The sequence below is a fragment of the Ochotona princeps genome, chromosome 22 (assembly GCF_030435755.1).
Source record: "Ochotona princeps isolate mOchPri1 chromosome 22, mOchPri1.hap1, whole genome shotgun sequence".
In the NCBI taxonomy this organism is placed as follows: domain Eukaryota; kingdom Metazoa; phylum Chordata; class Mammalia; order Lagomorpha; family Ochotonidae; genus Ochotona; species Ochotona princeps.
Window position 1 is genome coordinate 7,508,228 of NC_080853.1, and position 140,349 is coordinate 7,648,576.

At 55.2% G+C, this 140,349-nt stretch overlaps 3 protein-coding genes across 5 annotated transcripts; 2 read left to right on the forward strand and 1 right to left on the reverse strand.

Annotated features, from left to right (window-relative positions):
- Positions 1-22,747: 22,747 nt before the first annotated feature.
- CEBPB (CCAAT enhancer binding protein beta) lies at positions 22,748-24,557 on the reverse strand. The gene has a single exon (XM_004585898.4). It carries the CDS (start codon positions 24,320-24,322, stop codon positions 23,273-23,275), a length of 1,050 nt encoding a protein of 349 aa, XP_004585955.2. The 5' UTR covers positions 24,323-24,557; the 3' UTR covers positions 22,748-23,272.
- A 15,985-nt stretch (positions 24,558-40,542) lies between these two features.
- PEDS1 (plasmanylethanolamine desaturase 1) lies at positions 40,543-59,589 on the forward strand. Its single transcript, XM_012927165.2, has 6 exons — positions 40,543-41,131; positions 48,006-48,125; positions 56,548-56,639; positions 57,110-57,254; positions 58,201-58,413; positions 59,289-59,589. Exons 1-6 carry the CDS (start codon positions 41,008-41,010, stop codon positions 59,408-59,410), a joined length of 816 nt encoding a protein of 271 aa, XP_012782619.2. The 5' UTR covers positions 40,543-41,007; the 3' UTR covers positions 59,411-59,589.
- Positions 59,590-70,218: 10,629 nt separating this feature from the next.
- Positions 70,219-97,279, forward strand: UBE2V1 (ubiquitin conjugating enzyme E2 V1). Of its 3 annotated transcripts, none has more exons than XM_004585897.3 (4): positions 70,219-70,326; positions 83,576-83,724; positions 95,522-95,647; positions 96,952-97,279. In XM_004585897.3, exons 1-4 carry the CDS (start codon positions 70,305-70,307, stop codon positions 97,096-97,098), a joined length of 444 nt encoding a protein of 147 aa, XP_004585954.1. In that variant the 5' UTR covers positions 70,219-70,304; the 3' UTR covers positions 97,099-97,279. The 3 variants fall into 3 exon arrangements, with proteins under 3 accessions (XP_004585954.1, XP_058535291.1, XP_058535290.1); XM_058679308.1 differs by lacking the exon at positions 70,219-70,326 and adding an exon at positions 70,589-70,703; XM_058679307.1 differs by lacking the exons at positions 70,219-70,326; positions 83,576-83,724 and adding an exon at positions 83,791-83,916.
- The last annotated feature ends 43,070 nt before the right edge of the window (positions 97,280-140,349 follow it).

Consider the following 140,349-nt stretch of genomic DNA (forward strand, 5'->3'; position numbering starts at 1 on the left):
GCTGTAGTTTCTCCTCCACACCAGGGGTGGCACTGTGGAGTGGGAAGGTCGAAAGAGCCACCTGACAGCAGAACTCAGGCTGGCCTGGGTCTGGCATCCTCATTTCCTGTCTTGGAGAAAATTAATAAATTTGTCTTTATCCACTCAGGCTAGGAAAGGCCTTGTGCCCTGTCCGGCCAATGTTCCCCAGCCCTCTCCACTTACCAGTGACCCCTGCACCCTTCCTGCAAGCCCAGAACAGGCCTTAGGGGCACCCGTGTCGGTGGATACACCTGCTGCAGGCTCCCCTCCAAGATGGCTGCTTTCTGCCTGCTCGGGTCTTTTGAATGCCACTGCCTGACCTGAATAGGGGGCCCAGCAGCTGAGGGGTGTGCTTCCAAGGGATACAGAAGTCCACGACACACAAGCACAGGTGCCCAGCGGTAAGGGAGATGACACAGGGAGGGCAGGAGAGACCAAACCCTAGAGGGCATTGACTGTGTCTGCCCTGACTCGCTTGCATACAGTGGGTGCTGCACAAAGGCTTGTGGAAGGTTTGTGCCCTGAGTTCCAGGCTCACTGTGCACCTTCAGAAAAGCCCTTTGGTTTTGTCTGAGCCCCAGTGTCGCATTTCACAAACGGGCTGCTGATCTCTCAGCCCTGGAGCTGAGATGGGGCCAATTCCACAACCAACAGACACCCAGCAGGAACAGCCAAGAGAAAGGGCATAGCAGGCCAAGCCACTGCCTGCTACCCTGGCCTTCCCTGTGGGTGTTGGTTCAAATCTCTGTGCTCCACTTCTGATCCAACTGCATGCTAATGTACCTGGGAGAACAGCAAAGGATGGGCCAAGTGTTTGGGCACCTGCTCCCACGCAAGAGATAAAAAGAAGTTTCTGGCTCCTGGCTCAGGTTTGGCCCAGCCTCGACTAACTATTATGGTCATCTGGAAAATGAACCAGCAGATGGACGATATCTCTGTCTCTCACTCTCCCTTCCTCTTCTACCCTGTAAATGCATTCCAAATAAATAAAATAAATCTTAAAAAAAGAAAAAACCCCAGGTTGTACAATGTATCAACTTCAAAAGGAAAGAAAGCAGCAGGAGGCAACAATGGTCACTACATCCTACATTATGGGACCAGCAGCATTCAGCTCTAACAGCCAGATGAGACGCCCAGGGCTCCTGCATGCCCTGCTTTCCAAGGACAGGCCAGAAGTCGAAGTACCCATGTCCAACCCCCCACCCCCCGCCGTTTGTTCAGTGTTGGCTACTGAGTTTCGCTTAGGCCATGGCACAGTTCGGGGCCTCACCAGCCTGTCTCGGGGCAAGCACGACCCATGGCCTCCCTCCGCGGAGGCATTTGTGACTCGCAGGGTCTGGGAGCCAGCCTGATCTGTCCAAGCCTGGGCCAGGGCTTGGATGCAAAAGGCGCTGAGGCCTCGCCCCGCGTGGGAGTAGCTATTTAGCTCGGCTTATGGGAGGGCCAGGCCCAGGCTCCTGCGTTCTGAGGCTTGGGCCTGGCCCGCAGAGCTTGGCGCACTTAATTAAGGAAGCTGATAGTCATCTAGGTGGAGTGTGGAGACAGCCGAGAACGAGTGAGCACACTGCAGCCGGCACGGCCTACTATTGTAAAAAGTCAGATCTAATATCCGATTAGGAGGCTCCATGTGCCCATGGCAACACCGTGTCATTATGGGACGTGCGATAATTAGGGCCCCCCCTGCTCACCCTGGCTGTGCAGCTCAAGGCATGACAACTCCTCTTAGCTCCCTCCTGCCAGGATGGGGTGTGCACCTGCATGGGGCACCAGGGCAAACCTCGATGGGGCTGCTTGGAACTCATCCCACAGGAGGCAAGTCCCCAGGGGACAGAGCTGGGCATGGAGGGAGCTCACAACCCAGAGGGAGGAGGAGCAGATGCTAAAAGCTTTTTATTTGCAGAGCAAAGCTCTTGGCCAAGTCATCCCTGCCGCCTACCCTGGCACAGATGCTCCAGATCTCGGTAGCTGGCCTCTGTGCTGAGCGTCCAGGGACCCCAAGGGGACACAGATACAAGTAAGGTGGCAAACGCAGCTGCATGAAAGAGACATGTGAGGGCCCGGTGCAGTAGCCCAGTGGCTAAAGTCCTTGCCTTGTACGCACTGAGATTCCATATGGGCGCCTGTTCTAATCCCAGCGGCCCCACTTTCCTATCCAGCTTCCTGCTTGTGGCCTGGGAAAGCAGTCAAGGACAGCCTAAAGCCTTGGGACCCTGCGCCCACATGGGAGACCTGGAAGAGGCTCCTGACTCCTGACTCCTGGCTTTGGATCAGTACAGCTCCGGCCGTTGTGGCTGTTTGGGGAGTGAATACAGACAATAGATCTTTCTCTTTGTATCTCCTCCTCTCTGTATGTCTGACTTTCCAATAAAAATAAAATAAATCTTTTTTAAAAAGAGAGAGAGTTGGGAGGATACTCAGAGCAGCAGAGACAGTATGGGCAAAGGTCCTGGGGCTCAAGACACCCTGGGTGTTGAAGGGACAGGCAAGAACCCCATATGACTGAAACAGTGGGAGAAGGAGTGAATACAGTGGATCAGGGTGGACAGACAGGGCCCTGGGGCATTAGGGGAAGGCTCCGGGTTTCCCTTTGAGAGGGGAGCCATGGAAGGGTAGCAAGGGTAGCAAGGGACAAACTCTCGCTTGGGTTCTAAGGGGGATTCTACCAGCTGCAAGTGGAAGGTGAGGTGCCAAGGTGGGTGTGGGGATGGCCACGAGGAGGCCACTGTGACTGTTCAGGCAGGAGAGAGAGGCAGCTAGAGGTACAGCGGCAACAGCGGGCCCTGCACGTGGTGTCACTGGCCCTTTCCAAACCAACCACTAAATACAGGGCAAGGCGTGAACCAAGGGCAGCCCAAAGCTCAGGCCTGGCCCCTGGCAGGCTGGACCTGCTGTTTCCCAGGAGTGGAGGCCTACGGAGGTACCTGGCTCTGGGCTTGCCCCATGCCCACCCCCCAAAAGCCCTCTGTTCCCCGTCACCCCGGCCTATGCCAGGCCAGAGCCACAGAGAGAGAGAGTGAGGTGCTAACCCCACTCAGGCCTACAGCAAGAAAGGGGCACCCAGAGCCTGGCCGCAGGATGACACAATACTTCATCATGTCTCTCTGTGGAGTTTTGCAACAGGTACCCTTTATCGAAGGGCGAGGGCAAAGGGGTTTTGCAACTGTGCCAGCGGGAGATTGTGGCTCTTGCCAGGTCAGAGAGCTGGCAGGCTAGGCCCCGGGCAGCTTCTTCGAGTCCCACACAGGCCATCCAGGGCTAAGCCACCATGGGTGGCATAGAAGGCCAGCACTTGGCCATTGACCTTAGGGTGGTGTAGGAGTTGGGGTCACTTCCCCTCTCTAGACCCTAACAATTTCCTTGAAAGACAAAAAGGAGAACAATTAAATGAATCACTCAAGGCTAGCACTAACACTTCTTGTGAACATTTGTTGAGCGCATGGTGTATATCCGGTATATACCCCCTCTCTTCCATGCCAGCTATAGAATGACATGTCCCTATTTGATAGATGGGAGAGCTGAGGCTCAGACAGAAAGTGACTTCCCGGATCACCCAGGGACACAGACCCAGGCCATCAGGCCCCAAACCCCTACACCCCACCCCCACAGCCAGATGCTTCCCCCTCTGCCTGCAGTGGCCCTGGGCATGCATGTCCCCATCCCTGGTTCCCACCTCGGGATGGCCCCACGGAAGTGAGTTATGAACCCACACTTGACAAAGAGGGAGAAGCAAGGCCAGGCCGGGAGAATGGCCCACCTAGGACACTTGGGCCATCAATGAGAGGAGGGGGCTACAACTCCCTCCTGAGCCCTGCCCCCCCAAGACAGGTCATGGCCGTAGTGGGTTTTGCCCCAGATTCCTCCTCGGAACATGGAGCACAAACGCTGATTGGCTCAGGTCAAACGTGGCTACCTTCTTCCCCTTGGATGATTGGCTGAGTCTGGTGGTGGACTGCATCTGTAGCCAATGCGATGGAGAAGCCTACGGACACGCTTCTGGGAGTGATGTCTCAGGCCAGAGAGGACCATGCCCTGCCTTTGTGGAGTGAGGGTGAGATGGCCGGTGCTTTGGCAGCCCTCACGGAGCTATGGAGGTCTGAGACGGTAGAACCACAAGATGGGAAGACCCTGAAATCTTAATGCTTGGGCTTTGCGCCACCACTCCCCACTGACCTGCCACTACTCATTCAGTCACTCAGCAAGGCCCCATTGAGCACTTACTGTATGCCAAGTTCTGTAACGGATACTAGGACCCTCCCTGCTGCCAAATGATCGCCTGCACGAATGAAAATGTGGCCACGGGGAGGGCTGCCCAGGGAGGCACAGGAAGTTGAGGCCAGAGCATGGGGTGGGGGCCTGGGACAGCTCCCTGGGAAGCGTCTGAGGTCGGCCTGCCCAGAGCTCCAAGCCAAACTGGGCTGGAATGTGCATGATTCATGGAGGACATGCTTTGGGCAAAGGGGGAGAAGGGGAGGAAGGGCAGGGTGGGGGAGGCGCTGCGCTGGGCCATGGGCCCAGCTGGAGGCCAGCTTTAGCCTGCAGTCACCCCACCTGAAAGGGAGAGCTAAGCCCGTGTGCGTGTGCCTCTAATCTCCCCAATCATCGGCTGGCTCCCCTCAGATGTGGTGGGGGGAGGGGGCATGGGAGGGCTTCCCAGCTTGTGGCGAAGAGCCCAGAGTGACCCATGGTGGGCCAGAGGGAAGACAGGACAGTCACCAGAGTACCCACTGCGGGAAGATCCTCTTATCTGGGATCTGGACATGAAGTAGGTGAAGAGGAGGAGAGAGCATTACAGTGAAGGGCACAGCCCATGCAAAGGGCCTGAGGCAGGTAGGGGCAGGTGGACCAGGAACAAACCCAGCAGAGCCCTGACAGAGCAGGTGAGAGGTGATGAGAGATGAAGGGTGAGGGGCCAGGCACCGAGCAGCAGCACCTGTGGGTCATGGGAAAGGCAGCCTATGCTGGGCAGGTGGAAAGCCCAGGAGGCTGAGACAGGGTGAGGGGGTTGCCTGACAGCACGTGAAGAAGAGGCGGAAACTGGGGTGCCCATCTAGATGAGCCCACACGGCAGAAGGAAGGAGGCAGAGAACAGTGGAGCCAGGCAGAGGTGACACCCCGGCGGGGCAGTCTGCAGGTTCGTACTATTTGGGCACAGCCCTGTGACACAGAAGCCCTTCCCGTTTCTGCTCCCCATGGAGAAACTGAGGCACAGCAGAATGGGTGCCAGTGGCACAGCTCCAGCCCTCCCTGGCCAGCCAGCACTTCCTGTAGGAATGTTTCCACCCCCACCCCGGGACCCCAGCCGGGTCACCCTGCTCTGGACCCTCTCCTGCCACCACCCTGCCCTTCCACCAGAAGTTGCTGGGGAGCCCGTGTTTCTCCGGGTGTTCACTCTCTCCCACCGGTGGGACGCTACGCTGCATCACTAGGAAACCCAGAAACAGGGCCTCGCCTGGGGCCACCTAGTGTCCCGGGCAACAGGTGCCTGCTGCTATAGCCAGGCCGCGCAGACAGGTCTCTGTGGCCAGAAGCAAGAGGCCTGGTCGGACACCTGAAACCCCTGATAGGAGGTTCTGTGGTCCCAGATCCTGCAAGGACAGATGGGCCCTGTCCAGCTGCCAGATAATCACCACCGGACTCTGGCCAGTGATTCGTTACAACATCACCGCCAGGGCCACTGTGGAGTGTGAAGTCAGAGGCAGGATGTTGTGGGGCTGGGGGAGGGTCTAGGAAGGGCAGACCCAAGGGATGGCAAATCCCTTCCTCAGAGGACTCAGACTGTGGCAACATCCAGGCCCCTTGCCTGAGGAGGGAATTTTAGCCAAGGTCTGGGAGGGTCAAGGGGAGAGCACTGAGTGGACAGGTAGGGGACAGCACACGTGCAAAGGTCCTGAAGTGGGCAAGTAGAAAGATGAGAGGGTGCGCCAGAGAGGGGAGGCAGGTGCAAGAGCAGGAGCTGAGCTGTGAAGCTCAGAGTGCGGTTCAAGGGCCACACTCAGAGTGTGGTTCAAGGGAGCCCTAGAAGGCCACGGGCAAGAGGCTCAAGTGGGTATGGCCACAACAGAGTCGGGCGATTCACTGTAGCTGCTACGGGAGGGGCCTGAGCAAGTCCAGGCTCCTGGACCTAACGGCCCAGGCCTCCTTGGTCCCCCCAGCTCTCACCTTCTGGGTGAACTGTGGCCCTGTGGCTGCCTACCCCCACCTGGATCTCCTAGAGAACATTCCAGACTGTGGTTATCTCACTTCTGAGCACTAATTAGCTCGGTTTCACTTCGGGCCTTCCCATCTCTGCCCCGAGAGGGCCCCCTAGGAGGCCACAACCAGGGCCACATCCCTTGGGAGACCTGAAGGGACTGGAAGTGAGGGGCTCATGCTGGCTCTAGGGCTCCTCCGACTTGACCTGCCTTTGAGACCAGAGTGGAAGCCATCCTGCAGAGGGGCAGAGCAGAGGCTCCCATCTTTGATCCTGTTCCCAGGCGGGGGGCGTGTGGACACCCACATCCACCTTCCTCTGCACTCCTGCCTCACTTGGCCTGCTCAGCCCGGGCACCTGGCCAGAGGCAGCCCTGCCTCCACTTCCCAGCATCTCCTCCACCCCCAGCCTGTCTCCCTTTGCCTGACTTTCAGGTTATTTTTCCTCCCTGCGTCTCTCTGTATCTCTGCTTCTCTCTTTCTCTCTCTCTCTCTCCTTTCCTCCCATCCCATTTTTCTATCTCTTTGCCTCTTATCTGAGTTCAGGGCCCCCTTGCTCTCTCATCTCCCTTTTCCAACCTGCAACTGGGTCTGGGGGGTGCTCTTCAGGGCCCCTGCATCTCTGGGGCATGGGCTTGGGGAGCATGGCCCCAGCCGCCTCCAGGCAGAGGAGAGGGGATGCGGGCTACGCAGATTGCTCCAAACCTGCCGGTTTTTCCAGCTTTGCACCACCCTGAACTGTGCCGCCCCCTCCCCGAGGGCCACCTGCTCTGAGCCCAACAGGGTTCTAGAAGGTAAGGCCAGGCGGGAGCCAGGGGCCTGGCTCCTCTGCACTGGCCCGACCCTAAGCTGAGAATGCAAAGACCCTGTTTATGCCTGGGCAAGCTACATGGTGAGAATCTACAGCCAGGGCTCAAACAGGGACTTGGGCCTACGCTGGAGTGCTGTGTGGTCAGCCTCCTCCTCAGAGAGCACCCTGATTTCAGCTTCCAGAAGTGTCTACACACACCCACAGTTCTGTATGCAGCATGTGTGTACAGGTGCACATGTACATGTGTGCGTGGAACACAAGTGGGGTCACAATGGCCCTTTCACCCAGCCCTGCCTGGAGAGCTTGTCTTATCAGAAGCTTCTTCCTTATTTAGACCGCCCTCTGGCTCCCCTGGGGCATACACAGGCCTTTGGGTGCTTAACCAGCTCCATCCCAGAGTGCCCAGGTAGTTCCCAGTCCTTCCTTACACAGCCCCACACCACGCACACACTAACTGTGGGATCGAGGACAGAGGGGTGCTGGATCTTGCCCAAGAGAGAGCTGAGACTCGTGGGGCCCATGGCAAGCAGCAGGTTAAGCCACCACCTGTGAAGTCCGTGTCCAGTTTGAGCCGTGGTTGCTTCCACTGCTCATCTGGCTCCTAGCTGATGTGCATCCTGCAAGGCAGGAGGTGATGGCTCCAGTGCTTGGGTCCTTGCCACTCACGTAAGAGACCCAGACAGAGCTCCTGGCTCCTGGCTTTAGCCTGGGCCAACCCTAGCACTTGTGGAGAATGAAACAGCAGATGGAACCTCTCTCTCTTGCTGTCTTTCTGCCACATAGATGATAGAGTCAGATAGCTAAGAGTCTTCAAAAAAAAGAGAGAAAGCTGCATACTTCTGATCTGGCTTCAAGCCACATGAAGCAGCAACTTGGCTGCAGGAACCCTGGAATCTGCATTCTGGCAAACACCAACAGGAGAGGGGGTAGACCCAAAGCAGGTTTCAGGCTGCGCTTCTAGCTTCCATGTCCCCAGTTCCCAGCCCGCTCCACAGCCCCTGACTCTGTGTACATGGGGTCTCCAGAGAAATTCACAGGGAACCAAAAATAGGAAAAAAAGAAAACCAATCTCACCAATAGAACAAAGCAGTGACAACACCAAAAAGTCTATCGAAGGGGGAGTGGGGCTGAGAAGCAGCAGGACCAGGGCTCAGCATAGAGACACGGCAGGGACACTCACCCACTCAGTCCATGTGTCTGCCTGCCCTCAGCCACCTCTCACCCCCAGGCCTCAACCACTCGTCCACCTGCCTGGCAATCCAGCCCATGGGGCACAACCACACCCCTCCATGCTCCTTGCAATGTTCACAGGGTACCTGCTACATTCCAGGAGCCATGCCAAGCATGGACACAGCACACATACATGGACTGCTACCCCGACGGCTCAGCCTCAGACCCCATTGAAGCTGAGTAGCCCGTGGTACCCAGAGCCTACCAAGCACCTAGCAGTGGCCCGAACACTCTCCATCCGTGTCCGTGATTTGCTCTCTTCCCCACCCGACCATCCTCTGCCACCCCAATGCTGAGAGGAAGAAGTCAGATCACACCCCTGGCCAGCCAGAGGAGGACCCCTCCTCCTGTCACCCCCACCAGCTGCGACAGCGCCCCATCCCCTCCTCCTGCTGTTCCTTGGACAGAGAGCGTGGGAGCCACCCCAGGGCCCTTGCATGGGCTCTTTTCTCTTTCCTTGCAGCTCCGCCCTCTCCCCCTGTAATGTCACTTTCCCTCAGGAGGCTCCCCCTGCCCTGTCCCTGTGCCTGCAGTGAGGCGCTTGCACGCCCCCCATAATGTCACTTTCATACACTCACTCCCACACCCCTCGGTGCTCCTCCTCTCCCCCTCCCTTCTTTATTTCCCTCCATGTCATCACCCATCAACCATACCCTCCACCCCCTGCCACCACAAGATAACAGACACTCCATGAAGACATGTACCGGGCTTGGCATGATGCCTGCCACAGGAGGAGTGCCCAGGTCTGAGGCTCTGCTGAGTGCAAGATTCTCATTTGCAGAGGACACAATGATGCCGTGGCGACAAGTAGTCTCAAGCAGCTCAGGCCTAGGACTTCATTCATCCCCTCTCTGCGTGTGGTACCCCAGGAAAACCCCAGCGGCCAGTCCCAGACCATCCCACCGGCTCCTGCCCAAGCCTGTGGCGGCTATGGTCCCTGCTTATGCAAGTTTCACCAGAAAACTCCAAATTCCTGAAGCTCACGTCAGGGAACTGATCGGTTAACCAGAACTGGGAGGTGGGGCAGGGGTTCTTCTCTTTGGCTTCATTTTCCACCGCTTATCTGCTGGACCCCGGATGGGTGAAGCCCATGGAGGCACCACTGGCAGGAGGGACGGGTACACAAGGGTCAGGGAGCCAGAAATGCAAATATGAGCAGTGCCCACATTGCTCAACTTGGGGAATGGGCAGCATCCCACATTGCCATGGGGGTGCCCAGCACCAACTCCCCTGAAGATAAACCCAGGAGAACTGAAAGGTGGGGTGAGGGCGTGTCTTTGGCAACTCAGTCCCAATGGCTGAGCACCACAGGGACCAAAATGTTCGCTCATGCAGGGGTGTCCAGCATGGTGCTGAACCAGAAGCTAAAGAGAGACTGGGGGCTGTCATGTGCCAGGCTGAACAGGAATGAGGCGAGTGTCTGCCGGGAGGGCCGTGGAAAGGCATCTCAACTTCTAGAAAAGCTGAGGCCCATCGTGTGTTTGTGTTCATGTCACTTTATTTACGTTTTTAATTTTTTGTTTCATTTTTTAAAAAAATAAAATGTGAGCTGGCACCATGGCATAGCTAGCTAAACCTCAGCCTGCAGTGTTGAGATCCCAAATATGTGTCAGTTAGAATCCAGAATGCTCCACTTCCCATCCAGCTCCTGCTAATGCACCTGGGAAAGCAGTGGAGGATGGCCCAAGGTCTCGGGCTTCTGCTCCCAGCTCCAGAACAACCCAGCTCTGATTGTTGTGGCCATTTTGGGAGTGAACCAGCAAATGAAAAATTTCTCTCTCACTCTCTCTTTCTGTAATTCTGACTTTCAAATAAAATTAAGTAAAATTAATATTTTTAAAAGAAAGAAAGGCAGAGAGAGAGAGCTTCCATCTGCTGGTTCCCTCTCTAAATGGTCACAACAGCCAGGGCTGGGCCAGACCAGAGCCAAGAGCCCCATCTGAGTCTACTACCTGGCAGGTAGCAACCCCAGCAATGGAGCCATCGCTGCTGCCTCCCAGAGTGCGTGTTAGCAGGAAACTGGACCCAGAACCCAGCGACTCTAATCCTGGCTGCAGGTGTCCCAAGCAGTGACTCAAACAAGTGTCCCCCAGACTGTCCCTTAATGTCACAGGGACACTGTCCTGCCCAGGGCCCCACGTTCTAGAGCCATGAAGACTTGCGAGACACCCTGGCAACTGCAGGTTGTGTACCCCCAGAAGCCTACACAGACCTGTAAGGCAAAGCTGGGTTGGGAGTGAGGGCTTGCAGATGACCCCAGCAGTCACAAAATGGCTCCCTCCACAATGTCCCCTGCCCTACCCGTGAGGGCCTCAGGCTGGCAGGGGGAATGCCATTGAGTGCCACCAGTGAACACAGCAGGTGCACACAGAGCAGGTGGATTTTGCCCCCTTGGGTTCCAGACTCTGCTGACCAGATCTATCGGTAGCAGCTCTCATGGGCAGGCTCTGGAAGTGGAGACTGAGGCACCAAGTGAGTGGCCGGGCCCAGCTGGCACAGGCAAAGGGAGAAGCTGAACTGCAGTTTGCACCGGAGCCAGCGAGTGGCGCTCCAGAACCCATACGCTGGCCCGGGAAGGAAGGCAAAGGCCAGGCGGGAGGCGGGTGGGGGGTGGTGGGAGGCTCTGCGCCCGCAGCTGCCCTCTGCTCCACTGCCTCCCTCCGCACTTGGAGCTGTCAACTCTGAGCTGCAACATCTCTGCCAAACCGTGGTTTCGCCACCATCGCCAGGTCCCAGAGAGCCTCCATGGGCACAACAAGGCTGTACCCCTGGATGAGTCCGGGCCAGAGCACTGGGTGAGGAGCACGTTCCTAGGTTCCCACAAGCCAGATTCAAATCCTGCCTCTGCCGCCCACCTGCTGTGTGACCCCAGGCAAGGTCCACCTCCTCTCTGAGCACCCAATTTTCTTTCTTTTTTCTTTTCATGATCATGGTATCTCTCCTGCCAGGTAAGTATTTTCTTTTCTTTTCTTTTTCTTTCTTTCTCTCTCTCTTTTTTTTTTTGCCTAAACCACAGGGGTGGCATCACCTGACTCCGCAGTCACAGGTTCCCAGGACCACCCACTCCAGCTCCTCTCCCACTCCCCTTACCCACTCCTTTCTCTTGTATTCAGCAAGGGCCTTCAGTAGCTCTCTGCCTTCACTTGGCCCCTGTGACTTAGCCAACACAGCGCAGTACACAGGAGAGCTGAGCAGAGACTTCTGCCACCTGCGTTTCCACATGAACACATCTGGGTTCACGAGCCCAGCACCTGGGCACGATGTGGAGGATTCACAGCAAGGAGACCTGGTGCTGTGGAAGAGTAGGATACAGCTGCTTCTGCAGCACCAGCATCCATATGGGTGCCTGCTCATGTTCTGCTTGCTCCACATCCAATCCAGCTCCCTGCTAAGGCACCTGGGAAAGCAGAGGCAGAGGATGGCTCAAGTATCTGGGTCCCTGCCATTCATGTGGGAGACCTGGAAAAAGCTCCTAGCTCATAGTTTCAGCCTGGCCCAGTCCTGGCTGTTGTTGCCATTTGAGGAATGAATTAGCAAACAGAAGTTCACTTTCTCTATCTCTCTGTTTCTCTCTCTGTCTGCCTTTCAAGTAAATAAATACATATTTCTTTTTTTATAAGATTTATTTTATTTTTAATGTGAAGTCAGATACACAGACAGGAGGAAAGACAGAGAGGAAGATCCTCCGTCTGATGATTCACTCTCCAAGTGACTGCAACGGCCGGAGCTGAGCCAATCTGAAGCCAGAGCCTGGAGCCAAGAGCTTCTTCCAGGTCTCCCACCGAGCGCAGGAACCGAAGGCCTTGGGCCGTCCTCAACTGCATTCCCAGGCCGCAAGCAGGGAACTGGATCAGATATGGAGCAGCCAGGACACAAACCGGCACCCATATGGGATGCTGGTGTTTACAGGCTGAGGATTAGCCAATTGAACCATCGCACCAGCCCCAATAAATACATCTTTTAAAAAGAAGCCCTACAGCAGGCCCTTGGCCAGGCAGTGAGCCCCGCCCCACAAAAGGAGCCATGATCACAACCTTGACATTCACCCTACCTGTTTTGACTATTGCATCCGGAAACCGCACAGAAAGCTGTCTTCTGTACCTAGCTTCTTTGGTCAGCATAATACCTTTACAAGCCATCACTAGGTACTGTGGCACAGTGGGGTGCTCTTGGGATGCCTGCATCCTATACCCAGAGTGCCTAGGTTCAAGTCCCACCTCCACTGCTCATTCAACTTCCTGTCAACATGCACGCTGGGAGGCAACAAGCAATGGTCCAAGTTCTTGCAGCCTTGTCACCAGATGGGAGTTCCGGAAGCAGCTCCAGGCTCCTTTCCTCCAGCTATGGTGAGCCTGTGAAGAGTGAACTAGCCAGTGGAAGAGTTCCCCTCCATCTCTCCCTGTCTCTGTCACTCTTTCAAATGCATAAAAATAGGTACACAAACATTTTTGCTAGAAAGAAGGAGAAAGAGCAACCTGTGGCATGCACACATCCGAGGCTGACTGGCACCTGCTTCTGGCTGGCAGCATCGCTTGTCCCTCCCTCACTTTGCTGGGTGTGCAGCTCAGGGAGGCCATAAATCAAGCCTCTACAGGCATGTGCACAGGCCTTCCCACAAGACACGCATTTTCTTTCTTTAAAAAAAAATTTACTTTTGGGATCGGCAGCGTGGCCTAGTGGCTAAGGTCCTTGCCTTGATCCCATATGGCCGCTGGTTCTAATCCCGGCAGCTCCACTTCCTCTCTATCTCTCCTCCTCTCAGTATATCTGACTTTGTAATGAAAATAAAATAAATCTTAAAAAAAAAATTTTACTTTTATTGGAAATTCAGATATACAGAAAGAAGGAGAGACAGAGAGGAAGATCTTCCATCCATTGATTCACTCCCCAAGTGGCCACAATGACCAGAGCTACACCAATCCAAAGCCAGGAGCCTCTTCCAGCTCTCCCACATGGGTGCAGGGACCCAAGGTTTTGGGCCGTCCTCAACTGCTTCCCAGGCCACAGGCAGGGGGCTGGAAGAGAAGTGGAGCAGCCAGGATTAGAACTGGTGCCCGTATGGGATCTCAGTGCTTGCAAGGTGAGGACTTTAACCACTAGACTACCATGCTGGGCCCAAGATGTGCGTTTCCATTTCTCTTGAACAACCTGGAAGCTGAGCCTTAATATGGACAGTGTTACAAACAGAAAAACTTCAAGAAATCCCAGACTGCACTCTCTTGCTTTACTGTCTCCTTCTGCCGAGCTGTCCACCTTTGGCCCGAGGCACTTGAGTCACTTTTATCTCTAGCCCCCCTGCTGGCCCCGTGTGCACCTCCCAACCCTGCAAGAAACACACACGCACACACACACCACTGAAACCCCACGGGACTGAGTGTGGAGCGTGCAGCCGCAGTCGGCGTCCCTGATGGCATCGCTAGGACCTTTGCGATTGTGTTCTGCCCTGGGACCGAACAGTCGGTTTCCTTCCATTGCACATGGACGCTTTCGGCCTGGTGTTCCTGGACTTTCAGCACCTTGAACCCCGGGGGGGTGGTTGGCAGGTGTCATTGCCAACTGTTTTGCAACAAGCCCCTTGCTTGGGTCTGTCTGATTATTTTGAGATGAGATTCAGGTGGTGCAGCTTTTTGAGAACACAGGAGAAGGGGCAGTGTGTCCGTCGTCCATTATGTCCCAGCCAGTGGCACATGCCTGGGATTTGCCTCCATGCAGAAAAATGAAAGTCATGGAAGATCTCACCTGGTCAAGTGACTTGCTTCTGTCGCCTTCAGGGAGACCTGTACAAACACACGGCTGCAGCCACCAGCCAGCACTGTCCACTGCCCAGTCCTTGGCTTGAGTCCTAGAGCTTTCGCCCAAGAAGTGAAGAGAGTCAGGGATCCATGGAGACCTGACTGGCAGCGAGCTTGTGGTCGCAGGCAGCAGGGCTGACCCAGGCGCCTTCTGCTGCCTGCTCTCTGCTGGGGTCTGACTGGCAGCTTCAGACCCTGCACCAGCATCTCAGACGCAAGAAGGGGCATCCACAGTGCACAGGGTGGTGTGTCTCTGTGTCGCACTCACGTGGGCCCTGCGGGCAAGGGTCTTGAGGATGTCATAGCCTCAGGGGAGAGGGGCAGACACATGGGGCCCCACATGGGTGTCAGAACTTTAGCCTCGATGTGTAGGGAGCCAGGACCTTGACCCATCCTAAAGAGGCCAACTGTGGGTTCTGCTGTTTTGTCTCGGCTCAGAGACCACACCCTGTGGTGCATGGCACAGTCCCAGAGATGACTCGGATCACAGCTGAGTTGAAACAATGATTGCTGTTTAGTGAGCACCTATGCCACGCCAGGCACTGCCCTGAACCCTCTGCCTGCATCACTTCCTGGATTCCCAGCACGTCCTGTGAGACAGGGACTGTCACCCCCACCTCAATGAGGCTGAAGAGGAAGCTGAGGTGTGAGGACGTGAAGCCACTCACCCCAAGTGACCATCGGCAGAGAGGAGCAGGAAGGGGAAGCTGGCCAGGTCAGCTTTTCTCCCTCCATCGTCCCCCAAAGTTGGGCCCAGCTGCTTTTAGGAGGCATTCCTTCCCACCAGGCAAAACCTCAGCTCCCTGTCCACCCCCCATGGTGCCCAAGGCAAGACCATGTGCCATGAAGGCCCAGGGACCCTCACGGGATGGAGATCCTTTGTTTTACCAAAAGTTTACTTCCCACCACACTCCACACTGCACGGCAGTCAAGGATGTGTGAAGACCCATTGTGCAGATGAGCAAACTAAAGTCCTAAAAGGCTCCAGTGACAGAATTGGGGTGAGACCCCCCCCAATCATCCTAGAGGAAGGGGGTCCTAGAGGAAGAGGGTGAGGAGCAGTGGGCCATGCAGAGGAACCATGGGGAGGAGGCAGGGGACCTTGGGGAGTCCGACTCAGTGCCCTCCTCAACTCAATCCCCACCTCAGAGGGAGTAAAACTCGAAATGAAGTCACTAATGATACCTATGTCCCCACAAGGTGCTTGGGCTTGCATCCTGCCTCTGCTTCCCATCCAGCTTCCTGCACGCTGGTCAGCAGTGGGGATAGTCCAGGTAGCTGGGTCCCCGACATCCCTCCAGAAAGCGGACAGAGCTCAGGGCTTCGGGCTGTGGTCTGGCTTTGTCCAGGCAGTTGCAGGCATTTGGGGAGTAAACCAGTAGATGGAAGATTATAACCGTTCCACCTCTCCCCACCACCCGTTACCCATAAGCTGTTGTTGTTTGTCTGCTTGTTTGTTTGTTTTACTTTTCAGTGCATATCCCTGATCTCAGTAGTGACTGAGGGCAGTGACTTACGTTACCCACAACATTAAGACCCTGCCATGCTGTTTCTGGATACACACCCAGAAACCCAAGAGGCCCCTTGGAAGCCAAGAAGCACAAAGAAGTGCCCTCTGATCTCTCTCTACAGATGAGGGAGCTGTTAACGGCCGCAGCCAGAACTGCCTGCGCTCTCTGAGGCTGCTGCTTCCGGAGGGGACCCTTGGCTGCCGGGATGGAACTAGGGTGATGGGCACAAGCTGGCAGTTTGCTAGCTAGACGACACACAGAGATGACAGAGCTAGAAAGTGGAGATGTGAGTTTGTTTGTACATCCGGGCAGGAGGGGAAGGTGCGTGAGAAATGCATATTGTGAAAAAACCACACATGGAGTTAAATGCTTTTAACATCGTGATGAAACTCGGTTTCCCACACACACTCCTGAGTTGTGCACACAGAGAAGGCCCAGGAGCAGGGGCAGCCCGTTTTGGCCTGAGACCTTGGCTGCCAAAACCCACCCTCTCCTCAGTGGAGAACACTGAGGGAGCCCGGAGTGCCTCACCATGCCCGAACACTTCCGGCTCTGACTTGAGCCTGGGCCATTGCTGGCCTTTGCAGGCATTGCAAGAGTGGAAGATAGATGGAAAACCTCCCTCTCTTCCTGCCTACTTCCTGCCTGTATGTGCATCCTTCTATCTTATATCCATCAATCAATCCATCGCCTCTGCCTCTGATGTGTGCCACCAGCAGCAGGACCAGAACACAGTACTCCTCCTGTGGTTTTCCTCCTCGAGATGCCAACTTGAACTTCAGGCAAGAAAACAGCAGATGAACTCCCAGCTGCTTCAGAGCAGCTGGCCTGTGTCCTCCAACAGACTGAGGGCATGAAAACCAAGAAGAGATGGGGTGGTGGTGAATGCCGAGCTTGAAGGAGACCAGGAAGAGTTGGTGACCAAATACCACCTGTCGTTGCAAACTGGCCCTTGCCTGGATGTTGTCAGGCATCTGGTCAACCTGGCCAGTCTCAGTAGACACTGGCCATGAACCCTGCTCATGTCCCGACTTTGATGGCTACGTTGGAAACCTGGGGAAAGGATTCCTGTGTATAGGAACCAGATATCAAAGTACTAGATATGTGCTTTGTGGTAGTATGTACAATGTGGTAGGAGGCAACAGATTAACAATTGATTCTCAAAGCCAATGTCGCTGTTAGCCACCAGAGTCATGGTCACCTCTGAGCTGGCAGGGGTTTGGAGTGGGGAGGTGGGGATTGGTTAGTCGGGGCTCCTGGCCTGATCCCGTTCTCTGGCTGGACATGGGTAGGTCCCAGCCAGAGGAATTCAGGCAGCTGCACGCATGCCATGTCTGGCACACTTTCTGGTACGCATGTGTCTGTTTCGCTGTAATGAATCCAGGCACAAAATAACACAGCACATCCATGAGGACAGAAATCAGCTCACTGGGCAGTGGGAGACACAGGGTAGGAGTGGGGACAAGGTGGGGAAAATAAACCCAAGGACAAAGTGGACCTTGGGAGAACTGACAACAACCACATGCTGAGAACCTGGACAGACGCACAGTCAGCTTGGCACCCAGTCCTAGGTAAAGGCAGGAGCGTGCTGCTACTGCCTGTGTACTCACTGCCACCCCCCCAAGGGTCAGTGTGGCAAAACTGCCTGATTGGCTCCCTGGAACAGAAGAGGACAAAGGCCTGGCTCAAAGGTGGCAGGCCAGGCTGCAGTGGCTCCCACCCCAGGTGGCCCTTACTGCAGCCTGCTGACCCCTGCCCACCAGGGCCTCCACGAGGCTTCTTCCTCTTGGGCCACCTCTGTCCCTGCCAGAGCTCCTGGGCTGGGACAGGGATCTGATGACAGTTATAAAAATACAAGCTCACCCGGCCTGGTTCCCAGCCTCTGGACTCACCTCGCAAAGAGTTCCACTGGATTGGCAAAAGGCAGCCTGGCAAAAGATGCCCCCATGCTCTGGCTGGCCAAAGCCCTGGTGCAGCAGGTGGCAGTGGTGACAGCATAGGGCAGAAGGGTCATTTGGGGTGGCACGGGGCTCAGCCCAGCTGCCTGCTGACACACACTGAGCTGCAGCAGGGCCTGCCCCTTTCTGTATACAAACCCAGGACCCTGGGTAGATGCTAGATGAGGGAGGTGCCAGGGGAGGGCAGGATCCCAACTTGGGTCAGCTAATCATTCCAAGGACCTGGATCCAGCCAGACCTGAAGCACATGAAGGTTAGGGAAGGCACGGGAGGACTGGCAGGGGCCATCATGCCCGCCTTCTGGAGGAAAGAGGAATCAAAGAAACCCTTCCACACCTGTAAGCAGACAGGCTGTCTCCTAAGCTGAGTGCTTTCCTGCTCACGTGTGGCCAGGTCAGAGGCACACACTCAGACCAGGAGGGATTAGGGCAGCAAGGAATGGAGGTCAGCAGGCAGCCCGCACGAGGGGACACTGTGTTAGCAGATGCCTCAGTTAGAAACAGGCACGGTTGCCAGCAACAAGGAAACTGAAATGACGAGACCTAGTGAGCAGAGTTCTTCTTTTCTGTAAACAAGCATGGACTGATGTGGCCATGGCACTGTCATCAAGAGCCTTTCGTCTTTTGTTTTTGCCTCCTGTAGTGTGCAACAAACTCACCTCATCAGCCTTTGCCTCACGCTGCAAGATTGTCTCTAAAGCTCCAGCCATTGCCTCTGAGTTCCAGGCAGGAAGTAAGAAGCAGCAGCTGATGGGGGTGATGGAGAAGGAAGGCGAAGAAGGAATGTGCCTTGGTGCTGAGTCAGTCCTCTCCACAGAGTTTTCCGGAAGCCCCACCTACCACTGCCCTGTCCACCTCCTGGGTGGTATTTAGCTGCAAGAGATCCTGGGAGAGATGGATCCCTCAGTTAAAAGCAGCCACATTTGCTTTGATACAGGTGAGATGGGGAGTGAAGAAAGAAGGAAAATTCTGGAAGGGACTTAGCAACCATTGGCCCTGAAGTTGCAGTTGAGCCAGCTCATGTTGACACACCACGGTTGGGTCTCTTCCAACTATCCCGCCATGGCCCAGAGGCTGCCTGCGCTGGCCCCAAACCATATAGCAGCGGGGAACACTGGGCTTGGAGTCAGGGAGCCAGCATCTGGGCTCCCCAAATGGGAGCAGTGACACAAACAGTGCCATGTGCGGGTACCGCTCTAGCAGCAAGTTTGTGAGGCAGGTGTTCTCATTGCCCCATTCCACAGACAAACAATCAGAGGCAGAGAGAGGGAAGTCAGTTGGCCACAACTGCACAGCAGGGTTGATGCTTTCTAGCACCTTCCCTGATGGACACTCCAACCCTCCCAGCACCTAGAAAAAACACACACCCTCTGGGGGTCCAGTCCCCTGCACCCACCCCCAGGCCCCAGGCCCCAGGCGCCCACCGGCTCTGCTCCAGAGGCCACAGGGAAGCTGGCACACGGGGCGCCCTCTCCCCTGTACTGACAGCTTCCGGAGAACTCTCCCTCCCTTGGCTTTCCGCCTTAACTCTCCCTGTTCCCTGCCAGCCCTTCCCCTCCATCTTGCCCATGGCTCCAGGCCCTGGGTCAGAGGCTCCGCATCCACGCGGTCCCCCTGGGCCCAGCGGGCAAACTTCCTGAACCCTTCACCCACTGCACTGGGCCTTCTGCTTCATTCCATCAACAGACTCGTTCAAGGACTTGCTGGGTGCCAGGCCCTGGCAAAGACACTCACTCACTCATCCTCAAAACCTCTTCCACCCCCGCCCCATTCGCCAAACCCTGCATGAAGCACCCCCCCCACACACACCTCTGTCTTCCTCCCCCAAGATCAGGGCTCCAGCCACAGTGCCTCCCAACCCCCTCCTCTCGTGCCAAGCCTGGTCCTGTCCCAGGGCCTTTGCAATGGCTGCTTCTCCCCTTTCACACCCCCACCCCCCGTGGTCTTCAGGGTCTTTATCAGATGCCAAACTGTACCTGCCCATTGGTTAGCTGTAGCTCATTGTTTCCCTATAAGGATGTCAGCTCCGAGGGGCAGACGGACCCTCTTGGGCCTGCAGTGGATGCTTGCCTGGTCCTGGATGAATGCACACTTTGTCCAAGCACCTTGTCTGAGGTCTCCCAGCAAGCAAGAGGCAAAGCTCGGAGCTTGTTGTGGCCCCAAAGTCCCAGCCCTCAAAGGCCTGGGGTTGGGAACTTGACGTCTGCTTGCCCCATAGCATGGGCAGGCAAGCAGGATCACAGCTGAGCCAGGCACACAGAAAGTTCTTGATTCAAACCCCAGCCTAGCTGCCCTGCAAGCACAAGTGGCCCCTCTGAGGGCCTCAAGGGCCCCCTCCATCAAATGGGACTCCTATCTTCTGGGCTCAGAGGACAACAGGAGGAGATCAAACGCTGTTAGCCGAGGGCCCTGGAAAGCCCCTGGCTTCCCCAGGCTGCTCCAGCTGGGTTTAGCCAGTCCCAGCCTCCGTCACGGCCCTGCACGTGGCCATGGCCACGGGGTGAGGGGGCTCTGCGGCTGATGGCAGTTGCTGCTGTGGGGCCACTGTTGCGAGTCATCCAGGTTGTGGGGAGGAAACAGCCACTGGCCACTCACCAGTCCTCTGGCAGCAGCTGTGCCTCTCTGCCTCAGTTTCCACATGGGGGTATGGACAGTGGGAAATTGCACTCACGTTGCTGGGCTTTTGAGCAGGTTAAGGACACACAGAGCATACAGGACAGTGACAGGGCACAGGGAGTGACCCAAGGCCACACTGGTCCCTTCAGGCGCCACCTCCCATCCACTTTCCTCCCTCCCTCCAGAACCCTCGTCATCTCCAAATATTGTCTTGTCTGTCCATGCACCGTGGTCCCCAGCACCCAGAGCACACAGCAGGTGCTCACGAAAGTTTTATCAAATGAAAACCCAGGCAAAGCACTGTTTCAGAGACAGGAACAAGACAGGGTGAGGCAGGCCTGGACAGGAACCCAGGGATAGCAGGACCCATTAAAGCCACAAGGAGAGCCACAGCCCAGGGCCCAGCCCCTCCATTTCCGCTCCCAATCCCCCTGCTGTTGGGCGGAAAATCTCCAGGCTGTGGAACTGCAGCTGGAGATGCTGAGGCGTGAACCTGCTGTGTCCGGGGCTGGCCTCGGGGCCACAACCACTGAAGGGTCTGCAGCTTCTGCAACAAGGCTTGCCAGGGACACAGAACCAGACGGTGCCAACGGCTTGGCTTGTTGCTGGGCATCCAGGAAACACCTTCTTGTGCCCATGGCCTCCTGGGCACCCTCCTGTTCTCGCCCCAGCCCATTCGCTGCTTCCAGAGGTGTGAACAGTCCGCTTTCTTCCCTACAAGCCCGTGGCCCTTAGGGGCCAGTGAGCCTTGGGCTGGGTGTCCCACAGGGAGGCCACAGAGACCACGGTCAAGGTCCTCAGCTGGGGAGGGATGCTTGCCAGCCCCCCGTTGGCAATCACAAGGGTTGGGCCTGAGCCCCCTTTCTGGTGCTCCCTAACTGTGACATTGTGCCTGTGTGCGTGTGACCAGGCCAGGCACCCCACGGGAAGGGCGAGGTAAGGAGGTTGAACAGCTGTCCAGTCCAACTCTGTCCCAGCTCCACCAGCTGCACCCCAGCATGCATCTCTGTCTTCTTGAGAAATGTACACTCGGCAGTAAGACATAAACACGCGGAGAGCAGGGGTACCGGGGTCCCCACTGGCCAGCCGTGCCCTTCTCCTTTGTATCCCCCATAATCAGGGGAGCAACAGCCCTCAGCCACCCTGTCTGTGGCAAAGGGAAGGTGGCACGGATGGAATCCACTTGGTGACATCACACCTGGAAAGATGGGGTCACCTGCTGGTCCAGGCCAGGCCCCCAGGCTGGGTCAGGAGACCTGATTGGGACTTCCTGCAGGCCCAGGCCAACAATGATGAGAGGTTATCTGCAGCCAGTCATGTGTCAGCCTCTCGCTGCCACCCCCAGGAGACACCTCAGCTGTATGGTGGGGTGTCCAGGGTCCCCACCAACTCCATCCTGCATATATCCAGCGCTCCCAATGGGAAAGCACACACAGGTTCCCAGAGCATTCCCCATCTCCAAGCACACCACCAGCAGCAGCAGCAAACCCACCTCCAGGACTAGCTACCCTTCAGTCCCTCGCGGAAGCATGACCCCAAATCAGTTTCCAGAACCCATGGGAATCTGAGGGCCAGAAGCTGCCCCATGGAGCTAAAACAGGCACCATCCTAGTCCCTGGGCTCCCAAAGATGTGTGTGAGGCCTACACCCAATGGGGCAGGGCCAGGAATTACCAGATACTGGCCCCTGGCAAGCGCCTGCCACACTTGCACTGCACCAAAGTCGGGGGCGCCCAATGCCAGGAGCCTCCTGGCAGAAAAAAAAGCACAGGAGCCATGCTTATATAACCCCTGGAGTGTGCCAGGCACCGAGCGACACCACTTGCGTGGATCCACCAGGCCCTGTATCTGCAGCCTCAACTCTCAGGAATGTTGTTAAGATTCGGAGTTGGTAGGGGGTGTGGGGAAAGCCGTGGGGTGGGGCAGGAGGGTGCAGAAGGGCCACGGAGCACGCAAGAGAAGCCCCAGGTTCAAGTCCAGGCTCAGCCACCTAGAACAAGCAGGTGAATGTCAAGTGTCTCAGGCACAGCCAGCAGAGGAAAAGTGGGGGCACCCTTCTCCCCAGTCCAACCCATTTTCCCTCCTCCCACCAGCCCAAGGCTGGCCTGCCTGTCAGGTCCCCCAGACAAAGGGCAAGGGGGCCACAGGCCTGCCAAACCCTTGCCTGACCCTGCAGTTCTGTCCCCAAGCAGAGTTCCCAGCTGCAGCCAGACACAGGGAAGGGGGGCACCGCGTCACCACTCAAAGCTCCAGCCAGTACCCTTCGCCCCAGGGAAGGCACCCCATCTCCAGACAGGGAGTAGCAAAGCAGGCAAAAATCCAGCTACGACACCCCCAGCCACCACCAAAAGCTCCAAAAATAATCACGCTTCCCCCACACACACAACACACAACCCCTACACACCAGAAAAGCCAAGCCAAAACCCTGTAACTCCACTAGAAAAGGAAAAACAAAAACCAAAAGCCAACTACTGCCCCCAAAAGGCTAAGTAACCATTCTCAAAAAAAAAAAAAAGTTTATTAAAAGTATTCTTACTTAATGCTCGAAACGGAAAAGATTCCCAAAATATACAGACGCCTCTTTTCTCATAGAAATAGATTATTTGTTTTTATAATACAAAAAAAAAAAAAAAAAGACCAAAAAAAAAAAAACACAACAGCAACAGCAACAGCCGCGTAGGAACATCTCTGGGTGATTACTCAGGGCCCGGCTGACAGTTACACGTGGGTTGCGTCAGTCCCGTGTACACACGCCTTCAGCCATGTTTAACCCGATTGCATCAACTTCGAAACCGGCCCGCCCGCCGGCGCCCGGGAGAGGGGGGCAGAGGCAAGAGTTTATCATTCATCTGTACACACGGACGCGTCTTCTTCAAACACCACCACGGGCGGCCTGCCCCGCTCCGCCTGTGTGCTTGGGGTGGGCGAAAACAGAGCTAGATCGATCAGAAAATAGCAAAGTGACCGAGGGCTCCCCGTGCTGCCAAGCGCCCTTGTGCCAAAGTCTGGCCGGCGCCATGAGGACCGGGGCGGCGGGGTTCTCGGGCTCCCAGGGTCCCGAGCGAGGGTGCTCCCCGGAGTCTCGGCGCGCCCGGCAGCGCGGAGCCCCCGGCCGGCAGGGGGGCCGCGCCCACGGGCCGGCCGTGCTAGCAGTGGCCGGAGGAAGCGAGCAGGGGCTCGGGCAGCTGCTTGAACAAGTTCCGCAGGGTGCTGAGCTCGCGCGACAGCTGTTCCACCTTCTTCTGGAGCCGCTCGTTCTCGGCCGTGAGCTCCAGGACCTTGTGCTGCGTCTCCAGGTTGCGCATCTTGGCCTTGTCGCGGCTCTTGCGCACGGCGATGTTATTGCGCTCGCGCCGGATCTTGTACTCGTCGCTGTGCTTGTCCACCGCCTTCTTGGCCTTGCTCTTGACCTGCGAGGGCGCCGGCGCGGCCCCCGGGTAGCAGGCAGTCGGGGGCGCCTTGGCGTCGGCGGGGCTCGGCGTGCCGGGCGGGCTGGACGAGGAGGACGTGGAGAGGCTCCCGCTGCTGCCGCTCGGCACCGCCTGGTAGCCGAGGTAGGCGCGCAGCGCGTACGGGAAGCCAGCCGCCATGCCTGCGGCGCCGCCGCCCGGCGCTCCGGCCTCCTCCTTCCGCTTGCAGTCCGCGGGCTCGAAGCCCGGCTCCGCCTTGAGCTCGGCGGGAGGCGGCGGCGGCGGCGGCGGAGGCGGCGGGTGCAGGGGCGCGAAGCAACCGGGGTGCAGCGCGCCCTTGGCGGCTCCCAGGCGCCCAAGGCTCACGTAGCCGTACTCGGCCGCCTTCTTGCAGTTCTTGCCCCCGTAGTCGTCGGAGAAGAGGTCGGAGAGGAAGTCGTGGTGCTGCCCGGAGGAGGCGGGCGCGGGCGCGGGGGCGGGCGCGGGCGGAGCCGCCTCGAAGGTGTCCGTGGCCGTGGCCGGCGCTGGGGCCTGCGGCGCGCCCAGCGGCTCCAGGTAGGGGCTGAAGTCGATGGCACGCTCGTGGTCGCCGATGCTACCCAGCTCGCCGGCGGGGGGGCGCGGCCCGGCTCTGGCCGCGGGGGGCGCCGCGGGGGCCGCCTTGCCGCCGTACGCAGCAGCCAAGCAGTCCGCCTCGTAGTAGAAGTTGGCCACTTCCATGGATTTAAAGGCAGGCGGCGGCGGCAGCGGGAGACATGCTGGGTCCCAGGCCACCAGGCGTTGCATGAACGCGGGTGCCCGGGGAGGGGGCCTGGGGCTGCCCGCTGCGGCCGGCCCGCAGGTGGCGCGGCCTCCCGGCTCCGAGCTGTCGCCGCCGGGTCCCCGCCGCTGCTGGTGCCGCTGCCTCTGCCGCTGGTGCTGGTGCGACCGCTGCCGGCGTGGCCGCTGGAAGTGCGGGGGCTGGCGACTGGACCCTCCGATGGCTCCCCTTCCCGGTCCCGTGCGCGGCTCTGACTCGCTAAAGTTTCTCCCGAGCCCGGTTATTTATAAGGCGACCCATGGCAACGGCTGCGTCACGCTGGGGGCCGCCCCGGCCCCTCCCGCCGCCGCCGGAACGCGACGGCCACGGCCGCCCGGGACCCCTAGGAAGGCGGCTGCGGGGTGCAGAGTGCCGGGCCCCGGGCCAACTGACCGCGCCCTGGGCTGGGGTCCCCGGACCGAGGGAGGGTGGTCGAGGGGTAGGTGCTGCTCTCACACTCCCCTCCCCATGCCCACCCCCACTCAGCGGCCCCGGGATTGGGAGCGAGAGGGGGAGGTACGACCCCGCCCCCGGACCGCCCCCTCTGGGCTGGAGGCTGCCCGGGAAGGGGAGGGAAACCGGGGAGGGGGCGACTCGATTGCCTTTCCCCCACCACCACCACCCCAAACGCGGCCGCGGCCCGCCCCCTGCTGGAGGAGGCGGCCGACTCGGGAGGGCCCAGCCTGGACGCCTGGCCGAGGACCGACCCTGGCCTCCCCGGCCCCTCCTCGGCCGCGGCCCCGCCCCAAGCTCCACGCGCTGCGCCCCTCCACCAGGTCCCCATCCTTCGAAAGGCGCGGATTCCACGCCCGTGGAGACACCTCACTTCAAGCCACCGTGGACTTGGAGAGTCGGGGGGGGGGTTGCCCTCAGAGGGAGCCCTACCCGGGCCTGTGGCGCCCCGCCCCTGGCACCTGCCCGCCTACTTAGACCACACCTGGGGCTTCTGCCCTACCCCACCCGAGCGGGGCCCCTGGGACGGGCAGTAGCCGCCCAGCTCCTGCCACGCTGACCTTGGGAGCACCACCCGTCTCAGGCTGTCGGGATCGCCGGTGGGGACCTCGGCCTCTGCACAGATCTCCAAACAGAAGGCTCTGCACTCCCTGTCGGACAGCAAGGGACCCTCACAGGGGGCACAAGTGGAGGGCCCATGGGTTCCCGGTCGCGTGTCTCCCCCTCCCTCATTTGCAGGGAATGAACCTTGTCCCTAACCCCCAGGACCCATCTGCCAACCCCAAGGCCAGAAAGCCTTCTGCTTTTGAGACTGCCCACGGAGGGCATCAAGCAGGACCCCACTTTTTCCAGGTCCCTGCTGTGGCTGCAGGTGGGCCCTGGCTTGGCTATCCCCTATGCCCGAAAATGCTGTGACTGCCCCTCTTGTGGCCAGGAAAACCAGCACTGCCCATCTGGGGCTAGGATACAGGCCTGCCGCCCTGGGGACCTTGTCCCCTGCTGAGGAGACTCACCAGTGGCCCCTGGCTTCATTCCACCTCCCCCCAAAGGGAAAGCGCCCTGGAGCCCGCTACCCACCCAGACAGCCCTGGTGGCAGCCAAGCTCGTGCCTGCCTGAGGCTCACCCCCGGCCCACTAACCCTGGCCCTGGCCCCCGCCGGCTGGCAGCCGTTGCTCAACCTCGGTGTTATCTGCTGAGCTGGGGTGACCTCCGCCCCCAAGAGCTGGAGAGATGACAGTCCCCTGCGCCCTTGGGGGAAGGGGGCAGGGCTGGCTGGGATCGGCTACTGGCCTTCCCTGCAGTTTGTGGGGGGGGGGTGCCCAGACGGGTGTGGCCACGTCCCCTGGGCTTCCCAGTCAGGCCTGCCAAGCTGCACAGTGGGGTGCACCAGGCCTGGCAAGCCACCACCTCCCAGTCTCACCAGCTAGGGAACTTCCAGCCCAGCCAGGTCTCTAAGCCTCCACAGCCCTCACGGCCCTGTGTGCTTCATATCCCCAGTCCCAGCTAGCCTGGGCCCAACTGCCCCTGAGCACTGCCCCACCCTCCCACCACCCCCACCTCTGTCCACAGCAACCCAGCGGTCACCTCCTCTGAGAAGCCCTCCTGACTTACCCTTGAGGGAGGCCCAAGGCCCTCAGTTACTCCTTTCACACACACACCCAGTTCCATTTCCTCCCCGTTCTCTTCCATCTGTCAGTCCTCATTGCCCCGCCTGTGTCACCCACCCACCCCTGGATCAGGGATTTCACTGTTGTCATCCAGTGCCTATAGCCAGGTGCTCAGTGAATGGTGAAGGAAGAGGGGGAGTTCAGAAGATAAGGCCACAGTTGCTGGGCTGTGTAACATCAGACAGAGTAACTCCCCCTTGCTGGGCCTCAGCCCCCCACACACCCACCCCATCTTGCAGCAAGACCTGGGGGTCCTGCCTAGGACTTCTGTTTGCTCAGGGCAGCTTGTTACCTTCTCTGGACACCCTGTATCCTAGAAACTCATTTGTTTCTGCTGAAAACCTGAAGGGGCCAGTCCTGGTGGGGTCCCCACTTTACAGATAAGAAGACTGAGGCTCAGCCAGGAAATGGTCAGGTGGAGCTGACTTTTAATAAACTGTCGGTTCTGGCCACAGGAACCCCAGTCTCTGGGTGGAAAAGCCAAGACCCTAAGCAAGTCAGGGAGTGGTCTGGACCCCAGCAGGAGCCAGCTCAGGGACCTCGGGCCCTGCCCCCTCTGACACGGGCCAGCCCAGTCTTCCTGGTTCCTATGCGCCCAACTGCTGCTTGCTCAACAGGCCCTGCCACCATCCCACGGGAGTCCTCGGCCCTTCCCCAGGAGGAAGGGGGTGGCTGGCTGAGCCACAGCAATCCGAAGGCCGGAGGGCACCTGAGCCCTGCAGGTGGTGGGTGAGGCTCCACTGGGTCACCCTTCCCAGGCAGCATCAGGGGCTGGGGGGGGGGCTCACCCCAGCAGTCACAGCCAGCTCTAGCATTCGCCTCAACCCACAGGGACGTGCCCGGTCCAGGGAGGTTTGTAACTTAAGTGGCTCATTTGTCAGCATTTAAAATTCAGGTGTTTCCACATCAGAACTCAAGCTTCCAGATCCTCTCGTGACCCGCCGAAGCCGTGGCCTGGGTCCACACGGCTATGCTGGGGTGGTCAGAGTCAGGTGGCGGCTGTGAGGAGCAGGTGTCCTCTGCCTGTGGCCTGGCTTCCTGTGCCCCCCAGGTGCTATCGGCATTCCTCCTCCTCCTCTGCCTGCTGTCTGCAGCTCGAGCTCAGGAGAAAAATATGAGGTGGGGAGGGAACCATCACGCCTCCCTTGGTAGCATGGAGTCAGCCAGTGGGTAGGGCTGACGGACAAGGCATCCGATGGTTGATGGGCACTGTTCCTGCTGTGCTCTGTCTCCCCAACCGGTGCAGATCCCAGGGCTCAGTTACTGACCTGTAAAGTGGGGGTGACTGTCTCAGGATCCCCCAAGGCTGCAGTTCCCCTCATTGCTGCCTCTCCCGGTGCCTGGAGGCACCTTTTAGCCCCAAAGAATGCAGGCCCAGAGAAAGTGAGGACTGGAAAAGGAGCCAGACTTAGTTTAGATTCTCTGCATCCAGGGTTTTCCCCGCCACACTTCCTCTCTGATGTGCCAGTTTGCCCACCTGGCAAAGGGGCCAGTGGAGGTCAGATTTGCCAGCCCTACCAATCCACCCAGCCAGGACTGTTGCACCAGAGTGTGGCTAGTAAAGCTTATCTGGGTGGATGTTGCCCCCATGTGGTGAGCCCTGGGACTGCAGGAGAGCCACCTTGTGCTGGGGCAGGACTAGCAGTGGCCCAGAGTATGACCCGCTTACAGCGCATGGGCAGGCCACTGCACAGAGCAAGCATGACCACCAAAGTGCTCAAGGACAGATGTTTACCAGCATCTGTTGTGGCTCAGGCCCTAGAGAGACACTGACAAACAAGACAGGAGTGATACCTGTTCTCAGACTGGCAACTCTCCCGAGGAAGAATTAAGAGGAGTGTGGTGTGTGCTGTGCAGAGCAGGGGAGAGGCCAGGGGCCTGGGCTGTGCAGACACTGAGGGAGGAGGGCTCCAGCGAGTGGGCTACAGCCGACTTGAGACCCCAGGGAAGCCTGGCTGTGAGCCTCGGGGCCGAGCCACGGAGGGGTCGGCTTTGATGGCCACCCCGGACTCTGGCAGCCCCTGGGGCTGGGCTGTGGAGGTGCAGGCAGAGGGAGGGAGGCAGGGAGGAGGAAATGAGTGGGATGGGCTATGGCTGAGAGTGGACTTGCCCAGAGGGTGGCTGTGTACTGTGTGGCCAGATACTGAGTCTCTCAGGGTGCAGCAAACAGGATTTGGCCTTGAGTCTGAGTGTAGAGCAGCCACTCGATGTGGCACTTGCAAAAAGCAAACTCGAGGTCACAGGGCTAGAAGGCGGACCTGCGGGGTAGTGAGTATGAAGCTTCAGCTTGGAAAGCAGCAGCCACGGACAGTGGCAGATGTCCCCAACAGCCCCTGAACAGTACTGGTACACTATTGATTTGAAAGGCAGAATTACAAAAAGAGAGAAGGAGCTCTTCCATCTACTAATTCACTCCCCAAAGGACCACAACAGCCAGGGCCAGACCAGACTGAAGTCAGGGGACCTGGAGCTTTCTCTGGGTCTCCCACAGGGGTGCAGGGTTCCAAGCACTTGGAGCATCTTCCACTGCTTTCCCAGGCTCATCAGCAAGGAGCTGGATTGGAAGTGGAGCAGTGGGGACTCAAACTGGCGCTCGTATGGGATGCCGGCTCTGCGGAGGCAGCAACTTCACCCCCTACACCACAGTCCCTTTCCCCTGAACTTAGAGTGGCTGACCCCAGGGTAGGGGCTTGAGCAAGGGACTCAGTTATCTGTGTCCCACGACACATGGCCAAGCTTCCAGGTCTGGCTCTGACAACCAACTCCATCCTCCTGCTGGTGCAGATACGCAAGGGCAGACGTGACGGCTCGAGTGACTGGTTTCCTGCAACCCACATAGGAGAGCTGGGCTGAGTTCACCATTCCTGTCCCCTCCCACCACATGGCTGTAGGCATCTGGTGAGCGATCCAGTAAAAAAGAGTTCTCTCTCTTCCTCTCAAATAAATAACTTTAAATGGCTAATATGGCAAATCTGATGTTCTTTTTGCCACAACTGTTTTACAGGGTGGATGTTGGGCTCATGGTTTCTGTTTAGATTCCCCTATCCCATATCAAGAGTCAAGGTTCAGCTTCCTGCTTTGCTCCCAATCCAGTTTCCTGCCAGTGTATACCCTGGGAGGTAGCAATGGGGTGCCGGCCACCCACATGGGAGATGCCGGTGGAAGTTCTGGCTTTGGCCTGCTCCAGCCCTGACTGTTGCAGACAACTGGGGAGTGAATCAGTGGATGAAATCAAAGGATGATTCACTCCCCAAGTGAGCACAACGGCTGGTGCTGTGCCAATCCGAAGCCAGGAGCCAGGAACTTCCTCCAGGTCTCCCACATGGGTGCAGGGTCCCAAAGCATTGGGCCGTCCTCAACTGCTTTCCCAGGCCACAAGCAGGGAGCTGGATGGGAAGTGGAGCCACCGGAATTAGATCCTGGTATGTTCAAGGCGAGGACCTTAGCCACTAGGCCACGCTGCCGGACCCAGCCTTTACCGATTTCAAATTAGTTCAGCTCCTGGGCTGGCGACCACGAATGAGCAGTGCACCTCCAGCATGATCACCAAGCTCAGTCCTTGATTGCACAAAGGCCAGCTTGGGCCAGGCCGTGTCTCATTGGAGGAAGTTCCTGTCTCCTGGCTTCGGATCAGCACAGCTCCAGCCATTGCAAGCTGCTTGGGGAGTGAACCATCGGACGAAAGATCTTCCTCTCTGTTTCTCCTCCTCTCTGTATATCTAACTTTCCAATTAAAAAATATATATATATATATTTAATTATATAATTAAAATATTATTTATATATTTATATATTATTTATATTGTTATATTATTATATATTATTTCATATATATTATATATTATTTATATTTATTTATATATTATTTATATTATTTATTTATATATTATATAATATATATTAGTTATATATTATTTATATTATATATTATTTATATTTATATATTTTTATTTATATATATATTTATATATTTTATATATATATATATATATATATATATATATATATATATATATATATATATATATATATATATATATAATCAGTGTTTCTAAGTGCTCATCTAGTGAATTGTTTGAATCTGGCGAGCTCTACACAGCATAGTCCAGCCTCCACACTTTGGCTGAAGCCATCCCCACCCTCACATCCTTTCTCCCCATCCCCAGGAAATGGCCTGAATGGGGTCAGTTTCCATTACTTTGCCTGCCCCCCACCCCTGGGACCCCTCAGAGTCAACCTAATCCAGGCTATCTCTGCCCCACGCACAGTGGGATCGCACTGGCCTGCCGCCCTCCACATGCCACGTCACACCTCCCAGGATTGCCACCAGGGGCAGTAGAGCGCAGCCTCCCACCTACACCTCTGTTCCTGCAGCAGGAAGTGGAGGCAGGTAGGGAAGCTGGGGGCACAGGGCCCCAAGCCTAGTTTTTTCTACCAGTAAAGCCCTCACAGGTGACACGTTGCAAGGTGGCCTGGGAGACAGCAGAAGATGTCCAAGTGGGAGATGCAAAAGAAGCTGCTGACTTGGGGCCCGGCGCGATAGTGTAGTGGTTAAGTCTTTGCCTTGCATGCGCCAGGATCCCATATGGGTGCTGGTTCTAATCCCGGCAGCCCCGCTTCCCATCCAGATCCCTGCTTGTGGCCTGGGAAAGCAGTGGAGGATAGCCCAAAGCCTTGGGACCCTGTACCCATGCAGGAGACCCGGAAGAAGTGCCAGGCTCCTGGCCTCAGATTGGCACAGCTCCAGCCATTGTGGTCGCTTGGGGAGTGAACCATTGGATGGAAGATCTTCCTCTCTGTCTCTCCTCCTCTCTGTATATCTAACTTTCCAATAAAAATAAATAAATCTTTAGGAAAAAAAAAAAGAAGCTGCTGACTTAAGCCAGGCCCAGCTCCAGCCACTGCAGCCATCTGAGGGGTGAACCAGCCGGTGATCTCTGTCCATCCTCTTCTCTGACTTTCAAATAAATAGATAAATCCTAAAAAAAAAAAAAAAAAAAAAAAAAAAAAAGGTTCCCATCCTTGTTGCCCATTCTGTTTCTAAATTTCAAACCTTACTTTCATTTCCAGCACTTTGCAATTACAGGGAAAAAAACAAGTTATTGTCTTTCTCTTTATAATAAATAAATATCTATGGAGAGATATTGTAACTACTCAAATACTCTGCCACAGCCCGTTCACTCACTCACTTCAGGAAAGGTGCATTTTATACACCTGACAGGTAGAGTTAGAGAGATTTCCATCCACAGGTTCACTTGTCAAGTGGCCACAGCAGCCGGACTCCCAGTGAAAGAAATGAAACTATCCTGACAGTAAGCTGATGGACTCCCTGACAATGTCTATGCCTACTTTGTCGGGAAACGCTTCCATAACAACACGATGGACTTGTGACTGTTCATGAAGGACATCCATTGTAAAACTAGAGGGGAAATCATGCAGGGAGGAGGGACCTTAGGGAAGGGCACAGGCAACCCCAGAACTTATGGAACCATATTATAAAACAAAATAAAATGTTTTTAAAAATTATTTAAATGCAAGGGAAATTGACAAAGAGATCTTCCATCCACTGGTTCACTCCCCAAATGATTGCAACAGGTAGGTCCCGGCAAAACCAAAACCAGGAGCCAGGGGCTTCATCCAGGTCTCCTCCGTGGGTCATTCATTGCTCTCCCAGGTGCATTAGCAGGGGGCTGGATCAGAAATAGAGCAGTCACGGGCCCGGCGCAGTGGCCTAGCACCTAAAGTCCTCGCCTTGAAAGCCCCGGGATCCCATATGGGCGCCGGTTCTAATCCTGGCAGCTCCACTTCCCATCCAGCTCCCTGCTTGTGGCCTGGGAAAGCAGTTGAGGACGGCCCAAAGCTTTGGGACCCTGCACCCGCGTGGGAGACCCGGAAGAGGTTCCAGGTTTCCAGCTTCGGATCGGCGCAGCACCGGCCCGTTGCGGCTCACTTGGGGAGTGAATCATCGGACGGAAGATCTTCCTCTCTGTCTCTCCTCCTCTGTGTATATCTGGCTGTAATAAAAAATTAATAAATCTTTAAAAAAAAAAAGAAAAAGAAATAGATCAGTCACTATTCCAACTGGCACTCATATGGAATGCCAGGGATCACAACCAGTGGCTTAACCCGCTTCACCACAGTGGCAGCCCCAGGTCTGGGCTCTCAGCCTCTGCTGAAGGCCACCTCCTGACCTTCACTGTCCTTCCAAATCCCTCCCTGCTCTGGGGCTTCCCAAACTACCCCCATTGCTGCCCTGGAAAAATTCCCCAAACCTAGTGGAGCTAACCGCAGTGTCCACATCTGCCAGCAGGTGTCAGCAGAGAATTCCTGATGGCCACCCTGCACATCCGGCCCAACAGCAGGTTAAGTACACCTTAGTGTCTAATCACTTCCCAAAATGTTGCCACACTGTTACCCATTCTCTACCATTCCGTGTCTGCGGAGCACCTACTGTGTGGGGGACAACATCCGATTCTGCCTTTCCCAGCTCAGTGCTACAATCCTGGCTGAAACTGTTTCCTTGCTTTTTTCTTAGATCTATCTGAGAGACAGATTTACAGAGAGAGAAATCTTCCATCTGCCACAGCAACCAGAACTGGGCCAATCTGAAGCTGGCAGGCAGGAGCTTTGTCCAGGTCTCCCAAGTGAGTATAAGGACCCAAGCACTTGAGCCATTCTCTGCTAGGCCATTAGCAGGGAGCTGGATTGGAAGTGGAGTAGCCAGGACTCGAACCAGCACCCATAAGGCATAACAACACCTCAGGTGACAGCTTTGCCACTGGGCCACAATGCTAGGCCCCTCCATGTCCTTATTTATAAAACAGAACATGGATGCAGAACTCCTCAGTAGATACTCATGAACCGGAAAGGGGTTTAGCTCAGCAGAGAAGTGACCACTTCGGATGCCATGTCTAACAGCACGGGCTGTATCCCTGCTCCTCTGCTGTGCAGACCCCAGGGATGGCAGGGCCTGACTCAAAGTAACTCAAGCCCCTGCTGCCCCGGCAGAGACCTGGACCAAATGCTGGGCTCCCACTGCAGCCAGGACCCACCCTGCAGGTGCTTGGCATTGGGAGAATGAATCAAAAGATGAAAAAAAAAAATCTCTCTCCTCCACCCTCACTCTATCTTTCAAATAAAATGAAAATATAAATAAATAAAATTTTTAACAGCCCAGGGAACTGTATTCAACAGCATATGAAAAGGAGTGTGCACCATGAACAAACAGCTTCTTGTTGGAGAACATGAATGTCTCAGCAGATGACAATCAGGCAACACCACGCATCAGGTTCCCAGAACAAAGAGACGAACCACGTGACTGTTGCGATGGATGCGAAAGCAGAACTAAACAAAACGCAAGATCCTTTCATGACCAAATGCAAAAGCTCAATGAACTAGGAGTGAATGAAAATCACCCTCAGCCTAATAACAACCATGTATTAAAACCCCACAGCTGTTACATCACCCTCAGCCCCTCAGCAGAGAAAGATTAAATGTGTTTCTTCTAAGGCAAGGCACTAGGGCAGCCCACCGTTCAACATGCCTGGTTCTTGTCAAGTTCCAGCCAGAGCAGTTAAGTAACCCAAACGAGGAAGAGAGAAGTCCAATTATTTCTGAACGGAGATGACAGGATCTCACAGGTTAGAAAAAAGCCCTCAAGATCTACCCCCCCTCTCTTTTTCCATCTCTCTCTCTCTCCCTCTTTCCATCTCTCTCTCTCTCACACACACATGCACACACACACAAGATACAAGCTGGGGAGATATCTGGTAAGTGCTGCCTGAGACGCCTGCAATATCCCAACAGGTATCAACAATGCCTCAAGCCACTGGGTCCCTATTGCCCACAAGGAGAAGTGGACTGTGTGTGCAGCTCCCAGCTTCAGCCTTACCCACCCCCAGTAGCTGAGGGACTTGGGGAGTGAACCAGCAGACGGGAGATCGCTCTTCCTCTGTCTCCATCTCTCCCTTTCTCTCAGTCACTCTGCCTCTGAAATAAACAAGTGCATATTATTTTTAAACAAACAGAAAATAGTAAATGTTGGTAAAGATGTACAGAGATTGGTGACCAGAATGTAAAATGATACTCGGTATGTAAAATAGTAAGGCAGATCCTCAAAACATGAAAACACAGAATCCGCAGGTGATACAGCGGTTCTGTGGTATCCCAACAGAATGGAAAGAATCTCAAATGTGCATGCCTACGTTTGTGGCTCGTGGTATACAACAGAGGGTAAAGACACTACCTGTGACCCCAGCATCCCATGTGAGCACTAGCTTGACTTTCAGCTGCTCTACTTACAATCCAGCTTCCTGATAACACGCCTGAGAAAGCAGCAGATGATGGCTCAAGTGCTGGGGTCCCTGCCATCCACATGGGCATCCTGGACAAAGCTCTTAGCCCATGACTTTGGCCTGACACAGCCCCAGCTGCTGTGGCCATTTCAGAAGTGAACCAGCACATGCAAGAGTGTGTTTGTGTGGGCCCTGCGCGGTGGCCTAGCGGCTAAAGCCCTCGCCTTGAACGCACCAGGATCCATATGGACACTGGTTCTAATCCCAGCAGCTCCAATTCCCATCCAGCTCCCTGCTTGTGGCCTGGGAAAGCAGTCGAGGATGGCCCAAAGCCTTGGGACCCTGCACTCACGTGGGAGACTTGGAAGAAGTTCCTGGCTCCTGGCTTCAGATCAGGTCAGCACCGACCTTTGTGGTCACTTGGGGAGTCGATCATCAGATGGAAGATCTTCCTGTCTCTCCTCCTCTCTGTATATCTGACTTTGCAAAAAAATAAATATGTTTTTAAAAGTGTGTGTGTGTTTCTTCCACTCTGTAACTCTTCTTTTTTAAAAAAAAAAAAAAAGATTTATTTTTATTGGAAACGCAGAGTTACAGAGAGAAGGAGAAAGAGAAAGATCTTGCATCTGCTGGCTCACACATCCCAAAGTGGCCACAATGGGCTAATCCGATGCCAGGAGTTTCTTTCAGGTCTCCCATGCAGGTGCAGGGTCCCAAGCCTTTGGGCCATCCTACACTGCTTTCCCAGGCCACAGGCAGGGAGCTGGATGGGAAGTGGAGCATCTCGGACATGAACTGGCGCTCACATGAGATCCTGCAAGGGGAGGATCTAGCCACTGAACCAACACACCAGGCCTGGTAAGTCTGCTTTTCAAACAAATACATTCTCTTTTTTTAAGATTTATTTATTTTTTATTACAAAGTCAGATATACAGAAAGGAGTAGAGACAGAGAGGAAGATCTTCCGTCCGATGATTCACTCCCCAAGTGAGTCTCAATGGCCGGTGCTGTGCCAATCCGATGGTGGGAACCAGGAACCTTTTCCGTGTCTCCCACGTGGGTGCAGGTCCCAAGGCTTTGGGCCATCCTTGACTGCTTTCCCAGGCCACAAGCAGGGAGCTGGATGGGAATTGGAGCTGCTGGGATAGAACTGGCACCCATATGGGATCCCGGCACGTTCAAGGCAAGGACTTTAGCCACTAGGCCACTGCGCTGGGCCACAAATAATTCTTAAAATTATGAACAACAGATCCAATGTGGAAGTAACTGGTCTATTGATGGATGAATGGTTTAGCAGAATATTAAAGAGCCACACATTGAAACAGTGTCCAACCTTGAAGTTGGGGCACCCGCCACATTACACAGGAACTGCAAAAATGCTTTGCCAATGGAAGAAGCCAGTGATGAAGAGAAATGCAGAGAGCTGGTAAGAGCGTGCTTGCCTGGCCCTGGGAAAAATGCACGCAGTATTCTGGTTTAGCGGGAACAGGTTTGCAGTTTTACAAAAGAAAACCTGTTGTGACAGAGGATGGTGATGATGAGACGGGAAGCCAGGCAGGAAGGCCTTGGAGGAACAGGTGAACCAGAAACTCCACCCCCTTATGTGTGCATTACAGATGCCCACTTTCCCATGATGCACCTGTGTGTCACCCAAGACACAGAGGAGGAGATGCCAACACAGCCATGTGGAAGTTAAACTCTACATGGAGGCTCCATGAATATTCCAAAAGCTTCCCACACCCTAAACTGTTCCGTGCTCCAAATCAGTAGCATGGAAGAGACGGACAGTGTGGGTAGGGCCCCTCTTTCACTGTACCAGGCCTGGAGGTCCCTCTGTGCGGATGTCTCTGCTTTGAATCCTCCTCTTGGTGTGGGCGGCACTTGGAATGAAGATGGAGATCCCACCTCACCCCCAAAACAATGATCCTGAAACCTCTGGGGGCTCCTCATCTGCTCACTGAACAACCATGGGGACACTTTAGTGGTATGTCTCTTACCACAATGACAAACAATGGAAAAGCAAGGAAGGGGAGAAAGAGAAAGAGAAACAGCAGCTGCTTTTAACTGAGCCACATCTTGCACCTGCTCCCAGGAAGCAGTGACTCAGCACAGTCTCGCCCTCATTCAGTCCTGGGAGCCGGCCAGAGGAGGCAGCCAGGGGCCAGAGTGCCAACAGCCGTGCGGGCCTGTGACCCGCAATCCCTGGGAGCTACCCGTGTCTGAGTCAGAAGCAGCCAAACCCCAAGGTCATAAAGCCATGGTTGTGCCCATCCCATCCCACCCACCCCCAGCTACTTTCCAGGAGAAGCAACCGAAGTGAGGATACTGTCCCCGCCCTGGGCAGGGCAAAAAGGGCGGCTCCAGCTCTGAGCCCTGGTGGACAGACCTGGCTGGCACACCCCACGCCCAAGTGGCCACAATGACCAAAACTGAGCCAGGAGCCTGGAGCTCTTCCAGGTCTCCCACGTGAGTGCAGGGTCCCAAGGCTTTGGGCCGTCCTCGACTGCTTTCCCAGGCCACAGGTAGGGAGCTGGATGGGAAGCAGGGCTGCTGGGATTAGAACCAGTGTCCATATGGGATCCTGACACGTTCAAGGCGAGGACTTTAGCCGCTAGGCCATGGCACAGGGCCCAGCTCCTCATCTTGAAAGCACACCTATGACCGAGGATGACATCCCACACCCCCTCCCACCTGAGCAGTCACCTCCTCCCTCTGGCCTGTGAACTCACTCTTCATGTGCAGCCATTTACACCGGGTCAACATTCAAGTTCTGACCAGAACTCCTCGACTGAACCTTCCTCCCTTGCTAGGATAAGTGTCCTGTACCTGCTCTGTCCAGCTCACTGGCCTCTGGGCGTAGGGCAGTCCTGAGCACTTGGGCCACCTCCTGTTGCTTTCTCTGGCCATTAGCAGGGAGCTGAATCAGAAGGGGAGCAGCCGGGATATGAACCGGTGACACCTGTAAGAAATGCCAAGGTTACAGGCAGCAGCTTTGGCCCCTAGGCCACAATACCGGTCTTTTTTCTTATTTTTAACATTTATTTATTTTGAGAGGGAGGGAGAGAGGGAATTCCCACCCTCTGATTCAAATCCCAAATACCAACAACTGCAGGGACTGAGCCAAGTCCAAACCAGGAGCCTGGCACTCCATCAGGGTTCCGCTGCAAGCCGTGGAACCATACCTGCTACTACCAAGGTGAGCACTGGCAGGAAGCTGGAATTGGGAGCGAGGCTGAAACGGAAACCCAGGCCCTCCCAAACAGCAAGTTGGCATCCCAAGCAGTTTCCTAACTCCCAGGCCTGATGCCTGCCTGCCCCACTGTTACTTTTGCAGCAGCTTACACTGGTCCATAAGGCTATGAGAAAGGAGTACTTTTCAGGGCAGCTGGTGGGTTACAAGTTAATCTCCAACTCCACTAGCAGTTACCACCTAGCTATCATTCAAGTCAGCGTCTATCACAAGGACAAAATGCTGAACATTTGTTACAGATAGGCAATGAAATGATCATGACCATCACAGAATACGACATGGTCATAAAACAGAAGACGGAGACAAAGACCTGCAGCAAAAGCAACCAAAGGAAAAAGGAGGTGAGACCTCACCAAAAGCAGAAACTTCTGCGGCTAGTGTCATGGCACAGCAGGCTATGCCGCCCCTTGCGATGCCGCCATCCCATGCTGGAGTGCTGGTTTTGAGTTCTGACTGCTGCATGTCCCATCTAGCTCCCTGCTGGTGTGCCTGGGAATGGCAGTGGATGATGGCTCAAGTGCTAAGGTCCCCGTCATTCATGTGGGAGACTGGGTTGGAGTTCCAGGCTCCTGGTTTCAGCCTGATCCAGCCATTTGGGGAGTAAAATTAACAAATGAAGATCATCTCTCCTCTTCCCCTCTTCTCTCTCTCTCCTCCCCTCCTTCTTTTCCACACTCCATCTCTCTCTCCCTCTCTCCTCTCCTCAGCCTTTCAAAAAAAAAAAATAGTAATAAGTACACCTTTTTAAAAAGTGGGAAAATTTGAGCGCCCATCAACCAACTGGATAAACAAAATGTGCCCTGGGAAGCAGCAGGTGACATACAGCTCAAGTGCTCGGGTACCTCCCACACACATGAGGAGACCTGGGTGGAGTTCAGGACTCTGTTCTGGCCCAGCCCTGGCTGTTGTAGGCATTTGGGCAGTGAACCAGCAGATGGAAGATCTCTCTCTTTCTGCTTTCCTCCCTCCCTCTCTCTGTAATCCTTTTAAATAAATAAAAATATGTATATTTATTTAAAAAAACCAGATAGGAGCAGAACAGTTTGCGTAACTCTTGTATAAAAGGCACAGGACATGTTGCACCTGCACATGAACCCTGAAAGCACACAGGTGGCGCCTGCCAGGGGCTGCTTGGGTGGGCAGAGAGGGCATGCCCGGGGCTGACGCAGGGGGCGGAAATTCCCACCAGGAGCTTCATTTTCAAATGTGTGAGAATCCTTTACCAACTAAAAATGAAATCTTCCTATTATTTTTTTAAATATGAGTCAGATCCCATCACTCACCCACTTAGCATCCTCTAAAGAAGGGACTTCCCAGGCATTTAGGGTAAACTCCAGCCCTGCTTGTCCTCAAAGCCCTGCCCCACCTGCCCCCTCACCTTTCTGACCTCAACTCCTTCCCCTCCCTTCCATTGACCACCACTCATCTCACAGGCCTCCCTGCTGGGAGTTCCTGGACAGGACGAGGGCATCCTTGCCTCAGGACCACTGTACCTGACACCACTACTGTGGAGCTGGGGGTGCAAGGCTGGGAGGCAGGGATTTACTCTTAACAACAGAAGTGATAAGGGAATTTCTTAACTGTTAGCATAACCGCTATATTTGGCTTCTGTAATCGTTGCTTGGCTTTGCTGCATAAAGAACAGGACTGACGCCATGATGGGCCTAAGGTCGGGGAGTAGCCCTAAGTCTCCACTTCAAAGTTGCATTTTCCTCAGAGTGATGGAGTGGACAGGCGGGAACGACCTTGGAGATGGGCCAATCAAGGGCATCCGCACTTCCGTAAGTGGAATGTAGCCTACACCAGAACCAAGATAAGAACTGCTTGCTGGAGACAGCGGCCCTCAGGGATCATACTCTCAGAAAATAAGACCTTATCTTTCCAGAAGGAACTTTCGAACTTCTGAAATTCTGGAAGGGAGCTGCACTTGCCCTCCCCGGTCCCCCAGGCACTCCTAGGGTGACCCTTGTTGGATTCAACTGAGGTGAGCCACTCTCTTGTATCTTGTAGGCAGCCGGATTCCACACTATTATTTACACGTTGGGGTACAGAGGCCCATGAAGAGCACCTGGAGCTTGCATTGTGTGCCCAAGGCTGTCCTAGGCCCAGGCTGGGGGAGGATTCCACAGCGGATGAAGCCAAGAGCCTGTCTCCCACCCCATCCCTCTCTCCAGGAGCTACAGACTCCTGTGGGTGCCAAGTGTGAAGACACAACAGGGTGATGTCACAGTGACTGCAGGAGGAGGCACCTGGAGCAGGTGGCCACCAAGGCCTCTCTCGGGAGCAGAGGGGGTTGGTTACTAAGAGCACAGAGCACAGGCTCCTCTAGCACCCGACACTGGGGGGTCCACGCATCCTGCAGCGTCACGAGGGTACCCCTGGCCTGGGGTGCGCACGTTCAGCCACATCACTGGGTCCCCATAGCCCAACACATAGTAGGGTGGGCTAAAAGGCCCCGCTAGGGAGCACTGGATAAAGTGCCCAGGTGCCTACCAAGTACCCCTGGTTGCAGCCCGATAGGCACCCTCCTGGCGTATTACCTGTACACAGTGGGCACTTAACGGTGCAGGGGGAAGAAACACCCGACTATGGGCTTTAGGGGCCTATTGGACGGGCCCGAACACCGAGGCCGAGCTGGGCAGCGCTGTACCCCGAGTTTTCAAGGGTTCGGAATCTAACCCGAGGCCGGAGCCAGTAGCAGCACCGGGAAAGACAGGCGGTGCTGCGCCGCCTCCCCACGCTTCCGCGCCCAGCTGCGCCCAGCTGCGGCCCTGCCCCCGGCACCGCGGTTGGCTGCGGCTCGGCGGCCACCGATTGGCCAGCGCCGCTCCGCCGGGAGCCCCGATTGGCTGTGACGCGCGGCCGGGCGAGGCCCCCGCCCGCGCCGCCGCCGCGCCCGGCGCTGGCCGGTCATTGGGCGGCGTGATCTCGCCGCGGTTCCGCGGCCCTGCCGCCAAAGCCGCCACCGCCGCAAGCAGAGCGCACCGGGCGGGCCCGGCGAGTGGCCATGGCGGGCGCCCAGGACGCGCCGGGCCAGCAGCCGGAGCTCGACGAGGACGAAGCGACTTACTGCCGGCGCTGGGGTGCGCAGCACGCCGGGGCCCGCGAGCTGGCCGCGCTCTACTCTCCAGGTAAGACCTCCGGGGCTCCCTCCGGGCCTGCAGGCAGGAAGCTCAGGCTGTGGACAACGACTTGATTTCCCTTGATCGGAACCCCAGCCCCTCAGATCGGAACTCCGGGCCCAGAAGCGGAAGTCCAAGCCGGGTTCTAACTTGCACCTCGCGCGCTGGGGTCTGGAGCCCCTTTCCCGGCGGCCCTTCCAAGCTCCAGGCAGCGCCGGGCACCGCGACTTTCTGTGCTGCAAAGACACTCCCAGTGAAGGAACTACGGAGTCAGCTCCCCAGGGCCAGGGAACTGCTCCAGTGGCAGTCGCAGCTCTGGAATTCAGGCCCCGGGGCGCCTCTGGCTGCAGTGAGCGGCTCTACACTGGAAAACTCCCACCCTTGGACCCAGCCCAAGCCCGAGGCAGCCCCTCAAGCTACAGGCACTGTCCCTGGACCCTTTAAAGCCATATCTTGCCCGTAGTACCCCCGGCTTAGGTGTCCACACCCTAGCGCTCTAGCTGCCCTTCCCCCCAAGCCCCATCCCAGTTGGCTCCAGCCGGGCTTGGGATCCGGGTCTCCTCCCTTTTTCCGAAGCACAGTGGGGAGCATCGCCCCTCACCAATCCAAGCCTCACCAACATTCCTCCCTCGCGGCCTCCATCCTCCCTTTTCCCCCGTCCCCCACCCTGCACCACACACACACACAGGTGGAGTGACTGCCTTTCACAGGACCTGGGGAGTGCAGCCCCCCACCTTCCCCCAGACCAGATCCCAGGCAGGAGGCATCGGCTCCAGCTCTGCCCAGCAAAGTTGTCTGGCTCCTAAGCCCCTGGCCCAACATTTGTGCTGCAGGAAGCAGCAAACCTCACAGCTTCTCTGACTCCTAGGGAACCCCAGGAATCTCCCAGCCTGGCCCCTGGGGAAAGCTCCGGGTCCCCAGTGGTTAAGGAAATGCCTTTGAGTCAGGTGACCCGGAACTCCTAGAGGCCCCCTGTCTGGGTGGTCTGGGTGTCAAACATTCTGACATCTTCCCTCCTGCTGGGCAATCACCCTTGCACAGCCCCCTCTCCTGGCATGGGCCTGGGGCCACTTCCGCCTTGGCTTCTTGCCCTGGCTGGCCAGAGTGTGATGCTGTCCCTGGCAGATCCCTTTTCTGGCATTTTCTTGCTGGATCCAAACTGGCCAGACTAGACATATGGGGGCTGCAAGTGGCTCAGCCTGCCCTGGCCCCTGCTCAGTGGCTGCCCCTGCCCACTCAGCTCCTGTTCCCCCTTAGTGTAGTTAGGCAGAGAGACCAATGTGATCCACTTCGGTGTAGTGCTCAGCACACAGGAGGTGCTGTCTGTTGTGATCCCAGTAGTTGTGAGGTCAGAGCAAGCTACCTCACGTGCCAGTCATCACCCTCCCCTCCTGGGAACAGAGGCACCCAAGGTCCACTCCCCCCAAGTCTTTTATTTCAAAAGATTTATTGTTTTGAAAGGTAGGGTGACAAGCAGCTCTGTCTTCTGGTTCACTCTCTGAATGCCCACAGTAGCCAGGGCTGAGCCAGGCTGAAGGCTGGAGCTCCAGGTCTCCCACATGGGTAGCATGACTCAAGCACTTGAATCATCATGTGGCGCATGCTAGGTGCATTGAGCATTGGGGCTGGTGAGGAGGCTAGACCAGAAGTTAGGGAGCCAGCTCTCAACTGGCATTCGGAATGGTGTGGCCTGTCCTTTGGATGCCAGAGGCCCAAGTGGTGGCTTCACTTGCTGCTCCACAGTGCCTGCCCAAGGGCTGCCCCCTTGCGTGGGCAGATCTGCCCACTGAAGGCAACCATACCTGCTCTCAGCTGGCCTACATCCTCCCAGGGCATGCTGGACCTCCTCAAGAGACCACTCTGCCCACGTCCACTGTCCCCAAGTGCCCCTGTCCTTTGGGGTCTGAGGGTACAGAGACAGCTTGGCAGTGCTTAAGCCACCATCAAGGCCCCATCTCCTTTGGCCTGGGGGAAGGGTGGGGAGGACTGGCCAAACAGGTTTCTCCCAATTGCCACCCTGTGGGCCTTGCTGTTCACCTCCATCCCCTTGCCCTTGGTCTTGGACAAACAAGTTCTCTGACCCCTCGGGGCCTAGCCTACAAACTATGGGACCCAGTTAATGCACCTGAGGCTCCCATAGCCTATCCCAGTCCCTGACCCAGGTGCTGCCCCCGAAGCCAGGAGAAGCAGAGCTGGCATTTGGGTCGGAGACACGGCTCAGGAGCCTGACAGTAATTGGTTCAGTGAGACGGATCAAAACAGGGAAGGAGAGGGGGGCGTTTCAGCCTGGGGCAAGGAGGGCGGGTGACATTGGAATAGAGACCTGAACGGAGAAAGGGGACATGAGGACATTGACAGAAGCATCAGGTCTGAGCAGGGAAGCAGAGCCTGCAGGGCCCTGAGGTGGGAGTGCTGGGAGACTGTCAGATACGTATGGATACACATTTATACATCTGCACACAGGCCACTCATACACACAAATGCATAATATCCACACATAAAATATGACGTGTGTAGAGGTTGTATATATAACATACACAGGTAACACCACTCATACATATACATGTAACACACACATGCATCCAGTGCCACGCTCATACACAAATAATACTAAACCCACTTAGCATGCACACATGTGTATACACAAAACATCCCTCATACACACTTAACATATCCCTACACATGCACATACAACACCATGTACACATGCAAACACAAGTAACATGCACACATATAACAGAATATAACGTGTGTAGATGTCACGTGTGTGATACATTCAAATCACACACACATATAACCCACCTGCATAGGTGACAAACACATTCCAAAGCTGTGCTGTTTGGGATTGGGCCAGGTCCGTGAAACAAGCAGGGGCTGAATCTGTTGGACCTGCCAACAGTGCCTGGCCCGTCTTTGCCACCCCTACCCCAGAGACACTCATGAGTGCCAAGTGACCTGTCCAGAGTCACGTAGGAGGCAGCCACAGCAGGGCCGGAACTGGAACTCAGGTGGGAGGTGTTCTACATTCCATGTTCTTGGCCTTCACCATGGAAGTCAGCTGGCCAGGCGTGGGTATTCAGGGTGGGAACAGGGCTCTGCAGGTCACCGGCCCAGCATGTACGTGGAGAGCAGGCCTAGTATGGGCAGGGAGCTGTAAGCCATGGGACCACGTGGGCAGAGGGGCTGGGCCTGGAGGCTGCAGAGGGTCTTTCCAAGCACTTGGCTGGGGCTTGGAGTACCCAGCAGCTCCAGGCCAGGCTCTTGACCTCCTGCTGTCTGTCTCTTCCCTTCTGCCTCTCCCTCATTCTTTCTCCTCGCCCTCTCCCCATCTCTCACCTGTTCTCTTTCTCATCACTCTGTGTCTAGCACCTGCTGACTCTTCTGTCCGTGTCCCTTCCCTCTCGGTACCCTGTTCCCTCTTCTCCCTGAGGCCCAGGACCTCTCAGTGGCCAGAAACCATCCCGAGTGCAGCTGCATGGGGCCTGTCACAACCAGCACTAGACAAGTAGGGTGCAATGCCAGGCCTTTGGAAAAACAATGTGCAGGGGTCTGGCGCCAGGTGTGGCCCGTGTACACGAGCCCAGGCATGCAGCAGTCACTTCTGTCCACCACGCTGCCAGGCCGGGGGCTGGCCCTGGGCTCCAGCCAGAGGGCAGCAGTGCCACTTGTGTCCCAGCCACAGTCCTTGCTCCCAGTCTGCCTGTCTGGATGATGACACCATTCAGACCACCCATCCCCAAAGGCCCTGCTTGGCTGGTGGGTTGTGCTGTGACCTGGGATGGGGGCCTGGTTCTCCCTCCCAAGGCTGGGGCAGGTGGTTGTCATGGCACAGGGATGGGAGGAACGCCAAGACTAGACTGACCTTCCAGCCCCTGTGAAAGCTGTCCACTGCCCATGTGTTTTGACAAGTCCCTAATTGAGTGCTTAAGTCTGTGGAAGGGTCCTGGTTCTGGAGGCCACTGAGGGATGGAGTTGAACAGGAAAATCTTCCAATTTCAGGGATGTCCCCCATGACTTGGAGAGAGAGTACTGGGCCTTAATCTCCTCATCTGTGCAATGGGATTCTACAGTACCCTGCTTAAGCAGATTGGGACCAGAGTTGTGAGATGTTAGAAGCCTGCCAGGGCCAGACCAGGGCCATCTCCCAGCCAAGGTGCCAACGGGAAGTCCCAGGAAGAAGACAGGCCCACAGGGGACCCGGAGCCCTTGCCCAGCAGTCAGGGCAGCCCCTGCTGCTCTAATTTGGGCTGCCCAGAGCCCTGTATTCTCAAGGAAGCAGGATGCTAGGAACTAGATGGGATTTTAAAATCCGGGTCCTTTTGTAATAGCCGAGAGCAGAGCATACTCTCAGAGTGTAGCCTGCCCTGTGGGCCACTTCCACCCCACCCATTCCCTGGGAGCCCAACACTGGTGGTGTGGGCAGTGGGTAACAACAGTGGGGGGTGTAGTATGTTATCTGATCCTGCTACTCTGGGCTCTGCCCTCGCTCTCCATTCAGGCTGGGGACAGGTGCACAGTTGAAAGGGAGGCCTCCCCCTCACATTCTTCCTGCTACCTCTCCCTGCACTCCTACCTGCTGCTACTACCCCTACCCCTGGAGCTCCCTGCTGCTAGACCCCTCTGGCCACACACAGGAGCCAGAAGGAAGAGGGTCCTGGTGGGAGAAGGGGCAGCCGAGGCAGGAGGACCAAGCGCCTCGTGGCCGTGATCCTGGCAGAGGGGCAGATTGGGGGGGTGGAGCTCTAGCCCATCTCTGTGCTGTGTGTCCTGCTGGGAGCTCCCTGCCCTTTCTGGGCCTCAGTGTCCTCTCTCAAGGCCTCTGGGTATCCCTTCCCCCTAAACCTTGCTCTTTGCACAGGATCTTCTTCTGGTTCAGGTGAGGTCAGAAGCAGCAGTGTGCTACTGTGCAGCACCCTCTTCCCGTCTGAGCCTCAGTTTCCCCAGCAAACGGGGTGCCTCTTGCTTCTTTCCCAAGGTGCATGGGGGAGAAAGGGGCCCCCAGAAATGTGGCCTTGTGCCTTCCGTTGAGGATTCTGGTGAGGGCATTCTTTATTCCTTGAGCATTTGTAGAGCATCAGCTGGATGCTGAGGCCCTGATGGGGAGCCAGACGCAGTTCTAGGCCTCCTGGGTTTCCGTTCGAGTTGGGGCAGGGCAAGCATCACACAGTCTGCGCTCCAGGCCCAGCCCATGTTGGGGAGCACAGGTTGGAGGTGCTGTCTTGACTGGCTCCCGGAGGGTGAGTAGTGGGAGCAGCGTCAGGTCAGCCAGATGCAGAGGGGGCCAGGTAGCCACAGGTGACCTCAGGTTGAAAGTGGGTCTGGGCTCCTGACCCACCATGACATGGGGATGGAGCCCAAACGGGATGACATTGGAAGAGCCGTACTCTAGGCTATGGGATGCTGGCCTGAAGCTGCCCAGCTGGTGGCCTTGGGCTGTTTGTTAACCACCCTAATGCTCAGTTTTACCGTCTGAATATAGCTATCCCTAAACAGACTTGGCAAATGGGACTGCTCAGCACTGACCAGGCCCTCGGGGATTGTTCACACCTCAGGCCCAGCTGCCTGGCAATCGGCAATTCCCAAGCGGCCCCGTCACATCTTCTGTGTCACATGCATTCTGTGTACTTATCTGCTCTTCTTGTATCCTCCCATTTGTATGTGTAACTGACTTTCATAGGTAGCACATTCACACGGGAGTGAGTGAGGAGGGTTTTGTTTGTTGGTGTAGATATCTGCTGTTAGGCAGCTGCCACATTGTCCTGACATGTCCAGATGGAACCAGCTATCCAGTCCTTCTGGCTGCAGAGGGGTTGTAGACTGAGTTAATTTGGTTGGCCCCAAAGCAATGGACACTTAGTTTATTCCCAAAGCTTCTACCTCAAATAAAGATTGCTCGAACTTAGGTGCCAGTGCAAAAACGGGCCATGTAGGGGCCAATAAATTGTTTTGGTCTGACCTGCCAAGGCAACCACAGGTGGGATTCAAAATCCAGTACATCTGGAGGCAGCTCATTTTTAAGGTGATCCTGCAAAATGATATCATGAATTTCTGAATGGCCCTAGGCAAAAAAAGAGGTTTGCTCACTATGCCTCAGAAGCTCTTTGCAGGGCCTGGCATGATGACTTAATTGGCTTATCCTCTCTTTGCGAGCACTGGGGTCGAATATGGGCACTGGTTCATGTCTCAGTTGCTTCACTTCCCATCCAGCTCCCTGCTTGTGGCCTGGGAGAGCAGTCGAGGACGGCCCTAAGCCTTGGGACCCTGCACCCGTGAGGGAGATCCAGAAGAGGCTCCTGGCTTCGGATTGGCTCAGCTTTGGCTGTTGTGGCCACTTGCTTCTCTCTGTAAATCTGCCTTTCCAATAAATAAATCTTTAAAAAAAAAAAGGAGAAGAAGATGATGCTCGCTGTCCCCAGGTTCCTGTTTCTTGAGGAATTCCTAACTCGTTGCCTGGAGTTCTGAACGATGCAGCTCGGGCAGGATCTGAGCCTCCTGGTTGAAGGAAGGTAGAGGGGGTGTCCCCAAGATTCTAAGCCAGACACTTGCTTACACAGGTACCTTCTGCTGTCTGCAGAGAACCCAGAGAGGCCCAGGAGACCCCACTTTTGGTCCTGTCTACCAGTGGGTTGGTGTTCCCAGGGCCAGCAGTGTGGGGAGAATGTGACCACACCTGGGCCTGCTCTCAAGAGGACCCTGTGCCTGGCGTAACATATCCGGCCCTGAATGTGTACTGTGGGCAGGCCCTTTCCCTGGCCTCAGTGACATTGTCTGTGCACTGGGGAGTCTGCAGGCTCAGCCTGTGGTTGGTTGCAGGGGTCCCTGGGGAAGGGGGATGCCGCCTGTGCCTGCCCATACTCAGCTTGCACCTCCCTGACTCCCGCAGGCAAGCGCTTCCAGGAGTGGTGCTGCGTGGTCCTGTGCTTCAGCCTCATCGCCCACAATCTGCTGCACCTGCTGCTGCTGGCCCGCTGGGAGCACACACCCCTTGTCATCCTGGGTATCGGTGAGTGCCCATTGTGTCGCCACTCGCCTGGCTTTCTGGTGTTGATGGCGTGTGCGTGCGCGTGTGCATGTGGGGGGGTCAGGTACATATTGGCAGCACCACCCCCCAGTCTCAGTGGCACGTCATGCATACTGTCACCTAGGCCCACCCCCTATGTGACACTATCACTTCCTCTCTGATGCTCCACCTGCACACCCCTAGCAAATGCTCTTGGCTCTGCTTTCCAGTCTGCACCTAGAATCTAACCACTGTTGCCACCTGCCCCCGGTTAGCCCCATGTCCTGCCTGGGATGGTCCTTTGGGGCCTCCCTGCCTCCACCTCTGCCTGTCACCATCCAGTTTTCGCAGTGACCAGAGGTGTCCTGCGGGAACCTCAGTCAGAGCACACCCTCCCCACGGGAGAAGCCCAGGGCAACTCTGCAGTTTCTGTTCCTTCACATCTCCTCCTACTCTTGTGCCCACTCACACCATTCCCATCTGATAGTGGCCTTGGCAATGCCGTTGCCTGCTCCTAGAACTTTTCCTGCAGATGCCAACATGGCCACTCACTCCCTCAGAGGTCACCTCAAAGAGGCCATCCCTAATTGTGTCCTCCCAAAAGAGCAGACTCCTCCTTCCTGCCCCAGCCTTGCCGCGCAGGTTTTTTTTGCCTGTCACCAGCCCCCTACACACACCCAAATGCCAGCTCCTCGAGGGCAGAGAGGTTCGTCCGTTTCATTCCCTGCTAAGTCCAAGCCCTGGGAACCAGGCCTGGCACCCAGCAGGTGCTCAACTGGCGAATCAGTGAAGGAATGAGCTGGACTTGATGAGCACCTGCAGGGGTTCCCACCTGTCATTCCTCGCCTGCCCACACCTTCGGAGCTGGATGCAAATACTGTCCCCACTCTCCAGAAAGGAAACCGTGGTACCAGTCAAGGAGGGACAGGCCCAAGCCACGCCTCCCCCAGCGGCCCTGCTGTTGAAGGCACTGCGCCACTCGACACTCCCAGACCCTAGAGTGCCTCAGTTTCCTTCTGGCTCTCTGCTTCTTCCTTCTCTGTCTCCTTCCGGTTCTCAGATCCTTGCTTGTGCTGGGCTCTCAGGCCGAGGGTCAGCTATGCTCTTGGTCCTGCCCGGCCCTTCCTAAGGGTTCAGCTCCCACAAGCTCATTAAAAGCATTCTGTTCACCTAAGCCAATAGTGCACAGGCTCCTAATGGAAGCCATCTGGGCTGGACCAGCTGGAGGGGAACACGGTTAACCCTTCCAGTTCTGGGGAGCCTAGGCACCTCCCCTCTCCCCCAAGGAGGGCAGGGACTTACACCTGTGCATGTACACACACACACACACACCCTTATCTCCTCACTCTACCACCTCCTGGCTCTGCGGCCTTGGGCATGTGCCCTGCCTCCCACAGCTACAATGTAAGCAAAATGAGGGCATGCTTAAGTACTGAAAAGATAAGGGGCTGAGAGGACATTGGAAGGGGGTCAAGTGACCCTGGTCACCCACCACAGCTTGTGCTTGGCCACACTGACCAGTTTAACAGCATGCATCTCCCAGGTCCCAAACCCTGCCATAGGCATCTCTATGCAGTGGCCTGGTAAGGAGGCCAGGGTGGCATTCCCCCGGGAGGCCCTGGCACCTACCTGCCTATGGGCCCTTACCTGGGCAATGGCCAAGACTTGGATCACAAATCCTGACCCATCCAAGCCTTGGACTGGCCGCTGAGCAGCAGCCATGGACACAGAGCTGATGAACATACACATGAGCTAGTAGCCAAGGTTTATTAACAGCATCAGACTTAAAGACTGAGGGTCATATAGGTAAGAGGAGGGAGGGTTTGAGGCAGTATTTGAGTTACATATTAACAGCAAGAGGGGGTTTACTAGTAAACAATTTGTTCCACTAGCAAGAGCCTTTCCTTGTTCTGTTATCTGGACTTGAGGACATGGGAGTTCCCCTGCCTGCAAGAGGAAGCACCTCTCTTTGATCTGATTTCAGAACCTGAGGATTAAGGGGTTTCTGGCCTGTGCATTTCCATATCATCTGCTCCCAGAGCTTCCTGCAGCTGGCTATATTGGCAAGGCTTCCCAGTGTCCTCTCAATCAATTTTCTTCCTCCATCAGACAGCAGGTAGTGATGCAGTCTCTGCAGTGCCCAGAGTCTAGGGGCGTCCAAGCCAGTCCCCCAGGTGCCCACTTCAATTCCCTGCCTGTGGCACGGCATCCCGCTCCCTGCCCAGGGAGTTTGCCATCTCGGAGTCTCCATGTGCGGTGCCCGCTTTCCCATCACACCTCTGCCTCCGGGCTGATAAGAGACGCAGTCCCCTGATAGTTGTGTTTGCATAGGCCCCAATCAATCCAAATCGCCGCCCTGATTTGTGTGTGAACACGCAGGAGGTGAGGGCACTGTGCCAGCCTGCTGAGCCTGCCCCTACCTGTCACTCTCTCCTTAGAACCTCTGGTTGCCCTGGGCAAGCCCAGGAAACCAGGAAGGGCGGAAGCCAGTTCGTAAGCCCAGGCGCACGACCCGGTGTTGGGAGCCACATGTGGATAAGGCGAGAACTGTGATATCAGAGACGAGGAGGTGAAGGAGAGGCCCTTGCAGACATCTTGCGGGGGTGGGCACGGACAGCCAGTGCAACGACCTCAGGGCTGCTGCAGACCTGGGTGTCGGGGAGTGGAAAGGTCACCAACCACCAACGTGGCTGGAGCGAATGGCCAGAAAGAAAACAAGCAATGAGGTCCAGATGGCGCAGGGCCTTGGGGCTGTGGTCTGGACTCCATTTTTATTCCACACAGCCCCGAGAAGCCTCGGGGGAGTTTCCTGCAGAGCAGACATTGTTTTGTGTTGCTGGGAGGCTAGGTGGCTGTAGGTAGGGAAGGCCAGGGATGAGGTGACTGCAACAGCACAGGCGAGGGAAGATGGCAGCCTCAGCCAGTAGTCAGGACAGGAGGGGAGTTGTGCCAGTAGAGCTGCCAGGATGTGAGATTGCCAGGTTGGCTGGGGAGGTGAGGGAAGAAGGAGTTGAGGGCCCCATGACGTGGTCTGGCGGGGGGGCGGGGACAGCAGAGCCGGGTATATGCCCCAGAGCCTGCCAGGTGCAAGACTGGCATTCAAAGCCCGGGCACTGGCAGCAGCCCCCGAGCCCCCAGCCAAGTGCCTGCAGTGGTGTGGCTGGGGTCTAGCCGGAGAGCCAGCAGGGAAGATTGGACTGATGCTTCCAGGGAGCAGGAAGGAGGGCTGGGAAGAGGCTCCCAGGAGACCGGATGTCCCAGGAAGAGCCACCCAGCATACCTGTAGGACAGAGGCCTGCGGGACACAGGTTCGGTCATACTAAGCTCAGCAGTAACCCCTGTAAGCACAATGGTGTCATGACGCAGTGGGCGAATGAATGGATGATGGTGGGTGTCCAGAGCTGCCCAGCTGCTGAGTCAGGAGGGGGTGGGACCTTCTGGGCAGAGGGCGTGGCTTTCAGACGCATCACAGCCAACTTCAGTCATGGCCAGCTGCAAACCAGGACTTAGCCGAAAGGTAGTAGGCTGAGTCTGGACCCAAGAGCTGTGAGCAAAGCACTGGGCTCCCCTCCCCAGTGTCCGCCTTGGTCTCTCGGCTGCTCTGGAGGAAGGGAAGGACCAAGAATCGCCCCTGCCCCCCTAAACACACACAACCCCCTAGGGGGCCCAGGAACTATCTCAAGTCACCAGTGAGTCTGGGGAGCCCAGAGAGACTGGTCCCCTGTGCAAGTGTCCACAGGGCCAGGCGATGAGCAGACTGAAGCCGCCTCTAGGCTGCATCGGCTACCAGCCGCCGCCACTGAAGCAGAGACAAAGGGCTTCTGTGTGGCTCTTTCTGCTGCCCTGCCCCCAGGCCAGGGGCCTGGGCAGTCAGCCTACTGCCCATGCTCAGTGTGGCCAGTGAAGGCAACTTCTCCCTCACATCCACTGCTGCTTCCTGTCTGAAGCACCTGTCCACCCCGCCCCATGGGCTGGGAAGCACAGGTACTGAGGCTGGAGAGGACGGGGGTACTCGAGCTGCTCCCAAGAGCCGTGTATGCAGAGGGCTACTGGGCTGCCCTGCTCCTGTACTCCGTGACCTTGAGGCGTCCTTCCCCTCGGAGCTGTCTGAAAGCTTGGGCCCTGTGCCCACCTGCTCCTGTGGACGTGAAGGGAGAGGCTGCAGTGTTTTGCTCATAGACTTTATTTTTAGAACAGTTTCAGATTTGCAGCAAAAAAAAAAAAACAAAAACTTTTGAGCACTGGAACAGAGTTCACATGGCCATCCTGCCCCCGATTTCCTCCGTAGTTCATGTGGGACATCCTCTGTGTGTAACAGTGTGAACCAGCACAAGTACATCCGTAGGAACTTAAATTCCCTGCTTCCTGGATTTTCTCCTGTTTTACCCAAAGTCTCCTCTGTTCCGGGATCTCTTCCAAGATACACTATGTGTTTTGTTAAGATTCACTGATATATTTGAAAGGCAAAGTTACAGAGAGAGGGACAGGGAGATCATCTGTCTGCTGGCTCACTTCCCAAATGATCACAGTGTCCAGGGCTGGGCCAGGCCAAAGCCAGGAGTGCTGTACTTCATCTGGCTATCCCTCATGGCTGGAGGGGTCCAAGGACTTGGACCGTCTTCTGCTGCTTTCCCAGGTGCATGAATCCATCCTCTGATGCCTGCACTGCAGGTACTGGCTTAACCTGTCAGGCCACAATGCTGCCCAGTGCAGGGACACATTACATTTTATGCTCATGTCCCTTTAGGTTCCTGTCGCCAATGGCAGATTCTCAGGCTCCTGTGTTTTTGGTAACCTTGATAGTTCAGAGTTCTGAGCACATACTGTGTAGGCTGCTGCTGTTTTAGGATTAGGCCAGAGTAGCATCCGGCAGGCATCTCCACTGAATGGTGCACTCCTTCCCCCAGACGTACTACGCCTTCTCTGGAAGGAAGGCTCCTACAGACAGCTCACGTATAAAGAACAGGGAGTTGGGGAGAGGTGGGGTGTCTCATGTTGGCTCAGTTGGATTGTCCTCCCCCCTGCAAGTCCCAGGATCCCACATGTCCTGGCTACTCTGCATACCACCCTGCTCCCTGCTTGTGGCCTGGGAGAGCAGTGGAGGATGGCCCAGGGATTTGGGACCCTGCACCCATGTGGGAGACCTGGGGGAGGTTTCTGGCTCCTGGCTTCTGATCAGCTTAGCTCCGACCATTGTGGCTACTTGGAGTGAACCAGCGGATGGAGGATCTTTCTCTCTCCTTCTCTCTGTAAATCTGCCTTTCCAACACAATAAATAAATGCTTTTAAATATTAAAAAAAAAAAAAGGAATGGGGAGTTGACCGTCCACAAGGACATACTTTCTAACATCCCTGGCAAGGCACGCTCGTGAATATTAGCCATTGTCACCAGTGCTGCCTTCCCAGGGCTGTTTTTTTCATCCTCACCTGTGGGGATTAAATGCTCAGGATGATTATGAAGATAAAGATGTGGAAGCACCTAGGCCTGGCCTTGGTAAAGCTTAGGGATTAAGGAGATAAAGCACTTAAGAGGCTGTACAGGCCTAGCACCTACGAGTACTCAGTTACTGTCAGGTGTAGCAGTGTCCCTGACAGCTTCACCCAGAGGACATGAGGACGGATATCAGACAGTTACACGCAGGCCTGCACTGGGCCCCATACTTCACCTTCCCTCAGACTGCCTAGCCTAGCATGCACATGGTGGGATGCGACTCAGCAGGCAACACGGTGAGCCACTGTGGGCCACCCCTCCCTGGGGGACCATAGAAGTCTTGCGCTGCAGAAGGAAGCCCGACCCATAATGGCACATCCCTTAGGAGCCCATTTATGTAAAGTTCTAGAACAGGCAAGATCACTCCATACCATTGCAGAAACAGTTCTGAGTTTGCGTGAAACAGTTGCAGGGGGGCAAGGGAGAGGAGGGACAAGAGTCAAGAAGCACCGAGAGCCTGAATAGGGGCTGGAAATATCTGCTATCACAGATCAGCACACTAGGGTCCAAGCCTGCGGGAAGGCTGCTGCCTGCTTCGTGGACACACTGTGTCGGCCAACACCCCCCGCACGCAGACTTTGAAGGAAGTCTGCTAAGCCTGTACAGGGGTATAGAATCTGTTTCCTTTTTCAAGATTTATTTATTTAAAAGAATGATAGCAGTCCTCCATCTGCTGGCTCACTTTCCAGACGTACACAATAGCCAAGGTAGGGCCAGGTGGAAGCTCAGCGCCTGCAACTCCATCAGAATCTCCCAGCAGGGTCCCTAGTACTTGGACCATCATCTGTTGCCTGCTGGGAGCACTTGCAGGAAGTCAGGCCAGTAGTAGAACCAATATTCCGATATGGAATGCCAGCTTCACAAACAACAGCTTAACTTGGTGTACTGTAATGCCAGCCCTTGGTAAGTCAATAAATATGTTTTTATTTAGGGAACATCTTGTGATTCCTGCCACTGCTAATCAGTGTCTTGTTAGTTCTTGTAAAGTTTGGAGTCAAGATTGACCTCCCAGGGGTCAGAGTGGTGGCGCACTGCCTAAGCCACTGCTTGCAAGACTGACATATCGGAGCACCTGTTCCAGTCCAGGCTGCTGCGCTACCCATCCAGCTCCCTGCCAGTGCGCCTAGGAAGGCAGGAAGGATGGATGGCTCAACTATGCTTCTGCCAATCCTGTGGGAAACCCAGATGGAGTCCCAGGCTCCTGGCCTCAGCCTGGCCCAGCCCTGGCCATTATGGTATTTAAGGAGTAAATCAACAAATGAAGCATCTGTTTATCTCTCTCTCTCTCTCTCTCTCTGTCATTCTAGCTTTCAAACATATATATAGACATAGAGGTTTAATTCGCCTCTAAGGGGCAAGTGTTGGCCTATTGGTAGATAATCCACCTAAGATGTCCCCATCCAGTACCTCAGATCCAGAGTTCATGTCCCACCTCCAGCAACCTGGAAGGCAGCAGGAGATGAGTCAGCAGCCTGGACCCCTGGGAGACTCCGGTTAAGTTCCCAGCCCCCACCCAGTCCCAGCTATTCCAGTGGGAGTGAGCCCACAGATGGGAGCTCCAACTCTGTCTACTTCAGGAAAATTAAAAAAAAAAAAAGAGGAAGGAGAAGCAGCTTTCCAGTCGGCTGTTGTGACAAGCTACCGCTTGTCCGCATATCCTGTCAGCCCCAGTGCTCTTGTTTTTGGGCCTGACTTTAGACTGGCCTTGAAGAGTAGGCAACAATTTCATGACTCCCACCCACCCTGGGCAGCTTCGGACCCATTGTTTTGGGGAGAGATGGACCCTCAAATCCCCTCTCTAGATTCCCTGTCCACCCTGGTGCCTCCACTTCCACCCACACGCCCAGCCCATGGGCTGTGCCAGCACCCTCAGCCCCAGGCATCCTGCCCTCGGGATCGAGCCGTTCAGAAAGGCAGGCCATCTTGATGAGTCATGGCTGCATTTAAATCGGGACACTAAGCTGACAGAGCTGGCATTTCTCTGCTGACCTGTATTCCCTGCAGTCCTTAGGGCTCTAGGACCTGCTCCGTCTAAACTAGATATCTGTCTCCTGTGTTTACCAAGCTCATAGGAACAACAAGGTCTGGGTTGCAGAAGTGGGTTAATTTCTGCCTTTGCACCTGTCTCTAGGGCTTTGTCCACAGTAAAACCCAAACACACAGGTGGCGGTGGCGGTGGCGAGGGATGGAGTTGAGAGGTGGGAACGGCTGCTAGTCTGGGAGGCAGAGGCGTCCCAGGCTGCCACGGGCAAGTTCTGTGACTGCCTGGAGTGCTGAAGGAGGGGCCGGGGAGGAGCAGTGGCCTCACAGCCCGTCTTTGTCTTCTAAACCCTGCCTACCTCACCCTGGCTGGGGCCTGCACACAGGAGTCCTGGCCAACCCCAGCCCAGCCCCTCCAGCCTCTGCATACCACACGCCCACCCTGATTACCAGGAATTTGCTGGATCCCAACCTCTTCCCAGCCCCAACCCACCCACGCTCAGCATTCCCTGTGGTGCCTGCTCCAAAGTCTCTGAGGTTGTCCTCACCCCGGGCTGTAGAAGAGGGGAGTCTGTGGTAATGCCACACTCCTGCCCCCTGGGTCCCAGCCTCATTTTTCAGGGTCTGCAGAAAAACAGTCTATTTTGTCTCTCAGACCCTAGTCCCTGTCACCAGGGGGCTTAGAGGCCCTGGGTACCTCATTCGTGGGTCACTCTCCAAGCACATGACACCTGACCTTTCCCATGGGCCACACTGGAACTAGGAGCGTCAGGCCTGAGGCTCCTTTCATGGGAATAAAAGTATCCCAAATACAGAAGTGACACCTTTGCCCTAACAAATGAGTGAACCAGCAGTCAACAAGCAAATAAACAGAGGTAGGGGGGCCCCAGGCAGGAGTGTGCCCCCCTCTTGCCGCCGACCTACCCATCTGGCTCACCCTCTCCTTGTCCACAGTTGCAGGAGCGCTCATCGCTGACTTCCTGTCCGGTATGGTGCACTGGGGTGCCGACACGTGGGGCTCTGTGGAGCTGCCCATTGTGGGGAAGGTACGTATTTCTGGCTGGTGAGCCTGGCTCTGTGCTTTTCCTCCCAAGCCTTGGCTGTCCTGTCTGAGACATGGGAACTCATGTACTCCCAAAGCCTGTCCTTCCTTCCTCAGCTGCCCTCCCTCGCCCCTGGTTCTCGCTGTTGATTTCAGTTGGATTTTATCTTGTATCCAACTTCCTCGGATGTAGAGAAGCTAACCCAAATTGACCAGACAAGGAGGTAACTGAGAATTTCTAGGGCAGGGCCAGATCTAAGTGTGACCAGTCCAAGGGGCCACAGGCTCCAGCTATCTCCGTCTCCCTCTCTGCTTCCCTCTGGCAGAGGCGGCCAAAGTGGACACCTCTGCTCTCAGCTCCCAGGACACACTGTAGCGGTCCTTCCCCTAGTGACAGCCACAGTCTCCTGGCCCAGTGTGGTTCCCCTGCCTGTGTCTCAATCACTCACACACCCTGCCCCACCCCCCTACCAGGCTTTCATCCGGCCATTCCGGGAGCATCACATCGACCCAACAGCCATCACACGACACGACTTCATCGAGACCAATGGGGACAACTGCCTGGTGACGCTGCTGCCCCTGCTAAACATGGCCTACAAGTTCCGCACCCAGAGCTTTGGTGAGGCACCTGCTGGTGGCCACCCTCTTGGACAGAACATGTGTTTTCTATTTCTCAGTCCCCATTAATCCCTGCTATGCTCTGCCCAGCCCCCTGAGTGCCTCTGGTCTTGCCACCTTGGCCCAGTGGGAAGCAAGGCAGGCTGTGAACAAAGCTGTGAGCCTTGCCCTTGTCTGTCTGGAAAGGGACTTGTCCTTCTGCAGTCCCAGCATTCACTTTATGCTAAGCCCTAGCTCACTTGCACTTCAGGGGAAGGTCAGCTGGGACCAGGTCCTGTCCTAGCAGCATGACCTGTTGCTGTGCCATCGAGCAGCCTCCCTATGATGGAGGTCATCAGCATTGGTAGAGTGGCAGGGGCAGAGGCACCCAGCCTGTCCCCCTTCACTGGGCTGCCTCGTGTCCTGGCTGCTGTGTGTTGGGGCTGCCAAGGGAGGTCCTGCCTCTCTCTGGGGCTCAATCAGTGACTAAAGCCTCTCTCCCTTCCCCCCGGCTTGGATCCATGGCTGCCGCCAGAGCTGCCACAGGACCGAGCACGGGTACCCCTGGCACCTTGCTGCAGCTCTGCGCAGCCCTTCCCAGCCCTGTCCTGGAGAGACTCTTGATAGATTGCCTGCACAGGAACTTGTCATGATCCTCACTTTTGGGGTACCTGGGCAAAAAGCCTTGATTCCCAATTTCCTGAGGAAGAAGTTAAGATGCCAAGGAATGTCAGAGCAGAGACGGAAGCCAACACTGGCAGCCCCCAGAGCCCATGTTTTCTGTGTAGGCCTTCTGCATGATTTGCCCACTGCACAGAAAGGGAAGACCGAGGCTGGGGGATGGTCAGGGAACAGAAGGTAGCCTGAGTGCTATCTTGTCGCAGCAGCTATGCAGGGCTGGGTGGGGGGGTCCCCACCCTGTGTAACGGCCTTGGGGGCCCCCGGGCACCCCCTCCACTGCCCTGCAGAGGCCCTGGAGCAGCTGTACCCCTGGGAGTGCTTCGTCTTCTGCCTCATCATCTTCGGAACCTTTACCAACCAGATCCACAAGTGGTCGCACACGTACTTTGGGCTGCCACGCTGGGTCACCCTCCTGCAGGACTGGCACATCATCCTGCCACGGAAACACCATCGCATCCACCACGTCTCACCACATGAGACCTACTTCTGCATCACCACAGGTGCAGCCTCCCAGCCAGCAATGGCAGTGTCCTCAGAGGGCGGGAGGGTAGAGGTCCCAGCCGGAGGTGCCAAGGATAGACCATGAGTGCAAGAACTGCTTTTGGGGTTCACCAAGATGCTGTCAGCCACAGTTGTTGCCTTATAAAACCCAAGCCACCTGGTCTCACCTTTCTTGCCCACCAAATGACATGGCCATGGCCATTCCTTCCCATGAGGCCCTGCTCAGCATGGCAAGGTGGCAGGTGCAGAGAGTTTGGCACTCAGTAGGGCTCAGGAAGCAACAGGTGCTGTTTTGAGTTTTTAAGTCTTCCCAGAGGCAAAACCAAATCTGAGTTTCACAGATTGTTAAAGTAAGCCCTCTCCATCCCCCTGGAGGACAAGGTAGAAGGATTAGTGCATGAGTTAGGCTCTCAGGCCGGCCCGAGTTCAAATCCTGGCATGGCTGCCTACAGATTGCAGCCTTCTCATAGAAGTGTAGCTGAACATAGGGTCGGCTTGGTGCAGGATGAAAGGAAGTTATGAGCGATGTACATTAAGCAGCAGTTGTGTGCCATGTGCTGTGTCAGGCCCTGAGGGTTGGCAGAGCATCCCCTGCATGTCAGGTGGGAAAAGCCAACTCAGAACAGGAAGAGAGGATTAGAAATTCAGGTTGGGGTCATCCCCCAGGCTAGAAGGACGGAGAAGCAGGTGGAATGTGACAAACCTGGGGTGTTGCCTAAGTCGGAGATGTTGTTTGAGCTCTGCTTCCATGAGGATGGGAGGCCTGAAGCAGGTGACTGAGGCATGGCAGGGGGTCCTCCCGCTCAGGTCCTTCCCTGACGCCTCTGGAACCACTGCCCACCGAGTCAGCCCCCTGTGATGTTCCCCACCGCAGGCTGGCTCAACTACCCCCTAGAGAAGATACGCTTCTGGCGACGCCTGGAAGACCTCATCCAGGCGCTGACGGGCGAGAAGCCACGGGCAGACGACATGAAATGGGCCCAGAAGATCAAGTAACTTCTCTGAGCTGCCATCCGGCTGCCAACCTCCCCCAGCCCCTGAACCGAAGCCATCTGCCAAACTCCAGCCTCCTCCACCGGCCCCCTGCCCTCTCCCCCCAGGTGGAGAGACACCTCCTGGGCTGGCCCGGGCACTCCCAGCCCCTCCCTCATGACACAGAATACTTGAGCCACTGATTTTCATTTCCTTTCTCGTTTCCTTTCCTTGGCCCCTGCCCGGCCACTTGAGCTGCACTGTTGGCCAAGCCCGACTCTGCCAGAAAGGGAGGAGCCCTATGTCCGCCAGGCAACCTGCAAGTGTGGTTGACGCTGGGATCGCCCCAATCCTCCACTCTGTCTGCTTCGAGGGGTGTAGGGAACCCCCAGGCACACCCGTGTGTTCCCAGAGGCCTAAGCAGGGTGGGTGGGGGTGAGATAGGGGGATGGACAGCCACCTTCCTGAGCATAGCCTGGCCACATAGGGACAGACAGGCTCAGCAAGGACTCTGGGCAGGCTGCAGAGAGGACCCTGTGGGGAGAAGCCACAGTCTCCTGTCTGAGACCCCCTCTAACCCTCCCCCATTGCCCTCTGCCACCTGACTTCTGGGAATCCAGCTAGAACCAAGTTTTCCAAGATGGTGTGTCCACAGGGCGCAGCTGCCACAACGAATCTCGGTCCTATGGCCAGGGGACGGTGGCGTTCTCACCAGGTGTGTCAGGAAGAGAGTGGCGACTTTTGGGGAATTTTTTTTTTTTTTTTTTGGTTTTTTTTTTTTTTTAAAGGTGCTTGCTTGTTTAATGTAAATAATAGAAAGCCTTAATATCTTTTCTGTAACACGGAGTAATATTTTACTGTCATGTTTTGGATGTACATAATATATTTATAACGAAGAAGCAGGTGTCTCCTTAACCTCGGCTGCGTCCTGGTGTTTTCTTGATTGGCTTGGGGTAAAGAGGGGGCATTAAGGCACCTGGCTGGGGAGAACCCAGCCCATTCCCAGCTGCCCCCGGTCCCTGGCCTGAGCCCGTGTTGGGCTGTGGATACTCTATTTGGTGAGGAGCAGCCTCTCTGGTGGGATTTTGACGACAGTGGAAGGATGGCCAGCCCTGACCTTCAGCCAGTGTCCAGTGGCGCCCAGTGTGTGTGCCAGGCTCTGGCCCAGAACCCAGGGGAGGCAAGAAGAGCACAGGACAGCCCTGGGGCCCTGGCGGAGCCACCTCCTGGAGAGATAATAGACATAAATAAACTGCACGAGTAGATGGGCAGCTGCTGGTGTGTGAAGAGAAGCAAAGGGGATGGACTGACACCAGAAGAGCAGGGTGGGGCTGTGCGGCAGTCAGGGTGGGCTGGAAGGACCCTGAGGAGGAGGTGGGGCAGGCCAGGGGGAAGAGGCCTCTGGATGGACAGCAGGTGCAAAGTTGCCATGGTGGGACCCAACTTGAGGTTTAGCGATGGGAGGCCGCCAGAGGGGCTGAAACAGGAAAAGGAAAAGCGGAAGATGCCAGGAGAAGGTTGGAATGGTCACACGGAGCCTCAGGCGCCGCGGGGAAGGAGAGCTGCTGTCTTTTCATTTGTTTTTTACTTTGCTTGGAAGGCAAAGCAGCTGAGAGAGATCCATCCACCCCCTGGTTCACTCCCCAGATGTTTGCAGCAGCAGAGGGGGTAGGGCCAGCCACAACATCCTCCATCTAGGGTTCCCACATGGGCACCAGGGGCCTGAGTGACGCAGGTCATCTTTTGCTGCCTTCCCAGGCACATTAGCAGAGCAAGTGAAACTTGAACTGGCCAGCACTGCAAGCAGCACCTTAACCCACTGGCACAATACCAGCCCTAAGACTAAACTGCAAAAAAAGAAAGGGCGTTAATGTGAGAGGAAGCCAACACAAAAATTCATATCACGTCAGTGGTATCAGCTCATAAAACTGAAATGTCACCAATGTGACTTCAAGTGTGGTAGAACCTGCGGGGACTGGGAGGGGACATAATTTGTTAGAACTTGGTCTGTCTGGGTTTTTGTTTGCTTGTCTTTTTAAAGATTGATTGATTTGAAAGGCAGTGTGACCTGTGGGTCAGGGGAAGGGAGAAACATGTCAAGATGCTCTACCCAGGTCTCCCACATGGGTGCAGGGGCCCAAGCACTTGAACCATCTTCCACTGCTTTCCCAAGTGCATTAATGGAGTAGTTAGGACCTGAATCCATGCTCCAGTATGGGACAGCAGTGTGCCAAGCAGCAGCTCAACCCACTGTGCTATAGTGTTGACCCTTCTGTTCTTTCGAGGTTTGATATTGAACCAGCTCGTCAATATTGGGCAGGCTGTCACTGGCCTGGATTTTGGACTTATTCCTGCCTCTGAACTAACCAGCATTGCAGGGTGGCCCGAGTATTCCAACTGGCCAGGGATACCCACCTAGAGTGACAGGATTGAATTGGCTCCTTCCAAGCACAAAGAAGGGAGGGAAAGAATCACACAGAGACTGAGATCTGTTCACTGGGTCACTCCCACCAATGGCTGCAACCGCCAGCCCTGGGCCAGGCCAAATCCAGGAACTTCATCCGGGTCTCCCACTTGGGTGGCCGGGACGCAAGCACTTTGGGCCATCTTCTGCTTTCCTGGGCACATTATCAGGGAGCTGGGTCTGAAGTGGGCAGCTGGGACACGAGTTAACATCTGTATAGGATTCCAGTGTTAGAGCCAGTGGCTGATGCTATGCCACAGCACTGAGCCCCCCCAATCCCCAACTAGGATTTGAAGTGTGAACTTCAGTGCTTGTGTTTTAATACCTGCCACTTCATTGGGGGAAAGGAGGGGAGGCAGGGGACGAGTAAGAAGTGGGTCTGCAATAAGAGAGAGCTGCCCTGGGACCTGGTGAGTCAAAGCTATCAGGCCCCAAGGGGCAGCTGCCTGGCACAGGAGTCCAGCTGCCACTTGGGGGACCACATCCAGCATCAGAGTGTCTGATTCAAGTCCCTCTGACCAGATCCAGCATCCTGCTAAATGCTTGGGACACAGCAGATGTTGGCTCACTGACTTAGGTTCCTGCCACCCACCAGGGAGACCCACATAGTGTCCCTGGCTGCTGCCTTTGGCCTGGCCCAGTCCTTGCTGTTAGAGGCACTTGAGGAGTGAGTCAATGGATGGAAGATCTGTGTTTTGGCCCCTTCCCCCATGGGAGAGACCTGAAAGAAGCTCCTGGCTTCTGGCTTCAGCCTGGCCCAACCCTAGGCTGTTGTAGCCTTTTGGAGTGAACCAGCACGTAAAGAGATTCTTTCTGTATGGCTATGACTTTCAAATTTTCAAATCTTTTTTAAAAATAAAAGTCAGAAATCCAGGTTTTTAAAGATTTCTATACTTGAAAGAGGGGGAAAGACATAAAGAAGGAAAAACAGATTCTTCCCTCCACTGGTTCACTGCCCCCAAGTGTGGGCAACAGCCACAGCTGAATCAAGCTAAAGCCAGGAGCCAGGAACTCCATCCCAATCTCTCGCTATGGCAGCCATCATCCATCTGCTGCTTTCCCAGGAGCATCAGTGGGGAGCTGCTTAAGCAGAGCCTTGGAGATTCCTGCCAGGATTCTGGGGCGGGGGGGGAGGGTTGTCGGTGGTGGTGACAGCACCGCAGGCAGCGGCTTCACCCTGTACCATGCTGTCCATCCCAGCTGGCTGATGTTTAAAACACAACGTGGGACCTGGCACGGTAGCCTAGTGGCTAAAGTCCTCTCCTTGCACACACAGGGATCCTATATGGGTGTTGGTTCTTGCCCCCTCTGCTCTACTTGCCATCCAGCTCCCTGCTTGTGGCCTGGGAAGGTAGTCGAGGACGGCCCAAAGCCTTGGGACCCTGCATCCAAGTGAGAAACTTGGAAGAAGCTCCTGGCTCCTGGCTTCAGATCGGCTCAGCTCCAGCCATTGCATCCAGTTGGGGAGGGACCCAGCGGGTGGAAGATCTTCCTCTCTATATCCCCTTCTCTCAATAGATCTGTCTTTCCAAGAAAAATAAATCTTAAAACAAACGCAACGTGGACAAAACAGGTCCTTGGGCCAAGCGCTGCCGGCTTCCTCCCAGCAGGTGCAGGACTGGCCTGGCTTTTAGATAGGCTTGTGCTGCTACCTGCTGGTGGACACGGAGGTGGCATGCAGGGCAATCAGGCTCCCAGCTGGACGTGGGCAGGTCACATCCTTTCCATTCTCGCTTCCTTTTAGAGGCGGTGTCAGCACCAACCATCACCCCCTTCTTGATAACTTTTCTATAAATTGAACAATTTCCAGTTAATTTTATTTTCTTTAGCAGTATTGATTTATTTGAAAACACAGAATAACAGAGAGCCAAGTAGAGAGCGATCTTCCATCCACCGGTTCACTCGCCAGATGGCCACAGCCAGTGGGGCTGGGCCAGGCCAAAGCCAAGAACAAGAACTTCAGCTAGATCTCCTACGTGGGTGGTGGGGACTGAGCACTTGGGGCACCATCACCTCTGCTTTTCTGAGTACATGAGCAGGTAGCAGGTACTCCGATATAAGATTCTGGCATCACAGGCATCAGCTTAAACCACTGAGTCACGATGCTAGCCCCCGCCCCTACCCCAGGAACTTGTCATGTTACTTTGTAACAGGCAATGCACATACTATAGAGTAAAGAATAAGAACCAGTAGAAATGTATTGGACACAGCCAGAGAGCCATACCCTGTCCAGCTCCTTCCCTATTGCCCACCAACAATGTTTTAAATGACTGGAGAGGGAGACAGAAGACAGTGTTTCACAACACAGGAAATTCAAACTTAAGTGTGGGAAATAAAGCCTAATTGGCACATGGCCATGCTCATCATTTACATATTGACCCTGACTGCTGCAGAATCCAGTGCCGATACTGAACAGCCTGCAAAGCCTAAAATGTTAACTTTCTGGCCTTTTACAGAAAAAAGGCCATGGGACTCTGGACTGGAGAGTAAAGGTACCCCTTACCCATGTTCCCCCAAGCCCTTCATTCCCTTCTGTGGAGACTCTTAGAAATCCTTCACACAAGTGTGGAGGTTTGGCTGTCTCCCTGCCTTACGTATTTGACGAGCGAGTTACAGAGGGAGCGAGAGCTAGACAGAAGAGGTCTTCCATCTACTAATTCACTCCCCAAAATGCCCACAACAGCTAGGACTGGGCCAAAGTCAGGAGATTCTACCAGGTCTCCCACATGGCTGCTAGGAGTCCAAGCACTTGGGCCATCTGCTGCTTCTTCCCCAGGCGCATCATCAGCATGCTGGATGGAAAGTCGAGAGCCAGGAGCTTTAGTGCTACGATAAAGGATGGCAGGCTTGCAAAGCCCCTGCTTCCCTGCTTCCTCCCTTTATTCACACAGGAAGTGAGGTTTATGCCTCTGCTTCTGCATCTTTCCTGTTTTGACACATTTTGTTAATGACGTCATCATCGAGCCCCGACTTAATCCTTTCACAGCTGCAGAGCGTACAGCCTCAGCATGGCTCCATCATTTTCTGGGGAGGCTAAGGTCATTTGCAGTCTCTAGTGTTACAAAGGGTTAAAAAGCAAGAGACGGGTCTTCACTCCTCAGGGCTGCAGGGTCAGAGGGTGTGGGTGAAATGTTAACAGCTAGTGCCAGATTGTCTTCCACTGAGGCTGTTCCTCTAAACTGTCACAACTTGAGAGTTACCCTTTCCCCAAACTCCTGCCAACACAGTGTGTTATCAAATGTTCCCCACTTTGCCAATCAGATAGGCGGTTTTAATTTGCATTTCTCCTCCTGTGTTTCGTTGAATCTAAGGTGTCACAGAGTCCAAGACCCAGGTTTCAAAGCTGTCTGTAAAAACCTGCGCCTGAGAAACATGGAGCCCAGTGGCTGTGTGTGAGACCATTGTGTGAGGCATGTGCAACAGGCGGTTAGCCTAGGGTTAAGACCAGAGTGTCCCACCTCAAAGGGCCTGGGTTCAATTCCCGACTCCCAACTCTGGCTTCCTGCCAGTGCAGACCCTGGGAGGCAGTGCTGCTGGCTCAAGTAATTGGGTTCCTACAACCCACATTCCTGAGCTCCTGGCCCAATGTCAGCTGTTGCAGGCATCGGAGGGGTGAACCAGCTAGAGGGAAGTCTCTCACACACACTGATGGCTGAGAGCTTGGCATTCTGGGCCAGTGTTGTTGTGTAGTGGGCAAAACTGTCACCTGATATCCCCTATGCACACCAACCTATGGAGCCATGGCTTTGAGTCCCAGCTGGTCCACTTCCAACCCAGTTGCTTGCTAATGCAGCTGGGAATGCAACAGAAAATGGTCCAAGTGCTTGGGTCACAGTTACCCACATGGAGACCCAAAAGAAGCTGCTGGTTTCAGCCTGGCCTTGTCCTGGCCATTGTGGCTGTCTGGGGAGCAAAACAGTGGATGGAAGAACTCTCTCTCTAGTGCTGACTTACAAGTTAAAACAAAAAAAAAAATTTTTTTTAAGACCTTGGAGTTCATGTCCCAGCTCTGCCACCTGCAGAGGATGGCAGCTGCTTACCTCCAAGCTCCTAGCTGTGGAAAGCACAAAACACAGCGATCCTGCAACACAGGAGATCACTTTGGAGCTGCTGCTCTTAAGAAGTTGTGAGCTCCTTATAAATTAAGGAAATGCAGGGGCGCTGCCATGGTATAGGAGGCTAGGCCTTTGCTTGTGGCACCTATATCCCAGATGGATGCCAGTTCCAGTCCTGACTACTCCACTTCTGATCCAGCTCCCTGCTTATGGCTTGGGAAAGCAGTGGAGGATGGCCCAAGTGACTTGGCCCCTGTACCCACATGAGAGACCCAGAAGAAGCTCCTGGCTCCTGGCTTCAGATTGGCTCAACTATGGCCATTACAGTCATTTGGAGAGTGAACCAGTGGGTGAAAGATAATCTCTCTGTGTGTTTCTCCTCTCTCTGCAGTTGCAATAAAAATAAATCCTTAAAAATAAACTAATTAAGGAAACATCCTTTTTGTCATTCCTCTGACCTCAAGCCACAGGCCCCTGGTTTTCATTCCTTTTTCCTGGCCACAAATATTGATACCAAAGTCAGACATCACAAAAACAAAAGCTGTCCAAAGAAAGAACCTTTTGGGCCCCTGTTAATAGAGTTGACAGTCCCTAGCCAGTGCTCCCAGCCCCTGGGGGCTGCACAGTCCAGCACCCGCCTCCCACATGGCCTGTTCTAATGCTATAGTGCTTGAGACACTTCAGGCAGATGTGACTCCACACACGTGCCACACCACCCTGTTGGCTGCAGGCCCCTCCCACTGTCCCTGTGTCAACTGACCTCCAGGACCCTTGTGTCACCACGTGGCCAGCCCCACTTCTGCATTATCTGCATCTGACTCCACTTCTGCAAACCACTCAGCCACTCCTGCTCTGCATGTCCTGGAGGTTTCCAAACACCCTGGGGTTTTCCCACCTTGGGGAAGGCAGGATTTTGCTGTTTGGATATTTTCTAGTCAGAATGTCAGAGACCTTCATCTGCTGGTTCACTTCCGAAATGGCCACACAGCCAGGGCTGCGCCAGGCCAAAGCCAAAAGCCTAGAACCCCATATTAGGTCTCCCACATGGGTGGCAGGGATCCAAGTACTTGGTCCAGTATCTGCTGTCCCACAAGCAAAGGCAGGGACCAATCCTAGGCCTCTGACAGGGCATGTGGGCATCAAAGCAGCTGGTTAAGCCCACAGTGGCATAATACCCACCTGGTACCAGCATCTTGAGTTTGTTAATTTTTGGCCTCAAACTTGTGTTTCATAGTCTCCTAATAACTGCCACAGCTCCAACCATCACAGATTCATATTGCAGTCTCTTATGGGGATATGGGAACTGTCTTAGCATTTTACACACCTGTTCTTACTCTGCCTCCAATCCCACAGCTGCCTCCTTCAGACTCCTCGCACAGTCTCTTCAACAGAACAAGCCTGCATTTGATGAAAATACAAATCTGCACACCTTTAGTTTAAACTCCCAACTTAACTTCCACTTAACCTTCCCTTCAGGGGAATCAGAAGGAGATCCAGAATTAAAAGAATTAGATTCCCAAACAGCTGGCCTCTGGCTCTGGAAAAGCCACCTCACCCTCAGGGCCTCACTTTTGTAACTGACAAATACAGATGGAGACCGCTGCTTTGCAAGCACCATGGACAACTCAATCATAACAGCAGCTAATACAGTATTTGTGCTAATATGCTAATACTCACACTTAGTGCTAAATTCTGTGATTCTGAGAATTGTTTTTTTTTTTTTCAACAATCGGATCCAATAAGACTCTTATCCTGAAGCACCCAATGAGGGCAAAGCACAAGTGCGGGAATCTTGCTCTGGTCCCAACTTAAATTGTCTCCAAAGGAGTGTGATGGGCACAGGGTGTACTACAACTCCCAGAGAGCTGTGGGACACCACTGAACTACAATAACCAGTATTCCCTGGGTTGCTTCCCCTCCCACACACCTCATCCAACTGTGATGCAACTTGTCAAGGAATTAGTATCAATTTTGCTTGCTGGCAAGTAATTCCCTGCAGGAACCAAAGAATCTGTGCGCATAAACACTTACGCGTGTCACAACTTGCAGAGGAGCCTTGTAAGCCCCACTCTGTTAGCATATGCACCTGTTAGCATAGAGTCTGTTTTCTAACATGGGGACATTCCTGGGAGCTGTTGCATCTGGCTGAAGAGTAAAAGCTGAATACAATGTGTGGTAAATATCTGCTTGGGTAGTTTTCTTCCCTGCACAGCCACCCTAGGAGGTTGCTAGGACCAGGTTCCTGGAAATCCCCCAGCAACATGAGGGATGAAGGAGGGCTAGGGGCTGGAGAGAACATCCACTTTCTACAGATGCCTTCTAGGGACACACAGCCCATGGCAGGTATCTTCTGGACTCCCCTCAGCACATCTGCATTGTGTGACGTCCCCATGACAGCTGAATCTGCCCTGGCTGTTGAGTCTGAAAACCAAGGGGGAGTCAATCCCTGAGAAGGGGCCTGGTTGGGGTTGGTATTGGGTGCTGCGGCTTTGGGATGCCCACATTCCACACTGCAGGATCCTGGGCTCTGCTCCTCATAACATGCACACTGACAGTACAGGTGGTGGTCCCTGCCACCTACCAGGCAGACCTGGATCGCGTGCCAGGCTCCTGGCTTTGGCCTGGCCTAGCTCCAGCTATTGTAAGCATCTTAAGAGTGAACCAGAAGGTAGGAGTTCTGTGTCTGCCTCCCTGCCAAAAATAAGAAGGGAGGGAAGGGGGCAGGAGCTGGTGTAGCTTATTGGTGCCAGTGGTCTAAAAGTAAGGGCAAGTGAGGTGTCGGGATGTGAGTCCAGTGTGCAGGTGCAGGGCTGAGAGCCACAGCATCCTTTCATGGGATGCTAGAGACACCTCCCTGCCCCCACCTTCTTCTCAGGCCCAAGCCAAGGACTTGTGGGCAGGGCAGCTCCCTATCAGGCTTTGTCCTGGAGTCCCGGGTCCCACTTGGCTTTTACTAGATGCCTCTCTAATCTGCTGATGACCACACACGGGCTCAATGTGCAGGCAAGTCTGCATTTTACCCGGAGGGAAGGGGCAGCCACTGACAGCTACGGCAGGGAGGCTATCTTGAACAGTCCCAGGCTATCTTGAACAGACCCACATCGGGGACCACGACTGGAGAAAAAACACAGGCTCCTGGGGCCCTCTGGGTGGGGAAGACGGGCAGCCTTTCCCACATAGGCCTAGCAGAGCGGGCAGATGCGTGATAGGCACAGGTGCCAGGAAAAGGGGAAGGGAGTGGTGTGTGCTGCCCAGGGTTCTTAGCTTGCTTGCTCCTCTGCTGAGCCCTGGTCTCTTCCATCAGCTCTGTGCCCCACATCTTCACCTCCTCCCTCAGCCTCAGGTCCCATGTCTTCCTGAAACCATTCGGGCTCAAGCAGGTGCTGCTTGCTAGCCAAGAGTGTCCCGGGTCCTCCATGTCCACGTCATGGAGGTCTCTGCCAGAGTATGACCCTCTGCAGCCAACCTGCTGCTGCTTGCCTTGCTGGTCTTGTATCGTCTCTGTTTCCCACTTACAATCCATCATCTTGCATAGCTCCCCCTGCTTCCTAATTTTCCCTGCCTGTGAAGGAGGGCGCAAGGACACAAATACAGCCACATGACCTTGGAATCAGGAGTCTCCCAGCAAGGACCAGCTCCCACATTTCAAACGCCCAGTCTAACTCTGGCCTCTGCTGATGGCAGCAGGTCACCTTCTTTCCAATAAATCCGATTTGGTTGTGTATGCATTCCCCACGTCCTCTTGTATTCTGGGCCTCTGTCGCAGCTATTAACAGGGATGGGCTTCTTCAGGGATACATATTCATCCCAGCACCTACGACACAGTGGGTGGTTTAGAAACGCATCTTGGGATGAGTGAATGGATGGATGACAGAAGGGCAGGGCAGAGGCGGGCAGGGACCGGGAAAGAGGGAGGGAGAGTGACTGAATGCTCTCCTTGCCACCCCATGCCCAAATTCATTCAGCTGCAACACCAACCCGCTCAGTCTAGAGAAACCACTGGATCTTGATCCCTCGCAGCTTCATTTTTCACCTCCATCCTGACACAGGAGAGAGAAGATAGAGATCCAACCAGATGGAGAAATGCCCGAAACAAAACGGCCGCTTTTTGTTCCCAAGCTTTCTTTTCCCCTTTTTTCTTTCATCACCGCTCTCTCCCCAACCTAATCACCTCAGTACCTCCCTCGCAGCCTGGCTCGGGAAAGCTTGCAGGTTGCCGGGCCCTTCCGCACGCGAATATTTCCTCTTTCTGAAAAAGAGGAAACCCCTCGTCGCCTGCCGGTGCGCCGATCGGGCGTCGGCGTCAGTGTCTGCGCGTGCGCGCGCGCCTGCGCAGCAGAACCCGGGAACTGAAGTCCGGGTGAAGAACGGGCCGGCCTTCGAGCTCTAGCGACGCAAGATGGCAGCTACCACGGGCTCGGGTGAGCAGGGGTGCCGGGTCCGGCCGGATGGCCGCGGGATGCGGGCCTGGGCTGGGGAGCGGGAAGCCATAGAGGCCCTTGCAGCGGGGCTAAAGTCGCCAAGCCGCCTCCGTGCATTGGGTTCCGTGGCGGCGACCAGCGCGGCCTGACGGGGGAGGAGGAGCAGGCGGTGGCCGGAAGCACGGGCGGGGGCCGGAGCGGTCTGTGGGAGGCGCGGCGGGGCTCCGAGGCTGCACGGGCTGCGTTAGGGCCCCACCGCGGCGCTGCTAGGGGCTCGGGGTGGTCGAGTCCTGGGCGCTTAAGAGAAGAGCCGAACTGGCTGGCTGCTCTTGAGGGGAAGAAGAGGGGTCCCGTCGAGAGTGAGGAGGCGCCCCAAGGTGGATTGAAGTCCCGGTCTGGATGCCGGGGGTCCGAGTGAGGGGAGCTCTCGGACGCTTACTTGGCGCTGATGCCCAGGAGTTGCCCTCGGGGGAGTTGGGAGAAGGGAATGGGATCCACCGTGGTGTGAGGCGGACGGCTTCCCGGTTAGTTGGGGAGGTGGGTAAGCTGAGGAAATCTTGGTCTGTTTTAAAGGGGTGGCTGTTGGAGGGAGGATCATGGTCTCTTTCCACGGTCAGTGTTGTGAGGAGGGATGGGGGTGGAGCAGGAGATGCCAGACGGGTCTGATTGGGGCGACCGATGGTGGACCCTGGCACTGCCGGCCCCATTGAGGCAGATGGAGCCCCCCCCACACACACACACACCCAAATTAGGTTTCAGGAGGGACTCGCCCAGAGGAGCTGGGTGAGGAGGAGCAGGTGAAGGGGAGCCCTGGGGTGCCTGGGGGTGGTCAGCTGAGGGATGGGAGCACAGAGGGCCAGTTCCCCAGATGTTCCCTTTAAAATAACCTGAGTGAAAGAAGCAGCATTACCTTTATCTCATTTGCAGTTTCTCCCACTCGTTTGGATATAAGGCCAGACTCGGGTTCAATGCATTAGTTCCCCATTGTGGGAGAGGAACAGAGGGAACAAGGACTGTTGGGTGTATGGAGGGAAAGGGGGCGCATATAGTGGTGCTTTTCCAGTCCCTAGTTGGTGGAGGGTGGCACTTAATAAGGGACTGGGCTCCCTGCTGCACGCCCTGAAGAGTTTAGCGTTCTGCAGTTGGCTGGGGCGGGGGTTGCCAAAATAGAGGGTCTTCTCTGGTTGTTGAGATGGGCATCAGCAGCCCAAGATCCCCCAAAGGGGCTGAGATGGAAAGACAAGTTGGATTCTGCAAGTGTAGGGTCAAGGAGTGCAGGTGATCCCCTTGTTAGGGAGGGCCTCAGCCAGGTGAGGTGGGAGCAGCTGAGTAGAAGAGGAAGCACCCCAACCGCAGTGTCTCCCCCGCCCCCCAGCCTGGGTCTGGAATCTTGGGGCTATTCTAACAGCTGGCAGAGGTTGGCCCTCTTAGAAGAGCAGAATGGGGGAGGGGTGTCCCTCTTTTCCCAGAGACCCATATCTGGTAGGGTGGGAGTGAAAGGAGTTGGATGCAGGGGAACTGACGCACCCCCCCCCCCAGCTGCCTTTCACACCTCCAGCAGGGAGGTCTTCCTGCAGCACACAGGAAGCCAGGCATCCTGTCACTAGATGTTGTTGCAGTTGACAACACCCACTCAGCTCATTGACCAGGGTACAGCAACAGGCGCTCCCAGGAGAGAGGCTGAGTCAGGCTCGACTCACCAGGGTCATACTCCTACCAGGTCACTGCCTGGGCAGCTGGCACGGCAGTGCTGTCACAGCTTCACCAGGTTGTCTACCTGCAATCCGGTTCAACAGCTACTTAAGTCCCATGTCTTGAGGCCCCACCCATTGAGGAGTGCTTCCTAAAAACTGACAGTTGGATAAAATGTGAACCACTGCTGTCCAGTGGAGGTCAAGGGCGCTTGGCAGAGACAGAGAGCAGGGCTGGGTAACCTGGTACAGGCTGTGAGGCATGCAGACATGAGTTCGCCAAAACTCTTGTGCCTGTGTTCAACAGCTGTTTACCACGGGTTGCTGGGTCCTGTTGTGAGTAGCATGTGAGATGGACATAACCCCTGTCCCTGAGGAGCAAGGCAGAGTGAATAATGAAGGTGTTTCAGGTAGCAGTAGGTACTGCTGTGGGATGTGGTCAGGCACGTAGACAAGTGGCCAGGGGAGCTTCTTGGAAAAGATGGGTTTTGCACAGAGACAGGTGATGAGAGGCGAGCTGACCCCCTACAGTGTGGTCACCCGTAGAGTGGAGTGCAATGGACACAGAGGCTTCCGGGGTGGAGCAGGGCTTGGCATGTCAGCACAGTCAGGAGTTTCTCAGAGAGATGAGTTGAAGAAATTGCCTTGGGGTTTATCAAGTGTGAGGGGAACCCATAGAACAATCGTCTGACCTGGCATAGAGGAGGCACTTGGTGAAAACTTGAATGAATGAATGACCGCATGACTGGGAGTGTTGATGAAGAGAATGAGGAGACCCTGGCCTCTAGGTGCAGTGAGAGGCATGGAACAAGCAGCCCGCAAGTGGGTACCATGAAGACAAGGTGTGCTGGCTCAGGTGGTCAGGGGCCCCTGGACCTGTTCTGGTCAGATGTAGAGCTGACCACTTGGATCATCTGTACCCTAAGCTGCCAGGGAACAGCTGTGAAGCCCTTGAGTTCCCGGAGGGGCTGAACTTAGCACTTTTTGGTTGCTGTTTTTGGCACTTGGCTGCGACACCTCCTGCTTGCTGTGGTTCTGCCAGGTGCGAGTCTGCATAGGTCTTGGAGAGCGGGACTGTGAAAGGCCTCTTCCCTGTCACACCGCCTTGCCTGGGCTGCCCACTCCTTCCTCTCACAAGGTCCCGGACCGTAGCCCAGAAACCACCGCTGCCCAGAAACCGAGGGCTACAAGGTCAGGGTGACCTCATCCCCACAGCCAGCCTGTGAAAATGTCACACCACGGGCAGTGGACAGAGATGGCAGAGAAGACCCTCTGGTCCCTTAGCTGGCCTTGCTTCCCACCCCATTTTGAGCCCTGTGGTCAGGAGAGCTGTTCAATGTGCCAGCCGGGAGGTGGCTCTGCCCTGTGACAGTGACAAAGGGAAGCTGGCGAGGCAGGGCCATGCAAGCTCTTGCTTTCTGAAGACTTTGTCCCGGGGACCCCTAACCATCATTGCCTGCTTCCCATTAGCCTTAAAGGCCACCCCATAGCCTTCCTCTTCATCTCTGTCTCTCCCTCTCCTTTTACCTGCTGGATTGCTGCTCTGCAGTGATTTGTTTTGTTTTGTTTTTTATAGTTTTTTTTTAAGATTTGTGTTATTTTTATTATAAAGTCAGATATATAGAGAGAAGGAAAGACAGAGAGGAATATCTTCCATCCAATGATTCACTCCCCAGGTGACCACAACAGCCAGAGCTGCGCTGATCTGAAGCCAAGAGCCCATAGACGACTCCGGGTCTCCCACGTGGGTGCAGGGTCCCAAGGCTTTGGGCCATCCTCAACTGCTTTCCTAGGCCACAGGCAGGGAACTGGATGGGAGGTGGAGCTGCTGGGATTAGAACCAGCGCCCATATGGGATCCTAGCGCGTTCAAGGCAAGGACCTTAACCATTACACTATTGTGCTGTGCCCAGTATCTTTTTTTTTTTTAAGATTTATTTATTACAAAGTCAGATATACAGAGAGGAGGAGAGACAGGAAGATCTTCCGTCCGATGATTCACTCCCCAAGTGAGCCGCAACAGGCCGGTGCGCGCCAATCCGAAGCTGGGAACCAGGAACCTCTTCCATGTCTCCCACGCGGGTGCAGGGTCCCAAAGCCTTGGGCCGTCCTCCACTGCTTTCCCAGGCCACAGGCAAGGAGCTGGATGGGAAGTGGAGCCGCCGGGATTAGAACCGACGCCCATATGGGATCCCGGGGCGTTCAAGGTGAGGACTTTAGCCACTAGGCCACGCTGCTGGGCCCAACTCCCAGTATCTCTTATTCTTAAAAAAGTCAGTCTTGGGCTGGGTGTGGTAGCTCAGTGAGTTATGCTGCTGCTATGGCGTCTGCATCCCTTGTTGTAGCACCAATCCCTAGGCTACCCTGCTTCCAACTCAGCTTTCTGCTGATATCACCTGGTAGGCAGCCAGTGGGATGGTGGTGCAAGTGCTTGGCTTCATGCCACCCCTGGGGGAGACCCAGATGGAGTTGTGGCTCCTGGCTTCAGCCTGGCCCAGCAGCATCTGGGGAAGAAACCAGTAGTTGGAAGATGGTGCTGTCTCTCACGCTCTCACTGTCTGTCACTGTGTCTTTCAAATACATGAATGTTTTAATTGGGCCCTGGTCTGCTGTGAGAGCGTGTCCATCCAGGCCACAGTGCCCAGAAAGGCCCTCGCAGAATACTCTGTCCGTGGAGTCCTCTTTGTACCTATCGGAGACAGCTGTTTCTCTCTGTAGTGTTTAACCTGAAGTCTTCCTGGTGTATTTGGCTTTCCCGATTGTCTGCCTTTTCGCCAGCTCTCTGCTCAGGCCTATAGCACGCAACACAGTTCCTGAAGTCATGGTAGCTGCCCAGTGGCATTTGCTCAGTGTTAGGACAAGTCAGCCCAGATCCCACCTTGTTGTAGGCACATACACAGGTTCGCCAGAGGCACAGCAGTGGTGGCTTTGCGACCTCTTGTCGTGTGGAGGTGATGCTGATGGGGGTGCGTCCTCATGGAACAGCTCTGTCCTGTCCTTGTCCAGCTTCCTCTTTGTCTCTACTTCTGTGAGAAAAGCCAGTTGATGCCAAGCCTACAGCAAGGCAGACACGCTGGATCACTGGCTGTTTGTCATCACGTTCTATGACTATGACAGGTAATGGGTTGCTCCACCTTCCCCCGCTCCTTGTGTCCCCCCCTTAAAGTGAGGGGTCTCATCCTGGTGCTGTCAGAGTCCTCTGCCATTGCCTGACCGGAGAAGAAACAGTCCCTGGGCAGGCAGCTGCGAGGGAGCCGAGCAAGCTGCAACCACACAAGTCAGCTGCCTGCCCTGGACTTCCTCAAAGGCTTTCGGGGGTATTTACCCCACGTTTCTCTTGCAGGCCTCCTTATTTAATGAGGCAGCACCAGATTCTTAGCTCCATTTATTTATTTAAATATTTATTTATTTTTATTGCAAAGTCAGAGGAGGAGAGACAAAGAGAAAGATCTTCCGTCCGATGACTCACTCCCCAAGTGGCCACAACAGCCGGAGCCAAGCCAATCTGAAGCTAGGAGCCTGGAGCCTCTTCTGGGTCTGCCATGCGGGTGCAGGGTCCCAAGGCTTGGGCCGTCCTCGACTGCTTTCCCAGGCCACAAGCAGGGAGCTGGATGGGAAGTGGAGCAGTCGGGATTAGAACCAGTGCCCATGTGGGATCCCAGTGTATGCAAGGCAAGGACTTTAGCCACTAGGCTATTGCGTCAAATACCCATGTGGTATTTTAAAGGACTTTTAAAATCCTGTTTGCATCACACATATTTTAGTACATTACTATTTTTTTCACAAATTATTGCATTAAATATTTTACTGTGATGTAAAACTCATCAAATATTCATGCTCTTTCAGCCTGGTTGTGATTATTTCCTTTGTAATATACTTCAGCTGCTGACTTACAGATTATAATTTAGCCAAGCGAGTAACTGGCTGGCTTCTGATACTGGTCCAGGGAAAGTCCTTCTGCAAAGAATTCTGAAGTAACGAACCAATGTGTCCTTCTAAAACTTCTGTAATGACTGTGATGCTTCAGCAGTGGGCCCAAGTTACTGCAGTACTTTCATCATTCACTTTGGAATAGTAGCAGCCTGTGCATTTACACATGCCGCTAGCTCTGGACAGTCACGGTGTGTGACTAGTGCCTGGAGCCTGCAGTAATGCCACTCAATACTGTTTCTGCAGCGGGCCGTTGCGTGTCAGATCCACAAGGAAATATTGGTTATCTTGAAATTCAGGTTGATTCATATTAAAGTGACCTAGAGTTGGAACGTTTGTTCCCTTGTGGTTTTCTTGTCCGGCATGTCTCTGTCCTCCGGTGTTTATTGAAGTGCTTTGTTGAAGTTAGCGCACTGTGGCCGTGAACCCACACGCTGCGTTTAGGGCAGACTGAGTGAGGTCTTCACTTGGGCTAATCCCTGCGCTCGCCCGCAGGACCTCTGAGGTCTGCGGACCTCTGAGTGTTAACGTCCTGCAGTAGCTTCTGTAAGTTGAAAACTGGAGTATGGCTGGGCCATTTAAACTTACATGTGTTTTGCCCAGTGTTGATGTATTAACATAAATATGCAGTTTCTAAATGGTTTGCACTGTTCTTTTATACATATGTTATGAAAGAATATTTTATAGTGAAGAATCCTCTTGCTGTGTGGGTTGGGTGAGAAATCAGTTTCCCTTGTTAAAAAAAAGTAATAGTAAGGGTTATTTTGAGGGCTGGCATTGTGGCATGTAGATTAAACCTCCCTCTGCAGCAGTGGCATCCCATATGGGCTGCTCCACTTCCAGTTCAGCTCCCTGTTACTGTGCCTAGGAAAGCAGCAGAGGCTGGCCCCTGCACACAGGGACTGGGAGGAAGCTCCTAGCGCCCAGCTCTAACTGCTGCTGCTATCTGGGGAGTGAACCAGCAAACAGAAGATCTCCCTGTCTATAACTTTAGATAGCTCTGCCTTTCAAGTAAAAATAAGCATTTAAAAAGGGGGTAGTTCCCAAAATTCTCAATCATTAAATGATAAGGTTAGTTATCAAGTTTTGGTTATCTCAAAAAACCATAGGTATCTCAGGCCCTGCGGCGTGGCCTAGAGGCTAAAGTCCTCGCCTTGAACGCCCCTAGAGGCTAAAGTCCTCTCCTTGAAGGCCCGGGATCCCATATGGGCGCCGGTTCTAATCCTGGCAGCTCCACTTCCCATCCAGCTCCCTGCTTGTGGCCTGGGAAAGCAGTTGAGGATGGCCCAAGGCTTTGGGACCCTGCACCCACGTGGGAGACCTGCCTGGTTCCCGGCATCGGATTGGTGCGCACCGACCTGTTGCGGCTCACTTGGGGAGTGAGTCATCGGATGGAAGATCTTCCTCTCTGTCTCTCCTCCTCTCTGTATATCCAGCTTTCCAATAATAAAAAATCTTTAAAAAAAAAAAAAGTGAAAGCTTACTGACCGTAATCATAGTGGAGCTGGGGAAGACGGCCCAGTTCAGGATAGCTTTGGGAATGGGTTGTGTGTGAAGATCAGACACAGGTTTCTTGTGATGGTGAGCCTTGGTCTGGCCAGGACAGTGTTCTTTTCCATGTACTCAAAGTGGGGAGTGTAAGATGTCAAGGAGGCAGTCTGTTGGAAATAGAACTCAGAGCCTTGGTCTGGCTAGAGTCGCCGAGGGTTTGAGCAGGCTGAGGACACCTGGACGTAACTGCTGAGCCTGGCGGTCCAGGAGAGAGGGCTGGATGGCCGGTGAAGAGGAGGGAAGCAGGCCCTGAAGGAGGGAGCTGTCTGGAGATCCAGGAACTGGGGGAGGGGGTGAAGCTGACTGTACTGTTGTTTTTTTTTTTAATTTATTTATTTTTATTACAAAGTCAGATATACAGAGGAGGAGAGACAGAGAGGAAGGTCTTCCGTCCGATGACTCACTCCCCAAGTGAGCCACCACAGCTGGTGCTGCGCCGATCCGAAGCTGGGAACCAGGAACCTCTTCCGTGTCTCCCACGCGGGTGCAGGGTCCCAAAGCCTTGGGCCGTCCCTGCTGCTTTCCCAGGCCACAAGCAGGGAGCTGGATGGAAAGTGGAGCTGCTGGGATTAGAACCGGTGCCCATATGGGATCCCGGGGCGTTCAAGGAGAGGACTTAAGCCGCTAGGCCACGATGCCAGGCCCATGACTGTACTGTTATACCATGAATTTAGAGTAGCTTAGTGATACCAGTGAGTAATTGGAAGAAGTCTGGAGTAAGTACGAGAAAGTTGTAATAGCAGTCTAGATAGCCTTGTAAGTTTTCTGTTTTCTTTTTGGTTGAAAGGCAAAGTTGGGCCCAGTGTGGTAGCCTAGAGGCTAAAATCCTTGCCTTGCACTTGGTGGTATCCCATATGGGCGCTGGTTCTAATCCCAACAGCCCCACTTCCCATCCCATTCTCTGTTTGTGGCCTGGGAACGCAGTTGAGGATGGCCCAAAGTGCTGGGACCCTGAACCTTCATGAGAAACATGGAAGGAGGCTCCAGGCTCCTGGCTCCAGATTGGCTCAGCTCCAGCCATTGTGGCCACTTGGGGAGTGAATCAACAGATAAAAGATCTTCTTCTTTGTCTGTATATCTGACTTTCCAATAGCAATAAATTTAAAAAAAAAGAAAGGCAAAGTTGGAGAAAGCTTCCATCTGCTCTTTCATACCCCAAATGACCATAATGGCCGAAGCTATGCCAGGCCGAAGCCAGGAGTCCGTGGGTCTCCTCCACGTTGACAGTGGTCGGGACCCAAATATTTGGGTCATCTTCCACTCCTTTCCCAGGTGTGTTAGCAGGGAATTGAATCTGAAGTAGAGCAGCCAGGACTCGAAACCTGCACTCAAATAGCATGCCAGCGTCAAAGGTAGCAGTGTCACACACTGCGCACAGTGCTGACCCCAAGGGTTTTGATTTTTGTTTTGTTTGCTGATAAAGGAAAAAGATGGTAGCTGGCACCGGACAAAAGGTCAAGTGGGCATTGAAGTGTAGTCGATTGCAGCAAGCTCAAAGGGTATCAGCTGGTTTCCAGTGTGCCTTCCAGGCCTTGCCTCAGTTACTCTCGCTCCGCACCTCTAGGGGCAGGAGCGTTGGGATCCCTCCCTGCCTTCCTGGGGCTTCAGGTGACATGTAGGGACACAGCTAGGTGGCTGGGGAATTGTGGGCCAGAGCTGGATTGCAGGTCTGTGCTCGTCATCCTTTGCTGTAAGGTGTTAGGATAGTCACTAAAGTGTATTCCAGCTCATGTTTGTGGGAGACAAAGCAACTGGTACTTAAACCTGCCTTTGAAGATGGCCCAGCGCTATGGCTCAGTGGCTAAATCCTCACCTTGCAAGTGCCTGGATCCCATATGGGCGCTGGTTCTTGTCCCGGTTGCTACACTTCCCATCCAGCTTCCTGCTTGTGGCCTGGGAAAGCAGTCGAGGATGGCCCAATGCTTTGGGACCCTGCACCCATGTGGGAGACATGGAGGAGGCACCTGGCTTCTGGCTTCGGGTAAGCTAAGCCCCAGGCATTGCAGCCACTTGGGGAATGAACTAGCAGGCAAAAGATCTTTCTCTTTCTCTCCTTCTCTCTGTAAATCTGTCTTTCCAATTATAAAATAAAAAGGAATAATAAAATAAAGTAACTTTGTTTTTAATCTTTCTGAAAAGAGCAGCTTAATAGGTATGGCATTGAAAGCTGCTTTGCTGTTGTCCATTTGACTTTTTTAAAAAGATCTGTGAGTTTATTTTCAAAGAGTTACAGAGAGGGAGAGAGAGAGATCTTCCATGTTCCATCCACTCGCTTACTTCCCATTTGGCTGCAAAAGCCATCGCCATGCAGGATGTGAAATGAGGAGTCAGGAGCTTCATGTAGGTCTCTCACATGCATGGCAGGGGTCCAGGCCATTGGCAGACTGCTGGATTGAGAGTGGACTAGCCAGGACATGAATCGGTGCCCATATGGGATCGCCTATTGCAGGCAGCAGCTTTACTTGCTAGGCCACAGTGCTGGCCTCTGAATTTCTGAGTATGTTGCTGAAATCCTGAAGAGAGCAGTGCTGACACCATGGCATAGCAAGCTAAGTCTCTGCGTGCAACCCCATTGTCCCAACCACTGCAGTTCCAATACAGCTCCTGTGTTTCACCTGGGAAAGCATTGGAGACTGGCCCGAATTCTTGGGCCCTAACGCCCGCATGGGGAGACCCCAAAGCAGCTGCTTATTCCTGGCTGTGGATCAGCTCAACTGTAGCGGTTGCAGCCACTTGGTGAGTGAATCAGTGGATGAAAGACCTCTTGCTCCTTTTCTCCCTGTAACGCTGACTTTCCAACAGAGTGTAAGGAAATAGTCTTCCCGACAGAATAGAGAGTGCGAAGGCTCTGAGTAGCATCGTGCCTAGTGTACAAGTCGATGTACTTCCCAGGTTTTGCTTTGCAGGTAGCATAGGATGATGGTAAAGGAAATTGGGAAGCACAGAAGGCTTGGAGGAAGTACCCAGAATCCTCCTGTCCAGAGATGTCCCCCGCCCCCGGTGTCTTGGCCTCTGTCCTTTCTTTCTTAAAGTGCTTCTTAAAGACATATTTGTTTATTTCTTTACTGAAAGGCCAAATGACAAAGAGAGAAAGATCTCCCACCAGCTAATTCACTCTCCAGATGTGCACAGTGGCTTGAACGGGGTCAGGAAAGCCAGAACCTTAGAACTCCATCCAGGTCTCCTATGTGGGGGCCTGGGGCTCAAGCACTTGGGCCATTTTCCACTGCTTTCCCAGGCGCGTTAGGTGGAGGCTGGTTGAGAATCTGAGTATCCAGGCGCTTCAGAACGGTGTGTCGGGTTCACAGACAGCACCTGAACCCACTGTGCCACAGTGTTAGTGCCCTGGAGCTGCTTCCGATATCATCCCTGCATTAGTTTGCTACGGCTACCACAGCAACGTACCACGGGTGGGAGACCTCAGCAACAATGGCGGACTGCTCACCATGCTGGAGACTGGCGTCGCCGGATGTGTTTCCTGCTGGGTTGTATTCTCTTGGCTTGCGAGTGGTTGCCCTGTGTTCTTAATGTGGCCCTTCCTTGTATGTGCACATCAACATGAGTGCAGCATGTGTCCCAGTTGCTTCCTCTTTATGAACTGGTCAGATTGGACGGGGGTCTCCCCTAACCCTGTCTACCAGCTGGATCACCTCTGCCAAAGCCTTTCCGTCACGTCCACAGGGGGACAGAGTTGAACAGTGGCACCATCTGTGAGCAGGGGCCTCGGTTACACATGCCCCTCAACTTTCCCATCAGCGTTCACCTGCGCTCTCGCAGCCTTTATTTTTGTCTGTGGAGGCGTATGAATTACATGTTAGAAATCACAACAGTGTTGCACAGTGATTTTCTGTAGTCAAATTAATTAAGATGCTTAAAAATGTAGGTGTAGCACTTTGTGAACAGAAGCGGTCATGACTTCTGCCACAGGCTGCTGCTTGCCTGTAATGTCCTCCGCCTCCTTCAGTTTTAAGTCTGCTAGAGGAGACTTAATCCAGAGGTGTCAGATAATCCAGTTGGTTGCTGCGCAGTTGGAAAATAGTGCTTCCCGTCTGAGCCTTCCAAGTCTGCCTACTTTGAAATACTGCCATATGTGCTGCTATTTCTTTCTGTTCCACAGTCACCTGTTCTTACCTCTCCTTTAAAAGGACCCTTATATTGCACTGTGAACAGGAAGGTGGGCCAGTGTTCCTTGCCGGAAGTTTTGTGACCGTCCAGTGATGGGTCAGGTCCTCACGGGCAGCCAAGACCTGCGGGCATGTGCTGCCTGTCCCCCCTGCACTCCTGTCGCCCTGCCCGGCCAGGACTGTTTCTGTTCAGGAGAAATCCAGTCCTGTTAGAAACCCCTGCAGCTTGTCGTGTCACTGTGGCTCTCATTTTCCTAAATTACCATCTCTGCTGTTTCTCTCTCTCTCTCTCTCTCTCTCTCTCTCTCTCTCTCTAAAAGATTTATTTATTTCAAAGACAGTTACAGAGAGCGAACAATACATCTTCCATCTGGAGGTTCATTCCTCAGATGGCTGCAACAGTCAGAGTTGGGCCAGGCTGAGGCCAGGAGCCAGGAGCCTCTGGGTTTCACACGTGGGTACGGGGGCTCAGTCCCGTGTGGCATCCTCCCTCATCCTCCCAGGCATATTAACAAGGAGCTGGATCCGAAGTGAAGCAGCTGGGACTCAATCTGGCGCCCACATGGAATGCTGGCATCCCGGCAGCAGCTTTCCTTGCTGTTCCGTGACTCCAGCCCCTGTGCTCTGACCTTATAGGCATCTTCCCTGAGGACCTTCACACTCACTCTTGCCTCTGCCTCCACAGGCCTCCATTCATGTGTCCCTACTTGTGCTGCTCATCTGCAGGTCTTTAGTCACGACGCCTACTCACTCTCACACTTACCCGCATCACTGCCTCGAGCTGCAGCCCTGCTGCAGAGCCCCGCAGCCTCTGGTACTGTGGGTAGTGCGTGTGGAGGGGGCGGGCGAGTGGTTAGCAGTCTCCCACTGGAACACCAGCACCATGGGGGCAGGAGTTGTTTGTCTTGCTTTCTGCTTGTTTCCCAGTGCCTGGAAAAATGCCTAACTTGATCTGGTCACAGCCATGTCCTAAACTTCAGGGAGTATTGACTCCCTTCTCAGCCCCCAGGTCCCCCACCCCACCGAGGGGCCTGTCTTCACAGTCACACAGTAAGTCCTGCTTGTCTCAGCTTTGGAACAATTGGAGATTAAAGCTTATCTGAATCCCAAGTTTTTCCAATGGTCACAGCACAGGTTAGGGAGGAAAGAGGCACACAGGCAGGCCTGGTGGCCAGAGGTGCCCTGTGTTCAAGCTCAGGAAGCCAGCCTCCCTGCTCCACACACCCTGGCGGGCTCAGCATTTTGAAACTGTATTCTGTAATATGTCAAGAAGTGACCCAGTTTTTGGTTTGAACTCAGGTTACTGCGTTCTGACCCTGTGAGCCATGTTTGTGTGTTGCTTCGTGAGCTGCTGGCCAGGCTTTGGGATTTTTGTAAACAAAATCAGAAAAATAGCTGTTGTCTTTGATTTAGCTTTTTCGTAAATTAGGAGGAAAAGACTATGGCTTAAATAATTGAAAATTTTGTTGTTGGCAGCTTCAGTTGCCAGCTGATTAACAGGGTGCCTTTTCTGTGTGTTGCCATCGCCATGGGGCTCGGCCTCTCCTCTAGGCGGTGTGCTTGGTGAGCACGCCTGAGCCCAGAAAGGGTGCTAAGAACAAGGGAAACAGCCTGTGTGCTGGTGAGCCCTCGGTGTTGGGGGCTTTCTCTCACACCAGTGGACCCCAGTAGACCAGCGTGTAGGTGCGTATTTCTCCAGGAACAGGGTGGAGTGACGGAAAGTCGGAAAGTCCTGCCATCCAACCCTGGTCACTTCCTGTGCCACAGGGCTGTGTGCCCTTCCCTTCGGTTGTGTTGGTCGATGCTACGTCTAAGTGGCAAGTTTGCAGCATAAGTACTGTCAGCAAGGTTTTGCATGTTGGTGGCTTTATTCTCAGGGAGCGCTGATGAGCGGCTAGGCTTACAAGTTCCCCTGCAGTTGCTAGTATCTTGAATTTCTTTCCATTTATTTTAGGAGTAAAAGTCCCTCGCAATTTCCGACTGTTGGAAGAACTCGAAGAAGGCCAGAAAGGAGTAGGAGATGGCACAGTTAGCTGGGGTCTAGAAGATGACGAAGACATGACACTTACAAGATGGACAGGGATGATAATTGGGCCTCCAAGAGTAAGCGTCGAGCTGCGGCTATAAATGTCAATGTCTTAAATTCACTGTGCCTCCTTTTTAAAACAAAATTAGTCTTATCATGGAAAAAAAAAACCTCACCAATGGTATATTTTCTGATGTGGCTGTTCTTTTTTGACCGGTTTCAGTTTATATATTTGAACCTCCTCTGGTGCAGTTTAATCCCTCTGAATGGTAAGCAAAAACCTGTGTGAATTTATGTGGCCATGTAGACCCTCAGATGTAGATTAGAACCAACTTTGGAGCTTGTTGGGTACCAGGCTCCAGGTACAAGGCTGACAGGCGTGCCTGCGGCCCGTTTACAAGCTGAGAAAGCTCTGGCAGTGGTGTGCCTCTCGCCCTTCCCCAGGTGGGCTGTGCGCCTGTGTCCTAGCTCACTGGCCCTTAACAGCCCTGGTCTGTTCCAGGCGCTGCTGAGCCTACCCAGAGGCCTTTACACACAAGAGCCACACAGTGGGGATGGGAAGTGACCGCGAGCGTGGTGACTTGTTGACAGTCCCTGGTCTTTTCGATGCCAGCCCTCCTTGTTTTGAGGGTACATAATTAACCCTCCAGGACCAGGTATCGGGTGTGTCTGCGTCCAGATCAACATATGGGGGCACAGACTCGGGAATGCTATCATCTGCCCAGGGCCACACGGCTGATAGTCACAGAGTAGGTCTGTGGCACACCCCGACCTGTGCTCTTACCCATCCCAGCACAGTGTCCCCTCTGAGTTGTATTTGAGTGTGTGTTTGGTTCCGTTCCAGAGTCATGCGGGCATGCAGCAGTGATTGGCTGTGGGGTCAGGAAGGAGACCCCATGCGGGGGGGTACCACTTGCCATCAGCTGGAGGGGCTGTGGCTGCCCTCATCACCGCTGGCCCAGGTCAACCTGTGCCTCAGGATGGCACTGCTCGTTCCTGCTCTGGAGGCGAGGCTTTGCGCTGTTGGGAGAGACACATCTGGGCCACAGCCCGCTGAGTGGGCAGAGGGCAGTGCTCGGCACAGGTCACGACTCTCTGCTGTCAGCCTGGCCAGCAGCCAAAGCCACCAAAGTGAGCGGCTTTGCTGGGGGACGTTGCCACAGGGGTCATTTTTAGACCTTACGATTCTGTGCAGTTCAGTCTGCTGTGGTTTCTTTATCATTTTTGCTGTGGCACTCTGGGTTAGCTTGCCGGATCTGTTACGCAGCAGGAAGCCAGGCTGGGAGTTGTATTTCCCTGTGGAGATTGTCCCCCATGCGCTCTGAAAGTGTACTCTAGGCCGCTGGCTGCTTTCTTGGGTTTTTTCCTAAAAGTTGTTTTGGTTTATTTTTCTTTCTCTCTCTTTCTTTACTTTTACTTTATTTTTATTGGATAGTCTGACTTACAGGAAATGCTTCCATCCTCTGATTGACTCCCCTAGTGGCCACAATGGCCAGAACTAAGCCAATCTGAAGCCAGGAGCCAGGAGCTTCTTCCAGGTCTCCCACATGGGTGCAGGGTCCCAAGGCTTTGGACTGTCCTCGACTGCTTTCCCAGGACACAAGTAGGGAGCTGGATGGGAAGTGGGGCAGCCGGGACACAAACCAGAGCTCATATGGGATCCCAGTGTATGCAAGGCAAGGACTTTAGCCACTAGGCTATCACACAGGGTCCTCTTTATTTTTATTGATTTGAAAGGCAGAGTGAAAGAGATGTCTTCCATCCAGCTTTTCCCTCCCCAAGTGCTTACAGGAGCCTGGCTGAGGCTGGAAACAAGGACCTCCATTCTGACCTCCCAGGTGGGTGGCAGGGAATCAGGGAATCGGGTCCTCCAGCCATTAGCCGCTGCCGGCCCGGCCCCTTAGTGGGGAGCAGTTGGGATGTGTCCCTGAACACCGAAGGGGAGTGTGGGCTCCTAAGGGTGAGAGACTCACTCTTCCTTCCGCCGCCTTTACTCAGCGAGGGACAGCTTTGTTGCTCAGCTTCTTACAGTGTCTGACAAATTCAGAATGAGCTAGTACGTGACATTGTGGATGGTACTAAATACCACTGAATTATGCACTTAACCAAAAAATATAGACCATGATTACTCGATTCCAGTTAAAACAGTTTGTGTTACCCTGACTTTCAGGTTTTCTCCCTTCAAAATGGGCTGTTTTAATGAGTAGCTGCAGTGTGTCAGGCACTTCCCTTATGCTTATTTTGTCTCGGGGCTTTTCCAACCAGCAGGCCCTGCAATCACCAGGGTAAGGCGGGCAGTGTTCCTCAGCAGCTACAACTACCACCAAGGGGCCTGGTGTAACAGCCTAGTGGCTAAAGTCCTCTCCTTGCACGCGCTGGGATCCCATATGGGTGCAACTTCTAATCCCAGCAACCCTATTTCCCATCCAGCTCCCTGCCTGTGGCCTGCAAAAGCAGTCAGGGACGGCCCAACACCTTGGGACCCTGCACCCAATTGGAAAACCCAGAGGGAGCTCCTTACTTCTGATCAGCTCAGCTCCAGCCTTTGTGACCACCTGGGGAGTGAATCAGCAGACGGAAAATCTTCCTCTCTGTCTCTCCTCCTCTCTGTTTATCTGACTTTGCAATAAAAATAAGTAAGTCTTAGAAAAAAAAAAAAAAAAGGACCACATAGAGTCTGATTGAGCATGTCCGTTTATTGTAAAGCAAACACAAACTTACAAAGACTAAGAAAGCTGGAAGCGGGCCCGGCGACGTGGCCTAGAGGCTAAAGTCCTCGCCTTGAAAGCCCCGGGATCCCATATGGGCGCCTGTTCTAATCCCAGCGGCCCCACTTTCCTATCCAGCTCCCTGCCTGTGGCCTGGGAAAGCAGTCGAGGACCGCCCAATGCATTGGGACCCTGCACCCGCGTGGGAGACCTGGAAGAGGTTCCTGGTTCCTGGCATCGGATCGGCGCAGCACCGGCCCGTTGCGGCTGACTTGGGGAGTGAAACATCGGATGGAAGATCTTCCTCTCTGTCTCTCCTCCTCTCTGTATATCCAGCTTTCCAATAATAAAAAATCTTAAAAAAAAAAAAAAAAAGAAAGCTGGAAGCCAGAGGACGCCTCCCAACAGTCCTCCCACCCACCCAGCAGTGGCACTCTAATTGGCTAGAAGGCACATTTGTCTCTCTGGCTCTTCCAGTCATGTCATAGATCACATCCAACATGCATGGCTGGCAGGTATGCCGCAGATCATGTTCACCACATGTGGCTGGCAAGTCGGCTGTGGGTCATGTACAACACATAGACTGGCAGGTAACAGACCACGCCTGACTTCTCAGAATTGCTTATCAAAGAAGTCATAACAGCTCGTCCAAGGACAGAGAAGAGAAACGGGTGCAGCCACCACTCTCACCTGTATGGCCAGTGAGCAGGCCAGTTTGAGGTCTTGGTGAGCCCAGACCGTTGTTGGGGTTTCCCTGGCGACACGGTGTACCACATCCTTGAGACCTCCCACATGAGCCCCGCAGCTGGAGATCCAGCTCCGCAGGCTTTGAAGTGTGCAGCTCAGGGCAGGATTCCAGCCACTAACTGCAGAACGTTTTCATCACCCTCCCCCAAAAGTCCTATCCCTGTTGGCAGTCACTCCCCACCTTCTGCCCACCTTCCACTTCCTGCCCTTGACAATCACTGGTCTACCCCCTGGTGCTGTGAATTTGCTGCTTCTAGACACTGCATATGAATGGGATGATGGAGTACACACTTCCTGTACTTAGAAGAGTCATCTGTAGTAGTGTAGTATCTGTTGGTGTTTCATTCAGTTTTGTGGCTGTGTGCTGATGGTGTGTATGGGCATGACCATAATTCTGTGTGCCCATAGTTAGTTGATGAACATTTGAGTTGTTTCTGCGTTTTTGGCCGTTAGGAATGATGCTGCCAGCACTGGTTGTGTGGAGTTTTTGTGTAGGCTTGTTTACTTGAGGGTGGGATTGTAGGATCCTAGGGTAAGTGCTAACATGGGAGAAAGTGGCAGACCTTCCCAGGGCGGCTGCACTGTTTTACAATCCCAACAACAGGCCGTGAGGTCACACCCTCCCCACCGTCACCAGCACTTGTTACTGTCTCTGCCCCCACAGCTCTGACTCCCTCGACTCCCCAAGGTGCAGAGGCGTGAAGGAGGCTCACCCGGTTCGTGCCTTACGGTAGTCGGACTTGATGGTTTTTGAACCGTTACCGCCCTTCTGCTTTTCACTTTGAGCACAGCATTCACTAAAATTACCCACGACCTTCAGGACCTCTTCATGGAAGAGACTTTGTTTTCCATGAGACTGCCCAGCTGTAGGGCTTTCTGAAGGGTGGCTGGACCGAGGTGTTGTACCCTCTGGGTTAGGTGCTGCACGCTCTGTGACTCGGGGCTCTCCACTCCTGAGATTCTCAGGATAGAACTTCTGGTATGTTGAGGAACATCTGTGTCTGCTCCGGGGTCTCTGTCACAACCTGTTTGTGGTTTGCATCTCAGATGTGTGCTAGGGTGGTGTGTGTGACATAGGAGGTTAAGTAATTACTTGTGATAACTGCATTCATATCAAGTACAAGTTCAAGTCCTGGATCCTCTGCTTCCAGTCTCGTCCCAAATTCCTAATGCAGCTGGGAAAACAGCAGAAGTGTCACATGGGACACCCAAATGGAATTCTAGGCTCCTGTCCTCACTCGGGCCCAACCCTGGCTGTGGCAGGCATTTGAGAAGTAAACCTACAAATGTAAGCTGGGCATACCTCTCTCTCGATCTCTCTCTCTCTCTCTCTCTCTCTCTCTCTCTCTCTCTCTCTCTCTCTCTCTTTCTCACTATGCCTTTCAAGTAGATGAAAATAAATCTTTGGGCCCGGTGCGATAGTCTAGTGGCTAAAATCCTTGCCTTGCATGCGACGGGGTCCTACATAGATGCTACTTCATGTCCTGGCTGTTCCACTTCCCATCCAGCTCCCTGCTTGAGGCCTAGGAAAGCAGTTGAGGATGGCCAAAAGCCTTGGGACCCTGCACCCATGTGGGAGACCCAGAAGAGGCTCCTGGCCTCTGACTTCGGATCAACTCAGCTTAGCCGTTGCGACCACTTGGGGAATGAACCAGCAGATGAAAGATCTTCCTCTCTGTCTCCTCCTCTAAGTATATCTGACTTTCCGATAAAACTAAACAAATCTTAAAGAAGAAAAAGACATCTTTAAAAAATCAATGCTATGGAACTGAAATGGAATTAGTAGGAATATAGTCATAAAAAGGATCTAAATAGAGCTCATCTCCCTATTGTGTCTTTATTACTGTTTCACTAAAAAAGAAAAAGGTCTTGGCATCAGATTTGAAAACGCAGTACTTTGCTCTCTGTCTTGTTCTTGAAGAATTCCTTGCTAGGGTGCTGCTGTGGCACAGCAGATCCACATTAGCGCTGCCTGGAGTCCTGCCGCTCTGCTGCTCCGCTCACCCTGTTCCCTGACAGTGCTCCTGGGAAAACAGCGCGGGCCCAGGTGCTCTCCGCCTGGCCCAGCCCCTGAGGGAACCAGCACATGGAAGACTATTTTTCTCCCTGTTTCTTCCTCTCTTCCCTCTGCCGTGACCCTCTGTAATTCTTCCTTTCAAATAAATAAAGCAAATCTTTTTTTTTTAATTTTGAATTTTATGGTACAGTTGTGTATAGGCTGGGATTCCCCTCCCTCCAATTCCCACCCTCCCCAACTGATTTTAACTATATTGTCGCAACAGTACGTTGCTTCATGAGTCAGTTCCATCAGTCTGCTATTTGAGTGTGCCCCAACATTGCTGGTACAGACAATGTCAGACAGTCCAGCATCCCATTGTCTGGTTATGTCCAGTACTTTCGTTGAAAGTCCATTTTATTTGGAAGTAGGGATGCCTGCTGCATTGTTCACATCTGGATATGGTAGTCTCCATTAGTCCATCACTATACATTTGAGTTTGCATCATGGTTTCCTTATGTTAGAGAGAACATATGGTATTTGTCTTTTGGGGATTGACTTATTTCACTGTGCATAATGCTCTCTAGTTGGGACCATCTGATTGCAAATGGTGTAATTTTATTCTTTTTAATGACTGAGTAATATTCCACAGAGTAGGTGTGCCACAGTTTCTCTAACCACTGCTCTTGGGATGGGCGTCTGGGTTGTTGCAGACTGTGCTGCTGTAAATACAGGATTACAGATCCCCTTCTCATATGCAGTTTTCATTTCCTTTGGGTGTATTCCTAGGAGCGTGATAGCTGGGTCATATGGCTGGTTTATTTGCTATTCTCTAAGCACTTTCTATAGTGGTTGAACTTGCCTGCATTCCCACTAGCAGTGAAGGAGGGTACCTTTCTCCCCACATCCACGCAGTGGGTGTTGTTAGTTGAGGTCTGAATGTTCTGCCTTTCAAATAAATAAAATGAATCTTTAAAAAAAAAATTGCATCCTGCAGCACTGTCCCCTGGTAGCATGTTTTCATAGACCGTGTCATGTGATGCTCAGCGGCTGGAGAGCATGGTGCTGACTGCTGTGTTTTGCAATGATCCCAGGGATACGGAAGTGAGAAACTAAGTTACAAAGCAGTAGGCAAAGAAAGCTGCCACTCAGGGTACAAAAAAGAGAGGGAAGTGCCCGGCACAGTAGCCTAATAGCAAAAGTCCTCCCCTTACACGTGCCAGGATCCCATATGGGTGTTGGTTCTAATCACAGCAGCCCCATTTGCCATCCAGCTCCCTGCTTGTGGCCTGAGAAAGCAGTCGAGGACGGCCCAAAGCTGTGGGACCCTGCACCCGTGTGGGAAACTGGGAAGAAGCTCCTGACTCTAGATTGGCTCAGCTCCGGCCATTGCGGCTTCTTGGGGAGTGAATCAACAGGCAGAAGATCTTTCTCTCTGTCTTCCTGTCTGTGTATGTGTGTTTTCAATTTTAAAAAATTAATTGGAAGAAAAAAGGATGAGGACAAGACAGGACAGGTGCCTCTGTGCATCGAGGAGACCTTGAGGCCAGCGTGGGGGGGAGCAGTTTTCCTGTGTCTCCCCTGGAATCTGGAACCTGAGTCCTCTATGGGTGTGAACTCTTTGTCTCTCTTCCCTCCGCAAGGGGCGCTGGTGTATGTGGAAAAGCAAAGCTTCCTGGGCAAGTGTTCCTCATGTGACTCTAGCCCTTAGGGCTGTCCACAGGCCCCCCGCATGGACCACATCCCCCTCACTACACAAACACTTGAGGGTGTCAGATTGCAAAGCTAGCTGTCACAGCTCCTCCATGACTGGCAGGCCAGACTGGGCTTTCCTCTGCTGAAACCCGCCTGTGTGTTACAGGTGTTTACCAACATCCCTGGCCTCGCTGCTGATGCTGGTCATCCTGCTCTAGCTGTGGCGGCTGTCCACACAGCACTGCCTCCCCAGGGGGTAGACTTCATCCTTGACACATTGTCATGCCTCTGGTGTTCTTCAAGAATGTGTGTGTGTGTGTGTGTGTGTGTGTGTGTGTGTGTGTGTGTGTTTATCCCAGAATGCCATGCCCTTGCTTAAAAAGAACAAAACCAGAACCCAGGAGTGTATGAAGGTAAAGAAAGGTGTGCTTTCCTTGGTTTGTTTGCTCTGCTGTGAATGAAACTGCTAAGTTGATGTGTGTTGTGTTTCTACTGACTTTTGCTATGGGTACACAAATATAAATACGCACTTTTTAAGGTTTATTTATTTTTATTGGAAAGGCAGATATACAGAGAGAAGGAGAGACAGAGAGGAACATCTTCCATCCACTGATTCACTCCCCAAGTGGCCACCACAGCTGAAGCTAAGCTGATCCAAAGCCAGGAACTTCTTCCAGGTCTCCCTCGTGGGTGCAGGGTCCCAAGACTTTGGGCCATCCTCTACTGCTTTCCCAGGCCACAAGCAGGGAGCTGGATGGGAAGTGGAGCAGCCGGGGCGGCGTCCATCCAGAATCCTGGCGTGTGCAAGGCAAGGACTTTAGCCACTAGGCTATCACACCAGACCCAGATATGCATCCTTTTTTTAAGAAAACTGAGCAGCAGGTGTGTTGTGCACTGGTTGAGTCGGCACTTGGGATGCCTATATGCCCGTCCTGAGCCTGAGTGTGGGTCCCAGCTCTACTTCTGATATTAAATGTCCACCCTGCGGGGCAGGGGATGGTTCAGGTCCAGGGTTCTCCCTTCCTGTGTGGGAGACCTGGCTTCAGCCTGGTCTGTGTGTGGAGACATACTCGCCACGCTCCATTCAGGTACATGCTAGGAAATCAGGAGACTTTATTATGCCTCGTTTCAGCAACTTAGTGTCTCTCCTTTACACGGGGCAGAGCTTTCCGTCTTCGTCCATACTCTTCTGCCCGTAGGAAACTTGCAGTTATGTGACTGGTACATGAATATATTCTTGTAAAAATGTCACCGTGCCAAGTGTGTGAGGTAAGATTTCACTCCACGTAACTCTGGTGCCAGGAGAAAACAAATCATAACACAGATTTCTGTTTTACTTTTCCAGCTTTATTATACTTTATTTTTTTAAGCTATAGTTGACAACATTTCTCTATATTTAAGTTGCACAAAGTGGTGACGTGTGTACTTGTATAAAGATTAACATGAATTAACATTTCTGTCATGCATGTTTGCCACTGTGTGTGTGTGTGTGTGTGTGTGTGTTAAGGACACTTAGCGTCTACTGTCTTGGGGCTGGTGCTGTGGCAGAGCAGGCTAATCCTCAGCCTGCAGCATGGGTTCATGTCCTGACTGCTCCACTTCTGATCCAGTTTCCTGCTTGTGGCTTGGGAAAGCAGCAGAGGATGGTTTAAGTCTTTGGGGCCCTGCACCTGTGTGGGAGACCTGGAGGAAGCTCCTGACTTTCCAGTTCTGGCTGTTGTGGCCATTTGGGGAGCGAACTAGCAGATGGAAGATTCTCTCTCTGTAGATCTGTCTTTCAAATATAATTATTTTAATTATTTACAAAATTCCAAGTAAACAGTCCAGTACTGCTGTTAGTGTAGTCATTACATATTAGATCCCAGAACTATTATTTTTTTAAAAGATTTATTTATTTTAATTGAAAAGTCAGATACACTGGAAGGAGAGACAGAGAAGAAGATCTTCCATTTGTTAATTCACTCCCCGAGTGGCTGCAACAGCCAGAGCTGTACCTCCTCCAGGTCTCTCACGTGGGTGCATGGTCTCAAGGAATTTGGGCTGTCCTCGACTGCCTTCCCAGACCACCAGAGCTGGGTGCGAAGTGGGGCCACTGGGATACAAACCAACATCCATGGGATCCCGGCGTTTGCAAGGTAAAGACTTCAGCCACTAGGCTGCCGTGCCGGGCCCCAGTTTTTCTTTTTAAAATATTTTAATTACTTGAAAAGCAGACTGACAGATCTTTCATCTGCTGGTCCACTCCACAAATAACCACAAGAGCCATATTCAGGCCAGACCAAAGCCAAGGACCAAGAACTTTGTTGAGGTCTTCAGTGGCAAGGAGCCGAGTACTTGGGCCAACTTTACTGCCTTTCCAGTTTCAGGTACTGGAAGCTGGATCAGAAACAGGAGCGGCCCTCCAGGATCGAAGGTGGTGGTTCACCCACTGTACCCCAGCACCGCCAGCTGTGTGCTTTGGTCTCCCGGTCTCCCCTCTTGACCCCTACCCCCCGCAGTCCCTGTGTTCATGGGTCGCACTTGGAGCTCCCGGTGTGTTTGCCTTCTGTGTCTGGTCTGTTTCCCCTTTGTCTGATGTTCATGTTGTCCCAGAGGGAGTTGTAGTCCCCTGTGTGTGCCTAGCTTTCTTTCTTTTTTTTTTTTTTTTTTAAGATTTATTTATTTTTTATTACAAAGTCAGATATACAGAGAGGAGGAGAGACAGAGAGGAAGATCTTCCGTCCAATGATTCACTCCCAAAGTGAGCCGCAACGGGCCGGTGCGCGCCGATCCGATGCCGGGAACCTGGAACTTCTTCCAGGTCTCCCACGCAGGTGCAGGGTCCCAAAGCCTTGGGCCGTCCTTGACTGCTTTTCCAGGCCACAAGCAGGGAGCTGGATGGCAAGTGGAGCTGCCAGGATTAGAACCGGCGCCCATATGGGATCCCGGCGCGTTCAAGGCAAGGACTTTAGCCGCTAGGCCACGCCGCCGGGCCCTAGCTTGCTTTCTTCCTCCGTTCACCCACTGGTAGACACGTGGGTTGTTTCCCAGTCCGGCTTATTGTGAATAACGCCTCAGTGAGTGTGTCGGTGCAGGTGCTCTTGGACAAAGCCCTGCTTGCCTTTTCTTTGGATAGATGCCCATACTGGGTGTTTTAGCTCCAGTGATGTGGTCTAAAACATTGATCAAATAGGTGTTGTGCTTGAAAAGCAAAGAAAGTCACTGCGGGTCTCACCTGGACTGCAGAACACAGGAGCTCACCCTGCAGCTTGGCCAGTGTCTGAGCCAGCACCCTGCCGTGCCCTTGGCTCCTGTGGGGGGAGGGGGTCTGGCCCCCCTGGAAAATTGTGAAAACTCAGGAACCCAGATTCTTGCCACCGAAATGAAGGGCTTGGCCGTGGCAGTGCTGAGATCAAGGCAGAAGGGGCACATGCCCTGTTATTTGGTGGTTAATGAATATTGCTTACACACAGGGCCTGGGGCACCCGGAGGGGGAGACCGTGAGTGACGTTGACTGTGAGCTGGGAGTTGTGTGTCTTCAGGGGCCACCCTCATGCGTTCAGCAGACACCCAGCTGCAGTGCCTTGGATGCTGCACAGGCTTCCCTGGATCAGTAGCCCGAGTGCCCACAGCCCTTGGGAGAGCTTGGAGCAGCATTGGTACAGGGTCCCCAGGAGCCGGAGTGGCCTGTGGAGGAGGCATAAAGAGGTACCACAGAGTCCTCTGGGAGCGGGGGTCACAAGCTCTGCTTATGGAAGAGTTGAGCCAGCAGGGAGAGCTGCTTTCCTGCATGCAGGCAGATCAGAGCGAGGCTGCAGCTGGGCTTTCACAGGTGCAGGAAAGTGGACAGCTGTGGGGTCACCTTGGGAGGGGGAAGTGAGGGGACCATTTTGTGACAGGGAAGGAGAAGCAAGACTGCTTCCTGGTTGGGGGTTTTTGTGTATGAGATATTTTCCCAAGGATATGCAGTGACTGCCTGGTGACCCTTAAAGTGGCGGTGCTGTCCTGGATGGGTGGCTTTAAAGCATGTCTGCCGTGGTTGTTCCCTGATGTGACCACTAGATGTCGCCAAGCGCGTGTTCCTAGGCAGTTCTTGGCAGGGTAACTCGGGAGGGACCGTCACCTTCAGCGTGCTCTGCAGACCCGCAGGTGCTCACTGTGTGACTTCACAGAGGAGCGCATCTTAGGAACTGGGATTCTGGGCACTGCAGGGAGAGGGATGCCTGCTGGATGGACCTTGGGGGAGAAGGCGTTGCCACGAAGGCTGTCCTTTTTCTTGCTTTTCAACAGACATGGTTGACTTTTCACCCACTAAGTGCCACTGAGCTCTTGGATCAGACAACCGTAAAACATTCAAGGAGGCCTGGCCAGACCATTCAAGGGGGCAGGCCGCTGCGGGGCGCCTCACGCAGTGGGCCTGGTGGGAGTGGACACAAGTGTGACAGGTGCCCCTCACACACCATTGCCCAGAGCATCCTTTGAGTCCAGAGACCAGGGCCAGGTGGCGAGCCAGGGAGCGAGCCTGGGCAGCTTCTTGTTGGCCTTCATGCTAAGTGTAAACGTCAGGATGCTGGCTTACAGGTTCAGATGTGTGTGTCCCTCAGGCAAGCTGGTGGGAGAGCCGGTCGAGCAGCCTGCCAGCCAGGGGCTGCGCTCCTGTGAGTGGGCGTTAGCGCAGGCTTGTGGGTGCTGTCCTGTGCGAGTTCTTTGTTCCTAATCGCCTGACACATTTCTACTCTTTCTTTCCAGACAATTTATGAAAACCGAATATACAGCCTTAAAATAGAATGTGGACCCAAATACCCAGAAGCTCCCCCCTTTGTACGATTTGTAACAAAAATTAACATGAATGGAGTAAATAGTTCTAACGGAGTGGTAAGTTTTCCTGCCTCCCCAACCCTTCCTGCCCAGGGTCGGCACTGGTCCTGTTTACCACCAGGGCCATTCTGGCTGCGCCAGCCACCTGCCCCGCCAGCCGCCTGCCCTTGGCTCACCTGGTGTGTGCAGGCGGGGGCACTCTTTCTTCACTCCTTGTCCCCAGTACTCTGAGCACACCTGAACTGGTTCTGTGCCTGTGACCTTCAGCAGGAACACGCTCAGGCCTTGTGACCGTGCCTTTCCCTCCTGGCCCTTAACCACCAGTAGGAACTGTTGGGTTCCTTAATGGCCCAGCTTTGTAAACTTATTTTACAGGTTGAGTTCCCAGTCCACCACCTCAGTCTTTCTGCATGCCAGCATGACACTTTGTCAAAGGGTCTCGGGTATGTGGGTGGGCGTGGAGGCTGGGGGTTGGGGTGAGGGTTAACTGCTCCTTGGGATTCCCGCCTGAGGTCAAGACGCCCCCTCTGCTTCTGCTGCAGCCCCCTGCCACTGTGCACCCTGGGAGGCAGCACATGCTTTCCTGCTGCCCTGGGGGAGCCCTGGGGGGAGTACCAGGCCTCGGCCCAGCCCAGCCCATCCCCAGCTGTTGTAGGCATTAGAGAAGTGAGCTGGCAGCTGGAGGGTCTCTAAGATTTATTGCTCAAAAAAGAGAAAGGTCTTCCATGTGCTGATCCACTCCCCAAATGCCCGCAGCAACCAGGGCTGCTTCAGGCCCATCATCAGGGCCTGATGGGTCATCTGGGGTGCCTGGCGTGCTGCACCTCGCCCCGGGCACCTCCATGAAGCAGCAGCCTCGCTCACCACGAAAGGCAGTGATGGCAACAGGGACTGGCGGTGCCCTCCCACTCCGCCTGCTGCTTGCCTAAGGCTGTGAGCGTGAGAGACCTGTGTTCCAGGGTGGTGGGTTTGCTCATGTCACTGCCATCACACACAGAGGAGACGGACTTTGGAGCCGTGTGCCCAGTGTGTCATGCTGCACTTGAATTCCACTGAAATTCCTGCCCCAGGACCAGCCCGGGCCGTGGGACGCACCGCACTAAGTGGCCTGGGCTCCAGGCCCTAGCCGCCATCGCCGAGGTTGGCTTCATGGCTCTGCACAGTGGCCGAGGGGCACAGCGGGCGGGGAAGAGCAGTGCAGCCAGCCTGGGGCACATTACTGAGGGCCTGAGTGGGTCTCCAGGGTCAGCGTCACCACTGCCACCTCCCTGCTGAAGTGGGGAGTGGACCTGCCCGGGGAGGGTATGACAAGCTGGGCTTCTGAACAGCCCCCTGATGTGTGTCTATCTGCCTCTCTGTAGGTGGACCCTCGGGCCATCTCGGTGCTGGCCAAGTGGCAGAACTCGTACAGCATCAAAGTCGTGCTGCAGGAGCTGCGGCGCCTGATGATGGCGAAAGAGAACCTGAAGCTCCCGCAGCCGCCCGAAGGACAGTGCTACAGCAACTAGGCCGCAGGACGCTGCCGGCCGCCAGCAGGCCGCCTGCTCCGCGGTAGTCCATTTTCTAGGTTCATCTTGTAGGCCTCCAAGTACTGGAAAGGAAGCTCCCATTCAAAGGCAATTTATCTAAGGATACTGTAAATGATACTAATTTTTTGTCCATTTGAAATATATAAGTTGTGCTATAACACCATCCTGTCAAGTGTAACCACTGTCCACGTAGTTGAACTTCCGGGATCAAGAAAACCTATTTAAATCAATTCCCACCCTCACTGGTGGGACACAGCTAACTCAACTGTGAAAAGACACGTCACACAGTCACCTTGCTGCTGCTCACCTAGCCTGGGCCTCTGCCTCCCTCCCCACTCTCCTGCCCCACCCCACCCCCACCCGCCACCCCCCGCCACCCTGCAGCTTGAGGTGGCTCCCTAGAGGAGAGGTGAAGGATTCAGGGGCAGCTGTGGGCTACTGCAGGGGTGTGGGGGTGCCTCTCACCCTGATTTCTTTCTTGAGTCTTAATTGGTGCCCTCTCCAGCCGTCATCATGTCCCCTGCCTCCCTCCCCCACCAGTGGCCGAAGCATAGATTGTAACCCTTCTCCTCTCTGAAATTGGCCTTCAGGGTGGACTCCAGGGCTTGCCCACGCCTTGCTCCCACACTCCATCGAGGGGTGTGTGCTCCCCTCTCCCTCAGGCCCTTTGTGCTCCATCACCCCTCACTCCTGACACTTCCAGCAGGGAGGCCTCCCGGAGCTGGGGAACCACAGCCACCCGGCACCAGCCCTGCAAGTGAGTGCCGGGGCACCCGCCCTGCGCCTGGCCGGCAGCTGTGGAGGCGCTCTCCCAGCTCGGATTTGGAGAGGGCGGTGATGACCCAGACCTGCCAGCTCTCAGAGGCCTTGGTGCTTCGGCGTAGGCACAGGCTACCTGGAGACCCATCCACACCAGGAGCCTCTGCATTGTCCTCTCCCACAGTTGCTTCTGCTTTTCAACATGGAAGACTTTGCAGACAGGGCTCTCGCTTGGGCATCCACGGTCCCTTGGGTCAAATTTGGAATCAGACAACTGGAACAGAGAGACCCTTGGAGCTGCACCGCGGGGCTGGGCCGGCGTGGGCTTGGAGGTGGAAGTCGGCGCACCTGATGGCCCCGATGCGGGCGGCTGGCCTGGCTTCCAGCAGAGTGTCCCATCATCCTCAGGACGACTCGGCTGAAGCGTGGATGATACTGAAATAAAAGCAAGTTATGGTGTCCTCCAGGGTTTTTTGTTTTGGTTTTTTTCTTTTAGTATTTGAGTGAAAAACTGCCTTCTGAAGCAGCCACCATTCCCTGGGGGTAGGGGTTCTAAGGAGGTCCTGTCCTGGGCTTCCGTCTAACCTAACAGTATTCCATACGCAGCCTTTTTCTTGTCAGACCATTGCCTGGTTTTAATATAATAAAGTGTGCATTCATATTTCACAGGCCTTGCTCTTCTTGCTCTTGGCATAATGGTCCAGGGATTTAGATTCTTCCTTTCTCCTGTGAAAGAGTAGACACGTCCCAGGTCACAACCCACTTGTGCCTCTGTGGGAGACAGTTGGTCATCAGCTGCCCCCCTCATCTTTTGCCCCTGGGAGGTGTGGCCCTGGAAGTGCTGTCCAGGGACCTGCTGTGCAGCTGAGCCTGCATGGCCACACGCATGTAGACCCGATCTGTGGGCACTGGATCCACAGTTCTCTTGAGGTGGATCACCACACTTGCTGTGCCCCGAAGAGAACTTGCTGCCAACAGGCTGACATTGTGGCACCACAGGTGAAGCCATGGCCCTGGCACTGGCACTAGCTCGGGCTCCAGCTGCTCCACTTCCCATTCAGCTCCCTGCTGGTGTGTCTGGGAAGCTCCAGAGGATGGCCCAAGTGTCTGAATTCCTGCCATCCGTATGGGAGTCCCAGATGGGAGTTCCTGGCTCCGCCTGGCCCAGCCCTGACCACATCAGCCATTGAGAGTGAACAAGCAGGACACCCTCTCCCTCTGTAATGAGCATCATTGCTGCCAGGCCAGGCACCTGCCCCAACACTGACATTCTTCGTGGCAGCCTGCTCAGGTCACCCACCTGGAGGGCATCCATGGACCCTCCCTGGCCCACATTGCCCTGGAGTGCACGGTAGCACCTGCCGGCTCAGAGTAGCTCCTGATTCCTGATGCTCCTGTATCTGTGTGAGGCGGCCTCCTGTGGAAGAGAAGCCAGCTCCAGCCTGGCGTGGGCATGTCTGGCCATGCATGTGTGAGGCAAGGAAAGTAGCTCTCGTTACCATCTGCCTCTGCACTGCCTGCTGTGTGCCTCAGGATGCTGGCTGGAGATGGGTGGAGGGTTCTAGGTGCAGGTGTGTAGCTCAGACAGAAGAGACCTTGTCCCTGTGGCCAGCTGGGGACATGCCTGGCAGGGCTGGTGGAGCCTGGACCTTGTGGCCGTGCCAATGGTACATACCAGGAGGTGGCCAACTCCCCCCCCCAATGCCGGCCTGGTGCCAAGGGGCAGGGGCTGTCAGCAGATGCTCCAAAGCCGCATCTCAGAGCTGGCGTGGCCAAAGTGATTCCACAACAGCGTGATCGCATGGCCCACTTGCTCCTTTTCCAGTGAGTGCTACAGTGGGCACCTCCTCGGGCTCACACAACACCTGGGACCCAGTCCTGACTACAGTGCCAGCACAAGCTGGAATGTGTCACTTGAAGTTGCGGATTCCTCTCTGCAGGCAGGCCAGGGGCAGTGACAAGGACAGGGTCTCCATGGTCCTGGAGTAAGCGGTGGAGGAGGGTGCTCCTGCTGCCACTGCTTACTAAATTCACTGGGTGACAGGGAGGAGGGACAAACAGGGCTGATGCCAGGGAGAAATTTGCCCTGGGCCTGGGGCAGGAGCAGGCAGCACGCCACCAATCATGGGGTGAGGTGAGCAGAGGTGGCCCCGGCTTCCGCCTCTCAGAGCTCAGCAGAAGCTGAAAGGCCAAGACCAGTCAGCGGCCACAGGGGGCAGGGGCCAAGGCCAAGCGAGCTGCAGGGCAGGTGGGCTCCGGTGCAGCAAGTCAGGCAGGAGTGTGCGCCTGGGTCCTTTGCTATCACAGCTGAGCATGACTTATTGACATGGTTGTCTGTCCCTTCCCCAAAGTTTCATCTCTAAGACTCCTGGTCAGGTGTGCCCCCTGCCATGTTCTCTCAGCACCTGGCATATACAGTATGTGCTCAGCAAGTGCTTGGCGACTGGGTGAGTGGGTGGGAGGGGAATGAGTGGAGGTGAAGCAGATCTTCAGGTAACCTCATCACCCTACTGGCTCCCAGGGCTACTGTGGGATGCCAGCTTTTAATTGCCCGCTAGGCTGTGTGACCCTGGTTCTTTAGAACCTAGAGGTTCTTTAACCTCTTTGTGCCTTCTGCATCCACTTCCTCGGATTGTTTGGGGGATCGTCTGGAATTCTTTGTGGGGCAAGTGTCCCTTAGGTCTCCTTCTCTGACAGGAAGACTCACCTCCAACCCTGTTCTTACCCTCATGGTTGCTGGTTCCCTGCTTCTTGGTCGGGCCTGCGTGGCCACTGGAGGCCAGCAGAGGGTGCCCGCACAGCGCAGACCAGCCCTAGCCACGCGGCAGCTCACACGTGGGTCCCAGGGCTGTGCTGGAGGAGGGGACAGATGTGGCCGCTGGGCGGACACAGGGGGAGCCTACCTATAGGAGACCCACGCCTGCACCACCAGCCCATTTGTCACTGGGGACCACCAGCTGAAACTCAAGGAGCTGGTAGGGTCACCGGCAGGCGGGCAGGTAACCCCAAACTTCTCAAGGGCCTGATGGGAGCCGTGGGGCTGGAATGCCTACTCAGAAGGCCAAACTGCTCCATTTCTCCGGGCAGAAGCCAGCATTGACCCTGAGAGACAGGCCCTGGCTGTGAAGGCATTCAATGGCGGCCTCCCAGCCACTGGCCAGAACTGCATGGAGAGCTTTATAGCCCCTGTTCTGCGTGTATGTTAGGAGCCGCTCCCTCACCGGTACAGCCTGCTGCTATTGCTCATTCATTCATTGTTTCACAAAAATCTTGATTTTGGGGATGCTGTGTGCCCAGCCCTGTGCTAGGGACCCAAGAATGACACGAGAACAAAGCCTGCCTTGGTGGCCTGCCGGTGGAAGGGGAGGGGCTCAGCTGAATGCACCTGCCGGGAGTCCAGGGTGGGGGTGGGGCCGGCAGGGTGCCTGCTGAGCAGGAGCCCCACCCCCATCCCGAACCTGATGAATAGACAGCACAAGGAGAAGGCACAGCAGGAGCAAAGCCTGGGTAGGAAGACGCTCGTCACCTCCTCACTCTGAGGTCTCAGCTCCAGGCTCACCAGGCACTGAGAACCAATGGAGGAGCTGACAAGGCGCGAACCGGGAGCCTCAGTAGCGCCCTCTGCTGGCTGAGCTCTGAGGGCTGCAACACGCCCCCACCCTCCCATCCCCGGGGGCTTCCTGCCCCTAAAAGGGTTTTGCCTTCGTCCACCAGCTCCTGCCACTCACAATAGGAGGGAAATCACTCCTGGTCTGGTCCAGCCTTCCTGGGTAACCCTGGCCCAGTGACTTGCCTATTCTGGACTTTAGCTGGGGCCACTTCTGGCTGTCCCTCACTGCGCCTGTCCTGGATTCCTTGAAATCTGATCCTATTCTTGCCCCAAGCCTGGGCCAGCCACTTCTGACCACAGCTCTTGCTGCTTCCCCAATGCTTGGCACAGCAGAAACCTCCCAATCCAGCCTGGCCCCCTAACCTACACTCTGGGACCCTGACCATACATAAGCCCCCAGGACCCAGGGCCACCCACTGCCACAGACAGCCACGGCTGACGCTGCCGTGGTATAGGGGGCCTCGTGCCCTGCTGTTTGCATGGTAATTCAGTCAGAATCCCAAGGTTTTCGGTGGCCACACTGCCCCTGCTCAGTGAGCAGCCACTGCAGGCTGGCCTCGGGTACAGCAGGACACAGAGCAAGCAGGAGCCTCTGCAAGCAGAGACACATTCCAGGGACAGAGCAGGTGGTGGGCTGGGATGGAGGGACCGCAGGGTGAGACAGTAGCTGCGGCAGGATGGGGCAGACCGTGACCCAGGTTTTCACCAAACCCCTCTGGCTTCATGCCAAGACCAGACCACAGGGCAAAGCTGGAACTGGTGGGGGCGGAGGGAAAGAACAGAGGACAGGGCCAATCCACATGTTCCCGGGAGAGGGGACAGCAGTGGCTAGAGGTAGGACACAGCCCTGCCTGGACATTGAAATGTGGCCATGGCCTTGAGCCCCTGGGGAATGTAAGGGGATTGTATTCTGGGAGTCCAGGGTCTTGCTGGTGGGCTGGTTGTGGGGTGAGAGCTTGAGGGTCCCTGGCAGGGAGTTCCCAAGGCCTGAGCTGCCTTTTCCTATCCGTGAGAAAGCTGGGGAGGAGGTGACAGGGAGGTGATGACCAGGGCTGGGTGGATATTAGGGGGAGGGGACAGCAGAAGCTAGACAGAGTGGCTGTCCTGGGAGGGTGTGGCTGGGAGATCTTCACTCTACTTAAGGAGCCTCACGCTTCTGCTGGGCACAGTCCCTAGGGTTTGGCACCTGTTTTTCATGAGGCAGCCATGTTCCAAGCAGGCCAAACCAGACCCCAAACCCCATTCAGCCCCTTGCTGGGCAGCCCTGGGCTTATCCAGTATGGACACTGAGGCTGAGGCCCTAAGAGGCAGAGAACTTGCCCAAGACACAGAGCCCCGAGGAACAAAGCAGGCCACAGCTCTGCACAGCATGACCTCCAGCCAGTGCCCCACTCCACCAGTCCTCACCTCCCACCCAGCCTGGGGGCCGGCACCTCACTTTGCTGCCTGCCCCCATTTCAGACAACACGAAAGCTGGGAGGGTTAAGGCATTGGTTCCGGGGATCGGGGAGACCCACCAGAACCGGGATTCAAACTCAGGTTCGTTCTGTTAGCACTCAGCACCCAGGATATCTGTGTGCACTGAGGCCACCCCCGCTGACCCTGCCTGGCCCTGGACACAAAAGCCCTTGTGAGGCTAGCACAAGAGCCTCGTAGCCCTGACACAGGCTCCGACACTCCAGGATACACAGCTGGCAGGCTGCGGCCAGGGGCTGGGCAGGGCAGCAGGTGCACAGGCACTGCTGTGAACCCAACTGTCAGCCAGATGCAGCTGCTGCCACCCAGCTCTCAAGGGCCTTGCAGACAGGGGCCAGACGGGGTCCTTGGGTCTGGGGGAGCAGCTGCGACTGCATGTCTGTGTGTATAAGGGCATACATGTGTATAAAACATAGGTTCTGGGCAGATTGCCTGGGCCCCAGCCCCTCAGCCCTCAGTAGTCCCATGTGTGACATGGGAGTGACGCTAACCCCACGTGGGTCGTCTGAGGGCATCTGTGGAGAAGCTGTCAGTTCTGGGGCCAGCAGACAGCGTCTCCTCCTCCCCTGCCTCTTTCCCCCATCACACAGCAAGTGCTCCAGTGGCTGCAGAGGGGGCTCAGTGGGGGCAGGGCACATCATTCCCCCCACCCCCTCTTCCATGCCCCTTGTTCTCTGGACAGCCTGGTCAGACACAGGCATGTTCAAGGCCAGAAGAGACCCTTGCTTATTTATGTTTATTGGAAAGGAGGATAGATTTTACAGAGAAGGAGCGACAGATCTTCCATACACTGGTTCACTCCCCAAATGGTCACAACAACTGGAGCTGGATTGATCCCAAGCCAGGAGTCAGGAGGTTCTGAGTCTCCCACGTGAGTGCAGGATCCCAAGGCTTTGGACCATCCTTTACTGATTTTCCAGACCACAAGCATAGAGCTAGAAGGGAAGTGGAGCAGCCAGGACACCAACCTGTGCTTATATGGAATGCCAGCACTTGCAAGGGGAGAATTAGCCAATTCAGCTATCGTGTAGGGTCCAACATTCTTAAAAAAAACAGAAAAGAGCATGTGTGCCTTAACTATGGACTCTCTCTAGGAAGCATCAAAGCCATTGCTGTTGTTTAAATTTTTAGTTATTAGCAAGAATGGTAGAGAGAGGACCCAGGGTAATAATAGCCTAGCAGCTAAAATCGTCACATTCAATGCGCTGGGATCCCATATGGGAGCTGGTTCTAATCCTGGCAGCCCCACTTCCCATCCAGCTCCCTGCTTGTAGCCTGGAAAAGGAGTCAAGGATGGCCCAAAGCTTTGGGACCCTGCACCTTCGTGGGAGACCTGGACGAGGTTCCTGGCTCCTGGCTTCAGATCGGCGCAACATCGGATGGAAGGTCTTCCTCTCTGTCTCCCTCCTCTCTGTATATCTGACTTTGTGATAAAAATAAATAAATCTTTTTTTTTTTTTAAGGTAGAAAGAGATCTTCCCAATCCACTATTCATTCCTTAAATGACCACAACATCCAGGCATGGACCAGGCGCAAACCAGGAGCCTGACACTCCATACAGGCCCACCACATGGGTGGCACCTGAGCCCCCGCCTGCTGCCTCCCAGGGTGCACAGGAGCAGGAAGCTGAATCGAGAGTGAATCCCAAACACAAAAATCCAGGCGCTCTAACTCTGGCTTCCTGGCTTTCGGCTTACCCGCGGTGCCCACGCCCACTCACTGTGAGAATAGTGTCCTGGCACCCCTCCCAGGGACCACTGCCAGCGAAGCAACACCCCACCCAGACTCATCCCCTCTCTGCTCACTCAGCACTCCCTACCGTGTGGCTGCTTTTGGGGTCTTCTCTCCCCACAGGGCAGCACCACCACCCACGGGCTCTTTGCTGCCAGGCAGGTGACCCTGAGACCCAGGCCAAGTGTGCTCGGCCTCACTGTGTTCACTCGTTGGGTTCCCGCAGGCTGGAGCCTGGCAGCCTCCAGGGCCCCCTCACAGCCGCTTTTGATAAAGCCCCCTGTGCTGGGAGGGGCCCGGCTGGCTGGAGCCGGAGCACATCTGGAGGCCAGCACAGGCCCGGGGCAGCGGCGCCACCCTGAGCCACACGCCCGGCGCTGGGTAAACACACCCGCGCCCACCCAACAGCTCACCTTTCGCCCACAAGGCTGCCTTTCTTCTCGGACCCTGGGCCGAGGCCACTGTGAACATTCCTCCCAGGCACAGGGCAGAACGGGCCACTGACCTCAAGGCTAGGCCGAAATCTGAATCCAGGCGCTGCTAGTAGGGGAGAAGCAGGCGCTGAGCAGGAGCGCCTTCCGTGGGTCATGCCACCATCACTGCCGCGTCCCGGGCTTGCCGTTCACAGCCATGGCTGGCGCTGTGCTACTGTGCAGCTGAAAGGCCTGCCTATGAATCCTGGTCCTCCCTTGCAAACCTGCCTCCCACAGCACCCCCGGGGGATATGTAAATGTTGAAGGCACTAGTTTCTCCCGGGGAGGGAATTGAACCTGAGCCCCCAGTTGACAAAAGGCCACTAAGGGCTCTGTGTGGCAGGCACGAGGGTTACAATGGGGAAATCGGGGCTTGGGAGGCTGCTGGGAAAAGAGGGGACAGACCTCCTCCTTTCCACTCCCCACCCTCCACATCCAACTGCCCTGGGGGGACACCATTGCCCAGCCATGGCCAGTGTGGAAACAGGCAGATCCCCTGTACCAGCCCTATGGGGTTGATGAGTTAGCCAGAAGCAGCCGGGCCCCCGGACACTGGGTCAGTTTTGCATGACTTTGAACGGTGGTCCAGAGACACACACCTGACTCAAGTTGTTCCTAGCGCAGGTCTCTGCTTCCTGGTCCATCCACAGGGCTCAGCAGGTGCCGAATCCTCCCTCCTCCCCCTGTGTGCATGCGCCAAACTAGGAGAAGCCCCCTCTCCCCAAGTACCCACTTCAACCAAGCTCGTCCTTGCTGAGCCTGTTTCCTGCCTCTGAGCACTGGGCTAGCCATGTACAGGACCCTTCCAGTCCAACATCCCCAACCCAGGGTGATGTAGATGCAGAGAGGGGGTCTTCCACCTGCTGCCACCCTCCCCATCCTGAGTCCCTGGTGAACCTGCTCGCCTGGCTGGAGCCAGCCGCCATCTGGAGCGACGGCCTGTTTATGGAGCCAGGCGGCGGCGGCCCTGGCCCTGACCCGGCCAGTCTGGAAGTGATTAGCAGCCCCGGGTTGGGGAACATTGTGTTTGGAGTTCTCGTCAGTCAGGCGGGACCCCCCTCAGCCCCCAGATCCCACCTTGCCGGGTCTCCCAGGAGCCCCCTTCCTTACAGAGGACTCCGGCTGGGATCTGCTCCAAGGCCTCCAGCTCACAACTGTGGCAACAGCAACAGCAGTGGCAGCGATGACAATGGTGACTGGGCCACACACAGGCTGGGACTCCAGGGTTGGGGGATGGGACCTTCTAGGGCTTTCTGCAGGGTTGAGGCAGGCAGATCTCCTGCAGGGGTTCTTGCTGGCTTATGTGGTATTGAACGTGCAGAGAGAAACCAACTCAAACACCAGGGGAGACATGAAGGGTCCAGGAGGATGGGGCCATGAATGGGGGTGCCCACCATGCTCCCCCTCCCCTCCCTCCTGAGCTAGTGTCTTGGGTTGGGTCGCTTCCATATACACAACAGGGGGCCTGCAGGACGCTCCAGACAGACCCGGGACAAGGAGTTCCAACATGTAACAAAATAAACTTTTCTTCTTGTTCCATGAACTTTGATTCTGCTCCCAGTGAGGCTACCCTTTGTAGAATCTCATTCCTCCCTCTGCTTCATCCACCTGGCACCTCGCTCCCCCTCTGAGCTGGCCCTTGCTTTTCTCTGCCTTAGGTGACTCCTTTGGCCACTGCTCATTGCAAAGTGCAGCCATCCACATGGCCAGTCATGTGCGTGCTGCAGGTGTTGCAATGGGAGCAAGATGCGTGGCAGGGTTCCACACCACCGCACCTGCGCTGTAGTAAGAACACAGAGAGGTACAGCACCTGCCTTGCACCACACAGCAGTGACAGCAGAACCCTATGCCCCCTGGCGTCCAAGGGGCTGATGGGTCAGAAGGCGCTTGAGTTGTTTTGGCTAAAGGGAAGTAAGCATGGGACACCCCGAAGGATGTCATGTGGGGGCTAAGCCCACACCCTCCTCTGCAGGTGGACAGGACGCCGTGTCTCCTCGGACTGCCGGATGTCCAACTTCACCCTTCAGTCCCAGCATCCCCTGTAGCCAAAGCCTGCAAGGCCTCTCGCAGCTCAGAGCCACTCTTCCCCTGCCCCGTCATCTCCAGGATGAGCCCCTACCCTTCCCTGCCAGGCTTGGCACTGTGACCACTCTAACCACAGTCTGACGGCTGTTGCTCCTGACCCAGTGCCAGCCCTTCAAGGAGAGGGATTTCTGCCTGGTATTCATGCCGTGCCTCCAGAACCTGGCACCAAGAGGGTACCCAAAACATTTGTGGAGGAGTGGACTTGGGGCTCAGTGGTTAAAAGCCCACGTGGGAGGCCTGTATTCCATAGCAGAGCGCCTGGTTTGAATCTCAGTTCCTGCACAGCCTGGGAGGCGGCAGTGGTGGTTCAATGAGCCACCCACAGAGGAGATCTGGATGGAGCGCCAGGCTCCTGACTTGGGCCTGGCCCAGCCCCAGCGCTCGTAGGCACTTGGGGCATGAACCAACTCTCTGCCTCTCCAATAAAGGTTTTATTTTATTTTATTTAAAAAGATTTATTTACTTTTATTACAAAGTCAGATACACAGAGAGGAGAAGAGACAGAGAGGAAGATCTTCCGTCTGATGATTCACTCCCCAAGTGACAGCAATGCCCGGTGCTGTGCTGATCCAAAGCCAGGAGCCAGGAGCCAGGAGCCTCTTCTGGATCTCCCATGTGGGTGCAGGGTCCCAAAGCTTAGGGCTGTCCTCGACTGCTCTCCCAGGTCACAAGCAGGGAGCTGGATGGGAAGTGGAGCGGTCGGGACTGGAACCGGTGCCCATATCGGATTCCAGTGCGTTCAAGGTGAGGACTTTAGCCACTAGGCCACCGCTCCACTAGCCCTCCAATAAAGGTTTTAAAAACTAAATAATGAAAGTGCTGGACATCTGAATGAATGAATGAATGACCACTGTGCAGGGCTCTACTGGCAGCGTCACGGCTGCCTAGAAGGGCAGAGATCCAGGCTTAGCCCTGATGGGACAAGGAGCAGGGGTACGCAGCTGGAGGAGAAACAGACAAAGGGCTCAGGATGCACCTGCTACGTGTGGGCATCTAGTGCTCCCAGCCCACAACTGGTGGGACCTGCGTCTCAGTCCGGGCAGCAGGACTCAGGGCTGGGGGTAGGGCTGACTGCCCAGCAAAAGCCAGGCATTAACTGAGGGCGCTCAGCGCTGATGTACAGCAATCCCAGCAGGAAGCAGCCCAGGAGCAGCCAGCAGGAGCCCCAGCCACCTCACACCAGCAGCAGCACAGAGCTGGAGCCACCAACAGGCAGGCGCCTGCTGCAAGCTCGTTGTCTGCCCCTGTTGGGTGCCGAGCCACTGCAAGAATAACATCTAACACTTCTATGGCGCTACTGTGTCAGGCCCTTACTCAACTGTCCCACATCGCTGAGGCCACACCTGAAGGGCCTGCGTTAGCCCCATCTTGCAGGTGAGAAAGAAGAAGTTCAGGGGAGGTTCCAACAGGCACCCAGGAATGCCAAATGCAGGGTGCACACTTGAAGAGGGTGGCAGGCAGGGAGGGGTTGTTTCATCAGCGGCCAGCTAGAGCCCCTGTGGTTCTTGCCAGGGCCTTCTCAGAGGCCGAGGACCATGTTGAAGCCGTTTTGTGACTCAAAAATAGCCCCCGCCAGCAAGTGGCCACGTAGCACTCCACATTGAGTGACTAACCATGAAGCCGGGCAGCCAGGGAGCAGCTCCATGTGCCCTGAGGTCAGAGCCAGCCTGGGCGCGGAGGCCCCTCCTGGCTCTCCTGGCCCAGGGCCCTGTGGCTCTCTGCTCTCAGTGACGCAGCTGGGGTGTTTGGCAAGCCGGGCTGTCCACAGTTGCAACAGTGCTGAGCCTCTGCCAACGGGGGGCAGGGAGGCCGGGGCCTGTCCTGTCCCTGCCTGTTGACCCCTCTGCCCAGCAGTAGCCGGGTGCCCTAACACCCCCACCTCCACCCCTAGCTCTTTGCTTTTCACCATGGCGTGTGCACACAGCTCCCGCTGACCAGAGTCAGCACCTGCTGTCATACTTCCCAGAGGCAGTATACAGTGAGTGCTCAATACACACTGTGGCACAGATTCCTGCAAACCAGACAAACGACCTGCAATCCTTTCCCTTCCTTCCTGCCTTCCCACCTTCCCTCTTCTGGCATTTATCAAAGTGCCTACTGTGTGCAGGGGCCCCCATGAAGCAGGGAGGAAAGTAGACCAGAGGTGACGGTTGGAGCAGGTGCAGGCAAAGAGCTGCTCCCAGCTGTCTACGCCTCCAGCCAGGCTGGGGAGGCTCCTGCCCACCTGTCCCACGGGAATCCTGCAGCAGCTGCCTGGAAGGGACGGTGACCAGGCTCCAGAGGCTGTCCCCAGGGGACTGGGAGGACTGGGAGGACTGGGAAGCAGGTTCCCAAAGACCAAGCCCTCCGGGGAGCTGAGTGAGTGTCAGGGCCCGACCTTGCCCTGTGGCCAGGAAGGATCTTGGGGAAGTGACGCTGCCTGCTCACCACCAGGGCCACGGCACAGCAGTGGGCTGGCGGAAGCACACTCCCAGCAGGGCACCCGCGGGGGCCGCAAGGCAGGAAGGCCTGCCCCGCCCGAGGAAGCTGCTGGCTACAGCCAGGAACACACCGCTGGCCCGCTTCGGAATTCTGGTTTGTGAAAAGGCAATTCTGGAAAGTTCTCTGGGAGGTTGTTAGGGGCTGGGCCAGGGGCTGGATCTAAATCTCCTGGGGCTGATCTCTCTTTCTCTCTTTTCCTTGCTGAGCTGTGCACCCTCCCTGCTCCTCCCCACTCCCCAAACACATCACTGCACCACTTAGCACACAGTAGGGGCTCAGAGTAGGTGTGCATGCTTGAGGTGGGTGTAGCTGCTGAGTCCTCCTTAGGCCCTGCTGGGTGCTGGGAGCAGAGGAGGAGGTGAGTGGGCAGGCTGGGCAGGCGCCCCAGCCCTGGATTTTGAAGCTGGGCATTCCCAGGTGCCTGGAAGGAAATGATGACCCACTTTGTTGACAATGGAAGGAAACTGAGGTACAGTGACAATAGCAAGAGAGCCCAGCACCCCCCACTCGCACCAGACTCTGTGCTGCGCCCTTTAACCCCAGTTCTGTAGTGTAATCCTTTCAGCGGTCCCCCATAGGAAGTTCAGGCCAGGACCTCAGCTGACAGGTGTGGGAGACTCCAAGGGAAGTCACCGGGGAACTGGTGAGGGGCTCCCCAGTGGAGAGGGGGTGGCAAAGAACGGGGGAGTGGACAGAGGCCTTGTCTGAGGGATGAAGTGCTAGGAAATAAAGAATCACAGGTCAAGGGGCCTGGGGGCTTCCCACACTGTTTTAGTTTGTTTTTTAATTTATTTAAAAGGCAAAGTTCATCTGTTTCTTTTAGGTAGGGGGCAGGTCCCAAACACTTGGGCCATTCTCCACAGCTTATCCCAGGTCATTATCAGGGAGCTGGGTCAGAATGGAGCAGCAATGGGAGGGCCGTGAGGCAGCACCGTGGCATAGCTGGTAAAGCTACTGCCTGTGGTGCCAGTATTCCATTTGGGCACTGGTTTGAGTTCTGGCTGCTCCTCCTCCAATCTAGCTCCTTGGTAATGTGCCTAGGAAAGCAGCAGGCTGCTCAAGTCCTTGGACCCCTGCACCCAGGTGGAGACCCGGAAGAAGCTCCTGGTGCCTGGATTTGGACCAGCCCAACACTAATGCTATTTCAGGCATTTAGGGAGTGAACTTGTAGATGGAAGATTCTTTCTCCCTTCCTTCCTCTCTTTCTCTTTTAAGTCTTTTAAGTAAATGGCTAAATCTTTAAAAACAAAAGAAGTTGGGCCCAGCGGCGTGGCCTAGCGGCTAAAGTCCTCGCCTTGAATGCGCCGGGATCCCATATGGGCGCCGGTCCTAATCCTGGCAGCCCCGCTTCCCATCCAGCTCCCTGCTTGTGGCCTGGAAAAGCAGTCGAGGACGGCCCAAGGCCTTGGGACTCTGCACCCATGTGGGAGACCTGGAAGAAATTCCTGGCTCCTGGCTTCAGATCGGCATAGCATCGGCCGTTACACTCACTTGGGGAGTGAACCATCGGATGGAAGAGCTTTCTCACTGTCTCTCCTCTCCGTATATCTGACTTTCTAATAAAAATTTAAAAATAAATCTAAAAAATAAATAAATAAATAAATAAAAATAAAAGAAGTGGAGCAGCCAGACATGAAGCACTACCTCAATGGAAGGCCAGCCTCACAGTGGGAGTTTCATTTGCTCTGCCACAGCCCTGACCCCCAGCTCCAGCCCCCAGCTCCAGCCCCCAGCTCAGCAAGGTGGAATCTGCTTATTCATTCAGGCAGTCAACAGGAAACGTAATACAGGATGACACAGACCAAAGAAACCTTTAGACAATAAATTAAGTGGATTAAAAAAAAGATTTTTAGATGAGATCAAATATCAAAATTCACACTCAATTCATCATTGGACAAATATTGAATTAAGTAAGCGCCAAGCTTTTCTAGGTCCTGCTTTGGGGTCTAATAACAGGAAATAAAAGCAAAATCTCTGTTAAAATGGGGGGGATATAAGAGGGGGTGAACTGTGGTGAGGATGCTCTGCGTGAACTTGACGGATAGAGGCGCACCCAGGGACAGTAGGATCCAACGCCAGCACCTGTGAGCCAGCGAGCAGAGGGACAAGGAGAGTAGTGGGGGCAGAGGCTGGCGTCTGGCAGGTGGAGACACAGGTGGTGTTGAAACAGAGCTGTGGGTCAGCCACCACTGCTGACCCTCACAGCGGCCCCAGCTGGACTCGACTTCAGTGTCACCAACAAGGCCAATCTTGGCCTCCCCTCTGCAGGCACAAGTCCTACCTGGTCTCGGACTGCCAGGCCACAGTGTATGTCCTGCTGCCAGATTAGCTTACTGCCTATGGTGCAGAGAGAAAGCGGAGGCTGAGAGAAGCAAGCCCGTGGGTCTGGACCAAGCCTGGTGCCCACATGGCACCGTACCCCATCTCTTAAGAAGGTGCTGGCGTGATGTCAATTGGTTATGTCTTCTCCGCCACCCCACCCCCGGAACCTTACAGTCTTTTTTTCCTGTCTGGAAAAGACCCCACGAGGTGAGGCCAGGCCTTATGGCAGCCTCAAGGCGGCACCTTGCCGGGTGCTAAGCTGCCTTCGCCCTCACAATGTTCCCACCTGAGAGGAGGAAACAGCCTTGTAAAGGGGAAATGAGTGTCCAAGGTCACGATCCCCGGATCTCCTGAGGACCTGGGACTGACTGTCCATCGAGTATGAACTCCAGCATGGGGGACGCGACAACATGGGCAGAAGCCAAGGACGCCTGGTAAGCAAGTCGCAGGTCTTCGGGAAGGGTTCCCGGTCCTGCTCCCACTGCACCGGGCCAGTTCCTGAGGGAGTGGAGCCATAGGAAGTCGCCCAGCCCCCATCCCAGCCCCACTCAGGCTGTGCCCTTGGTCCTGCCCCAACAAACAGGAAATGCCAAGCTGTCCTTTCCTGGCTGTTCCACCCTCCAGAGGTTTGCAGTCTTCCAACCCAGCCCAGCCCCTCCGGGATCCAGGCCCCACCCTCTCTGGCCCCAGTTCCCTTTTTATAGTCACAAGCTATGGTCCAGGCAGGCGCTGCCACCTCCCACAGGCCTGGATATGTTCCTGTGCCAAAGCCCGGATTCCTCGGATTCCTCGGATTCCTCTTGTAAGATGGGGGACAGTGCCACCAGCGTGGTGGCACAGTAGGCTAATCCTCTGCAGATAGCAGCCAGTTCAAGTCCAGCTGCTCCACTTCCCATCCAGCTCCTTGGTCTAGCAAAACAATAAAGGATGGTCCAACTGCTTGGGCCCCTGTACCCACTTGGAAAATCTGGAGGAAACTCCTGGCTCTTGACATCCAGTTTTAATCAGTTCAGTTCTGGCCATTACAGCCATTTGGGGAGCGAACCACCTAATGGAAAATCTCTTTCTCTCACTCAGTCTCTCTCTCTTCTGTTATAACTCTGACTTCCAAGTAAAATAAACAAATCCCTTTTTTTAAATGGGAGACTGCACAGTATGCATGTTATCAACTGGGTCTTGGAAACTTTGATGTATTTAGTTAGAGAAAGGCAGAGAGAAATTGAGTTCACTCTCTAACTGGTTCACCCTACATGCCTACAACAAGCTAGGGCTGCACCAAGCTGAAGGCAGGAGCTAGAAACTCAGACAGGGTTTCCCATGTGGGTTATGGGGGTCCAGTTGTCTGAATCATCAGCTTGTAGTCACTAACAGGCAGCAGGAACTAGGTGGTACTCTATCCCCAGTGCAGTGGTCTGGAATACAGGTGTCTTAAACCAGCATTTGGCCAAACATCTACCCCAGGGACGCCACTGTCACCCAGCAAGGGCGTGGCGGGAAGGCTGGTCTTTGGAAAGATCACAGAGGTCCTGTGGCGACAATGGCCAGGCCTTCCCTGGACTCAAGGACCCCTCCCCCCTGCTGCCGGGGACCACTCTGTGGCTCAGGCTCCATCTGTAAAAGATAGCCGAGCCTTGGGCCCAGTGTGTTGGCTCAGTGGCTAAATCCTCACCTTGTATGTACCAAAATCCCGTCCTGACTGCTCCACTTCCCATCCAGCTCCCTGCCTATGGCCTGGGAAAGCAGTAGAAGATGGCCCTTGCACCCACATGGGAGACCCAAACGAAGTTCCTGGCTCCTGGCTTCATATCAGCTCAGCTCCAGACATTGTGGCCACTTGGGGAGTGAACCAGTGGACAGAAGATCTTTCTTTCTGTTTCTGCTTCTCTCTTAAAACCTGACTTCCTAAGAAAAATAAATAAATCTTAAAAAAAAGAAAAAAGAGCCGTGACCCTGACTGCATCTGGGGCCTTGTTGGGACTGATGGGCAAGAGCCAGATCCCAGTGGTGTGACAAGGTGAATTCAGGAGTAACTCCAGGGTGGGTGTTTGGGCAGCTGGGGAGCCGGCTTCCGGTCATTTGCTTTCCTTTCCTGAGAGTGAGGGGGGCGGGTCAGCCCCTGGCAGGGGGCACAGGTGGACAGGCCTAAGACAGAGTGACAGGCAGGAAGCAGGTGCTCTGGGAGCATGCATGGCCCTCACTGCCCCCCAGGTCCAGTCCCAGCCCACAGGACCCAGCCCGGAGCCCATGGAGCAGGCTGAGCTCAGGAGACCAGCGAGGCACAGCAACCTGCCCAAGGCCACACAGCAGGATGGCTGCCCTCCTCAGGACAGTGAGAATCCCTGTGACTGGGGCAGGATGAACCTTAGGTCCCAGAGAGCCTTGGGGGACCCAGCACCCAGGGTGCAGATGGCTTCTGTGTGGGCCTGTCCATACCCTAATGCCATGCATGTCCCAGGGAGAAGCCTGAAGGAAATGGGTGTTGGCCAACAGGTAGGCAGAGGCTGGGCTGGAAAGCATGGGCAGGTAAGAGGCACTGTGCAAAAAAGCCAGGCCCACAGCTCGGAAAAAGGAGGTGGTTTCTGCCAGAGCTGCCCTTGTGAGAGACCTGGGTCTCAGGAGAGGGTGGCCTCCCTCCCTCAGGAACTGGCCCGGTGCAGTGGGAGCAGGACTGGGAACCCTTCCCAGAGACCCGCGGCTTGCTCACCTTGCATCCTTGGCTTCTGCCCATGTTGTCGCGTCCCCCATGCTGGAGTTCATACTCGATGGACAGTCAGTCCCAGGTCCTCAGGAGATCCGGGGATCGTGACCTTGGACACTCATTTCCCCTTTACAAGGCTGTTTCCTCCTTTGCCATAGTAGAGACCTGTCACGGAGGGTCCCACAGAGGGCTCCAGAGGGGTCCCCAGGTTCCGTAACCTTTTCTTTGGCTACTCTTCCAGCCCCACAGCAGTGCCTGACACTTAGCAGGTGTGCCACACACCTCAGCCTGGGCTATTGGAGCCCTGACCCACTGCAGCCCGGCTGCCTGAGAACTCAGACCCATGTTCCGGCCCTTGTGTGCAAAGAGCAACAGCACCTGATGCAGATAGGCTATGGGACAGTCTTATCTGACGTTCCCTCTGGGGGCAACTGAGGCCTTGACAGGCACAGGGACCCTCAGAGCTAGCGTGCTCAGGCAGGGCAGGCCCTGCAGGAAACTGCCAGGGCTGGAGCAGGGGTGGAGTCCGGCGGCTTTGATCTGTGCTGCTGTTTACCCAGCCCTGGCCCCCACCCCTGCCATCGGGGCTGTGTCTTGTCACCAGCACTCGGGATATTAGCAGTCCCCAGAGAGTCTGCCGGCAAGGGTCGCGGCCCCACTTCCTCCCCCCTGGCCTGCACGCCCTGCCCCTTGGCCTCAGCCCCTGGGCAGAGGCAGAGCCAGGGGGTGGGGGCGTCCCGGCTAAGCGGGTGTGAAGGGAGCTCAGCTCACCTGAAGCCCCTCTCCTCCCTCCCCTCTCCAGGCTGTCTGCAGTGCCTCTGTCAGGGCGGGAGTTCATGCTTGCACCCGTCCTCTAGCCACAAAGCCACCTGGCGCGCCCCACTCCCACCTTTCTCCCCAGAACCCTTGTGGTTCAGGCACACACAGTGGGCCCCTACCCTCTGGAGAATTCACTGAGGCTTAGCCCCTCTTTCTGGATGGAACCTCGTGTCCCCAGCCAGAAGGAGCAGAACTGGGGTTCTGTCCCAAGACCCTCAGCCCAGACCCCTCCCACTCCCTCCCTTCCCCCGGCCCTGTCCCTCTCCTTATCATCCCACCATCATGCAGGCTCCCTTCAGGTGTCTGGCCAGCCAGGCTGGTTCTGGGACACCGGGAGGGGGCACTTCCCCCAGGGGCCATACCTTGGGACCACTGGAGACACCTGGTACCACACCTGCCCTTGCCTCCCCACTGCCTTTCAAGCCCAGCACCCCTAGGGCCACAATGGACTGTTTTGTCCAGGACACTGGCTCTCCACCCCCTCAGCTCCCTGCTGTGTGCTCTGTGACCTGGGGCAGGTGCACTGGCCTGGGAGGAAGGGCCTAGCCTCCTCCCCTCACAGGCACCCGCCCCCCAGTAGGCCCTGCCTGCTGGGCAACTGCACTGGCCCTGCAGGAGGGTGGAGGAGGGGAAACCAGTGAGGGCACCTGCTGGGGGCGGACCAGTTCCCATCTTCAAGGCTTCCTCCCAGCCTCCCTGCAAACTGTCACCCAGTCACCCCTCCTCATTGCTGAGGCTGTGAAAGTTCAGAGACCTCGCAGTGCAGTTGCTCAAGATCACTGGCAAGCAGGGGTCAGCCCTGAGCTGGTATGCTTTTCCCGTTCTTTTCTTGAGGAGCTGGTGGCACCATAGTTTTGGCTGAACACCTACTGTGTGCTAAGTATCTAACTAGGCCCAAGTTCAACTTCTCCCGGCTCTGGTCATTGACCAGCAGCCCGCACCATGTCCCCTCCAGGAAGTTCACGACCGATCGAGTGCTTTGGAGGAAACCCATGGCTACCAACATTTCCATCCTGGGAAGGCACTGAGGCTCCTGAGAAGGAAGTCAGCGACAGTGGCCAAAGCAGCAAGCGGGCTGGGCACTGGGCTCAGAACCCACTTCTTTTTTTTTTTTTTTAAAGATTTATTTTATTTTCACCACAAAGTCAGATATACTGAGAGGAGGAGAGACAGAGAGGAAGTGGAGCTGCCGGGATCAGAACCAGCGGCCATATGGGTTCAAGGCAAGGACCTTAGCCACTAGGCCACACTGCCAAGCCCTCAGAACCCATTTCTGTAGGGAGCCAGACAAGGGACTTGGCTCCCATTTGCAGTGAGCCTCATGGATTGCAGGATGCAAAACAAACTCAAACACAAACCTGCACAGGTAGCCCTCAGGAGAAAGGAAAGAGACCCAGCAAGTAGTAAGAGGAGGATGGGGACAGGCTGTGGACGACTGGGCGGGCGGGAGCAGGGCCCATCCTTGTGAAATCTTCTCCAGAGATCCTATAAACGCCGACCACGGAGGCATTAATGCAGCCGGGACCTGGCCGAATGCCATGCTAGCTCCAGGGACGCGGCAGGACAGGGAGCTTCCAGCAGGATGGGGGTGGAGGGAGGAGCAGTTCACTGCCACTGAAGCAAGGGCAGTGAGCTGTAGGGATGGACCTTGGAGGCCAAAGTCGGGCTGTCAGGGGTTCAGGTCCAAGCAGCAGCTGGAACAGAAGGAGCACCTCCCCCCACCCCGGGCGGGAGGGAGGAGCAGAGGGCTGTCCTGGTGGATAGGAGAGGGACCAGTGCCAGGAAGCAGCAGGTGCAGCAGGAGGAGAGGGAAGCAGAAGAGGGTAGGGCATGGGAGGATTACTCAGGGCCCCAAGGCTGCCATGGCTGCCCACGATGGGGGCTCAAGTCCCGTGCTGCCCATGGTGGGGACTCAGGTCCCGTGCTGCCCACGGGAAGCTTTTTGTGTCCCTCCCTGTCCCAACCTATTCAGAGTCCCGGGGCTGCAGGGGCTGAGTCTCTGTGGGCTCAGACCTATCCCAGATTCTCAGCCCTTAGCCCAGACAGCCGGATTTGTCCGCTGCCTGCCTGGCTGCTGGGGCGGCACAAGGGAAGCTGTGGCATTCCTAAATCCCGAGTGTGGGCGGTGCTGGGGCCACCGCCGCCCAGATGTGGGTCTGAGAGAGGCTAAATTCCCAGCATCCAAATTTCCCTACTGCACAGACAAGGAAAGGGAGGTTCCGAGAGGATGAGACACTTGGCTGAGGTCACACAGCGGGCAAAGCAGGCGGCTTAGCCCTGAGCCCTGTTCCCAGCAAATTCTGGAACTTTTCCCACCCACTTGCAGTGACCTCTCCCATCCATTTCCGGTTCATTGTCCACACAGCCCTAGAAGGTGGGGCTTCAGAGCTACCATTGCCGGGAGGGGGCACTCCCGTGAGGCAGGAGGAACTAACCTGAGGACCCAAAGGTGTGGTTTTGGCAATTTATCCATCAGATATTCATCAAGCACCTATTATGTACCAGGCCAAAAAATATGACCGGGACCACAGTAGACAAAGTTCACGACCCTCACTGCCCTGTGGGAGAGACAGACGTGATAGACTCATTTGAGAAGTGAAATATACCATGCTCAAGTAGATCCTGGTGTCACTTGCTGTGTGGCCTTGGACAAATGACTTAACCTCTCTGTGCTTCTGGAAATCAATCAAAGTACCCCCTCACGCGACCATTCGTGCTATCATTTTGCAAATCTTTATTCGGCAACTGCGAGGTCGCATGCTCAGGTCTGGAAGGTGGGGACACAAAAGTGATGGAGATGACAGGGCCGCAGCCCACATGGGATACCACCCTGGCCAATCTGCCCTAGTGGACTGACTCCCAGCCAGAAGCCACAGAACTGCTTCCAGGCCCCGTCTTCCCCCTCCAGGAAGCCTTCCATGATGACCCTGGGCTGCCAGGACCTGCCTCGCTCTCTTACTCTTAGGCCAATTCTGACACTTTTCTTTTCCTCCCACAGGTACCCAGAGCTGCCTGTCAGACTGGTGCCCATCTCGGGGTATAGGGTAGGGCTTAGTACCTGGTAGACATGGGGAGATAGGCATAGAGAAGGCAAGGGTGGGGAGACATAAGTGTTCCTCCCCTCTGTCCTGTTTGCCCCTCTCCTGGGCAGTCCCAGCTTGCATCCTCCCTGGGCCTGCCCATGGAAACTATGCACATGGACCCAGAGACTTCTCCAGGTCACACAGCTCAACCAACTGGGGACCCTCAGGACAGGCCAGATCTGCAGCAGGACATGGGAGTGTTGTTTAATTACACAGGGTTTGATTACAACATCCTTGTCCACAAGGCTTCCAACAAAACTCAGATGTCTTAGTTCCCACAGGCAAAGCTCTGCTTTCTTGCACACACCACAGTCTCCACCAAGCCCTATTGCCCCACCCCATGTTCAGTTAGGTACTTGCCCTGGATCTGCAGCCATTGGAGTCACCTGGCTTTGCTTAAAGCAAAAGAAGGAAGACTACGTGGTGGGATTTCAGGGCAAGTGGGCATCAGAACTTGCAGCCCCTGGGAAGAGGAGCCAGCAAAGGCATTGTCCCTCTGCCCTTCCTGGGGTTCTTCTCCAGCCTTTGGGTTTCCCGCCAGGCACAGGTGTATTATGTATACCATGCATGTGTGTGAAGGCACAAAGGAGTTTTGGGGAACATTAATCTTGGACCTGGGGTAGGCCTGGCCATCCTGTCGTGCCTTGGTTTGAGTCCTGCCTCTATGCTCAGTTCCAGCTTTCCTCCAGTGTGCATCCTGGAACGCAGCAGGTGGTGTTGCTGGCAGCCGGGCCTCTGACACCCAGGGGGACACCCGCACAGCATTCTAAGCTGCTGGTGTCGGCCTGGGCCAGCCCCAGCTGTCGCAGGCCTTTGAAGAGTGAGCCAAGTAGGAAGGGAGCTCTCTGCCTCCATCTCTCTGTCTTTGAAGTAGGTAAACATAAGAAGTAGAACTTTGGAGGCCCACATGTGGCGTAGCGAGTGAAGCTGCCACCTGCAATGCCAGCGGCCCATATCAGACCATCAGATCTAGTCCCAGCTGCTCTGCTTCCTGTCCAGCTCCTTGCTAAGGCGCCTGTCCTGTTGACAGGCCAAGTATTTGGGTTCCTGCCACCCACATGAGAGGCCCTGATGGAGTTCCTGGCTTTATCTGACTCATCCCTATTATAAGCTTCTGGAGAGTGAAGCAACCAGTGGGTAGAAGATCTCTGTCTTTTCCTCTCTGTCTGTCTGCCATTCGAATAAATAAACAATTTTCTTTTCTTTTTTTTTTTTTTAAAGATTTATTCATTTTTATTACAGCCAGATATACACAGAGGAGGAGAGACAGAGAGGAAGATCTTCCATCCGATGATTCACTCCCCAAGTGACCGCAACGGGCCGATACGCGCCGATCCGAAGCTGGGAACCCGGAACCTCTTCTGGGTCTCCCACGCGGGTGCAGTGTCCCAATGCATTGGGCCTTCCTCAACTGCTTTCCCAGGCCACAAGCAGGGAGCTGGATGGGAAGTGGAGCTTCCGGGATTAGAACTGATGCCCATATGGGATCCTGGCGCATTCAAGGCTAGGACTTTAGCCGCTAGGCCACGCCGCCGGGCCCATAAACAATTTTCTTAAACAGAGAAAACTGCCTCAGGGCCGGCATTGTGGCACAATGGGTTAAACTGTCACCTGTGAGTCCAGCAACTGGTAGGAGCACTGGTTCAAGGTCTGGCTATTCCAATCAGCTCCCTGCCAATGTACCTGGGAAAGCAGCGAATGATGGCTCAAAGACTCAAGTGGGAGACCTGGATAGACTTCTAGGCTCCTGGCTTTGACCTGCCACTGCCTTGGCTACCGTGACTGTGTGGGAAGTGAACCGGCATATGGTATACCTCTCTCTCTTTCTGCCTTTCAGGTAAAACAAAGAAAGTATTTCAGGGCCCTGCGCAGTAGCCTATTGGTTGGAGTCTTCACCTTCAATGCGCCTAGGATCCCATATGGGCACCGGTTCTAATCCCTGTGGTCCCACTTCCCATCCAGCTCCCTGCTTGTGGCCTGGGAAAGCAGTTGAGGGCAGCGCAAAGCCTTGGGACCCTGTACCCATGTGGGAGACCCGGAAGAGCCCCTGGCTCCTGGCTTTGGATCGGCTCAGCTCTGACCCATTGCAGCTGCCTGGGGAGTGAATCATCGGACGGAAGATCTTCCTCTCTGAATCTCCTCCTCTCTGTATATCTGACTTTGCAATAAAAAAATAAATAAATCATTTAAAAAAAAAAAAAGAAAGTATTTCAGAGCTCTGCCCGGTACGTAGTAGGCATTGAATTAATGTCTGTTTTATGGATAAATAAATATACCAAAATTGGAATGGAAGGCCCTAGAACACGCTGGAACACACTAGAACAGAAACCAGCCAATGGCAGACTTAGGTACAGTTCACAGAAACAAACTCACACAAGCCAGCAAAGCCGGACTGACGGGAATCAAACTGGACGGAACAGCCAAGAATGTCCCACGAAGGGGAGCACCCAGGGCCAGCAGGCAGCACCGGGCATGGGGGTGAGGGCTGTGTCAGGGCTGGAAGTGTTCAGGAGTGGCCCCACCGTCTTCTGCCCACTCCATCCCTACGCCTGTCCTGCTGGACAGGTCAGAGGCGGCTGCTGGTCAGGGCCCAGGGTCTGGCTCCCGTCTGGAAACATTCCTGCTGAGTCACGGACTGTGGCTCTGGCCGGGAGTCCACTGGCCTCATCCGTGGGGCAGGGGCCACGTGAGGTGGGGGAATGAGCCACTATCTGTGTCAGTGGGGGTGGGGTGCTGGGCTTCCCACAGGCCTCTGTCCCCCACTGCCCCCACCCTGCTGGCCGCTTTGGTTTCACCTGTTCTACAATCAGCAGGTGACAGAGAGCTTCCCCTCCCCCTTTCCTAATCTGACCAAGACCCTGAGTAGGCTGATAGTTATAAATCAGGGAGAAAGACAAAGAGGAAAGAATTAGGGGCCACCTCTCCCAAGAAGCTCTCCATGGGATGGGCTGACCAGGGAGAAACTGCCCCTTGTGCAGCCTAAACCTAGCCCCGACCTTGGGAGCCCCACTCCACCTGCAGGCAGGGTCTGGACCAAGACTGGGGCCTCATCTGAGGGCAGGGCCAGGTAAGAGGGCCCGAATTGCTCTCCTGGTGGCCCGCTAACTGGGATGGACACCTTGTCCCCGTAGATCAATCAGGGACCCGCCGTCTTCTCAGCACCTCTGCTGTACTTGGGACTCTGCGCTTTCCCCACAGCAAAGCCAAGTCCCGGGCCCGGCGGCATGGCCTAGCGGCTAAAGTCCTCGCCTTGAAAGCCCCGGGATCCCATATGGGCACCGGTTCTAATCCCGGAAGCTCCACTTCCCATCCAGCTCCCTGCTTGTGGCCTGGGAAAGCAGTTGAGGAAGGCCCAATGCATTGGGACACTGTACCCGCGTGGGAGACCCGGAAGAGGTTCCGGGTTCCCGGCTTGGGATTGGCGCGCACCGGCCTGTTGCGGCTCACTTGGGGAGTGAATCATTGGATGGAAGATCTTCCTCTCTGTCTCTCCTCCTCTGTGTATATCTGGCTGTAATAAAATGAATAAATCTTTAAAAAAAAAAAAGCCAAGTCCCCTCCCCCGATGTTGGCCTCCATCTCCTCTTTCCTTGAAGATGAAGCCTGAACTTGACAAAGAGCCATCCCTCTACGTGTCCCAGGCAGGCGACAGCGCAAAGGCTCTGAGCTGGAAGCTGACCAGCACAAGCAGGAAGCAGGCGGCTGGCTGTGAGTTACGGGGCGGGGCGGGGCGGGAAGGGGTGGGTGTTTGGGGGCGGGGCTGGCTGCCCGGGGGTCAGATTCTGCTGCTGCCTGCAAGGACCCCACCAACTGCTCCGATGCTCCTCCTGGCAGATCTTGGCTGATGGGATCTGACGCCTGGTCTCACCCTGTCCCCCACCCTGTCCCCCACCCACAACCCAGCACCCTCAGCCCTGCTTTCCCGCCAGGCTTGGCAGGGAAGAGAAGCTGTGACTCAGGCCCCGCCTCGCTCACTTACTTACTCCACATCCCGCTGGCCTGGCTGCAGCCGGCTCCAGCCTCGGGCATCTCCCAGGTTCCTCGCGGACTCCTGCAGGCAGCAGGGGGGAGGGAGGGGGGGAGGGGGGCAGAAGCAGCAACTGTACCAGCTGTCCCCAGTGGTGGCTTCTGGTCATCCCCTACTTCTAGGGGAAACTGAGGCTTGGAGCGGCAAGGACCTCTGTCACCCAGCGACACTGGCACCACAGGGACACAGTGCTGTTGTGGGCTCTGCTTGATTGGCTCGCTTGGGAAAGCACAGCACCTGCCAGTGTAGACAGACCACATGCTTCCCCAGCTCCCTGCAAGACAAAAGGAGCCCAGGCCTGCACACTTGGCTTTGGGTGCTAACAGCCACTCCAGCCCCAGTGCTGAGGTCCCCCCCAACTCCTGCCAGCCCACATGCTCAGCAGGACAAGGTGTGGGAACAAAAACACAGCGGGGGGACTTGGGGTGCTTCCCTGTACCCTTTCCCTCAGCCCCTCATGGGCCAGTGATCCCAGCCAGTCCTTGTCACCAAACACCAAGTGGCGTTTTCTCTGTGAAACACGCCGTGCTCAGGGCTCTGTCCGGTTCTGACCGTCTGGCTGCTGGCCTCAGCTTGACCACACTTCTTCTTTTTTCTCCCAAGATTTTATTTAATTTATTTGAAAGGCAGAGTAACACACACACACACACCACACACAATCTTCTGTGTATTGGTCCAGTTCCCAAATGGCCAAAACAGTTGGGGCTCAGCCAGGCTGAAGTCAGGAGCATGGGTAGCAAGGGCCCAAGTGCTTGGGCCACCCTCTGCTGCTTTCCCAGGCCATAAGCAGAGAGCTGGATGGGAAATGGAGCAGCTGGGACTCAAACCCATACCCCACATGGGGTGCTGGCACTGCAGGCAAAGGCATGGCTGATGGGATCTCATGCCATGGTACCAGCCTGTAATAAAATATGGCCATTCCTCAATCAGTGAAACAGACTCAGCCACGCCTAGGTTTATCTCAAAACAACTGAAAACTGAAATTCCCACAAACATGTGGATGAATGTCCACAGTAGCATGAGCCACAACAGTGTAAGCAGCCCCAGGGCCTGCAAAGGACTGAGGGGCTGAGCCGGCGTGGCCTCACCCATGCCATGGAGTGTCATGCAGCAATGAAACAGCCCGGTGTTTCTGCTACAGGTCAAGCAGATACAGGAGGCCACGTGTCACACAGTTCTAACTACACAGGAAAAGCAAGAGGAAGGCAGAGTGGACTTGTAGCTGCCAGGCCAGAGGGAAAGGAACGGGACGTGACTGCTCAGTGGCCAATGGCTCCCTCCGGGAAATAGAAGCTTCTGGAACCAGCTAGCCCTGATGGATGCTCAGCACTGCAGATATACTAATTATAAGCCAGGGAAATGCACACTTTACCTTAGTCCAAATGGAGGAATTTCCATGGATTTGGCCACAATAGGCAAAGCGTGCTTAGCACACTGCCTGGCACACAGCAGTATCCACTGAATGTAGGACATTAGCCATGGCTGTTGCGGTTCTTTCAGGCCAATCTGGTTGGACACGGGGGATTGGGGCCCAGAGTTGGCCTGTGAAGCTGACAGGGAGCCAAAGCTGTGGTCTCCAGGACATCAGAGACCGTACCCCTCCTTGGGGTTTTCTGTACCCTGCAGGAGTGGCCAGGTAACTATCTCATAGTAACCCCGCCTGCTGACACTGTAATTGTGGGAAAGGCGGCCTTCTGGCCCAACACACCCACTACACAGAGACTGCGGTGCCACGTAGCGGTGAGTGTTGGGGTGAAGCAGGGGCTAGCATGGCCAGGGTCATCAGGAAGGTTCCTTGGAGCAGGGGACACAGTGAGAGATGCCGTGGAGTGGGGAGGTCTCTGGCTGGGACCCCTGCCTACCCAGCCGCACCAGGTTCTCTCCTATCTGTGCTTTGGCAACTCCTCCTCTCACAAGCACCAGCCTGCTCAGGCTCCCAGTGCCTCTGCACTTGCCCTTGAGGTTACCAATTAGACTTTCCCCTGCCTCCCCCTGCAGTGTCCCCTGGACCGGTTCCTTCACATTATTTGGATCTCTGCTGAAACATCACCTCCTCAAGGAGGCCTTTTTGAATTTTACCAGCTTGAGATGTCCTCACCCTCCCTCTCTAACATCCATCTTTGTCATGTTTTCACCCCAAATGGTCTTCCTTACGTATCTGTTACCTGCCCACCTCACAAGACCATCAGTTCCAGGAGAGCAGGCTTTCCATGTGGCTCACCCTCTCATGTCTCTCCCACATTCTGTGCCTTGAACAAGAGCCGGTATCTAGCAGGTGCTCAAGGAGAACTCAAATGAGACAGCATGTGTGTAAACCCATGCATGAGCATCTTTGTACAGATAAGAGGGGCCAAGACACCCCAAACACACACAGGGAGAGAGGAGGTGATTTCAAGGACCCCACAGTGCAGCACGCACACTAGGGAGCAGGTGGGGACCTGCTGGCTGAGGAGGGGCTGGGGGCCAGGAGGGAGCCACATAGGACCCTTGCCGACCTCCCATCTCCTTCCCTCATGATGTGCCTCACCCAGTCCTCTTGCTGTGGCCACACCTGGGCTGCACCAGCCTCCAGCCTAGAGTGAACCAGCCCCCAGCCTGGGGTAACCCACAGGGACTTTCCCGACAGGTGAGGGCAGAGCTGCCCAGACAGGTCAGCGTTCCCGCAAGTGCCCTCCAGGAAGTGAGCAGGGGTGACCGAGAGCTCGTGCCGTGGGGCCTCTGGCCCATAACCAGAACACCTGCCTGAGGGCTCCAGGCTGGGTAGATGCAGCTCTCTGAGTCTCCGGTCCTTTCTGGGCAAAACCTCCTACCTCACAGGGCCTGGGATGCACTTAGGCCAACAGGTACTGCCTGGTTCGTACTTAGGCTCAAATGTATGGGAGCGGAATGGGCATTTATCCACGGATGCCTGCAGCCTCGCTGAGGGTGTAGGTTCAAGCCCCAGCTCCAGCTTCTGACCTGGTCGGGGGGCGCCCACTGCTATAGCTCTGTGGGAGACCTGGTTCAAGTTCTTGACGCTCACTTCTGTCTTCTCCGCCCCTCCCCAGCCATTGCCAGCATCGGAGAGTGTATCACTCGCCTGCCTGACTGGCTGGCTGGCTGGCTGGCACTGCCTCTCAAATCAAAATCTATGGATGTCTTTATTGTTTATCTGAAATTCAAATATAATCAGACACTCTGATCTTCGTGGCCCTGGGTCTTGTTTTGGTGTTTTTCACTAACCTCACCTGGCATGAAAGAAATGTTCAATGATGTTCTCTGAATGAATGAAGTGACCAAGTGTCAGCTGGAGGCATTAATGAATGAAAGAGCAGGTGAAGGCCGCTTGCACAGGTATGTCTCCTGGTAATGTGGGGTTTTCATTTAAGGTTCACAAGTTCCTGCTGCCCACAAAAATTCTTTTCCCAGTCTCAGGCTCCCAGAGCCACAGGGAAGCTGAGGCTTGCAGGAGGAAGTGACTCATGCAGGGCCCTCCAGGCCTGTCTGCAGCTGCCACTGGACTCACTGACCGCCCCCCATCCATGAAGCCATCACAAGCCCCACCCCAGCTCCTACCATGACCCTGGAGGACCCAGAAGAACCTCAGGAAGCTAGGACCGAGGCTCCAAGAGGCAGCTTGGGCCATCCAAGCAGACTGGACCCTGCATCTGGCCAGGGGCCTGGGAGCCACAGTTGGCAGAGCGCCAGGCTTGGTGGTAGGCCAGCAAGTTCCATGGCCTCAGGCTTGCCCGCCTGTCCAAGCTATCCCAGGACAAGGAGGTGTGGGTGAGGTGGGGAGGAAAAGGAATGACCCAGCCTGTGCTTCAGTGCATAAGGGAAATCCCTGCCCCAAACACTTCCCTGCTTGTCCGGGTTCCATAGCCGGGAACTATCTGCCCTGAGGCCCTAACCTGCTGGCAGCACCAGCAAGTGGACAAATTCAGGATGTCTCTGAGCTGGCACAGTGGGTGGTGGGCAGCTGCTCCAGTGACACCACAGTGCTGCATTCACTCGGGCCACAAGCAGGGAGCTGGATGGGAAATAGAGCAGCCGGGATTTGAACTGGTGCAAGCAAGGAGAGGTCTTTAGCCACTAGGATTAGAATGGGCACCCATATGGGATTCCGGCGCACTCAAGGTGAGGACTTTAGCAGCTAGGCTGCCCTCCTGAGCCCGACCAAGGCCATCTTCATGGCCTTGTAATGCCTCAGCCCTGCCCCCAGGAAGGGTCTCCTGGAAGCTCCCCTAGGAATGTTCTCCCATCACCATAGAGACACACTCATGCACCTGCTAGTGCAGGCCGTTACTGCCCTGGCTGCGCTGGGGCCTGGGTGAATGGAGGCAGACATGAAGATGCAGGCCAGGCAGGCAGAGGTGAGCTGCTCTGCCTTTTTTCTTTCACACCTGAAGGAGAGAAGGGGGAGGAGACGCAGAAGAGCGAGAGGGAGGGAGAGAAAGAGAAAGAAACAGGAAGACAGGGGAAAGAAGAAAGAAACCAGGAGGGAGGGCCAGGAAGTACAGGAGGGGAAGACTTGGCTGCCCAAGCTTGCCCAAGCGAATTTCTGAGCCAGGCCACAGGGCTGTCATTTTCCTCCCTGAGTGTTCTGCCAAAGGCAGGAAACCTCCCCGCCTGGGGAAGGCTGAGCTCAGAGACCTGCAGGGCAGGGCGAGGAGGGGTCTGGCTGGGCTGCTGCAGGGGTTGGCAGCAGACAGCTCAACGGAGGCCGCAGGCCACAGGCAGCCCCTCCACTCTGTTCCTGCCTTGCCTTGCCGTGCCCTCAGCCTTTTGCCCACAAAGCTGGGGTCACCAATGGCCCGAGGCGTGGCTGCACCTGTGCAGGCGGAAGTCCTCAGGACTCTAGCCCACCATTCCCCACTTTCAGCCAGGCCTCCCACCTGCGAGCAAGAGCCCTTTGTGGAGGGATCCATCACCTCCCAGCGCCTCAGTGAGCCCAGCCAGACCTTACCTACTTGGATCCCCCTAAAATTCCAGGCCTGGCTCTCATTGGCTGAGAGGAGGCAGTGCTCTGATTGGCCAATCCTAGGTTGCATGCCCTCGTCTTAAGGCAGGGAGCTAGCTGACCGCACCCCATACCCTGGAACAGAGAACAGAGGGAAGGTTACTTCTACAGGAGCTACTGAGGGACAAGACCAGGCGAGGACACGTTAGCACAGGTTGAACACTTAGCCTGCGCCAAACACTCTACCTGCATAATCCTGGTAAGCTCTAGGCTTAGCAGCACTTACTCATTTGAATGCCAGAGAGAAAAAAGGATTCCCTTGCTGTGGATTTACACCCCAAAAGGTCACAACAGCCAGGGCTGGGCCTGGAATTCCATCCAGGTCTTTCACATGAGGGACAAGGGCTCAGGTCATTCTGTACTGCTTTCCCAGGTGCATTAGCAGGGAGCTGGAGGGGAAGAAATGCGGCTGGGGATTGACATGGCACCCATATGCAATGCTAGTGTCTCAGACAGCGGTTTAATCCGCTGCACTATAGTGTCAACCCTAATAATGTTCTCTGAGGAAACAAAATGAAGGTGAAAAGACTTGGCTCAAGGTCACCCAGAGTGGCTGCCGCCCCATACCCTGTGTCTGTAATCTCAGCCTCTGGGGATGCCAGAGCAACCATTATTTCCATTGCTTGGGTCTGTGCCACACACCTGGCAGATGGAGAGGCAACCACCTGCTTGGCCCTTGCCCAGGGTCACCCAGCAGGGATTCAGGAGCCAGGGTGTGCACCTGAAGCTCCCTGTTCCCCATGCAGGGCCAGGGAAGCCAAGACTCTGGCTAGGCCACCTCCCACCAGCCATCCGATGGGCCCAGGAATGGAACTCCAGCACTAGAGCTGCAGTAGGGCTGGGTGAAGGAAGGAAGCCAGGCAGCTCATCCTAGGTAACCCGTGAAAACCATGAGGAGACAGGCTGCAGAGGCAAGGCGCTCAAACAGGAGCCCAGCTCTGCCTTTCCCATAGGGCTAGGCCCAATGGCCCAATACCCCCACTTCAAGCCAGGGCCCACTCCAGGAACTCCCTTCTCATTGCCACTGATGTTAGCAGGTGCTGTGAGTGTTCATTCCAGTTCACAGGGAAGCAGCTGGGGTCCAGGGAGCCATGACCTAAGGCTGCCCCTTGACCCAGACCTCAGGCCCTGCAGGCCACCAAGGTTAGCACTATTCCTGCCATCAGTGCTGGCTGAAGCTGTCTGCCTTGCTCTCTGGAATCAGAGACCCACATGTTCCCTTGCTTCCCCTCAACTGCCACCCTGGGGGAAACTGAGGCCCAGACCAGATGTGTGGATGGCCCACGGTCACACAGCCTGGGGTCAACTACAGTTTCTCAAGGTGGCTCCTGCTGGGCCAGCATCTCCTGCACACTACATGCATGCTCACACGTGTGTACACACGCTCCCTAGGGGCAAGGGCTGCCTCCCTCCTGCTGGCTCCAAACAGGCCGCAGACATTTGTCGCACTGTCAGCTCCAGCTCCCACCGTGATGGTGTGATGGGTGGGGGCCGGCTGGCAGGCAGGGGTCTCTGTGAGGCAGGAATGCACCTCCATCCCCAACCCCATATGGTCTCCATCCAGGCCCATCTGCTTCCCATTGCCGGGCTCATGTGCTGCGGGGCCGCCAGAGCCCGCCAGCAGGGGTGTGAAGTTATGCGACCAAGGCTGGAGCAGGCACTGACAAGGCCACACACATGCACAGACACACACCGGACACCTCCCCCAACCAGCCCTGGGACAGGCATGCGTGCATGCACACCCACCACAGACTTCCAACACACTTCACAGCCTGCACACAGGTGAACGTATACACACACTTCCCCAGATTATATAGCATGACGAACCACACAGCCTCAGTGAAGAAGGGGCCTCTGCTTTCCCTGCCCTCAAGCCCATGATGGCTGCTCCCATATCACAGCATCCCCTAAGTTGATTCCAGCTGGCAGGGACCCAGGCTCTTCCATCCTGCCTCCTCTCCGCTCCCTACCCCACCCAGGCCTGCAGAGCAGCCCAGCCCGAGGATGCCCAGGGAGGGCTGCCCTCAGGGTCTCCCCAAAGCCCAGAGGCACTCCAACACTGCCCGGTGGAATCCTGACTTCCTCCAACTTCCAGGTGGGGTCTGGTATTTTGTAACGGGCAGAGCCCAGAATGAGCCACAAGGGCAGTAACCGAAGGTGGCTTTGTCACCAGAAATCTCATTCACATCCCTAACTCTCCAGGGTCTACAATGTGTGTTTATTTCAATTTCATTCCCACCTTCAGCTTCTGGCCATTGTGACTCACTGCCAGATCTTGTTATTAACTGTGTCCTCAAGGAAGCACACTTGTCACCAAATGTTTGGCTCTTAAGCACTCTAATGGCTCTGGTTCCTGTTAATTCTCTGCAGTCATTTACAAGTTCAAATCTTAGTTTAAATAGAGAACGGAAGAACCTCTGAGGGAAGCCCAAATGCTGCAAGCTCTCTAGATAGATGATAGATAGATAGATAGATAGATATTCATTGATTTGAAACACAGAGTTACAGAGACAGAATTCCCATCTGCTGGTTTGCTCCCCAGCCAGAGTTGGGCCAAGCCAAAGTCAGGAACCAGGAACTCCATCTGGGACTCCTACATATGGGTGGCAGGGATTCAAGCTCTTGGGCCATCCTCCACTGCTTTCCCATATCATCAGGACACCGGACCAGAAGTGATGCAGCTGGAGCTGGAATCAGTGCCCGTGAGGGATGCCAGCATCGCAGGCAGAGGCACACAGCACCAGACCCAGGCGCTGTACTCTTAGACACTCCTACTATTGTTCGTTTTAAGGTGAGGCTGCAGGGAGGTGAGGGAACCATGCAAGGCCACACAGCTCTAAATGACCAGACACCGCCCTCCCCACTCCCCAACCAGCCAGGGGCGGATCCAGCCAGCTACACTGCCAAAAGTGCATTTATGAGGTGTGAGAACTGTCAGGCAGCTCAGCAGCGGCAGGCTCCAGCTCCCGAAGCCCCTATCCAGCCAGTCATGCTGCAAAAAGCTGAAAATGAGCTTCCCTCAGCAGGTTGTGTGTGTGTGTGTGTGTGTGTGTGTGTGTGTGTGTGAGAGAGAGAGAGAGAGAGAGAGAGAGAGAGAGAGAGAGAGAGAGAAATAGCATTTCCCCATCTCCCTGTCTGCAGGTGGGGTGTGTAGCCAGGAAATCTGTTCTCCTGCCAGCTGGAAGGGAAGCCCTGGGCTTGTCTCTGCCTGACCCAACTCTGTCCATTCATGTGTTCATTCCTCAGCCATCTATGAAGCACCTGCTGTGTGCTGGACTGAGCAGCCACGCGAAGCTTACAGGCAGGTAGAGGAGACAGGCAGGGAGGGGAGGTAAACCAGTCAGGAAAGGGGGTGTCTGAGAAGGCTCCTCTGAGCCGCCCTGGAGGAAGCCGGTGGTGTCAGGAGGAGTGTGGTCCAGGTAGAGGGACCTGTGAGGGCAAGGATGGCTGCTGGGTGCATGGAGCTCCGTGTTGGCCATCTTTGAAGCAGCCTCTAAAACTGAGTAAAAAAAAAAAAAAAAAAAAAAACGGCCCTCCTTCCCAACCCCCATCTCCATTGGAGAGTTCCCCGCCTTCCCTTCCTTTGGCGTCCCACCCCTCCGGCTTGCCTCTGCTTCCAGCTGAAGCCTGAGCTAGGTGTGCACCTGCAGGGTCACCTGACCCCCCTCCCCACCCTCCTTCATTCCTCAACCATCAGCCAATCACTCCCACCAATAGGTGATGGAGTCAGGTCAGCCACGCCCTTCAGGTCCTCCTGCCCTTCACCATGAAGGTCAGAGCCCTCCCACTGAACTTTCGCCGGTCTGTAACCACCAGCCAAGAGCCACTCTGTTCTGTGGACATCTCTCAGGACATAAGAACTAGAGTGGGCCTGCAGGGACCGGGGCTGGCTCATCCCCACTACATAGATAGAAACCTGATGTTGGGCACTCCATGACTGGTGGCAGGAGGCTCACCGTGGGGCTGGGCGCCAGGACTTGCCCAACTGCAGCTCCTGACTTTGTACCCCCAACTGTGGCTTAATGCTTTCCACCTTCGCCTTCAGGGACTGTCCCGACTTCCAGCTGTGGATCAGGGGTTACCCCAGCTGGTGGGAAACACGACACCATGCTCATCCCGCCAGGGTCTCTTGGATTCCCTAACTTGGGGCTGACGCAACCCTCAAGCTAATGATGTCCGCCAGGGAGTGGCCCAGCACCTCCCACGTCCTGGCTCTGCTGCCCTCCCGCCCCCATCCTGCCCTGAGCCCGCTTTGCAGGGCACAGCCAGCGAACTGAGCCGCCAGGCTGGGCAGGAACAAGGGGAAGCGAGGCGATGCCAAGCACCTCCTGCGCCCTCCACCTGCCGCCAGGGAACAGCCCGCGGTCTGGGGTCGCACCCGAGAATGCACTGGGGCGATGGTGCCCCCTCCTTTGCAGCCCACGCCACCCGCCACTTCTCCACATCGGCTCACGACCCACCCACCCCCAGCCGCCGGCTCACGTTTCCGGCCCGGTCTTCAGCCCCCGCCGCCCCCGCGCTGCTGCTGGCGGCCGCTCCTGAAGGCGCCGCGCCATCCACCTCCAAATTTTCCACGCAGGGTTAGGCTGGCGGCGCGCTGTCTGCGGGCCCCATAAAGGCGGCCGTGTGCTGCATTCGTCTCGCTGGGCGGGAGGGGCTGCGGCCTGGAGGAGCGACCACTGCTGCCAGGAGGCCCCGGGGTGGGCAGTGGCCACCCCCTCGGGGCCTGCAGGAGGCGCCAGGCTTGGGCTCGGTTGCTCCACCAAAAGCCCGTTTGTAAAGGAGGTGGGGTGTTCTGCAAACGGGAACCCAGTCCTGGCCCTCCTGTGGCTGCTGGTCCGGTGGGGGAGCCAGACATGGGCAAATAATCACCTGGAGTGAAGTGGCAGGTGGGGCTGAGAGAATGCTGGGGAAGACAGTGCCGGGAGGAGTCAGAGGACAACACGGCTTCCCAGGACAGTCAGGAAAGGTTCCTGGAAAGTTCTGGTTGCGTGTATGTGGTGGTCCCAGAAGCAGAGTCATGTGTGTAAACGACCAGCAAGGCGAGGGCCTCCTGGCTGTCTGTGTGGGTGACTGCTTTCCACAGCTGTTCTACCATTCCTTTTTGCAGCCTAGCTGACTGATCAGGTCCCCTTAGCAGGTGGATGCCAAGCTGGGCTGAGGACCTTCCTCTTTGGCATTGGTGCACTGACATGAGTAAAACCATCATGTGATGTGCCTGCGATCCTCCTCTGTTTCAGCGGTAGGACTGTCCAACGCAGCAGAGAGGGGCCATGTCTGACATTCCAGCATCTGCTATCAGCATGGCCCAGGGAGGCTGCTCTTTTTGTGCGGAGGGTTTTGCATGCATCAGTGCATCCAGCCCTCCCATGGGCACGAGCTGGGATGGAACCTCTGACTTGGGCCCGGCGGCATGGCCAAGCGGCTGAAGTCCTTGCCTTGCATTGCTGGGATCCCATATGGGTGCTGGTTCATGTCCCAGCGGCTCCGCATCCCATCCAGCTCCCTGCTTGTGGCCTGGGAAAGCAGTTGAGGACGGCCCAAAGCCTTGGGACCCTGCACCCACATGGGAGACCTGAAAGAGGTTCCTAGTTCCTGGTTTCGGATCGGCACAGTACTAACCATTGCAGCCACTTGGGGAGTGAGTCATTGGACGGAAGATCTTCCTCTCTGTCTCTCCTCCTCTCTGTATATCTGACTTTGCAATAAAAATAAATAAATCTTTAAAAAAAGAAAAAATAGATACATATGTAAATATATATTTCATGTATATTTGAAATACATATAACATGTATACATTTGTAAGGCAGAGAGACAGATCTTCCATCCAATGGTTTACTCCCCAAATGGCTGCAATGATATTGCTGGGCCAGGCAGAAACAAGCCAGGAGCTTCATCTGGGTTACAGTGCCCAAAGCCTTTAGATCATTCTCTGCTGCTTTCCCAGGTACATCAGCAAGGAGCTGGATTAGAAGGGACACGGCCAGATCTTGAACCAGCACCCAAATGGAATGTGGTGTTGTAGGGGCAGTCCTACTTACTCTGTAGATGCCAACAAGTAGCCAGGGCAAAGCCGGGCATCAGGCAGCAGGGAACTGACCATTGCAGCTGACACCTGTTTCTGCCATTTCTGCGCTTCCAGACAGCTGGAATTGGGGGCAGAGCTGGAAAGGAGTCTCAGGCATGCCTGTGCAGAATGCCAGCCTGCCATGGCATAGCATGACAGCAGCTCCCAACGCCCACGCCAGCCAAACATGGTGACGTGATATACTGAAGACTGAGAATAGTCCAGACCCTTCAAGAAAGAAAATGCGACAAAAGTCCTGAACTCAGACAAAAGCCCTTATCCACACCATGGAGTAAGAGTAGCCAGTTCCTCCCAAGGCTGCTCAGGTCATCCCCATCCCTGGGTCCTTGGCCAGTGCTCCACCTTGGCCCAGGCCTCAGGAGGTGCCCTTCCATAAGGTGGAACAGAGAAGAGAGTGTGAGGTGAGGCAACCCTTCCTCCCAGCTCCCCCATGTCTCCTTAGTACCCCATACTCCCTCCGGCCAAGGCCATCCCAGCTTCCTGAGGACCCAGCACATGCCGGGCTACCAGCACCGCCTCTTCCCTTTCCCATCTCATATTCCGCAGGGGGAAGGGTTTGCAGAAGTGGGGACAACAGGTTGAAGGGTGTCTGGGACTGAGGGGACACCAGAGCCCAGGGTTCTGCCATGCGATTGTTCATGTGCAGGGTCAGAGATCAGAACTGCACATGGAGGTGTGGCTGTGTGCACGAAGCAGGCACGGAGATTGGGGGCAATGGGGGCAACACTAGCACAGAGAAATACAGAAAGAGACTCTCCAGAAAAGTGCCCACCTGACTGTGCCCTCCACGCTTCTGGGCCCAAGGCGAGAGCCAGTAGCTAGAGCCCCTCCTCTGCCTGGCCAGCCCATCTGTGCGGGAGGAACCCAATCAGGTCCAGCCCAGCCCATCCACACAGATGTCTCACAGGGCCTTCCTCCCACTGACTGCTTTGCTGCTGCTGCTGCGGAAGCCACCGGGCCTGCAGGTGCCTCCTCTGTCTCCCACTTCCTTTTTGTCCCCTCTGTCTATTTCCCACAGGCAGCCAGAGGGAAGTCAAACTCCCTCCTCTGCGTGAAACCCCCGCCCTACCCCAGGTGGCTTCCCGTGGCACAGAATCAAATCCAAACACCTGGTCCTGGGCCCGGATCCCCAGCAGACCAGGCGGGTGACCCCTGCTCCCCTCTCCCACCAGGCGCCTGGACCTCCTGCTACATCCTGAGTTTGCCAAGCCCTGTGCCATCCTGGTCATTGTCTTTGCTCTACTCTCCACCTGTGGCTTCCTCTCCCTCCCTCCAGTCCTCTCAGGTGTCCTGCCCCATCCCCCCCCCAGGACTCCCTTGTTGTCCTCACCCTAGCTGAGCAGGTACCGTCATGTGAGGCTCCACCATGGCACCCCACACTCTGCTGGCATCACCCCATGGGCCAGGCTTGTCCCAGGGCTGCTGTTGATCTGCGTAGCCAGCAGCTTGGTCTTAGCCAAGATCCCAGACTGTGTCCTTGCAGCCCAGGACTGCTGTCATACAGAGAGCTGGGATTTATCTGCTCCTGGCCATGTCACTTGCGCCCAGTAGGGCCCAGGCGGCTGGGAGCTCTGAGCTGGAGCTGCAGACCCAAGGCAGTGGAGGGAGAAGACCCTTGATCAAATGCCAGTGCCTGAACAGAGTTGCTATAGGCCCAGAAATGCCAGGTCTTTATTTCCCAAGAAAAACGAAAGCTGTATTTTGTAGGTGAGTTTGTCCTATATTGATTACATATTTAGAAAATTTCTCACACTTGTCTACTAAAATGCTTAAAAGCTGTAAAGGAATAGTAGCACCTGGTAGGATGGATGCAGTATGTTAAGCTGCTGCTTGTCATGTCAGCATCCTATATAGGAGCACTTGTTTGAGTCCCAGGGGCAGCTCCACTTCCGATCCAGCTCCCTGCTGATATTCCTGGGAAAGAAGCAGAAGATGGCTCTTTCCCCTCCTGCCATGAGCACTGTGGTCAGGGCGTGAGGGATTTTACTATCCTATTCCTCCTCAGCACTTGTTCTGTGCACAACATCACACACAGATCTTCTATGCGCTGGTTCACTCCCCAGATAGCCACAATGGCTGGCCAGGGCTGCGCCAGGCCAAAGCCAAGAGCCTTGGACTTCGCCTGGGTCTCCCACATGGTTGCAGAGGCTCAAGCACTTGTACCACCCTCCACTGCCTTCTCAGGCACATTAGAGCTGAATTGGAAGTGGTGCAGCTGGGACTTGAGCCCACGGCACATGTGGGATGCCAGCTCTCTATATAGTGGCTTACCTACTATGCCACAATGCAGGCCAGCCTCCAAAGTCATTTTCAGAATCCTGGTGCAGGCACATGGGGAGTGAACCTGAGGATAGAAGCACACGTACTTTTTCTTATTCTGTAACTCAGGCTTACAAGTAAATCAATCTTGAAAATTCAGTAAGGCTAAATGCTGGTGCTACCATTCAGCAGAGGCTGGGTCCTTCCAGAGTACAGGGCAGCCTCCCTCAGACAGCTGGGCTGTCAGGTACTCACCTCCTTCCTGCCAGTGACCAGGTCACAGCAGTGGGGGAACAGGCTGCCCAAGGCGAGCTCAAGCCAGTGGCACTGCCTGGGGTGGGCACCAACAGGACCCAGACGCCACCCAGCCCTAGAGACAGACTAAGTGGGGTATGTCTGTGACTCCCTGCATTGCCCTACTGCAGGCGATTCCAACACCCCTCCCAGCTCACAGAGAGCCCTGCTGCTGACCCCAGTGTGCCTAGCCCCTGCTGTGAAGGTAGCTGCGCGGAGATGCTGCCTCCCAGACTATCCTGTGCACCTACCCGCACTTGCAGCTCGTGTTAGCACCACAGGAGGATGGATCAGACGGCATTTGCTGTGAACTCAGGGTGCTCCCCAGAGAGAGAGAGAATCAGGGATGACACAGACATGGGAGGAGTCTACACTGCACAAAACAGCGGGCCTGGTGTTGATCCAAGGAGTGAAGACACCCACATCCCACATCCTTGTACCTGGGGGTCAGCTCCTGCCCCAGGCTCCTGACCCTAACTTCCTGCTAATGCAGAATCCAGAAGGCAAGCAGTGGTGATGGCCAGATGACAGGTTCCTGCCACCAGTTGAGAGACCAGCCACTCTGAGCATTGGGGGAGTGGACAAATGGATCAGAGCTTTCTCTCTGTCTCTCAAAGAAGTAACATTTAAAATAAAAGAAAGTTTCATAATGTATATGATTCTGTATTTATCACAGTTATTCAAAAGGCACAGTGACAGAAAGAGATCCTTCTCTCCCCAGGGGCTTGGGCAGGCTGGAACCAAGAGCCAGGAATTCTGTCCGGGTCTCCCACATCACAACTCAGACCTCCTCTCCGTTAAGGTTGGTGATGGTGGTGGGGAAACAATCACATAAAATGGAAGGCTCTCCTGCACCCCTCACTCTGCCTTCACAGAAATACAATGGGTATTCCAGCATATTCCATGTGAGTGGCGGTCCCAGTCCTAGCTGCTCCATTTCCGATCCAACTCCTGGATAAGGCCCCAGGAAGGCCGTGGAAGAGAGCTACAGGTTCCTGACTTCAGCCTGGCCCAGCCCCAACTGTTACAGGCATTTGGGGGAGTGAATTAACAGGTGCAAGATTTTCTCTCTCCTCTCTATTCTCTCTCCTCTCTGCAACTCTGCCTTTCAAATAAGTAAACAAAATCTTGAAAAGAAAAGAGAATTACTAGGTAACACAGGCCCCCGCCTTCTCTCCCTTCCTCCCTCTCACAGCACCGCGGGAGCCCAGGTGTCTGTAAGTCACTGTTATTCACACAAGTTGTGTGTGCCACCCGCAGCACAGGCAGCTCTGCTCTCCGCTCCCGTGGGGCGCGGGCGTCCGTGCTGTTGCCGTCGGAGGCGACACCCGCTCGCTCCCCCACAAGCTGGGCTTGAGGTTCCTGCTGCAGGAAGGTGGGGGCGGGGGCTTCGCGTATGAGGCTCCGGCGGCATGACTGGCTCAAAGGTGGACCGCTCCTCCTCCCGCAGAGGAGAAGCTGGGGACTCATCAGGGTCACCCGCAAGGTGAGCAACGATGGTCCTGGAAAGGAGGGACTGAGGGCCGTGGGAAAGCCCCCTGCCCAGCCCGGGCCACATCCCCGGGGGTGAAGTCTGTTTCCTTGGGCATCCCCACCCCTAGCGCTCCGCGGAGTGACACAGGGTTTCAGTTCTCCTTGGCGTGCTCTTTCAGCCTCCACAGAGGCTTGTATCTCAGGCTGCAGCACCTGCCAGGCAGAGCTGGGTTTGGGAGCCCCAGCCAGAGGCTGAAAGCTGGGAGCTGTGGACACTTCTGGGGAGTGGGGAGGGCCTGGTCCCGCCCATCCCCCTACTGCCTGAGAGAATAGACACGAAATACCTGAGAGCTTAAGGCTGCCCTCTGCCAGGCCTTGGGCAAGTTCCTTGCTCCTTCAGCACCTGCTTCAATATCTGTAAAATGGGAACAATTTGGTGGAGCAGATAAGTAAGCCACTACTTGGGACTCCTGTGGTCACATCCTGGGGAAGGCTCCCTGGGAAGAAGTGGGTGATGGCTGAGTACTTGGGTCCTGCCCCCTGCAGAGGTGGAGTTCTGGCTCATGGCTTCAGCAGAACCCAGACCTGGCTGTTGTGGGCACTGGGTAGTGATCGCTAATCCACTGGGGATGGATTAGAGATCTCTGACTACCTATATACCTTGCAAATTAAAAATGTAAAAAGACATATTTATTTGAAAGTCAGATCTTCTGCCTAGAGCTGTTGTGTGGATGGAGTCAGACACGTCTATTTGCAAAACGTGCAGTTGTCACCAGACACTATTACTACTGCTGTCATTGTTGTTTGCCTGACTGGTGGCTCTTGGCCTCCCTGGCTGAAAGGCCCTGATGGCTCAGGCCCAGCCCTGGCTCCTCCCTACCTCTTCCCAGCCCCACCCTCTGCCTCACCTGCTGGGAAGGAGGGTGTGATCTCCTCACCTGCCAGCCGCCCGAGGGGATCTTTCTCCAGAACAAATCCGCTCAGACTCTGACTTCCCAAAGCCCTGAGGATCCATGCACTTCCCTACCCTGGCCCGGTGACCCCAGCCCTGCTTTCCAGGGGCCTCTTGTCCATGAGCTGCTGCCTTCCCCTGGTGGCAACAGCAGAAGCCAGGGCCTCCGGAGCTTTGGTCGGAGATCCCCTCCCTCCTAGGGCCACATGGGCAAAGGCTGACTCACTCCGGTCCTCTCCTCCACGCCGCCCTGTGGAGCCTCCTGCAGTTTGCTGGCTGGAGAGTATGAAGCTCTGGGATGGCTTCCAGGTGCTGAGAGGGTCCTCCCAAAGCCCTTGACATGTGCCACCTGCTGTGTGCAGGGTGCCATCTGCTGTATGCAGAGCCCCAGTTCGCCGGCATTGGCGGACACAACCTACTTGGACAAGACTAGATCACACTGGATTAGGGTGATCTTGGTGTTGTGGGAAGAGACCGAGATGGGAGCATGGGAAGGGGTGCTGCGCTGCTGACACCTTACTGTGGGCTTTTCCTGGAAAGGCACTAGAAAATCAGCAGCCCTTTTTAGGTGCCCAGGCCTGGGGCAGTGAGCAGGGGAAGGTCTAGCCAAACTTGCTGAGTGGGTGGTCCTGCCCTTCTGGGAAGCTTCTCCCAGCCTGCAGGGTACCTTCTGCTTTACCCAGGTTCCCATGGTGCCTGAGCCCTCTTTGCCCTGCCTGCTCCCACCTCCAGAGCTCCTGGACCCAGCTAGAGAGAGCTGTGGCTTAACAGCCCAGGCTCTGAAGCTCAGAGCTTGGGGTGCTGCTAATTAAGCCGCCGCCTGCGACGCCCGCATCCCAGGTGCAGATTCCCATGAGTCCCAGCTGTTCCCCTTCCCATCTAGCATCTGCTGATGCGTCTTGGAAGGCAGTGGAAGATGGTCCAAGCATTTAGGCCCCTGCTACTCACATAAGACTTGAAAGGAGTGTCAGGTTCCTGGTTTTAGCCTGGGCCAACCCAGCCCTGGCTGTTCTAAGCCATTTGGGGAGTGAAACTTGGTGGAAGCTTGTTCTCTTTCTTTCTCTTGCTTTCTCCTCTTCTGTAACGATTTGAAAACAAAACAACTTGTGGGGGAAAAAAGCCCTTGGGGCTAGTGTCATGCTGTAGTAAGTTAAGCTTCTGCCTCCGGAGCTGACACTCCATATGAGCACCAGTTCATGTCCCAGCTACTCCATTTCTGATCAGCTGCCTGCTTCATGACCTGGGAAAGTGGAGAAGGGAAATCCTTGCACTCAGCGAAAGAGAACGAAGCAGACTCCTGGCTCCTGGCTTCAGATCAGCTCAGCCACAGCTGTTGGGGCCATCTGGGAATAAACCAGCAGATGGAAGATCTTTCTGTCTCTTCTTCTTGCTGTAAAGGAAGAAGTCTTTTTTTTTTATTTTAAAGATTTATTTATTTTATTACAAAGTCAGATATACAGAGAGGAGGAGAGACAGAGAGGAAGATCTTCCATTCGATGATTCACTCCCCAAGTGAGCCACAACGGCCGGTGCGCGCCGATCCGATGCCGGGAACCTGAAACCTCTTCTGGGTCTACCACGCGGGTGCAGGGTCCCAAATC

Coding starts and splice junctions, on each gene's coding strand:
- CEBPB (XM_004585898.4), bottom strand. CDS start 24,322: ATGCAACGCCTGGTGGCCTGGGACCCAGCATGTCTCCCGCTGCCGCCG.
- PEDS1 (XM_012927165.2), top strand. CDS start 41,008: ATGGCGGGCGCCCAGGACGCGCCGGGCCAGCAGCCGGAGCTCGACGAG. Junction 41,132..48,005: donor GGCCGCGCTCTACTCTCCAG/GTAAGACCTCCG, acceptor TGACTCCCGCAG/GCAAGCGCTTCCAGGAGTGG. Junction 56,640..57,109: donor AGCTGCCCATTGTGGGGAAG/GTACGTATTTCT, acceptor CCCCCCTACCAG/GCTTTCATCCGGCCATTCCG.
- UBE2V1 (XM_004585897.3), top strand. CDS start 70,305: ATGGCAGCTACCACGGGCTCGG. Junction 83,725..95,521: donor TGATAATTGGGCCTCCAAGA/GTAAGCGTCGAG, acceptor CTTTCTTTCCAG/ACAATTTATGAAAACCGAAT. Junction 95,648..96,951: donor TAAATAGTTCTAACGGAGTG/GTAAGTTTTCCT, acceptor GCCTCTCTGTAG/GTGGACCCTCGGGCCATCTC.